Raw genomic sequence first — 141,329 nt, forward strand, 5'->3', positions numbered from 1 at the left:
CTGTATTTGATATAGCGCCTTCTAGAGTCCTGGAACCCCTCAAGGTGCTTTACAACACAATCAGTCATTCACCCATTCACACACACATTCACACACTGGTGGGGATGAGCTACGATGTAGCCACAGCTGCCCTGGGGCGCACTGACAGAGGAGAGGCTGCCGAGCACAGGCACCACCGGTCCCTCTGACCACCACCAGCAGGCAAGGTGGGTTAAGTGTCTTGCCCAAAGACACAATGACAGCGACAGACTGAGCGGGGCTCGAACCTGCAACCTTCCGATTACAGGCGAGCACTTAACTCCTGTGCCACCGTTGCCCATCTTTTGGACTGCAAACACTGAAATTGTACACGTGTGTTCATTTAAATATTTGCACTTCTCAAATTGCATTCTTTGTTCATTAGAGGCTGTGATGTTTAAGTAGGTAAAATGAAATACAGCAGTCCGACTGTGGTCGGAAACATTTGTTTTGGAAATATGTGATGCAGTGCTTCTCAAATGATTGGATGTTTATTTTATGTAGTCTATGGTTTGTATGTGTTTTAAAACACAGCTTTTATTGAAATTTTTCAGTTTTTCTTAAGTGCATTTTGTATTGACGCTGTCCATGGTGCTGAAAGACCAACCTTTTTTCACAATACATTAGGGCACGTTTTGTCACAATATGTTGATGTGACATTAATTGAGAACTAAAATTGTGATATTCGACTGAATTTATTTGATGTATTTTAATGTGCCAAGATTAAATGTTGGAGAAGAATAATCCAGACCCTCAAATTTGATTGTGATCATTAAGTGTTTATGGTTTGACCATTTTAAAATCAAACTTCTAAAAACGAAGAGACCTATTTTTGTTTGGAAATAACAAGAAATAAAATTAGATTTGTTCTTATCTGGACATTTTTAAAGCTGTATTTTATGTTGTGGTGGCTTTATGTGCTTCAGGGTAAAGTGATGAAGAAGGTGAAAATCATCAACGTGCCGTGCTTAACCTCTTGTGAATGTGCATAACCACGGGGCATTAAATAATGAGCACACACAGAGGCCTAAAACCTCCAGCTTGCAGTTCTTCCCCCTTTACCGCCCACTGCTCACACTACCGCTCACACGCACACGCACCAGCAGTGGGAGTGGATGTTCGCGTAGCTGCTGGAAGCCAGGATGGGATAATCATGCGCGTCTGGCTCCGGGTGTCGATGCAGCTGCCGTTGCTGTATAGGAACCGGACTCGGGGCGCAGGGTGGGTCTAGCCTGCGGACTGGAGCTGTTTGGACTTGGCGTTATCAAGCATTCTTAGAAAGACGAGGGCGATGGCCGTGAGAGGAGTTGGTGCAGCTCTCTGAAACACCCAGACAAGATACATCGAGCATTTTCACCGATGGAAGACAGGATTCACCGAGATTAAAAGCGCAGACCAGGGGTTGAGGGATCCTGGGAAGGGAGGAACAGAGGCTCCGCCTCAGCAAATCATTTGTTTTTCTTCAGGGTATTTTTTTTAAGATTTCATTGAGCCAGGCGTTGAAACGGAGGAAAGAGTAGCGGATCACATTGAATCCGTGACTGCCTCTGTGGATCGTGCAGCAGCAGCCGCATCCCACCGGTGGTGGTGGTGGAGGGGGGTTATTTTGATGGAGAGGGCGCAGTGAAGGCTGACAGAGCGGCTTGGCGCGTGTAGGAGGAGACGGGGGGAGAACCGGGCAGTTTGAAGGGACGGGGAGCGAGGAGCGGCGCGGCGGCTCCATGAGCGGCTCCTGTCGGGAGAGAGCGCCCACAGCCCAGCCGGAGCGTCTCCACTGCCGCGGGTAGAACCCCGGGCCAAAGGACGGCGGTCAGTTTGGAAGTTTTGATGCATATGATCACAACCACCATGATTTTTATGATTCTTGGTGCTTCAGTTGTAATGGTAAGACATCCTCCCCTCCCTAAGCCACAATATTACAATCAAATTTCCTATCTGAGGATATTTTAATAGCCCAGGAGAAAAAAAAATCACATAAATCTGTCAGAGTTTTAGGAGACACTGTCTTAGAGCAGACCTATGAATGTGGAAGTAAGCCTACCTATAATTAACCTACCTGCTGTCATAAACAAGTAAGCAACATCCCCCCACCCACCCCCTCTCAGGATCAGGGAGGATCTGCAATTGAAAAAAAAATTCTGTAAGAATTTTCTTTCCTAATTGTTTCATGTTATGAGTAAGGTAATGAAAGCCATTTGCTGTCTGTGGTAATCGCTTAGCCTGACATGTCCCAGCTGACTGGCATGATTCTTTGCAGGCAATAGCCTGTTTAATGGACATGAACGCACTACTGGACCGCTTTCACAACTACATCTTACCGCATCTACGAGGGGAGGACCGCGTATGTCACTGCAACTGTGGAAGGTAAATATCATCATCCTCCACAATGTCTGAAAGAAAGAAATAGGGTTCTGTGTTCTCTCGTCAGATTTTTAATGAAGAGGCCTGATTTTATCCTCTCATAGCATCGGATGTCTCCTCTGAGAGTTGTTCTGCGTGTATTTAACAGATATGATCTGTTTCCCCGTGTGTTCGAATCGCCGCATGTATAAAAAGGACAGAAAAAGGTGTGTGCAGGAGCCATAAATAGGTAATGAACTATGGGGCCGTTCAAAAACAACATGAGCATCAAGTGCGCTGCTCGGTTCACGCAGGCCTGCGCGGTGTCGCCGAGAATATAAAAACCTGCTGGGCCAATTACCATCATAGGGGGGCTATAGAGGGTTTAAGAGGGGAGGGACCTGCTGTTTGCTCTCATTCAGAGCTTGGCTGAAATGTGGAGAAACAGCAGCAAGAGCCTCATCATTAATATGAAATGTATTTTCATGAAAGAGTTTAGTCCAGAAATGAGCAGCGGTGAGCAAAAGGATGAAGTAAGCCTACCTGAACTGAACAGCTAAATAAAAATTAATACTGATTTTGGCCTCAAACGTGAAAATCCCGAATAACATCTAGCTGCAGGTGTCCAGATGCGCTTCACAACATAAGGGGGACTTTCTGCAGTGTGTGGGAGATGATGTGTTAGCAGTTCATTAGCAGCTTTAAGAAAATAGCCTTTATAATAAAAAAAACTCATCATTGTTAATTTCACCTGAAAAATAAACATAATTAAAAGTAGAAATGTGTCTGCAATTGGCTGAATGAAGATAGCACATGCCTTTAATCTTGAAAATCAAACAATTGTTTATTGTTAGTTTAAAGGCATTTCCACTGATCAGATAAATAACCAAAGGCACAGTCAAAACTCTTTTCCTCCTTTTGGTACTCAGATTACTGTATCCACATTTTTCACTGACCTGGAAACACTCCTGACTGGAGTCAGTCATCTGTCCTCACATCAAACAGCAGAAATAGGATATATGGAGGGAGGGAATCCTGGGGTTTTCCTGCTTGTCTTTCCATCCATGAGGAGTGGAGGTGAAGGGATGCCCACGGCATTCACCTTATCTGGCTGGGGACACAGCCCATGTCATCTTATTTGTCTCTGTGGTCCGATTCACGGGCTGGTAGATAAAGTTGAGTACAGAAGGATGGAAGTCTGCCTATATGGCAGGAAATTTTACTTTGTGTGGAAGACATAACTGTGTGGGAGAATTTAAGGTGTAGGGGAAAAATACCAAAAATGGGTTAAATAACTTAAATTGCTCAAATAATCATGTGTTGGGCCCATGAAAATCTTTTTTGATTTATACAAGCGTTTGTTCCTAGAGGAGAAGTTTAGGCATGAATGTAGCTGCAGGTCAGGGAGATCCAATGGGCGTAAAGGTGCAGTCGATGTTCTAACGCTAAAACTTTCTACAGGCTCCCTCCCAAGCCATTATACAGGAAAATGTTGGATGTAACAGATAACATCAAACCACCCTAAAAACACAACATTATCTATCAACCGCTGTTGGCACCTTTTCCTGCAGGCTCCTGGCTTCTGTCGAACTCCTCTAGAGTTCTCTGGACTCTGTCTCTAAAGCTTAAGAGAGAGAAACCTCTGGGATAACAGATCCAGTGGAGGGAGGACTGGGCTTAGTGCCCCATCTCCTATATCTGCTTAGGCTACATATTTGTATACAACAATTTATGCTAGCTAATGTAGCTAGCATGGCTCTGACCTCTGTTCAGCTGCTCCAAGCCAAGAATGTGCGATTCGTTCGTGGAAGGCTAGTTGCAGAAGGGTTAAGGAGGGTCAGAGGGCAGTTTGATGAATGGATCAGGATCCAGTTATTAAAAGGACATTCACAATGATTGGAAAAGCTTTTTTCCAGGACTGTACATTAAAATAATACATTTTTTGACAAAATATTAAAATCAGTGGTTGCCATTGATATGTGAAGAGCATCTCAAACAATAAGACTGAAAAGCACCAGAAAAGCATAATCTACCCTGGCCTGGCTTGCCAGACTCGCCCTCTGTCTATTCTACACAGAGAACAAGTCTGGATACTACGAGGCAGAGAGCACCTCAAGGGGTGGGACTAGCTCAAAAACTGTATCACGTGATGCTGTAGTCAAAGATGGTGTCTGGCAACGGCTCAAACATTTTTCTTTAGAAGAAAGGCTTTTAGCGCTTCTTCTTCTTGTGGTTCCAAAACCATGTCCAAGTCATATAGAACAGAGGAAGTGCCGCATAGAACTTGAAGTGCCATCTTCTTTGTTTATGAGAAACTTAGCATTGCGGTGTGTGACGTACGCTGCTCAGCACTGACTGGCTCAGTTAGAATTCTCAGGGGGTGGGGTTATTTGAATGGGAGTGTTGCCAGGCCTTTTGATTCCCATAAGGAAGCATTGGCATGGCTAGCCAGGCTACATCCACCTCACTTTAAATTTTCCCCATCTGAGTTATTTAAGGTCCTGAACTGCAATATATTTTTCTCATCCTCCCATCAGACGTTCAGCCTTAATTATTGAATCTTTCATGAGGAGTTCTGTTTTAGAGACAGAGAAATGCAGTTATGTGAACAATCAGTTGAGTAAATTTGGTCCGATCCCCGGACAAGGAAACTTTTAGAGTACTGGCAAATTAAAATTAGAATTCCAAAATTCAGCATGTAAACAACCATAAAAATGGTGATCAATCAGAACATTTAACTACTCCATCCATCCGTCCATCTACCCATCCAACGAACTGGTGCCTAACCACAGCACCCATTGGACAAGAGGAGGGAATTCCCTAGACAGGCCACTGTTCCATTCACACACTCATATGGACACTTTAGGGTTGCCATTTAACCTAATGTGCATGTTTCTGGTCTGTGGGAGGAGAAAACCCACACATGCATGGGGAGAACATGCTAACTCTGTGTAGAAGGGATAGAACCTGTAACCTTCTTGCTGCAAGGCAAAAATGTCACCAACATTTTCAACATGCAGCCCCTCCTGCAAACCTTCCAGATAAACTGAACATCATCACAAACTGTCATCAGTCCAGACCTTCACCAGTGTGTGAGTGCACCTGTACTCTTCCCCCAGCAGACGGATCTCCCTGCTCCTGCTGTGTTCTCCTGCAATGTTTTTCAGGCAGCTGCTCACGTTGTTAGACTGAAAAAAGCCATCATTCCCCACAGGAGAGCTTGTCATCTCAGTAAAGACTGTCATGTCGAGTTGAGGAAGTTTGTTTCTCACAATAGTGCGGCACAATAAGGCAACTTGAACGCAATTCAATGCAAAGCTATAATGTTGGATTGGCAAACATCTACTGCTTTTTATCTGTAGCTTTTTCAAAAAATTTGCAGAAGTTCCTTAGGGATTCTTATGAGATATGATGCATGTTGGGAGTCATTGTCATTCTGCAACTTTGTGCAAAGACCAAGAGAAGGTTAATCAACCTTGTGATATTGTGGCAGATGTTTGCCACTTTTTAAATAATCTGTTGTTGATCATACCTGTGCATACTCAGCAGATGAAAAAAAAAGATGCAGCAACAACAGCTAATACATTTAGCTCTTTTGAGCAAAATTCTCTCTCTCTCTCTCTCTCTCTCTCTCTCTATATATATATATATATATATATATATATATGTTTCTGCTCCGATTTTTCATGAGATGGACTTAAATATCTAAAATTCATTCCAGATACACAATATTACCATTTCTCTCAAACATTGTTCACTAATCAGTCTAAATGTGTAACAGTGAGCACCTGTGCTTTGCTTAGATAATCCATCCTACCTCACCTCACAGGTGTGCCACATCAAGATGCTGATCTGACATCATGAGTAGTGCACAGTCGTACCTTATACTGCCCACAATAAAAGGCCACCCTGGAATGTGCAGTTTTTTGCTTTATTGGGGGTCTGGGGACTCAGAACCGGTCAGTGTCTGGTGTGACCACGATTTGCCTCATGCAGTGCAACACATCTTCGCATAGAGTTTATCAGATTGTCAATTGTGGCCTGTGGAATGTTGGTCCACTCCTCTTCAATGGCTGTGTGACGTTGTTGGATATTAGTGGGAACTGGTACACGCTATTGTATACGCCATTCAAGCACATCCCAAACATGCTCAACAGGTGACATGTCCAGTGAGTATGCTGGCCAAGGAAGAACTGGGACATTTTCAGCTTCCAAGAATTGTGTACAGATCCTTGCAACATTATCTTGCTGAAACATGAGGTGATGTTCATGGATGTACGGCACAACAATGGGCCTCAGGATTTCATCACGGTATCTCTGTGCATTCAAAATGCCATCAATAAAATGCACCTGGGTTCTTCGTCCATAACAGATGCCTGCCCATACATGACCCCACCACCACCATGGGCCCCTCCATCCACAACATTGACATCAGCAAAGCGCTCACCCACACAACGCCACACACGCTGTCTGCCATCTGCCCTGAACAATGTAAACCGAGATTCATCTATGAAGAGAACACCTCTCCATGTCACGTTTAGGAGGGTAGGACCCAAATTGCAGAACCCAGGATGACACGAGGCAGGAGTGGATATGTAAAGTAAAAATCCTTTATTTTGAGGAAGAACAAAAATAAATCCAAATTGGAGGGAGCCAAAATCCAAAAATCCAGGGAGTCAAAAAACACTAGAGGAACAAGCAGACTGACAGAACACATAACGCTGACAAACCACAATGAACCGACAAGAACAATGAGACAAGGAGGGCTTATATAGACAGGGAGGAGCAATTAGGGAAACAGGAAGCAGGTGTGTGGAGTGAGGCTGGAGGAAAGGCAGGTGACAGCAATTATCTGGATGGGGAAGAGAACCAGTGGAGGGCAGATAAACCTAAAACTATATAAAACACAAAACTAAACCTAAAGACTAAGGGAAGAACTCACACAAACACATACACATACTGACACACACAAACTATGAACTGGGGAACAAGAGGCTGTGGCTATAACTTAAGACACACAACAGAGATGCAAAGGACACATGAGGGCGCTAAGAGAACACAAAAGGGAATACAGAGAGGGATGGAGAAACATTAGGAGACACATGGGGAAAGACGCAGACCAAGGACACATGAGGGCGCCATGAAACACAAAAGGAGAACCTGGAGTGGGAACTGGAAGGGCTGGGGAACAAAGGGACACAGAACATGACACTCCAACATGTCAGACGCCATCGAATGTGAGCATTTGCCCACTCAAGTCTGTTAAGGCGACAAGCTGGGGTCAGGTCAAGACCCCAATGAGGACGACGAGCATGCAGTTGAGCTTCCCTGAGACGGTTTCTGACAGTTTGTGCAGAAATTGTTTGGTTATGCAAACCAAATGTTTCAGCAGCTGTCTGAGTGGCTGGTCTTAGACGATCTTGGAGGTGAACCTGCTGGATGTGGAGGCCCTGGGCTGGTGTGGTTACACGTCATCTGTGGTTGTGAGGCCGGTTAGATTGGATGTACTGCCATATTGTCTGAAACGTCTTTGGAGACAGCTTATGGTGGAGAAATGAACATTCAACGCACGAGCAACAGATCTGGTTGACAATCCTGCTGTCAGCATGCCAATTGCACGCTCCCTCAATGCTTGTGGCATCTGTGGCATTTTGTTGTGAGACAAAACAGCACATTCCAGGGTGGCCTTTTATTGTGGGCAGTATAAGGTACACCTGTGCACTACTCATGGTGTCGGATCAGCATCTTGATGTGGCACACCTGTGAGGTGGGATGGATTATCTCAGCAAAGCAGAAGTGCTCACTATCACACATTTAGACTGATTTGTGAGCAATGTTTGAGAGAAATGGTAATATTGTGTATCTGGAATGAATTTTAGATCTTTAAGTCCATCTCATGAAAAATTGGAGCAGAAACAAAAGTGTTGCGTTTATATTTTTGTTGAGTGTATGTATATACATACATACATACATACATACATACATATATATATATATATATATATATATGTATGTATATATAAAACCTTCATAGCTTTGTTAAAAAATAAACCACAGAAAACAAAGGAGAAATACTTAATCTAGAAACAAATTCAACCTCTTAAAAATGTCACCATGAAAATTGGTTTTATTGTGATTTTTTCTCTATTAACAACAAATCAAAGATACTCTAAAATATAATTAAAATTTTTAAATCACATCAGAAAGAAGACATATTTTACACCAAAATATTGAGTTTCATCGTGAAAATCTTTAATTTTAACCAAATAAGCTACACCTCTCTTTGAGTGACACCTTTAGAGTTGACATCTTACCATTTTTATGAAAACATATTTGTCTTTTTTTAATGAAGAAGAAGAAGAAGAAGAAGAAGAAGAAGAAGAAGAAGAAGAAGAAGAAGAAGAAGAAGAAGAAGGAGAAAATACCTTTTCTATAGCGAGGCGTTTCACAAAAACAAAACAAACAAAAAAAATAAATAAGCAAAAAAATGCTGCCAGCTTCTTCTGCAAATCTAAAATTACAACTCAACCATAAATGTTTTCTGTTTTAAGTGCAGCCTGGGGACACCCACGGTTCCTCAGGAGGGTTTCTGGGATTTCCTGCAAAGTGCGGATTAGTGTAGTCTTACTCAAACTTAAAAAACTTTAGACAAACCTCTGAGGTAGAGACGGTGTGTGTATAAAAGTACATCAACACCTAACCCAGCCATCATCTTCCCATGTCTCTCCTCTCCTCAGGCATCATGTCCACTACGTCATCCCGTACGATGGGGACCACTCTTTGGTGGACTCTTCAGAGAACTATTTTGTGAGTGACAGTGTGACGAAGCAGGAGATGGACTTGATGCTGGGGCTGCTGTTGGGCTTTTGCATCAGCTGGCTGCTGCTGTGGCTGGACGGAGTCCTGCACTGTGCCGTCAGGGCCTGGAGGGCGAGCCGGTACTACGGTGAGATGGAAAAAGGAGTCTTCCTCCATTCATTTTAGTCATTAGGTCGACTGTTACGTGATAAAAACCAAGATCACAATTTTTTAAAGCACCTTTACTTTGAAGGGAATGTGCTAAAATGTGTTTGCGTAATCCACTGAGCCAACACATGCCAGATTAACGCAGAAATTGGTGTAGCTCTAGAAAAATGACTTCACAACCATTTTTGGCTCTTTTCACCAGTTTTTCCTCTCTTTGCTGCGACCTCTTGGAAATCTTCCAACTGTCTTATTATTCAGACATTCAGAAGCATCAGTTAAGGCATAACTGATTTAAAATGGCTGTTTTAGATGTTCTGTACCTCTTAACTTGCTTTGATTAAGCAGCTCTTGCATGACACAAACATGACCGAATCAAACAAGCAGGGCCTTTTGAATTACTCTTTTAAATGTTTGTTTTGTCTTTTAGTTTTAGAGTTTGAGCCAAAAATAGTTAACACTGAATCAAATGGAAAAATGGATGTCAATGTAACAGATGATGCTAAAGAAAACCATTATTCAGCAGGCGATGCTGTGAAATAGAAATATTAACAAGAATGGAAATAATTGGGATCTGCAGCTTCTGATTTGAACAATTGCTTAACTCAAAAGACAAACAAGCAGCAGTTTCCTGAAAAGGGATATTGTGATTTAAATTGTGAGTTTAAAAAAGAAGAGGAAATGGATTTAAAAGAGGACACTACATTTTCAAAGCTGCACCTCAGGATTTTGACAGCTATGGTTCCCACACTGTGAAAAACAAAGCCTTGGGAATCTCTCAAAATGCTCCAAAAGAGAATCTCTCACAGGAATCGGGCTCACAAATGATTAAAGAATCTTCAGAATAAGTTCACATTTAAATAATTTCTACTGCTGGAAAGCTGTGATGTGCTAGTTTTGATTTGTTAGTGCAAAATTCTGAGTTGGCATCAGAAAAATAAACCAATAATAAATTCTGCTGCATCACATTGAAGGGTTTTAACTCAGAATAGACAGAAGTAAACCCACAAAAGCAGATGCATTAGTAGATTTGTTTTTGAGTCAGTTAGAATGTAATGACCATTGAAACAGTTAACATCATAAGTGCTTGTTTATAAATCTGTTTAATATTCTGTTAGCTGGTGGTTTCCACTTTAGTCTGATGCTGTTGAAGGATCTCAGTCATTCAGGGTTTCATTACTAAGATGTTTCACTTCCTGAGGAATGATTTGTAAACCAGCTTGCATTAATGAAGATCTCACTGCAGTTTAAAAGTTACAATTGTCTGTTTGATATAAAAAAACTCTACAGGATAAAGGTAAAACATATTATAGGAAGTAAAAAATTCCAGTTGTATTCTTTTTTGCCCAGTATTGTATGATCCAAAGGTTCAGAATCAGAATCAGAATCAGAAAGAATTTTATTGCCAGCGCTCCAGCGATCCAGAGCATAGGAACTTGACTCCACAAACTCCCTCCTCCAACTCCCAAAGAATTCATCAAAGGGGTTCTAGAACAACAATCTTTTACAATTGTTCTTGGAATCTCCACGTAGCCTTTGAAAAGGAGTTTGGGCTCAAAAATTTTCAGGAGCCTTGAAAAATGGTCAAACACAACCCCATAATGAAGCCCTTCAATGAAAAAACTTTTATGGTACAGTTGACACACCGAGCTGCGTATACTCGACAAAAAAGTAAATGCAGGATAAATTCTAGAACCCCTTTAAAACTCCGGGTTCCACACTTGAGTTGATTTTGAAGAACATTTGCTGCAGCTTTGTGTTGCTGTTTTAGGACTGAGTTATAATTTGTTAGTGTTTTTTTTTTTTTTTTTTTTTGCTTGAACAAATCCAGAGGTAGACTGTCCATAAAACAGTGGCAGTTCTAGAAAATCTTACATGCGGGTGCAAAGAAGAGGCAAAAGGTCTAGGCAGGGTGGCGATGCTGAAGCTCCTCATTGAAGTTTGTGAAAATCCCCTTTATGTAAAATGAGTCAACAAAATGATCACAAAAACACATAAAACTATTTGTTGTTTTGTTGTTTCTTCAAAAAAAGACAGTTTTTAGGTACAAATGAGAAAAACAAATGTTTCACGAAGTAGAGAATTAAAAAATATAGTCTTCCCACCCACCATAGAGCTGCTCCTGTCCTAAAACAATATTTTCCCTCAATTTTCTCTGTGTGCTGCAATCTTTACTTTTTTACTCATTTACTCAACTCTGAAACTGAAATGATGGATTTTGTCTAAAACACTGGACCTTAGATTTAGAAGGTTTTACCCATAAATGGGCTTTCGTTGAGATAAATGAAACAAAGCAGAGAAAAAAGCATAATGAAAGTCAAAAACATAGTGTCCTTCAACCCCCACTGAAAAATCCTGCAACTTTTTCAGCATTTTACCTCCCACAAAAATCACCATTAAAGATCCATGGTCCCTATTTGGTGGCTGCAGTAAATGTGGTCTAAACACAACCATGTCAGAAATGATTAGGGACTGAACATGGGTACATGATTATGATTTTTTAAAATTGTGCTACAGGAAAATCACTTTTTTCTTACATTTGCTTTTCAGAAACATCAAATAGCCTTTTCTGGAATTTATTTGCAAAGTTTGTTTAAATGTTCTGCCTAAAAACGCCCCATAAAACATTCAGTTCTTCTAGTTAATTGGTACTCGTTATTCTAATGGAGGCTGTGAGTAAAACAGCACCAAACAAAGTCAAGACAAAGTATTACTTCCGTTTGAGTAGTTGCATGTCCCAGAAACATCCACAGATTAAAGTCCTTCAGCGGTTATAGCTGTCACAGTGGATAGTTTCGAGTCTGAAGTTAGTAAGTGAGATGAAAGTTTTCAATTTAAATGTTTACATTACAGTTTTTTAATAGGACTTCTTATGAATATTTGAAAGTTGGTAATCTAATCTTAACATGTGGCTAAAATGACATGTTTCCATGTAAAGGCACAGTTCTGGAGGTGATGTTTATTGTAGACTACTCTTGAATTGTAGACTCAAACCAGACCTAAATCACACAGACTGAGATGTCTCACTCTCACCATCTGATGTTCTGCAGTGAATGCCTCGTTTTCGCATGCCGTGTGTTTAAATCCAGCTGGGGTGATAGCTGCCGTTTAATTTCCTGTTTTCTGTCAGCATCCCTCCCTGAAATATACATGTCATTTCTCTACCCATCTCTGCCTGACAGATGAAGGATGCATGCTGTTTTAGCAGGGGAGATGGAATACAGTGAACATAATGAGACAGAACATGTGGTCCATACACCACATATTCTAGTGTGGGGGGATTACAGTGGCTTCGTTTCACACGCTCGCTCTGGATTCTTGGGCTTCTCCCACCCAGTCAGGAACAAACTCAAAATGAAGAAAGGAAGATAAAATCCAGGAATCTGTTCAAAACTTGAATGGCAAGATGTTTTTTTTTATTGGGCTCTACGCTTTCTCAGATGGTTTCTGATGTGGAGTTGGCCTGGATCTTTTTTAGCTTAAGAATAAAGTAGCTGATATGTGACCTGGATACTGGGACTGCCATGGAAAAGCTCCTCAGGCGAGACTGGGAAGTATCAAGCTAAAGAATGACACTTAATCAAACACTGTTTGTATTTTTGTTCAAGATTTGATTTTTCTGATGCATTAGCAGATGTGCTTAACTTGGAGAACATAAACATATTTAAAATTAGTGGGGAATGGGTCTGGGATTTCTTTTCTTTATTGAGAAGGAATACCCCCTCATTTTTTTTTGTTTATGTCACTGTGATTTTGTTGCTAGGTCAGACACATTTAGCCTCTCTGACTTGAGGAGTGAAGGTGAGGCTGACAGAGCAGGGTGTGTGTTTGTGTGTGTATGTGTGTGTTCGAGAGCAGGATGGAGATGCTGTCACATCTCCAACCCCCATTTACACACACATTGCTGCACACATACATGCACACACACCCTCTCTTTTCTGGAGCTAAAAATAGAACAAGAGAGCAGCTGGAATGGCGAGTAAGAGATGCACACGGTGCATTGAAATGCACATGGATTGTTGATGATCTTTTCTTTCTCTCCTCATTTCCTCTCTAACTCCTGCTTCCTTCCCTCCTTTCTCATTTATGGAATCTACTCCTGGCTATTTCCTTCACCATGCCTCCTGCTGGTTCTGCATCTTATCGCCAATTTGATGTTAATATCTGATACCAGATGCTCTTTTGCAAAGACTCCAAAGGAAGAAAAACATTTTTTTAGATCGAGAAAATTATGACTTGGGATTCTGAACAAATTCCCTTTTGGCTTCTTTTCGCAAAGCTATTTTTATTTTTTGTTTTGCTTGATCCTTCCTCCTGACTCTCCATTCTTTTATTGAAATGACAGAAACCTGTCTTTGTTGCCCCCTTTTCCTTTGGATACCCTTCAGACCAGTCCTTGTGGACAGCACACCCATTCGCAGCTATAAATAACTATGGTACCTCTCTTCCTCCTCACCTCCTCCCATCTACCCGTTACCTGCCCCCCAACCACCCCCACCCCTCTCATCTCCATGCACAGCCATTTGCTCCTGGGCTCGCTGTCTGGGGCTCTCCCCTTCTTTTCTGCCAGTTGTCTCCACGGTTCGCCTTGCCGGCTCCAGTTTATAACCTGACAAGCCAGAATCTATGTTCCGCCATTATTCTCGTCATATTGTGCACTCATTAAAAAAAATAATAATAACACTCTCCTTGATTCCAGTCAGACTTACAGTTATGCAGCATCTGTAGAGTATGAAGTCTAATTGGGAAGATAAACCAAATTTGCTCATCTTTGATTCACTCTATTCTGAAAATAATTCCAGTCAGGAGTGCAGCTGCACAAAAACAAATGTGAAGGTTAAGTGGCCAATGTTACTGTGCACTTTACACTATTTAGGAATCCCATCCAACACTTCAGACTTGCTGTCTTTTGTTCCTCCTCTGTCACTCGACCCTCTGGTGTAAAATAACTCCTACTTACCAGAATTAGAGGTTACAGTAACAATAAAGCCAGCGGTGACGGAGCACACTCCTCATTGGGTTCTGCAGAAGCTCATAATTCACATTTCCAAAGCACATTGTGCACTAATATAATTAATGCATTGTTCAGTTTTTGTACATATTTCATTAGAATTTCATTAAATATCCTGTGTCAAGCAAATTTACATGTTCCTGAGTTATTTACTTCCTCTCACATTTCATAACCTTCTGGTTTTTTCATTGTCCCCTTCAAAAATGATGACATCCATCCTACATTTTTGGTTGACGAGTGCAAAAATAACAGTTAGGCAGGCATTAGGTAAATGTGTTACACTGGATTGTAAATAAGAGGGTCTGCATCATTTACATGCCAAGTAGGAGGAGTCTGCGGCCCTTGGCCAGATGCACCCCCACTCAGATCCAGCAGAGAAGGGCGACACGACCACATGGTTGATGCAAACATAACAGGGATTTTCTGATGGCATGTGAAAATGTGCAACAAATTAAAACAAATGATCATGTTTATTTGCTGAATCTTGACCATTAAGATGCAGTTCTGATGAGATGGGAATTACTTATGAGCATTTTCATGCACAAAAAAAATTGCAACACTTCTTTGTTTGCAAAGCCTAGGCAAAATTTTAATGTCAAATTCATGCAGCTGAGTAAATAACATGTTTATTTGTGACCAAAGTGGATTGATTTTGTCTTACAACAGCTCCAATCTCCAGAACTCACAACAGTTCATGCAACTTTGTTGTATAAACATCACACTTAGGCCTAGACGAAATGTCAAGAATTAAAAATTTTTTTTGATACACTTTCAACCCAGGCGAAAGATGACCCAGTAAAATTTATATCAATGTAAATATTCAACCAATAAATTTCAAGGGCTAGCAGGTGTCGCTCCTGTTAGCGGTAAACACACATTCTTTCTTGTTCAGTTGATTGTGTTACTGAAAAAACTAACAATAAAGTTGTTCTGTAGATTCATAAAAACATTATTCTATACCTAGCTTTGTATTTAGCTTTGCGGTTATTAAGTTTTGGGTTTCAGCGAACCTTTTGCTGTGTCTGCTGCACCGGGATTTGTTTTTCCCGTTTGTGTTTGGAAACCATCCAAATTCTGCTGCAGAACCAGGTAAAGCCTTGTTTGTGCTTCTGCGTCAGCTCCACAAGGAAGAGATGCACACACATTGACAGAGATGTTTTCTGGGGAGTGTTGCAAAGCAATTCCCCGCCAGGACAACAGGGGGCGTAGCACTGTTCTGGGGTATCCTGTTACGTATCCGGTCCAAGATAGTGCGTTTACTATTGTATTTATATTGTGCTTTTTGTATTTGAGAGACTTTTTAACACGGACACATTTTTCCCTCATTCTTCTCCACCTCTTCATGCACTTGCCCCCTCTAAACCCATGTTTCTCATAGTTTCCATTCACAAATAAAACACTTATTGTGTATCTTATTTTTCATCAAGTCACAGGTGAATAAAACGCTTGTATCTTTTAGAGTTTCTCTGCAAAATATGCTTCAAGCTGCTCTCTCTGTCTGCCGCTAGACATTGTTGCCTCTCTTTACGTTTTTGAGGGTGCAATGGCAGTGTTGTTGACGAAAGTGGCGCCCTAACCAATCACAGGCTTGCATTCTCTGTCTCATTTGATGGATGTTTGGAAAAGTGGGCATGACTCTGTCTGTCCTTGCAAACCTGCTGGAGAGCCCTTGCAAGGATAGATAATGGCGTTGTGTTTCTCCGTACAGATGCAGAAGCATAGACTAGGCTTAACAGGTATGGAGGCTGAGCAAATACCTCAGAAACTACCATGAATTTTTCCCCATTCACTGATATGAGTGAATACTGTGGGATATATCTGCCTTCAGAAATGGAATAAATTTGCACTGCATGGCCCCTACCAGCATAACCCCCTAGTTACGTCGTGAAACTCGCTTAACATGATATATTTTTTCCGGGGCAAGAAAAATGTGAATGGACATTCATGGGTCAAGCTTTACTATTTCTGCAGAAATAATAACGTAACACAAACATAACGTTAATGTAAATATTTTTATAAAATTAAGTTTGCATTAAATCATAAAACATGTGAGCACTTTTGTCTTAGGTTAGCTCAGACTAGCCATTAGCTTATCAGTTCTAAAATACCTTAAATTAATGAAAACATAGAAAAACCTGTTTCACTCACACACACACACACACACACACACACACACACACACACACACACACACACACACACACACACACACACACACTCTCTCTCTGTTAACTCTTGTTACTTTTCCTGCAGATACTCCATCCTGGTCATGGCTGCCCCAGTTCTGCAACCTTCGAGACCTCCGTCGCCGAGCTCAGCTCAGACAGCTGGAGGACTCAAGTGGCAACATGGTCCACATCAAGCAGAAGCTGTATCACAACGGTCACCCCAGTCCCCGACACCTCTGACTCTAAAAAAAGGATACCTTAACCCTTCCCTTCCCTTAAAACTTCTCCATTTCAACAACACAACCGCTTCGTGCCAAACGTTCCCATGGCCAAATGTTGCCTGAGAGACCTGGAACCCCCCGTTTATAACATGTCCCACCTTAACCCAATCAGACAGGACTTCCTTTTGACTTAACCCTGTCTCTGTCTGCACTTCAAATGAAACCCCAAAATGAAAAGTGTAATTGTTGCCACTTAAGTCCACCTTTGTGAGAGGAAAAGGTAAAGTTTTTAAAGGTGTTTTTTTCTGTATAGAGACATTTTCTGTGTTTATTGTTAAACTTGGCATGCTCTCTTAGAACAGGGTAAGACTTTGGATGTGTAAGGGCCGAGGTAGTTGAGGGTGTTTTCATTTTTCTTTGTTGGGTGGGGTCTTGTGGGGTGGGGTGAATGTGACTGCAGGGTGGGTGAGTCAGACTGCTGCTTCTGTAAATAGGTATGAATACAGACAGGTGGAATTTTACGAAAGGGGGAGGTGAGGGGGCTGGGGATGACATTATTGTGTGAGTTATTTATTGATAGAACACTGATTACTGGACTGTGCGTAAATAAAAATATAGAGAAGGAACAGAAGATTGAGTCTGTTTGAAAACTGGATGTGAAAAATGTGATTTCTGCTTAAAAACAGATTAATTAGCTTTGTTACTTAGTGAATTAACTGAATGTATTAATTTATCCTGTAAATACGTGAGAGGCAGGAGGGCACGAGTGGTTGTGGTCCGAGTTCTCTTTGCTAAATTATTAATCTTTCTTTTACACTGGAAGATAAAAAGTAAATGCCAGCCAAAATGTTCCCGTTAAACCACTTCCATGCTTCCCGAGAGTTTTCTTTCTTCCCCTTCCCGTTTCACTTATCAGGAGCAACCAGCCTATCAGCAGAGGGAACCCTCACCCAGCACCACCTCCCCCTCCTTGCCCTCTCTGTCCAGTCATTGCTGTTGTGAGGATGAAATGTCTGTTTTATTAAAAGTGCTATTGAAGCACAACAGTGACCTCTAATGTTTGATTGTGTCATTCCAGTTGTCTGAGGGCAAATTGTGGCGTGAGAGGTTATTTCAGAGTGCTGATTATACAGCGAGGTCCCACTGATGAAAATTCAAACTGACTAACAGCCCTTCTGAGACCAGTGACACCCTCGTGGAGCCCAAAAAAGCCCACTGTTGTTATTCAGAACAGCAAAATGATGCATTCATGTCGTTACTCAAATTTATTCTGAACTGCCCAGAAGTATTAGTGACATGTCAAAAGAAAATCTAAAACAAAACCTGGACTCAGTATTGAGATTAACGTTGGTACGTCAAGAAAAAAGTCAGAATATTGACAGCGTTGGGGTCCTGCCCTCATGAGAAAATTACTATGCAGTATTTTCTCCAAAGGACTGTGCCATCTACGCCCTGAAGCGTAGACAATAAAGCATGTTAATATCAGCGCCAGCAGGGACTCCATGTCCCATGATCCTCTGCAGCGGGCAGCAGCTTGATGACGCCATCAAGTGACGCCAAGTCTGACATGCCCCCGGTGGATACCGGCCCCTACAGAGACCGCCCGCTGGACGAGTCTATAAAGCCGAGGCGCAGAGCGGAACTCTTTCTCTCCCCTGTCCAGTTCACCTGGTGTAAGGAGACCCCCGCTTCTGCTCCTACCGCTCCGGACGGCGTGTGTGTGAGGCCTAGCTGCTGGGATCAACGGACCAACGCCATCTGATCTGTTCAGCCCCGGACACGAGGGACGCCTTGTGTCCGTTCATTCAAGATTTTTCTTTTTTCTCTCTCTTTCTCTCCCGCTTCTCTAATAGTCCAAAACAAGCGGTCGACCACGTGACTGCTTTAAAATACTAGACGGTCTCTCTCTTCCGTTCTAAAAACGCCAACGGACCATCTCGAAGTAAGCTCCGTTTCTCTTATTGTTTTAATATCAAAGTTTGTTTATGCTGTGGCCAGGCCAGACAGACTGTTTAGATATTTAATTTGCCTTTATGACTGATCTGTTGTTTTTTTCTTGATCTTTGTGAAGCGATTTGAAGTGTTTTGATTAAGTTTACTGTGAACGTTTGCTCACACCGTCAAATACGCGTCTGATCAGGGTCCCACACCCACTGATTGTGCGTATTTGGGAAGACAAGCTAAATTACACACACACACACACACACACACACACACACACACACACACACACACACACACACACACACAGAGTTCAATCCTTTGTTCAGCCAAACAAAGGATCCGCCATTTTGTTTTTAAAACTCCCTCCAGTTTGGTAATCAGCCGATCTCTGCCTGATTACATCATCAAGCAGCCTCATCATTGCTTGATCACATCACCATCTCACCCCACTGGTCTGATTAGATTGTTACTTCATATTTACGAATTTTATTGATGAATCCAAAGGGTAAGTAAAGCTTACAAATTATTTGTTGGCTAATAACCACAACAACAGAATGATGTTGAAATGCTGATAAAAAGTGGAGGGCATTAAAGTGTTACCAGTGACACCAGAGGACAACTCTTCATGAGAAAATGGGCATGCTGGAGATTTAAGTAACCCAAAGTGATGCGGTCCCTGAGGTCTAGTGACCAAAGCCTACTGGTTGTGCAGCACCAGGCTAAGGACCAAAGGTGACAGATCATTTGCTGCTGTGGACCCCAGATTCTTGAACTCTCTCCCCCTGACCCTGAGATCAGTGGACTCAGTGGTCTCCTTTAAAAAGCAGCTGAAAACTCACCTGTTCATGCTGGCTTTTGTGTGACCTTCATCACCCTCTCCTTTTTCTGCTCTTTCTACTTATTCTGCCTTTCCCCCGATCCACTGATTTCCTCCTTTCCTATTTATTTTCTCTGTACCGTTCCTTATATTTTCTATCACACGTCTTTATCTCATTTTAAACATATTTTGATCATTTTTTAAACTCTTTTTTATACTTTAATTATTTTCTTGTTTTTTGTGAAGCACCTCGTGATTGTTATCTTCAGAGCACTATATAAACGATTGTTTTCTTTCTTTCTTTCTTTCTTTCTTTCTTTCTTTCTTTCTTTCTTTCTTTCTTTCTTTCTTTCTTTCTTTCTTTCTTTCTTTCTGTGCAGCAGTATCTGACCAAATGTGACTTTAAAGATTAGATGAAAACTGTTCATGTTTTTTGAGCCGTCTGCAAAATAAATTTCGGGAAAAAACAGGTGCATTTGGGGAAATTTAGGGTTTAGATTGCAGCCAATCTTAAAAATGTTTAGCCTTCATCTATTTCCTGAATAGAATAGAATTCAACTTTATTGTCATTGCACATGTACAGGTACAGGGCAACGAAATGCAGTTTGCATCCATCCAGAAAGTGCTTTAGCCGTGATATAGATGTATTACAATATATGTTAGCAATAATATAGATGTGTAAGTATATTACAGAAATGGATCTATTACGTATGTTATAATGTACACGGTATGAAGTATGTTATAAATATTCTATGACTATAAGTATGTACAGGCTGTAGTTAATACAAGCAGTCCATGAGTTTAACGTGGGTCATGTGTCAATAGGCAGAGTTCAGGAGTAGACAGCTGTTGGGAAGAAACTGTTCCGGTACCTGGTGGTCTTAGTCCGGAGGCTCCTGTAGCGCCTCCCAGAGGGCAGCAGGGTGATCAGTGCATGTGATGGGTGACTGTGGTCTCTGATGATTTTCCTAGCTCTTTTCAGACACCGCTTCCTGTAGATGTCCTTTATGGCAGGAAGTGGTGCTCCGGCGATGCGCTGGGCAGTTTTCCCGACCCTCTGCAACGCCTTCCGGAGTTGCATTACTCTCTGAGAAATAAAGATATGTTATGACCCCGTTAGATTTTTTCCCTCCAAAAGCAAGAGGTGAGAAATTCTGAGAAAAAAAAATCTACTGAATTAATGACACAAACTTTATAAAACCTCTGATAAATAATTTGTGGCATTAACAATAAGTGAGTTATAAATATGTGAGTTAAGGGAAGAGGTGGTTGCAGGAACAGATCTGTGTCCCTACAAACATTAAAAAGCTGCTTTCTGCAACTTCCCTCCAACAGAATTCCAGGTTTTTGGAATGCCTGCTGATTCCTTTTAGCCAGTGAACCCTCTACCCCAGCACCACCACCACCACCACCACAGTCACACACTCTGCTGCAGCATCTGTTGTGTTTGCTTTGACAGCAGCATCAGCAGTTTGCAGCTAGCTCACATCTTCTTTAATGACATCCTTAGTTTCTTTTGCTGACAGAACTCCGGTTCCCTTTGAAGGGGCAAATTATTCAAACACAACTCCTGGCTAAACAAATGCATGCACTAATTGTGCAATATGTTAATTACATTATTTTATAGCAGGAAAAACACATTAAACTTATTAATTTAACAGTTAAATGTTTGGGGGTCTGTGAAGCATGCCTGAAATATGTAACTAAATAGCTGAAAGGAAAAGCAAATTGGAATCGAAAATGAGAAAATAAATCAAGGCACCTCCTGTGGGTTTTATGATCCCTTCTGTGGCTTCTCTTTTTAAAATAATTTTAATATATTTTATGATTTTCTAGCATATTAGCACCTTTCAGTCAGAAAGTTATAAATACAGAAAACAAAGAAAAGACACGCTAATTATGCCATAAATATTAGGATCTAAAAATAAACTGAATAATAGGAACAATATTTAAAAACAACATTTTGCTCAGATGTTTCAGATATTACAACAGTGGTGTTAAAAGAAGGGGCTGAGCCACAAGAAAAGCTTATTCCTAAAAGCAGCTGTGGAAAAATTATGTTAAGGAATGATTCCCTTGTGGGTTTCCATGGAAATAAACACATCTGAAGACGTGGGAAAGTAATTAAGTCCATCTACTGAAGTAATGACAAGGAAAAATACCACAGATGCACAGTTATTGATTAAAACAACTCAAATTTAATGAAATCACAATCTGTTCAGATGCCATGGACAAAGTTACAGAATCTCATGTCAACTGGGAAAAAAGAGAAAAAGTCTCTAAAATTATGAGTGGGAACTGGTTAATCCTCTTGTTGAATGGAGGCACAACAGGTCTGTACAAGAAGATTTGGAGGTTTAATATATTTCCTGTGATCCATGCTTTAATTCACCAGTCTTAAACAACAGAGGCATGCTGCTGGCCCGCTACTCTCTCGCTACTTAAAAGCCTTTTATGAAAGCAACCAGTAAGACTCAGACACCTCTGTGGTTTCAGTATTGAACACTTTATTTGTACTATTATGCAACCTCATCCAGTAAAGCCATCCACAGGGACCAATGCTTTCCTTTGAGGTGGTAAATCAACTCAGCGACAGAGCAGCAGCGCCTGCATCTTAATGAAATACTTACTGTCTCTCTGCAGAAGTAGGCTCAACAAACTCAATAACACAACAATTCTAGTTTCATCAGATTGACCTTAGATACCAGCCTGTCAAATTGTTCAGGCTGTTGGTGCATGAACGACAATCAAGAAGCTCGTTGTTCATATGTTACAACAGAAGACTTTCATGAGTCCCTTTTTTAACTATGCATATGTTTCAAAAAATAAAATCTGCATCATCAAAATGCACAAGGCACTGTGTCTGACCTCAGCAGGGCTCACTAAAGCTGGGCGGACACTGTGCGACTTTTTCACTCGTAGCTCTGTGAAAAATCCATAGCGATCCATCAGCTGCCTGCAGGGGGTGGTGCTCCCCGCAAATCAACATTCTACATGTGTAGAGTTCAGCTTCCTCCTTTTGGCGGTAAAGAGTCCTTGGAGCAAATATGGCCGTAAGGTGGTTTGGAGGAAAGGTCATAAAGGTCTAAGAACAATAGACCTGTCAAAAATTGTGACGAAAGGTGTTTTCTTCATCTCTCTTACAGTACGTAGACCTCAAGGCTGCAGGCTGAAAACATCAAAGAGGATGAATTCACAAGCCCACTTTTTTCCAGGGCTTTTAATGTAATTAGCCAGTCAAAGTAACAGCAGATCCAGATACCACACTACGTCTAGTCTACACTATTGACCTTTCAGAGTCAATATGAAAGAGCTAATTCAGAGACTATTAATGAAGCAAAACAAACAGCTTTTCCCGCTCTGCAGGCGTTGGCAAAAGTAATACCCCAAAGCTCCATGGTCTCCCATGGAGGCCACAGCTGTCATGAAGGCAAGCTCTTTGCCTAAATATAGTTTGTTTCAGAAAGATGAAATAAATTATGTATTTTGAATGCAACTGTTTATGCTAAATAAACCAGAAAAATCAAAAAATTCATCAAACACAGTAATCATTTATCCACTGGGGTCACAGGAAGCTATCAGGGAGAGAGACAGGGAACACCCTGGGCACATTGCCAGGCAGTCTTCTCCATCTCCTCCTTCTACTAATATTCCCAAGAGGGAAAAAGCAAAGAATAATATTCTATTTTACCAGCTCGTTGACAAGGAGTCTAAAATGTTCTTTCACAGAACCAGAAGTCCAGCTCGTCACCACTGGAGGACATCAACTCCCACTCCTAGTATGTATGTTCACCACACACACACACACACACACACACACACACACACACACACACACACACACACACACACACACACACACACACACACACACACGTCTGTCTTTTTATCAGAGCGTACCCTCCGTGACTTCCATTCATTTTTGTGATTCCACTTTGCCTAACCCATGCCCTAACCATAACTATAACCAGTGCTGATCTATTCCTAGCCCTAACCTTAACTAAAGCTTAATTCACACCGTACCTCTAACTGGTACAGTAAGCTTCTGGTAAGCTTCTAAAGGGACCAAAAAATGTCCTCACATTGTAGGGGAAATTGGTCAAAATGGTCCTCAGTATGTACTATGTACAAGAGGTTTTTTTCTTCTTCATTGTACATTTTACGGCTGGTGCGACTTATACTGCGGAGTGACTTATAGTCCGGAAAATACGGTACGTTAAAAATATTGAAAACTTGCTCAAAGGAAAATATATTTTCATTAAGGAAATAACTTATAAACTTACCGATTTAATACTTTTTTTATTCACAGAAAGATAGTTTTCATGAAAAAGCGCCGCAAACCTCCACACAAACTCCGTGTGAGCTTAAGGCCGCTGGTGTTCCACAGAGTTAGCTCCGGTTGTAGCTAGGTAGCTACCTCCATTGGCTTAGCTCCCACCTCCGCGTTAGCTTTGGATTAGCTTCAGGTTAGCTTGTAGCTGGTTCGACCGGGTGTCGTCATTTGATCCCAGACTTACAGCCCCACCCTCAGCTCCACCTCTCTTCCCTTTTGTGGAATTGTCTGGGCTTGACGGAACCTGTGACACGGTCAAAATGGCGGTGGTAGCCACCTCCCATTTATCTTCCAAAATGTGTTATTGGAGTCTATGGAAACCTGTTGTCCATATACGGTATGTATGTCGATGACAAGAACACACACACACACGCGTTGATTAATGAGGGGTGATTTTCGAGGCGCAGCGAATGCGGCATAAAGTTGTACCCGACCAGGAAAATGTCTGGTTTCTCTGAGCTGAAAAATCCTGGCCTTTAGACAATCTGGTCTGATGGTTGTAAGTAGAGAACGAATTTAAAAACATTTTTAATGTTAGTGATCTTTACAATGTGCGAGCAAAAACAGACATAACGATTTAGCACAACCATTGAACAAACTAAAACATGAAATACTTTCCTTCTACACTATACTACTCAATGCTTTTATTTTGCACATGTGTGATTAGAATATTAGAATATTGTACAGGTATTTTTTTTATAACATGTCACCGTTGTAATGTAATGCACATTTGCATTTAATTACGTTTTGTGCAACATAAAGTGCAAAAAGGCTGCACAGTGATGCAGTGGTTAGAACTGTTGACTTGCAGCAAGACGGTCCTGGGTTCAAATCCCAGTCTGGGGTCTTTCTGCATGGAGTTTGCATGTTTTCCCTGTGCATGTCTGGGTTCTCTCTGGGTACTCCAGCTTCCTCCACAGTCCAAAAACATGACTGTCACGTTGAATGGTTTGTATAAATTGTCCCTAGGTGTGTGTATAGAAAATGGATTGATGGATCAATTGCGATAATAGTCTTTTTCACAACTAAATATAAGAGTAACAGAGGCTGAACGTTGTTCCTATTAAAACTTAAAGTGGTGCAACACAAATGACTTTGTATGATATGTTTGTTTGTACTTATTTATTGAATAAAAAAAGCTTATTTTAATAACATGCTGTAAATTGTTTGAATTAGGTAATGCGGTATGCTCAGACCGGCTCCAGCGCGGACTCCCCCGGAGACAAACTACGAATGCAGACATGTGAAGTCAATTTGAACTTGTAAGTTATGACAGGATCAGTCAAAGTAGTGCTACTAAGCAGTCAAAAGTAAAACCAAGTATTGTTGTGATTTGTTCATATAGCTGTGGTCAATGGCTGAAATAAAAAACAAGAATAAAGCTGATCTCACACTTACGTTCAGACGTTCTTGCTGTGAAGGTAAGAGCGAGAAATCAAAACTGTTTGTTTTGTAACTCGCAGGTTTCACTCTGATAAAGTTCCCCTCTGATGAAGAGCTAAAGTCACTGTGATTTTTTCTTCAGGTATCTGCGGCTCATGTACCATGAATCTAAACAGAGGGAACACCCTGGCAAAGTCAACAGCAACACAAGCAACACAAGCAAAACCACATAAATCTACCCACTGCCACACGTATGCGTCGTCAAACACCTGGTGCCTGTATGTTTAGGAAAGCTATCTGTTTAAGAACCTAACCTCCATCAACATGCAAGCTAACTAGTTTTCTGTCCTTATTTCCACCAGGACACAAGTAACTTTTATGCACAGTACAAATTCATCGAGCTGTACCTGAAAAAGGATGAGACTAAGGAGGAAAAGGATCAGTATTTCCAGTCAGTGGAGGACAGACAAAAACTGGTAGATAAACCAAACCATTATGGGGATTATTGCATTAAACACATCTGCAGCAAAACAGATCTTCATACTTAGGATTAAGTCAGAAGATGAGAAAACCAGAGTTTGTAGACTCTGATGATTACAGCAATAAATGAATGTTATTTTAATTTTAAAAATCTGAACTAAAACAAAGTATTATGTTAATAAGACCTTATTAAACCAGTTTGCACACATGAATAGGAGTTACAGGGGCATTAAGCATTGCCTTGCTTTGCCTAAACTCTGTTTTTATCATCAGGATGGGTTGTACGAGTATATCCTGTGTGCTTGCTGCAGCACCAGCTGTCCCAGCTATTGGTGGAACGAAGGCAAATACCTGCTGTCCTCACACAGATGGGCAAAAATATCCTTAGATCATCTGTTTTCATCATGTTTATTCATGAGATTTGTATCCCAGTTCTATAATATATATGAATATAGTATAATACACAATTAAAGTCACTTTGCTGAAGACAAATAAATAAACATAAACAACCTTCGGTTTTAGTCATGTCTGTTTCATCAGCCTCACATATTCTGTTGTTAAGCGATTAGAAATAAATTTGGAGTTAAATATTGATGACAGTAAGCATTTTTCTTGATGAGTCTGAATATTTCAGGGCACAAGGTGTACCTTGTCAATGTATTTATTACAGTATTAGTATCATATTATGATGAAAACTGGACAGTGAAGTTACCTCAGAGGCAGTCAGTGTTTCATACTTTTAATCATAATCAATGCGTTGTTGGTCTACAGGTGTACTGGTGGAAGATTGACTCTCGTGACAAGTTTACTGATGATCGTTTGTCTAAATTTCAGGACCTCTTCACACTTTATCGCCGCCACACAATCATAAACTGTACTAAGACTTGCTTAAAGGTATATAAAAACTTTCTTTTTCTCACATGTTTAAGAGCTCCTGTGCCTCAGGGTCACTTTTCTAGAAAAAAAGCAGTGGTGTCATGAACATCTAGCACGTTACCTGGCTGGTATATATACTGTCTGTGTGTGTGTGTGTGTGTGTGTGTGTGTGTGTGTGTGTGTGTGTGTGTGTGTGTGTGTGTGTGTGTGTGTGTGTGTGTGTGTGTGTGTGTGTGTGTGTGTGTGTGTGTGTGTGTGTGTGTGTGTGTGTGTGTGTGTGTGTGTGTGTGTGTGTGTGTGCATAGGGGAATGAAAAGTGTTCTGTAAAAAACACCGAAGAACTACTTATATTGTGTTTTTCAGCATTACATATAATAGTTTTTATTTGTCAGAATTATGAAAAAAATGGTTTGCATGGTGGTGGATTTAGTCTGTAGTTATGCTTATTGAAGTCCTGCAAGAAAAACAAAACAAAATTATTTATGCTCTAACCTAAACTGCAATAAACATATTTACAGTAAACAAACAAAGAGAAAATGTGTTTTGCCTTCTTTAATGAGGTTATGACACACACACACACACACTATATATATATATATATATATATATATATATATATATATATATATATATATAATCACGACTAATTGCATATATAAAATCACGATTAAGACAGGATCTTTGAAATCTCACCTTATAAAGAGAAATCAGTGTTAATTATTAATGTAACTAAAGCAGCTTAATATGCAAACCACACTTATTTAAGCAAATAATGGTGAAAATAAACTATCTAGTATGCTTGCATGTGTTTTTGCACATTACATAGCTGTCTTATTTGTGAAAAAGAGAACACTCAAAATAAATTTGACAAACTCTTGCAGGGTATTTAGCTGTAACTTTATTTATAATGTTAATATTTTCAGAAAATTTAACCCCAGTTTTATGGTAACTTCTAAGACGATTCCCCCCAAATACTGTGATAAAGAAATCTATTCACCTCAAGTAAAACCGTTTTAAATGATTTCTGCACCCACTAAACAGTCCAATCTGGATTCTCACTGGTCAGGCGAGAGATAGATTTGGACCACCAGACTTGCCGTAGAAAGCGAAGCTACTGTAGCTTTGTGTTTGGTTTTGACAGAGGCTTTCGTGTCCTGTATTGGGACGGGGTCATATTTTCGGAGCTATGTGGAAGATGTTATCGTGACGAAAGGATGAACAGACGTGGTAAGTACTTCTAAAGTAACATTTCTTCAGCATAGCAGCAGAGACGGAGGGTTCAGCCAGCTTCTAACCAGAACCAACGGTGTCTAATCTGTTACCGCTTCGACCGCAGTTACTTTTTTATTAGTTACATTTAATTATCATACTCGATATGTGTTATGTGCAATTTATAATATAATAGAAACGATGCATAAATATCTAGCTGCTTACTTAGATTATTATTTACCGTTTCCTATCTTCTGGTTGTTTGGCTTAACGAACACCCCTTACATTTTTGTTATAACTTAAGCATAATCATCAGTAAATCCTAAAAACATTAAGTCCTAATAATGGGCTATAAATAAAGCCATAAGTTACCAAATATCTGCAATTTAAAGGTTTGACAGAAAACAGGGACATCTAGAGGACAAATTGAGTATTGCAACCAAATCAAGTATGTCTGCCACAAACTGCATGTAAGTGATTATTCTGCAAGAAAAACAAAGTCATCTTCTTGAGTCTTTCTTAAATATAAATGCATTTCCAATATTTGTCTTTAAGTACTGTGAATACACCTCACTTGTTTGCATTCAATTCACTCCAGTTAGTTTATTTTATAGGGATGCATAAAAATATGAAAACATAATCATATAAAAAATGAAAAGCTGAAAATGAAAATGAAAAAATGAAAAGCTTTATTTGTCCCAGGGAAGGAAAATTAGAGTTTCAGGGAAATTAGAGTTTCAGTACACACAATTCAAAGATCAGACATACTGGGCAAGACACATGACAAGAATTGGTGACTGTGGTCATTCGCAACCGAGTCGCGCTACCTTAATAGAGAGAGAAAAGGATAACATGAGGAATGGATTCGGGAGGAGGGAAAAAAGGCACCTCACAGCTACTCTCCCCCCAGGAGGGCAGCTTTGCTCTGCGAAAAAAAAACACCTCAACAGATAGGCAACAGATAACACAACACAACATCACAATAGGAAGGCAGGGGGGGCTGGGATCCTGTTTCCCCCCAGCGAGAGCAGCCATGTACGGCATGTACGGTGCTCAACCACTGTAGACCACAGGTGGGAGGGAGATCTTTGGAGGAACGCAGAGCACATTGACCTTGCAGGTTGATGACCTCGCTAGGCAGAAGTCCACAATCTGAAGGGGGGGGGGGGGGGTTCCCACAGCATCTGTCTGCATTCCTTCCTTCGTGGGGGTTGTTGTTGTTGGCATCTCAAAGGTTGCCTTGGCGTCAGATTTGGATAACAAGACTTTGTTTGGGTCAGGCAGAGATAATTTTCCTCTCTGCCTTCAGTCTGTAACTGGTCATTCCAGTCCTTCAGTGAAGCCAATTTAGGTTTTAAACATCTCCACACCATCCGGTGACCCTCTCCGAGATGCAGGTGTGCCAGTTTTTACTATTGTTTTATGTGCACAGTAAATATAAAACCATATCACACAAATTAAAACTGTTACGTGTAAATGCAGAGTTATGTTTTACGTTTAAAAAAATCCGTTGCCCCCCCTTACATGATGCAATTAGTGCAATCCCCATTCTCTCAATTGTGAATAGTTGAACAGTATTTCCTTTCCTTGCAGTAATACAACTGTTTCCTTGGGTTATAGGACCAAATGCACACATGTATGAGGCTTATTTATAAAGGACAACAGATAGGTAATAAAAAAGATCTTCAATAAGATAAATAATATATATTTATTCTATATATTTAATATTACTTCTAATATATGCGTGTTATTGTAATATTGTAACAGTTTTGTAATAACAGAGAAAATATTCAGAATTGGTGTTTATCTGTAAGACTTCTCATGGCCTGCCAGTGAAATCCTGTGTTGTGCTATTCAGGGTTGTAGACTGAATTTTGCTTTCTGAGCTCAGATGACTATATATGACTATAGTCTATTTCTCCACATTTGTTAACGTGTCACAGTTTCCCTTTTTCAGACTCTGCTGAACATTTATTTTGAGTAACTAAAACAAAAAGTGAAACTTTTAAATGTATAACATGCTTTAAAATGTCTTGGAAAACCTCCTTCTACTGGATCTCTTAGAGGAAATATAAACATTTAGTCATCACAATTATTCCCTTACAGCACATAATATAAAAAAATAAATTTGTGAAATTTAAAACTAATAATTAAGTTACTATTTAGTGGAGAAATCAAGTAGATTTTTGTGGGTAAAAGCTTTTTTTTTCCATTCTCATGGTGCAACATCTCAGGGGCCTGTTAGGCCCTGTCTTCCAGAGGACAGTAGCAATAACAAACAATTGGTTCTGTCCCTGCAAATGTCCTCCAGGGCAGTTAGGGGAAGTCCAACATTTTGTTTGCTGCATTGTTCTCTTTCTGAAGAGCTGCCCTGTCTGCTGCTGAAAAGTCACAAGGCTAGGAAGCTGTAATTTGATAGATCAGCAGCAAAATGACTCATGAGAAAGTGAAGTCTGTGTTTTGGGTTCACTTGAAGCTTCTAATGATGTGTTTCTTCTGGCTTTAGACATCCATCCTAAAGCTTTATTGTCTTCATATTTAATAAAATGCATCATAGGGGCTTTATTTTGACTTCCTCTTATTTTTTTCAAGTCACTGAATATAACGCTACTTGGTAGGGATTTGTGCTGACATACTCCTTTTCTAAAACATATGATGCTGTGATGAATTGCTTCAAATCTGCTACTTTTGCTTGAGTTTGGCCTTGAACAGAGCAAGCATGTGATTAGTCCACAAAGCCTCAGCAATAGGAGGCAAGTGGAGAAGTTGAAGCAGTGACATTTAAACCAAATAAGCTGTTATCATGAGAAAAATGTCACCTTGATGATAACTTGGTGTTTAACATGTGGTGTGGCAGCTTACATGAGGTGACTTGGATAAGAAGGTGTTTGATCCGAAATAAGAACCTTAGATTATGTGTAATATACCCACAAATGATTTTAAAATAAACCCTATAATAAATGGTGCTGTCATTTATTTTTATCATATCTGCGCAGGTGCAGTTGCGCTTTTAGTGTAGAAGGTAAAAGGAAAGTTATACATTTACGATATTCTTTAGCTTTGTTTCTTTTTTAGTTTTTAGATGAGGCAGGTTTAGGTGATTATCTCTAATATTTACCCTAAAAGCCGGTTAGACAAGTTTTCTGTGGGAATCAGTCGCGTGTGGCTCATACCACGCAGGAGCTGCGCCTCTACAAGGTGGGGTCCATTAACACACTTCTAACATTATTTTTTATTATTTCAGGTGACCGTTCACTTTAAACTCGCGATCTGTGGTTGATGCGGAGTTTTGTTGCTGCTCCAGCGGAACCAAACTCGGTTTGTTTTTGTATTTTCGGATAAATTTGGAAGCGGAAGTGAGTATCCGGATGAACTTCAGACGTGTTTTTGTTACATTTTTAATTGCGACCGCATAAAAACAGACTTTTATATGAGAATGGGACACGATTTAACGTTGTAGATCGTGTTTACTTTCGTTTTTAGCTTTTAAAGTTCATGTTTGTCTCGAAAGTGTTTTGGTCGAACCGTGACGCATTTACTGACCGTAGTAAAATTTAAGGTCTCAATTAAACCTCATGCTACGTTTTTAATCTACGTTTTATAATCAATATAAATACTATATGTATATGTAGAAATAATTTTTATTGAACTAGATTATATTAAATATAAACATTAAGAATAGATCTCTGAAATACAATTTTATTTATTTAACTGTTTTAACTTTATAATTGAACAATATAGCGCCAATGCCCTATACACTGGCACTACCTGGTTGCTGTTGCGGGTGGTCTTTACGTGTGCTTAAAGAAATGCAGCTATTTCTGATGATGTTTATTATGTTGTCTTGTTCCAAAATGTCCATGATCCATTTACAGCAGTTAAAGTGGGTTTCAGTGAATGCGTTACTTGCCCCAATGACAGTCCGCAGAGTCCTTTACACACAGCCACAGTCCTCACCACACAGTAAAAAACTGTTTGTCCCATCCAGCAACACCTGAGTCCAATCTGTGTTGGCTTAAGTAGACTGGTGCTTCCACAAGCAATTAACCAATAACATGAGGCAAAGCCTCCTCTCAAGTGCGCAAAAAGAAATGACACATATGGCTCCTACAAACAACATTAGTATTAATCTTATATGGTCTTATGAATGACAAATAACTAATTGAGATTACAAATGCAAACTAAGAAATGTTTAATTTTTGTGGAGAGTACATATTATTATTATTATTAATAACAATAACAACAACAATAATACAAAAACAACGTATTATTCTTGTTATTAGTATAATAATAATAATAATAATCATTGTTATTATTATTATAGTAGTCCTATTCTTCTTCTTCTTATTATTATTATTATTATTATTAATAACAATAACAACAACAATAATACAAAAACAACGTATTATTCTTGTTATTAGTATAATAATAATAATAATAATCATTGTTATTATTATTATAGTAGTCATATTCTTCTTCTTCTTCTTCTTCTTCTTCTTCTTCTTATTATTATTATTATTATTACCAAGCATTATAAAAACGTCAATTACAATTTTTTTAAAGTGACCTTGATTCACAAATAATTTAAACCTGTACTGAGTTGAAACATTTACAGGGACAACAAGGAAAGTATTGAATAAAAAAAGGTTAGATGAAAACTCTTGCAAATTTTAAATAAACACATCTAACCTCTGATGCTAAAAAAATATAAACATATTTCAGATAAACTAAACACAGTTCTGTTAGTCAAAAGGTATTTGGATAATCTAGTAGGTGAAATCTGACATAAAGAATTGATTCATCATGCCATAAACTTGTTGCTTCTATAAAAACAAGAGAAATTGTATAAATCAGTGCTGTTTAAATCATTTGTAAATCATTCTGTAATGATTTGCATTTTACACAGAATCACAACTTTTTGTGGGAACAGGGTCGTAAAACACAACTGATATATTTAAAATTGACCCAGTTCAGATATAAGGCTGCGTCACTCTGTTGATAAGAAAAGCAGGTGGAGCTGAGTCTTTGTCTGCTGAGACAAACCTCCCTGCTGTCTTTGAGGACACAGAGTTGTGCAGTGTGGTTATGAATCTAACAAAAGCTGCGTCATTATGATGTTTGGTCTGTAACCTGTTGTGTAAAGGTGACTGAAAGTTCGGTGTCGCTATAAAAAGGACTTTGAATTAATAAATGTGATGTTGATCATTTATACTGCACGGGCTGCATGGTGGTGCAGTGGTTAGCACTGTTGCCTCGCAGCACGAAGGTTGCAGGTTCGAAACTCGGCTGCAGCCTTTCTGCGTGTAGTTGCGTGTTCTCCCCATGCATGCGTGTGTTTCCTCCGGGTACTCCGGTTTCCCCCACAGATCACAACATGCCCTATAGGTTATAAATTGTAAGTCGCTTTGGATAAAAGCGTCTGCTAAATGAATAAACACAAACATAAACATTATCTCCGGCGCTCACAGGGAGCAGACGCTTCTGCCTTTCCTCCCTTATCTGTGTTTTCCCAAGGCTCTTTTTGTCCCGTCTGCCTACAGAGCGCTTCTCTGCATTTCCTCTGCAATCACCTTTTATTTTTAAACATGGACTTAATTAATTGGTCATTCAACGCGATTGATAAGATTTTTTCTACAATGAGAACGGAGGAGGGGGCTCACGCTTGTCCTCAGGGGACACATGCAGCGGGATATATGTTCGATTCCTGGAAAAAGTGGAATATCATCTGTCTCTCTCAGCTGTCCATTGAGGACGTCGAAGATATGTGGATATTTGGCCTGATGATTGTTGGATTTCTTCTGATTGGAGTGGGAGGATATCTGGCTTTCCGCAAAATTGGGATGACGGGAGCGATTGGAGGGCGACCCGCAACCATGGACGGCACCGTCCGTGTGGATACCTCACAGACTGGGACGTTGCTCGAGGTGAATCGCAAGCTGGACAATGTCTTAGCTGCGTTACCGGTGTTAGCGCGCAGGATTGATAATATCTCGGAAAGGGTCACCGGATGGTGTGGAGATGTTTAATTACTGAATTGGCTTCACTGGAGGACTTGAATGATCAATACAGACTTAAGGCAGAGAGAAAAAATTATCTCTGTCTGACCCAAACAAAGTTTCTGTTATCGAATCTGACGCCATAAGCAGCCTTGGAGTTGCATGCAAAAACCCCACGCTGGAAGGAATGCAGACAAATGCTGTGAATCTCTATCCACCCACCCCCCGCCTTCAGATTGAGGTCTCCACCGAGGTCATCAAGCTAAGGACTCACTACTCCCTGTGCTTCCCTAAGGATCTCCCTCCCACCTGCGGAGCCAGCTGGTTGAGCACCACAACGGGCCGCCCCCGCTGAGGAACCAGGATCCCAGCCCCTCCCCCCTACCTACTGGGTCTCATGTTGTGAACTGTGACGTTTGTTGCTTCCATGTCGGGTGTTTTTTTGCATTGGAGTGCTACACCCTGCTGGTGTAACCCTGTTAATGCCTTTTTTTTCTCCCTCCCTGAACTTCCCTCATGTAACACCCTTTTCATCTATCTATTAAGGTAGCGCGACTCATGTTGCGAATGACCGCAGTCACCAATTCTTGTTATGTGTCTTACCCACGTATGTCTGATCTTTGAATTGTGTGTGCTGAAACTGAATTTCATTTCTCTGTATGTCCTGCACATGTGGAGAATATGACAATAAATGACTTTGAATCTTTGAATCTTTGAATACATAAGTGCAAGCACAAAATATCAGTTGCAATGATGTTTCTTATATATAAAATCCTGTTGCCTTGACTTTTATATCCTCCTTCACTAAAACCCTATGACCAGGATGTAGATTATAGTTAAATCAATAAAAAAAATCAACTCTGGTGTGTTTTGACTCTAATTCATGTCTTGTAGGCAGTGCTGTGGATCCGCAGAGCGGACTCCCCTCGCCCAGTCCACGAGACCCCCTCTTCAGTACTGACTCACACATGGTAAGATCCTCCTCAGTGGTTCTGCTGAACATCATTAAATAATGAACATTAAAAAAGAATAGAGAATAAGCCCACGTGTGACCTCGTTTCTGTTTGTGTAAACATCTCATAGAATCATCAGTATCAGAGAAACTCAGGAGGGTTTTCTCCAAACACGACATACCAGTGTACTTTAGACCCAGCAACACACTCAGACAGAAACTGGTTCACCCGAAAGACAAAACTCCTGAACACAAACTGAACAATGTGGTGTATGCTGTACAGTGCAGCGAGGAATGCCCAGACCTCTACATCGGAGGAACCAAACAGCCACTTCACAAGCGCATGGCACAACATAGAAGAGCCACCTCCACGGGACAGGACTCAGCAGTTCATTTGCATCTAAAGGACAAAGGTCACTCTTTCGAGGATGCCAACGTTCACATTTTGGACAGAGAGGACAGAAGGTTTGAAAGAGGAGTAAAGGAAGCCATTTATGTCCACTGTGAGCAACCATCTTTGAACACAGGCGGTGGTTTACGACACCAACTGTCTGCCATCTATAATCCAGTTTTGAGATCCCTTCCCGGATGCCTCAACGCCCACGCATATCCTGGGCCATCTGACCTCAGGAATTCACATGATAGGGTGGGGCCAGGCTTCACAATGAGCTCACTCGAAACTCTGGCTGAATAGGACCCACACCCACCCTCACACCTTGACTCATGTGAGGGTGGGTGGGTGGCTCAGTGGGAATTTCCCCTCTTTGGGGGGGAAACTCCCACTGGGTTTGAATCTGGGACTCTCCACCATTTGACCTTAGAACTGAAGAAGCCTCTCGAATGAGAGGTGAAACGTCTTCAAGCAACTCAAAGAAGTCCAGACGCTTTTCTTTCAAAGCTCCTTAGATTACAATGACCTGGATGACTGAGAACCTTCACAGACATCTCATAGAATCAACATCACGTTGTAGTTTCTGATGATTCCTCTGGATTTATGTCTTTGCTCCTCCAGGATGTTCAGGGGTTTAAGCGGGTGCGCTGGCGGGTGTGGTTGTGTTGTCTGCTGTCCCTGCTGTCTTTGGGTCTCCTCTTGATCATCTTTCACTGGCGTCCTCGACTCGGTGTCCTTGTCCGCTGCCGGCCCTGCCCTCTGGCTTTGGCTGACGTTCTCCTGCTGAGAGTGAGAATGAAACCCCCTTTACACCCGACATCATTACGGTTGTCTTGTGTTTCCCAGTTTCTGACTGTCACCATCGTATTTAAATTATGTTTTCTGTCAGGACAGCTTTGGTGAGCAACATGTGGTGGAGGTGCAGACAGAGGAGATAGAGGAGGGCAGGTGAGCGCCGTGCTTTTTACCTCTGACCTAAATCTGTACAAGAGCAGCGCTCTTCTTACTATGACGTCTCCTTCAGTTTGGACTCGTTGGGACAGCCAGAGGAGGCTGAATGGAGAGACAACGTTCAACTTCACAAGGAGGAGGTAAACGCCTGATCAAGCTCGATTGTAACAAATGACTTAGTGATCATCTCTATTGAAATGACTTTTATCGTGTTGTAGAAGACGCTGCTGCGGTACTACCTTTTTGAGGGACTGCGTTATGTGTGGCTCGACAGGAAGGGGGCTTTCTGCCGTGTTAGGTAATAAAACGGGTGGATACTGTCGATAAGTAGAGTGGGGACAACATTCCTGCTTTAGATGAATGTTCTGATGGTTTCTCTAACACTGTTAAACTCTTTGATCTGTCTTCAGTGTCCTCAATGAAGATTGGACTTGCAAAGATTTGAATGGCTTCCAAAAGGGGCTGAGTCCTCGGGAGCAGAGTTTGAGGTAAAAGACATAAATCAAGTCATTTTGATCTCAGAGGTAATTTCAGATTCACTTCTTGCGTTTCTGTCATCAGGAGGTCCACGTTTGGAGCCAACCTCATTGATGTACCCGTGAAGTCATACATGAGGCTGCTGTTTGAGGAGGTGAGTTAGGACAAATTCAAATTCTACAAAATACAGAAGAAGCTGGATGTAGTTTAACTTTGATTAATTCAAGCAGAAAGTCAGATTTAGTTTAAAATTCAAATAATCAGATTTATCTTTTTTCACCTTTTCCTTCTCCTCCAGGTCCTCAATCCATTCTATGTGTTCCAGGTGTTCAGTATCACCCTGTGGACCATTGATTCCTATTATTTTTATGCCTTATGTATATTTATTATCTCCATTATCTCCATCAGTATCTCACTTTATGAAACTCGTAAGGTGAGATATTAAACAGTAGTCTGATCTAATCCTTATATGATTTTATTCTATTTATTAAATAAATAAACATAACTGTTATTTCTCCTCCACAGCAAAGTGTCACCCTCCGTAACATGGCTCGGTTTATAACTAGCATCACATTACGCAGAGACTCAGGAGGTGAGTTTAAAATATTTTCCTGTCTGAACTTTAGTTAGTTTTTGCGTTTATGTGGATTTTAATAAGATTATATTTGGGATTGTCTCATTAATTAAGATCAGAGTTCTGGTCTATCTGTTTCCTCAGAGGAAGAAAGTGTGAGCTCGGTGGAGCTGGTCCCTGGTGACTGTCTGATGATCCCTCAGGAAGGTCTGCTGATGCCCTGCGACGCCGCCCTGCTGGCTGGGGAGTGTCTCGTCAATGAGAGCATGCTCACAGGTAAACGAGCAGCAGCAGACTGGAAGGATTTGTTGTTTTCACTGAAGTGTTAGATAATTTTCTGTTTTGAGAAACCCTGAACAGTCACAAAACTTAAGGAGTTTAGGAATAACTTGGCCTATGAGGTTCAAAGGCTTTGATTTATAACACAAGTCATTTTACGTAGATATAAAGTCATAAATATGTTCTTTCTGTAGCTTCACACATTCTGGTAATAAAAGCAATTCGTTAACAGCCAACTTGTCCTGTGAGAAGTGAGAAGCCTACATAAATCTGAGCTCATCTCTGCTCAGGTGAAAGTGTTCCGGTGCTGAAAACTCCTCTTCCAGCTGATGACAGGAAGTACAACTCAGAGGCTGAGCGCAGACACACTCTGTTCTGTGGTACCAGCATCATTCAAGCCAAAGGAGGACGGACCGGAAGCAACGGGGCTGTTGCTGTGGTTACAAGCACTGGTCTGTAAAGAAACCATGAAGTGTCTCCATCTTTATGAGGGACACATTTACAGATTTACCAGCTTCTGTTTCTGCTGCAGGATTTTTCACAGCCAAAGGTGACCTGGTCAGCTCCATTCTATACCCTCAGCCAATTAACTTCCGTTTTTACAAAGATGCCATGAAGTTCCTTCTGATTCTTGGTGTTGTTGGTAAGCTTTAATGATAACTAACTGCATCAGTTTACTAAACAGTCACTAAAAAGAAGCTGATTTATTACATTTTTTAATCAGATTTTCCTTTTCAAGAACATTTTTCTCTATCTGTTTCTCCTGTTTAGCTCTGATTGGCACCATTTACATTTTTGTGATCCTCTTCAAAGCCAATGTAAGCGCTACAATATGGGATCAATGAATTTCAGTGACCTTCCTGACTGACCTGTGACTCAATGTATGTCCAGGTCACCTGGCTGCAGTTAGTCGTTAGAAGTCTGGATATTGTGACCATCGTAGTGCCTCCTGCCCTTCCTGCTGCCATCACCGCAGGAACTATCTATGCCCAACGGAGACTGAAGCATCGTGGTATTTTCTGCATAAGTCCTCCACGTATCAACGTCTGTGGGAAGGTCTCAGTGTTCTGCTTTGACAAGGTGAGTCTACTGTCTGTTAATGTGGAGAAGAGTCTGCATCACTTTACTTGTTGATGGAATAGATTTATTCTCCCAGACAGGAACTCTAACAGAGGATGGTCTGGATGTGTGGGGGGTGATGGAGAAAGGGCCTGCTGGTTTCTCAGAACTGGTTCCAGACCCTAAACTCCTCCCACCGGGTCACATGCTTTCTGCCCTGGCCTGCTGCCACACTGTTACCCTGCTGCAAGGTCAACAGCTTGGAGACCCTTTGGAACTGAAGATGGTGGAGTCTACTGGCTGGGTATGGTTCTGTACGAATACTCAATTTAATTTAGTCAGTCTTTCACCAATTCACTTGCTGTTGGTGATGAGATACGATGTAGCCCCAGCTGCCCTGGGGCGCACTGACAGAGGCAAGGCTGCCAAACACAGGCACCACCGGTCCCTCCGACCACCACCAGCAGGCAAGGCGGGTTAATTGCCCAACAGCAACATTATCTGGTCGGTGCTGAGATCAAACTTGCAACCTTCCGATACCTGGACAACCTGCTCTATCTGCTGAGCTACTGCTATATATACATATGTGTGTGTGTATATATATATATATATATATATATATATATATATATATATATATATATATATATACACACATATGTATATATATATATATATATATATATATATATATATATATATATATATATATATATATACACACATATGTATATATATATATATATATATATATATATACATATGTGTGTGTGTATATATATATATATATATATATATATATATATATATATATATATACACACACATATGTATATATATATATATATATATATATATATATATATATATATATATATATATATATAATAAATAAATGTGTGTGTGTATTTAAAAAAAAAGTATATTATATATATTTATTTTTTATTTTTTACGTTTCTTGTATAAGGAAATCCAGCAGATTGCGTCGAGTCGCTGACTTGTTGTGTCAAGAGACTTACAGCAATCCTCATATTAAGCAAGCACGTAGCAACAGTGGAGAGGAAAACTCTGCTTTTACAGGAAGAAACCTCCAGAAGATCCTGGCTCAGTATGAGCAGCCATCCGTTATTTGAGAAGATGACGTTGATTAAAACATCAGAATCATTATTTTGATAGTGTTTCTAATTTTTCAGACTCTCCAGGAGCCAGAGGGAGATAGGGATGTTGTAGATACAGAATTTGGAAAACACAAAGTTTTGGCCGTTATGAGACCTCCGACTCAACAGCCTCTGTTTCCAGGAGTTGTGAGTATTCTTGCTGGTTAAACTTAGTTTTTTGTGTCAGTATGTAAACGTATTTAAATATATTTTCTTATTGTTTTGAAACTTTTACATGACTGCTCCTAAATTATAGCCAAGCCATCCTGAAAGTTTCCTCTCATTTTTAATTTGTTCCTTCACAGCTGATTTTTTTTTCCCATTTCAGACACAACAGAACTCAATAAGTGGTTGTAAACAAAGAACAAAAACCAGCCAGTCAGATCTGCTTGAGCTTCAACATTTATTCTTGTTTTTTATTTTCCTCTCAGAGAACCAGTGAACCTGTGGCCATCGTTAAGAGGTTTCCCTTCTCCTCAGCCCTGCAGAGGATGAGCGTGGTGACGGTGGCCCACAGGGGGCGCTCTGCTCTGGCTTTTGTCAAAGGGTCTCCAGAGATGGTGGCCAGCCTCTGTCTAGCTGATACAGGTTTTAGTCACTCAGACCAGCCTTCGTCCTACACACAGACTTAAAATAAAAACACGTTTAATGATCTGAGCCATGTTTCCAGTTCCTGCACAGTTTTCCAGCACGCTGCGGAACTTCTCCACCCAAGGCCTCAGAGTTCTTGCTCTCGCCTGTAAACCAGTGGATGTGAATTCAGACCTGATTAACACTGACCGGTGAGAACAACAAAAAGTTTTTTCTGTTTTTAAATTAAACAATGAAAGTTGCTTTATGCATAAACACAGCTTTGTGTTTGTTTGAAGAGGTGAAGTAGAGAAAGACCTTCAATTTCTGGGCTTACTGATGATGAAGAACCTGGTGAAACCTGAAAGTGCAAAAGTTATTAACATCTTGAAACTGGCACAAATTCGCAACATCATGGTCACTGGTGAGAACACATTCACATCACAATCAGTCTGAGGAATTACTTTATTATTAAAGGCTGTTTTTTAAATATTGATTTGTTATGTTGTTTCTCACACAGGAGACAACATTTTAACTGCGGTTAATGTAGCAAAGAGCTGTGCGATGGTGGGATCTGATGAGAAGGTGATTTTTGTCACCGTGACACCTCACACCACTCAGTCTATGCCCACTTTGAGGTTCAGTCTAGAGGATGGAGCTGCACAAACCTCCACAGATGCTGTGAACCAGGTCGGTTTTTCTCAGATACCACTCTGCTGTAAAACTGTAGAGAGCTTTAAACCTGAGGTCGGGCTGACAAGACGTTAGAAGTTTAATAAGGGACATTATGGAAGTTTGACAGCCAAAACATGTATAGAAATAATAAATGTCTTCTTCATACATTCTCCTGCAATGCCCTGGTCCTGTAGAATGAGCCCTGGCATTTTTACTGTGATTGCCTGTTTTTTCTGTAAAATCACAGAAAAAGAGAGATGCTCGGGTCGAGCAGGCTGCTTCATGCGCGTTCACGCTCAGGCATCGCCCGTAGCATTTGCTATCCATAGCTTTAGCAGCAGAGACAGACGCAGTGCCAACTCAGCGACTTTGTAGCTGTTCCTAACGCCTAGTGACAAACCTAGCTACAATTCTGAGGACCCTTAGCTACTTTCTGTAGAACTTTCTTCTAGATATTTCCTGCAAATTAGCAACAAAATAGCCATTTTCAGTCTGAACCGTTCTTTGGTTTGACGTTGTTTCAGCTGTCATCAAGGATATAAAAGTTACAGATACTGTGAATGTTACTGGTGTGTAGCTCACCTTGTAAGATGTTGGACTCCCATGCAGACAACCTGGGTTTGATTCTGGGTGTGAACATAGTTCATTTAGAGTTTCTTTTTTTACATTAATGGTATATTTTTTTACAGTAAGATGCCCAAATTTTTATTTGAGACTCGCCGAACGGCATTGAATTCACAGATAAAAAAGATGTGGGTTCAACTTTCATTTTGGAACAATTTTTCAAGCAAGGGAAGGGAATGATCTGAGCATGCAGGAGGACTGACCCATCATAAACCTTTGTCGGCTGTGCTGAAGAGAAAGGTACAGAACCAAATTATTTAATTAATTAGCTGCGCGTTCTCCTGTCCTCTGTCCTCCGGGCCACACACACACACACACACACACACACACACACACACAAACACACACACACACACACACGGGACTGTCTCAGCTGTTACTTTCGTTAAGGAGTGTGCACATACAGCATGCGCGCCTTGTGCACGAGCCTACTATTGAAGCTGCCTTTACGCTTTTGGCCTGAGGGGGCGATCACGAGCATAAAAATTCAAAAGTCCGTAAAGTCTCTTTAAGCTTGCACATGGAAAAGCAGTGTTTTTTCCTCCTCTCCTAGAGTCTGTATCAGGGTGGGTATGGATACCATCTGGCTATTAACGGCAAGTCCTTTGCTGCCCTGTGTGACCACTTCCCCGAATATCTTCCAAAGGTAACAGGAAGAGTTTTACCACAGCATAAAAGTTGATGTCTATGGACTCCATGGATCTAATAATTACTTTTGTTGCAGGTTCTGATGAAAGCTACCGTGTTTGCACGGATGTCCCCCGACCAGAAGGCTCAGCTGGTGAAGGAGCTGCAGAAACTGAAGTAAGACAATAAAAAGACATTTAATTTCTCCATTATCTCATTGCAAGTGTCTGTAATTTCTGTAGCAGCATGACTAAACGTTTATTCTTTGAACAGTGGCAGCTGTATGACTCTTAGTAGGATCACTATTATATGAAATCTTCTGCAGCTACAGAGTAGGTATGTGTGGGGACGGGGCCAATGACTGTGGGGCTCTCAGAGCTGCTGATGTTGGAGTTTCTTTGTCTGAGGCTGAAGCTTCAGTGGCATCACCTTTCACCTCCAAGATCGACAACATCAGCTGTGTGCCACTGCTCATCAGGTCAGAAAACTACTAATTTTAGAGTAATTTCAAGCCTCTTTAATATTTAACTAAACCTGTAGTTTTTTTGTATGAAAATATAAAAAAATTAAATAAAACTTTATCTTCTTTGATCCATCCAGAGAGGGTAGGTGCTCTCTAGTCACGTCCTTCAGTCTCTTCAGGTACATGGCGTTGTACAGCCTCATTCAGTTCTGCTCCGTCCTCATCCTGAACACGGTGAGTAGCAGAGAAGGAGCTCCGCAAACCAGTATCTTACTGGGCTGTGACTGGTTGGGGACACCATTTTTGAGGCCATTTAGTCCCAACATTTATGACTCGATTTGTTTGTAAACTACTCTCCCAGAACTTTTCAAAGTTTTCTCATGTTTGTCAAACTTTCTGATTTAGATCTAAACTGAGAAAGGCTCCAGAAACCTGAGATGACTTTTTGGAGAAGAAATTTATTCAGACTAGTTGAGCCTTGTTTAAAATCACAGCATGATGAGGGCTAGACCCTGAAACTCACGAGAGGATGTTCACTAAACTTTCTCCAACAGTCTCAGGGAGATTCTCACTTTACAACCGCATGTTTAAAATATATTTTATCACTTTATCCTCAGTTCTTTACATTTGACACAAGGCTGCTGTAGATTCCTGTGAATGTTTACAGTTCTTTATTCTACTTCCTATAGACTTTATCATAAAAGACTGTCTAAGTAGGTTGCTAATCCTAAAATATTGTTTTTTATAAATTTTTGTGCAACATGAAATGTTTAAATCAAATTTTAAATCTTAAAGGGACATTACAGAGTTTGGAATTTTTATGCTCGGGATTGCCCCCTCAGGCCAAAAGCGTAACAGCAGCTTCAATTGTAGGCTCGTGCACGAGGCGCGCATGCTGTACGTGCACACTCCTTAACGAAAATAACAGCTGAGACAGTCCCGTGTGTGTGTGTGTGTGTGTGTGGCCCGGAGGACAGAGGACAGGAGAACGCGCAGCTAATTGATTAAATAATTTGGTTCTGTACCTTTCTCTTCAGCACAGCCGACAAAGGTTTATGATGGGTCAGTCCTCCTGCATGCTCAGATCATTCCCTTCCCTTGCTTGAAAAATTGATCCAAAATGAAAGTTGAACCCACATCTTTTTTATCTGTGAATTCAATGCCGTTTGGCGAGTCTCAAATAAAAATGTGGGCATCTTACTGTAAAAAAATATACCATTAATGTAAAAACGAAACACTTAATAAACTATGTTAACATCCAGAATCAAACCCAGGTCTTCTGCACGAGAGTTTGACGTCATACTAGGTGAGCTAAAGCGCCAGTGACGTCTTTTGTATCTGTAACATTTATATCCTTGATGACACCTGAAACAAAGTACGGTTCGGAGCAAAAATGGCTATTTTGTTGCTAATTTGCAGGAAATATCTAGAAGAAAGTTCTACAGAAAGTAGCTAAGGGTCCTCAGAAATGTAGCTAGCTTTGTCACTAGGCGTTAGGAACAGCGACAAAGTGGCACTACCTCTCTCTCTGCTGCTAAATCTACGGATAGCAAACACTACGGGCGATGCCTGAGCGTGAACGCGCATGAAGCAGCCTGCTCGACCCGAGCATCTCTCTTTTTCTGTGATTTTACAGAAAAACAGGCAATCACAGTAAAAATGCCAGGGCTCATTCTACAGGACCAGGGCATTGCAGGAGAATGTATGAAGAAGACATTTATTATTTCTATTCATGTTTTGGCTGTCAAACTTCCATAATGTCCCTTTAATTGTAACCTTCAGCTCTTCCCACATGCTTAGATGCATGTTTTATGTTTCATGTACAAAACTTAGAAAATCAGGGAAACTTTATATTATACTCTGTACAGGTTAAATTAGTATTTATGATTTTAGAAGGGTGAATCTAATGGGTTTGTTTATGTTTGTGTCCAGGTGAAGACTACCTTGGCCGACTTCCAGTTCCTGTTCTGTGACCTGTTTCTGGTGACCACACTGGCCTTGTTCATGGGGAAAGGAGGCCCCAGTGAGGACCTGTACCCCTGCAGACCTCCAGCCAGCCTGCTGTCCCTGCCTGTGTTTGGCAGCCTCTTCCTTTACACCTGTCTGATCAGTCTGGGTCAGCTGGCTTCCTTCTTCATCACCACCACACAGGATTGGTTAGTTAGACTCCACCCATCCTCTGACACATCCATGATGTCACTCATTCCTAATCACCTGTGTTTTTAGGTTTATTCCACTCAACTCAACTGTGTTTGGAATAGAAAATCTACCCAACATGGAGAACACCTGTGTGTTTAACCTGTCGGGTTATCAGTATATCTTTATGGCCGTGGTGGTGACCAAGAGTTACCCTCACAAGAAACCTCTCTACCATAACGGTGAGTCATCATAACTCTAAAAATGAGAATGTGGGGAACAGAAAACTCTTTCAGAACTATAATGATAATAAACGATCTTTTCTAAGGTAACCTGAAGAAGTAAATCTTTTCTAACATTTAGGCTGTTATCCTGTCATGTCTCCAGTGATTTTCCTTTGTTTCCTGTTGGTCCACTCCGCTGTGATGACCTGCCTGGTGTTGTATCCTGGTCCTTTCTTCAGCCAATTATTTAAGCTCTTCAGCTTCACAGATATGAACTTTAAGATGCTGCTCGTCGCTGTGGCTGCTCTCAACTTCCTGGTTTGTTTTGTTGTAGAGGTGAGTAACAGTATACAGCTGTCACATGATCATCATAGACAGTTTCTAACCTAATTTATCTGCAATTTTAATCAAAACATTAGATCTCCATGACATTACTGAGTAATCGGAGTAGAATAGATTTTGTTGTAAACACAAACCAGTTTAAATTGCTGCTATCTAAAAGGTTAAAAGACTCCTATGTATATGTTAAAAATCCATGTTTGGTTTAATTAGTGTTTCTATGGTTACTTCAAACAAGCAAAAACTGCACAGATGCAACTAAATAAATTATTTACTGTTTAACTCTTTGATGCTTTAATATTTATGATATACTAATGAAGAAATGCATTAAAATTGAAGGGAACAAGGATTTACCGTTCTGTAACATAAGTAGCATGAATCAGTTTACACTGTGCTGAAAATGTGTTGCTGTAGTTTGAGTAAAACGTGGGTGCTCTAAATGTGGCACGTTATTTAACTAATCTATGCCTTGTTATTTGTACAAATATATCAGTAATATTTTATATATTCATATTTATTTTTGTCCATTGATTTCTCTCAGAAGTTGCTTCAGTTTAGTTTTTCGTCTCCCCCAGATGCTGATAGATTTGGGGATGTTGAGCTTTCTTCGGCTGCTGAGAGGAAACCGTCCGTCTAAGAAACAGTATAAACGTCTGAACACTCTTCTGTCTGACTCCACATCCTGGCTGCCTCTGAATCAAACTCTGACCCCCACAGATCACTCAGTCATCTACTGCAGCTAGCATCTACCTGCTGCTCTCATGGACTCTCCTGAGCTTCACTACATTAGATCTTTAAATTCATTAATCAATTTCCCTCTGGGATTAATAAAGTATTTTTGAATTGAATTTGAATTGAATCTGTGAACCAACAATCTAAAGCCAAGTTTCCCTGCAATAATAAACTATATTTTATGTACCTTCTGTCTCTTCTGTGTGTGGTGTTGTATTTTGTGAATTTGCTCACACTGCGGTGTACAAGTGTGGAGTTTTTTAATATCTTATCATCAGTCGTTTCTGGTGTTACTATTTGCAGACGGCCCCTGAGAGCTGTCATGTTCAATGTAACATGTTGGGAGAAGAGCGCCACACAGAGGATGTTTTTTTAAAGGAGGTTGTAGTTTGTTCTCTACGATTCCAAGGTGTGTTGTGTTTCGTGTTTTTTTTTTATTATTATTTTCTGTTCAGACGTTATTGAGCTGCAAAAGTCGAATCTGCAAATCTCTTGCCAACTTTACTGGTTGGGTGTGGGCAAGAGTGGGAATACAAATTCATTTAGATTTCTGTTCTGACACTCCTCTTTTAAAGATCAAGTCACTCCCTACCAGAGTCTTACTCCGCTCCAACAGAACAAAGAAATGTTAAATGCAACAAATCTCCAATTTAAATCATTTGAACCTTTATTTTGAAATCACATGAACAAATTCTTCTGTGTCTTTACGAACCAACTTCACCAAATTTATGACTAAAAATTTTTTACCAGCATTGGACAGCAGCCTTTAAAACTCCTTTGTGTCGTCTGAGTGGAGACGCATTGTTTCTGGTTTGTACATTTAAGGATTCCAGCTAATATTAAATCACTAATCGGAATTTAAAAGGAGGGTGTCATTCTGCTGCAGGGCCTTACAAGTGTTTGTAATCTAATTTAAGTTGTTTTAAATATCAGAGAACTAACATATCGTCTGGCTATAATTGTGTGACTCATATATCTAAGGGACTATGAAGGATTAATTTCTAATTATAATTACTGTGACATTAATTCCACCCCCACATACATGAGATGCAGCTGCGGTAACCCACAGGGACACAAAGGTTGTGATGTAAGGTCTGGATCATTTAAAATATAATTAAGAGTTAATAAATCGACTACATGGAGACATCTGGAGCTTTCTTTGTTCTAAATTAAATGAGAAGAAGTCTCTATAGAAGAAAAGGGGTTTTATTCCACAATAAAAACTCGTAACATCTTTACTTTTTCCTCATGTCCTGTCTGTGTCATCAGCTGGGTCACAGAACGGCGCGTCAGCAGCGTGTTTTTCCTTCAGCCTGCCGCCGCACGTCCCCACAGCTGAGTCATCCTTCTGCGTAACTTTCTGTACGCCACATCGCCATCGCTAAGCCATAAGATTCAGTTCAGACAAAAAATTATTGCTCAGATAAATAAAACTACTCTACAAAAACAAAACAAAACCAAAAAGGGGCATAATAATATTAGGATGCATGTTCTAAACACGGGGTTAAAAAAAACTAAAGTCATAGTAACGTCTGAGGGGTTTAAGGAGGTGATGACCTCAGCTTCTGTCCCAATAGCTCTGCTTAAACATGCAAAGAGGCTCCAAAGAAGTTAAGTTTTAATGAACTCTGTTTTTGGGGTGTGGTGGTGTAAGACTCCTTTGTGCTGACCAAATCAAGTCCCGTGCAGCACACTTCACGTCCTGGTTTTTCTCTCCATTTAGACAACCACAAACAAGAAAGAAATATATATAATATATATGTAAAAATACAAACCCCCCTAAACATTATAGTTCTGGACAACAAGTCAAAGAGGAGATAGCACCACTGTTACAAAAGGGTTGGACAGGTGGGGGTGGGAGGGGGTAGTGACACATCCATATTTCAGGCTCCAGTAACGGACTGGTGACACGCTCTTCATTTCCTCGTGTGTCCATCCTTCAGCGAACAGGAGACACAGATGTAGTCCTCCTTCTCAGCCATCTCTGGCGTCACACCCGCACACACCTGATGGAACCACTGGTTGCAGCTGCCGTCACACTGAACCCAGTCCACCTGCAGACACGGAAAGCCACTGAATATCAGACTGGACTGTTACACACGGCTTTTGGATCCTGTTTCTGGTCATGATCCATCTTTTTCACCTCATCGCCCTCTGGGAGCTGACAGCTCTCTGCTGGACACATGGCCATGTCCTCGTCAGAGTCCGACTGGGAGAAGTCAGAGCGAGGAGAGGATGACGTAGAGGTCGGCCTGCGCTGCGTCTTCTTTTTATTCATCCTTTGTCTTTTGTGTGAGCGTTTCTTGTCCTTGCCCCTGTGCTCCGTGTCCAGACCTTCTCTCTCCAAACGCCTCTTTGCTTTTCGTTCTGAGGTTGTCATGGTTTCCCTCGTGCTGCTGGTGTCATCCTGAAGGCAAAAGCATCTCCATAAAACTCACACCAAGACTGTGTGTGTGTTAATGATTTTAGTGACAGTTCCATTAGATGTACATTTACTAACATCTGGAGTTTACAGGTATTTAGTAACATTGTCGCAGCTAAGGGTGATTCATATCACACTCTAAACAACAGGCGTCCACTTTTAGATAAAAGCATCACGGTAAAAGTACTCATGAGCAGTCAAAATGTGAATTTTTTTTAAATATATAAACCTGCTCAACAAGGAAATGATAAAACGAGAGATTATGACGTTCCTAGAGCAAGGATCAGTAAATCTCTGTAGATCTGAAATAAAAAGAATTCAATTGCTGTTTCTTCCTGTTTTCTCAGCAAACAAAAGCAGCTGTGGCTCACCCATTCTTCGCAGATGTTTGCTATGTTAAATTCCGTTATATTAACAAGCCCAGGTTTTTAGTAAAAGCCGGGTTTGTGGTCCTAATTACAATCACACTGAACATTGAGAGAAGAAGAATAATCTTTAACCTCCTCTTTTTAATAAGCTTGTTATGAATCTGTATACTTTTTGTCTGAAACCATCATGAGTCCCCCTGCTTCATCAGCCAGTGCTGTACAAAATCAGACTGTTCTGGAATCAAAGTCAAAGGCTGCACAAAATCCCCCCAAGGGCTGAAAACAGCCGGCGGTCCCTGCTCTAAGTGATGAGTGATTGTGTGCATTTTAGCACGGGATGTTGTTGGTTATGTATGACAGGTGGTAGGCGTTCCCTCATCCATGTCTTCACCTGGTTCAGTGGTATGTTTGTTCCCTGAGAGACTGACTGCATGTGCTGGTCACACGCTGTGGACTCCCCCTGCGACGGCGAGGTGGGTCTGTTGGTGTGCTGGCTACTGGCTCTGTCCAATAGGACATGGTAGAGGCTTTGGACTTGTGGCAGGGACACCTGCAGCAGGAGCCCCTCCACCATCAGCTCCTCCAGTTCACTGCTCAGCCCTGTGGAACACACACTTATTAGCTTTGTGTAAAACAGCAAAAGCAAACATTCAGTGCTCAGACTGAGACAACACTGACCCTGCAGAGGGATGCACCTCTGCTCTGTGTAGAAGACCGTCTGAGCATGGCTTGACCTGTTCCACTCAGGAGTCAAACATGGAGCCTGAAGGGGAAAAAAAAACCTCAGACGTAACATCTGAAGCTGTTCTTTGGTTATTTAAAACTGTCGTCCAGAGACAAGAAGAAACCTGAGAGTTGGTGTGAACGTTGTCGCAGCCCGACACCCAGTGTGTCAGTGTGGGAGGGGTCCCTGGTCTCTCCTCTAGATCTGGTAAGTCACACGCCTGTAAAATCTGCTGTGCTCGGCGCTGCCAGTTCAGTGTCCTCTCAATAAGGTAGTTCAGGGCATCGCCCTGCGGCAGGCGCACCCCTGTGCTCTGCAGAGAGGCTAACAGGGAGAGGACTTTGCTTAGCGGGGGCCTTTCTGATCGCCGGCAGTGCGGACAGAGCCACGGCTGTGCTTCGCAGGAGTCTGATGGGTCTCTGACACACACGCTGTGGAAAGCATCCCTGCAGAGTTCACACTGCAGCATCGCACCCATGGGCGCCTTCTGACAGAAACACACCTTCAGATCCATGCAGTCAGCGGTGGGAAGAAGCTTTGACTCGTTTGCTACCCTGAGATTAGAGAACATTTCCATCTCTCTGACACGCAGCTCCTCCAGCGTGGACATCTGGTGAATAAAAGGCAGACAGTGCATTATTTCCTCCTGTCACAGTTTCTGTCACCATCACGTTCCTATGCAGTGAAACCATCTGCCGTCCTTCAGGAGGAGACCCCTAAATGTCGTCTGTCTGCTGGGACAAATCCACACAACAACCTTAACAATGTTTGTGATGCTAAACACATCAGAGAATAGAACTATTGATCAAAACAGTAATCAAGTTGAATCGACTCCTAATAAAACATTGTTCCACTTGTTTACATGAAGGGGGCGGGACTTAAACCAAATAATGATCCATAGCTGGGTATACATTATATTTATAGCCATGTTCAGGGATCACAATCTGCCACAAAAATGAGTTTGTTTAATTCATCCTGACATAAAAAGCGAAGCTAAAAGCGTGGCTTTATTTCTCTCTCTCTCTCTAAAGGCTTGAACTTACAGCAGAGGTAGCATCCGTGGTCTCTGAGAGAGCTTTGTCCACATCGCTGACACTGCTGACTCGTGCAGACTTCTTCTTGGTGCTTTTGGTGGATTCCTTCCCTTTCTTGACCTTCCTCTTTGGAGAACCCGCATTTCCAGCTTCAAATCTTGGACACAAGACCTGCATCAACCCCAGTAAAACAGACTTTAGACCTGAGCCCTACTGACAAGGCCTCAGTTCATTTGACTGGTGTTGACAACAAGATGACTGTCACAGCAGGTTACAGCGTCAGAAATGGAAACTTTTGACTGTTAAATTTTAAAATGACTCAACAAAGTTAAAGGATTTTTGTGGTTATACACGACTACATTTCCTGGCCCGCCGTTCTGGATATAAGGTTGAGTTAAAACTCAAATCGACTTTTACCTGATAAAACAAAGTTGTGTGTTGTGTGAACCATGACAGCACCTGTGCTTTTGCTATGATGTCAAAAAGAGGAAGCTGTGAAGCAGCCGGAGCTAAAGCAGGATGTTACCTCTAGTAAGGTCAGCGTGGAATCCTTTTGAAGGAAGGTCGAGGCTGCAGACTCCTTCCACTGCTGCACATCAGCCATTAAAGACTCCAGCCCGTCTAAAGGCTCCAGCTGGACCTGAATGGCTTGTCCTCTTAGCACCATGTCAGAAAGGCGATCCACCATCAGCATACAGCCGCTGGCCTGGAAGAGGCGGAGCATCTTACTGTAAGAAACACTTCTGAGTCTAGTTTATCAGACTCCGTGTATGTGTCCTTACCTGAAGCTCCTCAGCTTCTTGAAGCCACGCACGGGCTCTGCTGATGGTGTCTTTGAGGAGAAGACAGTTTGGGAGGTAAGCAGGGATTCCTGATGCCTTCTCAGCTGCAGCATTGAGGGTCTCTATGGAGTGTGGAGGTCTGGTGCCAGAAAAAACACACATGATGAGCATCAACCTTTAGAAAAAGATTTGTATCATAGCCGAGATTCATTCAGGACTGTTAAAGCTCGTTATTAAGAACATTTCTACATATTTAACACCTAATGAACACAAAACCCTGTCCACACAGGTAAGAATGAAGCTTCTTGGAGGAATTAAATGCTTAAAAATCAACTTTAGATTATTTCCAACCATGTAAAGCCTTAAATCTGCAGTAAAGAGCACAATGGAACAACATCTGAATCTTGACTTGAGATTAGTTCATCTGATAATGGATAGAAGAGAGACACGTTGCTGACAGCCATGCCATTAAAAGCCTTTAAAAAGCACTTATGACAGTTAATACTGAACAGCTTTGTGCACCAATGGAATGAGAGCAAAACTAAATATGATGCTCACTTTTTGTTGATCTTGTTGAATATTCTAGCAGCAGCATTTTGCACTAGCTGTAATTAAAATGAAGCAAAATCAGGAGCACTGACGTAGGATTACATGATTCAGTTATCATCAGTGCAAACATCTGGACACACTTGAAGCTAAAATACAAGATTATGGTTCAGAAAGGATTTGTTTCTGGATCAAGAGCAGTGACGTCTGGTCGTAAGGAGTTGGTAGGGTTTGAATTATCCTCTGGTTAAGATGGAAATATCTAGAAGGATCAGGGAGAGCTGCCCTCACCTGGCCTTCAGCAGGCTGCTCGCCTTCTCCTCCCACTGCTCAGACAAAGTGAGCTGCTCTTGAAGGCGAGCCATGGCTTTCTCCACAGAGGGATGAGGTGCCAAACCGACTCCCTGGTCGATGAGCCTCCTCATGGTCTCCAGCGTGAGGGTGGCAGGCTGGGCGCTGGCCTGCTGCACCCCATCCAGCCACCGTGCTTGTTCCAGCCTCTCTCTTAGTCGTGGCAACTCTGGAAGGTCCACGTCAAAGTCAAAACTGACGTCCAACAGGCTCTGGATCTCAGAAACATTAGGAGCTTCCTCTGCCAGAACCTTCTCGCTGTGCTGCTGGAAGTCTTCAATGCGATTCAACAGTTCCTGAAGAAGATCAGACAGGTCAAAACATCCTTTTTGCGCTCTGTTCTGGTCGCAAACCAACAGGTATGGCTCTTTAAATCCCCCAAGAGAAGCCTGATCAGTGCTGAGTGAAACCCTAAAATAACAATATATCTCTAAATGCTTTTTTCTTGATAGACAAATGAGAACAGGTCGCTATAAAGAACAGATGAACAGCCAGTGATAATTAGAGTTGCTCCATGCTGGACCAATCATGAGGCTGGAATAGAACCATGCTGATGGCACAATAGCAGCCGGGTGCGGCTTTTAACATTCATTCATTTATTTATATAATAGTGGTAAATACGCACTAGAGGACAATCTCGTCCCTGCCTTTTGCGGATGATGTGGTCCTCCTAGCTTCATCCAGCTCTGACCTTCAGCTCTTGCTGGGTAGGTTCGCGGCCGAGTGTGAAGCGGCTGGGATGAGGATCAGCACCTCCAAATCTGAGACCATGGTTCTCGACCGGAAAAGGGTGGCTTGCCAACTCCGGGTCGGGGGAGAGGTCCTACCTCAAGTGGAGGAGTTTAAGTATCTCGGGGTCTTGTTCACGAGTGAGGGTAGGAGGGATCGGGAGATCGACAGGCGGATTGGTTCGGCGTCTGCAGTGATGCGGACGCTGAGCCGATCTGTCGTGGTGAAGAGGGAGATGAGCCAGAATGCCAGGCTCTCGATTTACCGGTCGATCTACGTCCCAATCCTCACCTATGGTCATGAGCTTTGGGTAATGAACGAAAGAGCGAGATCGCGGATACAAGCGGCCGAAATGAGTTTCCTCCGTAGGGTGGCCGGGCTCAGCCTTAGAGATAGGGTGAGGAGCTCGGACATTCGGGAGGGACTGGGAGTAGAACCGCTGCTCCTCCAGATCGAAAGGAGCCAGCTGAGGTGGTTTGGGCATCTGGTCAGGATGCCTCCTGGACGCCTCCCTGGGGAGGTGTTTCAGGCATGTCCTGCTGGCAGGAGGCCCCCGGGTCGACCCAGGACACGTTGGAGAGGTTACATCTCCAATCTGGTCCGGGAACGCCTTGGGGTCCTGCCGGAGGAGCTGGTGGAGAAGGCCGGGGAGAGGACGGTCTGGAGCTCCCTAGCTGGGATGCTGCCCCCACGACCTGGACTCGGATAAGCGGAGGAAGACGACGACAAATAGTGGTGAATTCAGCGAAATCTTTTACAAATTTCTTGCATGTTTTTGTTCACTGCCATTTATTTTTTATTCCTCGTCTCCTGCTTTGCTGCTGTGACACCATTATTTCCTCACTGAGGAAAGGCACTTTCTCTTCTGTTCTATTCTGAGGGTTAATATTTGTGCAGCTGTAGCCCCTGACTTCAGGTAAAACATCACTAAACAAAGGCAACAAAAATTAATTCCCAGAGAGAAGAAAAGACGAAGAACTCAGCGAAGGACATCGCTTATGTGTTTTGACAATTTAAAGTCAACAAAACAAAGTAGAGCGCCACACGCTGGAGCAACAGGATGCAGAAGTTTACCGTCTCAGAGTTAAACCTTATTTATTCTAAACAGTTATATAATCTTTGATGACAGGGTCAGATTTTCAAAATAAATCTTGAAATGAAAACTATATCTTCCAACATCACTCATAGCACCAGGGAACTTTATAGACAGTCAAAAGTAGGATTTATATTGTGATTTAGATCCACATTGACTGATAGGAAAATGATTACTGTGATAGATTCCATATCGCCCAGCCCGACGAGAAACATTTCTAAAGATAATTTCCTGTTATAGGCTCACCTTCAGCATCGGAGCCTGTGGAAGGCTGCAGCACAGATTATACAGCTGCCTCACAAATGAGCTGAGCTCCTCCACCGTCAGCTGGCTGCGGGACTTCCCACTCCCACATCGGTACCTGGGGACGAAGGCAGCGACCCTCATGACACCATCCCTCACACGTGGGAGCCCATCAGACAGACCTGAGCTGTGTGATACATCTTACCTGGTCTGCTTCTTGCCGTTTAACAGCTGCTGTGCCACCGAGGCACACTTCTCTGCATCTTGTGTAACCAGACGCAGCCTCCGCAGCAAGTCGTTGTCGGGGAACAGCTTAGACTCTGACTCAGACAGAAGGGAACGAAAGACCGGCAGGCCTGAGGAAGACACACTGCTTCAGTCACAGCGTGACCCACACACCGGATACACACAGATATAACTACCTGACGACTGGGCATGTCTACTTACTAATAATCTGGCAGAACCCCAAAACCAAATGTTTCTTCATAATCATTTTAGTGTTGCTGTTTTTGCAAGATTAATTAACTCAACCAGTACATCCATCCATCTTCTGAACCCGCTTTGTCCACATAGGGTCGCGGGGGTGGGGTGGGAGGGGTGGGGGTGGGGGGGCTAGTGCCTATCTCCAGCAGTCAACGGGCAAGTAGGCGGGGTACACCCTGGACAGAGAGCCAGTCCATCGCAAGGCAACACAGAGACACACAGGACAAACAATCATGCACACACACACACACACACACCTAAGGACAATTTAGACAGACCAATTAACCTAACAGTCATGTTTTTGGACTGTGGGAGGAAGCCGGAGTACCCGGAGAGAACCCACGCATGGACAGGGAGAACATGCAAACTCCATGCAGAAAGATCCCAGGCCGGGAAGCGAACCCAGGACCTTCTTGCTGCAAGGCGACAGCTCTAACCACTGCGCCACTGTGCATCAACCAGTACAATATAAAAAAAAATTTATAAGGCAAATGAGAATCAGGTGGCAAAAGACTGGAGTAATGCTAGCAGGGGAAACCTGAACTGAACTAGCTAAAAGATCTGAGAAGATCGCAGTTCCCGCCCTTTGCTGCTGCGAGTTGTTCAACTTCACCTTTCTTCTTCTCCAGTTTAGCCTCCAGAGTCTCAGTCACACGGGAGGCCCACTCATCGTACATCTCTGCTCGCTGCTTCACAGCATTCATCATGGGGAACAGGTCATCCATGGTGTATCTGTAACTGCATCAACAAAACAAACACAAATATCAGCTTCTGGGGAACCAGACTGTTTTCTTCTTCTCTGTGTCCACACCTCAGGAACCAAAGAGCAGCTTTAAAAGACATTTTTCTCTTCTGTAACAATTTGGAAACATGAAACTGAAAGAAAATGTGCAGAGTTGGAATGACACCGAGTTGGTACGGAAGGTTCTTCATTTATATACGGCTGCAAACTGTGACAGCTCTTTGCCTAAATTTAGTCCTCAAAGTGTTTCAATCATTGTAACCTGATGTTAAATCACTATTTCTTCACCAACATATGCAAAGGTTTCTTCTTTTTTTTTTTTTTCACTTTTCTCTCAGAAACTGAACTGAGAAAGGTTTGAGACCATATTCAGTTTCTTGTTAAACCTGATGGTGACTTTTATTTGTACAACATCCAGCACATTCAGCCAGTTCTTCCAGACATCCTGTTTGCCCTGCAGAGACCTACTTCATTGAGTAGTTGGAGACGGGGCAGGAGCAGAGGTCTCTGATGTGGTACAGACAGACGAGGACACCTGGGCTGCAGGGACAGGTGAGGGCAGAGAGGTAGCAAGTGGTCCTGCACTTGGCACACTGCCTCTCGTCATCCTGGAGGTGATCGTATGTTGCCTCTGTGCACTGCAGAACCCCCTGAAGATATGGGGAAACAACACATGGATTCAAAGCAAACACACCTACACGAGTGGCTGAAAGTTTGGAAACTACAAAACACAATTTCATCAATTACGCTACAAGTTTCACACAGACTGAAAACCCGTTGTACCATTTTCTTGACTTTGTCTCTTAGTTCCTGTTCTTCTTTGATCATGAGCCGCATGTCCTTGTGGACAGCGGAGGCCAGGACAACGCTGAGCGTTCCTGCTTTTCTGGCCATGTTGCACACCATCTCGTCGTGGGAGAACACGTTGTACCGGTGCAGCAGGCGGTAGTGGTCCACACACTGCCGGCCAAGAGGCATCTGGGTGGACAGAGAGGAAACAAACAGATCTAATTCACTCACATCTCTGCTGTCTGCTGATGAGTGGCATGTGATGGGATGTTTCTCTGAGTGGAACAGAACAGGAACACATTTTAATAAAGCACAAAAGCTTCTCAAATATAAAGAATTTACATGTTTCTATTCTTAGTATTAAAGAAATGCATTCTGGTTTGGAGTTATTGAAAAGAAAAACACATTTAACTAGAGGAACCTTTGAAACTACAGATAACAGACAATGCTTAGGTTTAAAGAGACACATACCCAGTCCACAGTACAAAAGTTGACTGCCTCAGCGAAGTTAAAGCCCTGATTAAAGCCGCTGTGATAAGCTCTGGGAAACGTGATGACAAACTCCCCAGCACACTGGTTTGTTCTGTAAATCTGAAACACACAGTTCGTTCATTTATTTTAACCTCTCTCTTCGCTCTGTTTTTACAGCTTAGTGAGAGACAGTGACGATGAATATGTTGGAACACTAAATAAAATGGTTTTAATACCAAATTTGGCAAATAAAAATATCACTCATCAGGATTTCAGCAGATGGTGTAGCAGGAGGAGCTAAATGCTAAAGGGCTAATGCAGCATTGTCCAGATCAGCTGGTTTAATGATAGATAACAGGAAATGAGCTCTGGGACAGTGCAGCACGCTGACAGTTAAATCATTTTCAGTAAAACCATCACACGTCTTTGTAGACTGATTGAGAGCAAAGCTTGTAGCCAAAGCGTCAGACGGTGAACGGAGACTCGGTCGTACATACTGGGACTCCGTGAGCCATCAGGGTGTTTGGGTTCATGATGGTGACCAGCTGGTGCAGCAGGTCAGGCTGAGAATCAAACAGCTCTGGGGCCAGTTTCTTCATCACCTCCTCCAACTGCTCCGCGGCAAAACCAGGGGCTCCATACCAGGTTTTGGGTTCCCCCCTTAAGAAAAAAAAAACACATTGGAACACATGTCAGCTCACTAGCTGGCTTCTGCTTCACATTTCTGACACTGATGTCTGTCCCAAAGCAAGCAGATTTGGGAAACCTTGGTTACAGCGTACCAGTGCAGGTAGTTGATGGAGTAGCTCCAGTGATCCTCAATGTGCCAGCAGAAGGAGGAGAAGCACATGCCGACGTAGAGCCACGGCAGCGTCATCCCACAGATGTCAGCTGTTACATGAGTCAGAACAGACGGGTTCATCATCGCCAGGTTGTTCAGGTTCCAGCCACAATTCAGGTATTTCTGCAGCAGGAACAAAGTCATCAGGACTAATTCAAGCCATTCTGTCATAAAACCACCTTTTTATTATTGTAGATTAAAGCCAACAGATACAGTCTTCTGTAAACAAGACTTGGTTTTATATAAAAAAACTACCTCATCTGCTGGGGAGACCTTAAATTTCCCATTGGGAATTGGAAATCCACTTCCAAACTCCTTGGATGCGATGTCAGCGCCGTACTCGACTGTTACATCCTCCTCAATGGCTCCAACCAAACGCCAGAACTCTTTCTCCACCAGCTCCATGGGTACCATCTGTGAAGATGTAGAAGCAAGGTTTAAACGCGACAGCAGAGTCACTGACGTCTAGATTCTTGGACGACTCTTGTCGTGATTTGGCGCTAAATAAATAGACCTGAATTGAATTGAATTGAAGTTTAGTGCTTACATGAACTGGCATGTTGAAGTAATCGGATTTGAAAGCATCTGCCATTTGCCCAAATGCACGCAAGGAATAGTCCCTGTGTGCCTGTTCAAACCCGAACGCCTCATGAGGTTTGCAGCATTCCTGTAAAAACAGTTGAACAGGTTTACTGTTGGGAGCTTTTGGATTTATTAGACTGCAGTACAGTTTTAACTGAAGTCTTCATTGAAACAACCATCTGAACCATTTACAGCTGTAGGGATCAACATGATCAAAACATCTGGATTTGCTGCTCCATGACAGAGTGAGAGTGAACCCACCTGGGCCAAACACCTGGGGCACCTCCAGTCTCCTTTAGGGACGTCGTGCAGAGGAGGGATCAGACAGAAAGTGTGGTAGCTGTCATCACAGCCGTCACACAGTAACAGACGGTCCTCGTCTCCCCCGCTGCCACACACCAGACACACCACCAGATCCACCTGGACAATGTTTAAAAAAATCCACTCAGCTTTAGAAAACTCAACGAAAGCTTTGTAAGAAGGAAAGTCTTGTGAGTGCATGTGAAGAACATCTCAGACTTTTATTTCTAACATTCCTTCCTACATCCATCCACTCATGTCTCAGTTCTGTGACTTATTAACTAACTGGACTCTTCACACTTGACTTGATTAAAGCGGTTCAGGAATACAATAGGAAATGCTTAATAGACAAACCACAAATCTTCTTTTACTCCAACTTTGTATCCCATTGAGTTTAGAAGTAAAAGTCTTTTATTGCTTTGTTTAGAAATTCTCCCCAACCTGCAGGTAGTTCAGTCAGAAGAGAGGAAAGATAATCATCATCTATCCTAACTCAGAAAGAATCTGAATCTGACGTTTAGAACCTGTTGTTCTGTTCGATTCATCTGTAAAAAACTAACAGCACATCTGTAATGGCAGTAAGGGACACTGTCATCAATCCTAGCTGTGATAGAAGAATTAGGATGTCATTTCAAGCCTAATTCCTGTTAAAGGCTCAATAGAAGATGGTCCTACTTACTGGACTGGGAGGAACCAGAGGGATCATCTTCTTGTAACGTGATTTAAATTTATCAACTTCAACCGGTTGCTTGAATTCAACTGGTTCCTGTTTCACTGGAACGGGAATCTGTTTTTCTGTAAGAAAACAGGGAACATGATCAAGAAATGAACACAAGGAAACAGAAATGTAACTGCATCTCAACAGGTTTAAGATGTACTTTAAACGCTAACGTACATAAAACATGAAAATAGTTTTAAACTAGTACTAATTGTTGGGACTTTAGTGAACTGGTATGTTGGGTAGAAATCTGATCCTTAGGCCACATCATCTGTAAATAGCAGTCCTGTTGGCTTCATCAGAACGTGATCTCCAGCTCTGACTGGAGCGGTTTGCAGCAGAGTGTGAAGCAGCTGGGATGAGAATCAGCTCCTCTAAATCCGAGACTGTGGTCTTAAATCGGAAAAGGGTAGAATGCCTTCTCCAGGTCAGGGGTGAGGTTCTGCCTCAAGTGTAGGAGTTTAAGTATCATGGGGGTCTTGTTCACGAGTGAGAGAAAGTGCGAGATCGATAGGTAGATCGGTGCTGCATCTGCAGTGATGTGGGGACTGTACCGGCCTGTCGTGGTGAAGAGAAAGTTGAGCCGGAAGGTAAAACTCTCAATTTACTGGTCAGTTTACATTCCTACCCTCACCGATGGTCATGAGCTTTGGGTAGTGAACAAAAGTACGAGATCTTGGATACAAGCGGCTGAAATGTTTTCTCCGCAGGGTGGCTGGTCTCTCCTTTAGAGATAGGGAGAGAAGCTCTGTAGCTGACGTTGAAATGTTTGTGTTGGTTGCCAAGACAACACCAGCAGCGCATCTGAGATCGTTACGTTGTCTCTGTTTGTTTTCTTTATTTGGTACTCATATTTGTGTACCTTTGCAGTGGACTGATACATCTTTCTTATAAGAAATGTTTCTGTTGAGATTGTTGTCAGGTAGTCGCTTCCTGTGAGTCGAGGGAGAGACGACATGGAGCGGTAACACGGCGGACTTTTCGGAATATACATCTTTTCTACTGCTGGGTTTACAAGACGTACACGGTAAAAAAACGTTATACTGTTCTTTGTTTAACACTTGTGCACTTTGTGAAAGGAAATAAGTGGCTGAGATGAATATCATATGTGCTATTGATATTATTTTACTTGTTTCTAGTTTTCACGGTGCTCCATGATTGTGAGAGAGAAATAAAAGAATTGTGGACATCGGTACGAAGCGTGGATTCTTTCGACCAGAGTAGATACAGTGAAAACGTTGGCCCATTCCATCTGGAGGCTTCGGTGTGCAGAGCTCTCCTCATCCTGCAGCAAGCTACAGTGAGCTACAGGCTTCAGTGGACACGTTGCTTTGCATTTTGGAACAACCAATCAGGAGCTGCAGATTCAGTGGACGCTCCAAGAAGCGGTTTCAAGAAGCGTGAGTCCTCAGGCTTTATTACGCAGTTGTTATGCCTCCTGTGTTGATGGATAGAACATGAGCTACAAATTTGCTAAAATGGACAAGAAAATAATTGTGTTCAAATTTCAGACTGTGTAACAAAAAATAAAAATAAAAAAAATAAAAAAAGGAAAAAGGGCAATCTGATGAAGTTCTGGAAATTATTGTTGTTTTCTTACTTATTGTTTGAAAGCTTTAAGAAGGCTGAAACTGAAGTTTATTTACTGTCATACGTAAGAACCTAAGCTAAGGTGCCTTTGTGTTCATTTTAATAATTTTCCGCCTATTGCATCCATTCCATTCTTGTAATTACCTTAGATATCTTGTCCCCTTCATAAGATACCCCTTTTAAAGTCTGAAAATGTCTAAAGATGGCCATAGTCACCCTAATGTTATGTCAGAATTACAAGATGCAGGGGGTTTGGAAGATGAAAAAAGTGTAGTGTCTGAGAAATCCGAGACAAAAACAAGAAAATCCTCTCGTGAAAGGCGATTAACACCAAAAATGCAGGAACTGAAAGATCAACAGTTAACTCAAAAGGAGAAGAGGTTCAAAGCAACATATGAGAAGTGGAAAAGCAACGTTGGAGACATTCGCACAAGGTTAAAGCAAGTATGCTCTGAGAGTGACATGTATAATATGATGGATGAGGCTGAGAAGCTAGAGTCTGAATTAAAGGAACAGTATGACAGAATTCGACTCCAAACCTCACCAAGTCAAGAAATTCGAACAAAGATTGATGCATGCTCAGCCGTGACGGCTGACTTGCTGCAGCTGATGAGAGTACGTCTCACTGAAGATGAAGATGAGTTTGACACAGTGGCAGAAAGATCAAGGTTACGCATGCTACTTGATAATGAATATGCTAGGTCCATATATGGATCCACAGCCTCCAGAGTTACTGCACCCAGCTGTCACAATTCTAAACATCTCTCAGAGTCATCTAGCATTTCGGCTATGAGGGCGGAAGCGGCTGCTCAGCTGGCTGCAAAGAGAGCCGAAGTTGATATGGAAGCTGCCATCGAAGCTCAACGTCAGCAGTTGAGAAAACTGGAAAACCAGAGGGACATTAATGTAATTCAGGCAAGGCTACATGTCTACACTGAAGAAGAGGAAAGGGATGGGACACGCAGTCCTCCATTCAGCAAAGTGAGTGATGCACACCCCTTCGCTCACCACATCCCAGATCAAGAACGGCAGGTTGTGCAAAACGAGACATCATTGGTCAAATCACTACAAGAGTCATTAGCTCTCACCCGCTTGCCAACTCCAGAACCTTCTGTATTCTCGGGCGATCCTCTGAAGTTTACAGAATGGAGCATAAGCTTCAAAGCCCTCATAGAGAGACGATACTCTGACCCTGCAGACAGGCTATTCCACCTGAAAAAGTACATAGCAGGCGAGGCAAAATCTTCTCTTGAAGGCAGCTTCTACAGAAAAGATGAAGAAGCCTATCAACAGGCATGGGATAGGTTAAATGCTAGATATGGCCATTCCTTTGTAGTACAGCGGGCTTTCAGAGAGAAGTTAAATGGGTGGCCGAAGATTGGAGGAAAGGAATATCTCAAGCTAAGAGAGTTCAGTGATTTCCTCCAAAGATGTAGTAATGCAATGCCCCACATAAAGGGCTTACAGGCTCTTAACGACTGCGAGTAGAATCAGAAAATATTAGTCAAGCTTCCTGATTGGGTGACATCTAGATGGAACTGTTATGTCACAGAGCAGCTAGATCGGGGCAACGACTATCCAAGCTTTCATGAGTTTGCTTCCTTTGTCTCTAAGGAGTCACGCATAGCATGCAATCCAGTGTCATCCTTACATGCCTTAAGGCACTCTGCAGAGGCACCAACAAGAGAAATGAAGCATTCAAAAGCAAACACGTTTGCCACAAATGTGAAACCCTCAACTCCATCAAGCTCCACCACCAAATCTGACCCTGGTCAAATCAAGTTGGGAGATGCAGAGAAACCAAAGAAATGGAACACACCAACACAAAATTACAATAGTGACCAGTGTATTTGCTGTAGTGAGAACCATTCCATACATAAATGCAAGAGGCTTATGGACATATCTGTAGAGGATGAGAAAAAATGCATACTTGAAAATAAGTTGTGTTTTGCATTTCTAAGAAAGGGTCACAATTCTAAAGACTGTAGAAACAGGTCCATGTGTAGCATATGCAAAAAGAGTCACCCAACACCATTGCATGAAGATCGTTCTACAGCAGGAGAACCATCAACTCAGGGCGCAGTTGAAGAAAGTACGTCGTCTTTATCATGTTGTGTGAGTGGAGGTGAAGCTGGGAGTACGTCGATGATAGTCCCAGTGTGGATCTCAACACTTAGTGCTCCGGACACTGAAACCCTAGTGTATGCACTATTGGACACTCAAAGCAGTCACACATTTGTTGATCATGAGGCGTGCCAAAAGCTACAAGCAACAATGGAACCAGTGAAACTTAAACTTTCCACCATGATGGGGAGAGACTCAGTCATGAAGAGTCAAAGACTATGCAAGCTCAAAGTTAGAGGATTTTCCTCTAACGTTTCCATCAATTTGCCTCCAGCCTACACAAGGGACTTCATTCCTCTTGACCGCGCACATCTTCCCACTTGTCAGACAGCCAACAAATGGAAACACCTTGTAAGCATGGCCCAAGAGATACCCCCGTTGATGGACTGTGGTGTTGGATTGTTGATTGGATACGACTGCTCCAGAGCGTTAATTCCAAGAAGGGTCATCACTGGGGGCGACTATGAGCCTTATGCTATTGAGACGAACCTTGGTTGGAGCATTGTGGGAAGCGCACCACAGCGTGTGCAGGCTAAAGATGTGACTGGTTTTTGCCATCGAGTGTCTGTCAGAGAGGTGCCACCCATAACGCCATTTGCTGTCATCAAGGCCCTTGAGTCCGATTTTGCAGGCACAAAACCTGGTGACAGGAGCATATCTCAAGAAGATATATGCTTCCTGCAGATCTTGAAAGAGAGAATCCAACAAAATAAGGATGGTCACCTGGAGATGCCTCTCCCTTTCAAAGCACGTCCACATCTCCCAGACAACAAAAGGCTGGCGTTAGTACGGCTGAAGCATCTAAAGAGGAAGCTGGACAGAGATCCCAAAATCATAATAAACTACGTGAAATTTATGGAAAGTGTCTTCAAGGACGGAGATGCAGAGAAAGTGGAAAACCAAGCAGAGCTGGGGAAAGTCTGGTATATCCCACATCAAACAGTTTACCACCCCAGACAACCAGGCAAAATCAGAGTGGTTTTCGACTGCTCTGCAAGGTATGAAGGCACCTCCTTAAACGACCATCTGCTATCAGGACCTGACCTCACAAATAGCCTAACAGCCGTGCTGTGCCGCTTCCGGAAATATCCCATCGCAGTCATGTGTGATGTTGAGAAAATGTTCCACAGGTTTCATGTGAGCGAGGATGATAGAGACTACCTGCGGTTTCTCTGGTGGGAAAATGGAGACACAAACTCTGAACCCAGAGAGTACCGCATGAAGGTTCACCTGTTTGGAGCATCATCCTCCCCTGGCTGTGCCAATTATGGCATGAAACACCTTGCCAGCCAATGTGAGAAAGAGTACCCCTCCGCAGCTAGCTTCATCCAGAAACATTTCTATGTCGACGATGGTCTCATAAGTGTAAAGTTGGTGGGTAAGGCAATTGAACTGGTCAAAGATGCCCAAGCTGTGTGTGCCAAAGGTAAGCTGCACCTTCACTAATTTTTCTCCAACAGTCGAGAGGTCCTTGACTCTGTGGAGGTTGCAGCGCGTGCTACGGAGGTGAAGAATGTTGATCTTAATCACGATGATTTGCCAGTTCAAAGAGTACTAGGTATAAGGTGGAACATTGAAAATGATAGCTTCTCCTTCAAGGTGTCACTTGAGGAGAAACCGGCAACGCGCCGAGGGATCCTCTAAATTGTGGCCTCCCTTTGGGGTTTCTAGCCCCAGTCATTCTTGAAGGGAAAAGAGTGCTGCAAGAGATGTGTCAGAGAGGCACAGGGTGGGATGAGCCGCTACCCAAAGACTTGAAGTTAAGGTGGGAGACGTGGATGAAGGATTTGGAGAACCTGGAAAAAAATTGAAATTCAAAGATGCTTCATACCTGACAGCCTTGGTGAGATTCAGAGAGCCGAGCTTCATCATTTCTCTGATGCATGCAGTCAAGGGTATGGACAGTGTTCTTACATCAGAGTGGTAAGCAGAGAAAGGGTATGCTGCTCCTTGGTCATGGGCAAGGCGAGGGTTGCACCAACCAAAATAGTCACCATACCGAGACTTGAGTTAATTGCAGAAGTAACCTCGGCATCTGTGAGCAGCATGTTAAGGGAGGAGCTAGAGCTCAAGATTGATGACGAATATTTTTGGACAGACTCAAAGGTTGTGCTTGGTTACATCAATAATGAAGCAAGAAGGTTCCATGTGTTTGTGGCAAATCGCGTTCAGAGAATTCGAGAAAACACAGATGCACGGAAATGGTATTATGTTGACACAGGAGAAAACCCTGCTGATCATGCATCGAGAGGCCTCAAAGTAGCTGACCTCATCAAGTCATATTGGTTCTCTGGCCCAGGCTTTCTATGGGAAAGAGAGATAGCCACCAAACAGGCTACTTCAGATTTGCTGGTGGGAGACCCAGAGGTGAGGACTACTCAGGTGTTGAAGGTTGAGGCAGCAAGACAGTTTGACATCCAGAAGCATCTGCTGCGGTTCTCAAGATGGGCTACAGCTGTCAACGTCATTGCTCGTATCCAGCGGCTGGCGAAGAGGATCAGGACCGCTGAGCCTTTAAACGTGGAAGAGAGAAAACAAGCAGCACAGACTCTCGTCAAGCTTGCACAACAAGATGCCTTTCAAGAGGAGTTAAACACACTCAGCCAGAAACTAGGAAGGCTGCCTTGCAACCACCCACTCTTTCAGCTTGACCCATTCCTCCAAGATGGCATAATGAGAGTAGGAGGAAGACTAAGGAAGGCATCTGTGCCTCTCGAGTTAAGACACCCTGTGATCCTTCCTAAAGATGGTGCTGTTACAAACCTCATCATCGCACACCATCATACCAAGATACAACACCAAGGCAGAGGACAAACCCTCAATGCACTCAGAGTCAATGGTTACTGGATCACTGGTGGAAGTAAGGCTGTAGCCCAATACATCAGGCAGGAAAGCCCGTGCGCCACCAGAGGAGCAACGAATGGCAGATCTACCTAGTGACCGTGTTGATCCCACACCACCATTCACTTATTGTGGTATGGACTGCTTCGGTCCTTTTCACACCAAACAAGGTCGCAAAGATCAAGGAACGAAATGGCAACGGCTCTGAAAGAACTTGATAAGGAAAGAGTGACTGCATACCTAGCAGAAAAACAGTGTGACTTCCAGATGAATACGCCCCACTCTAGTCATGCTGGAGGTGCATGGGAGCGTCAAATCCGGACAGTGAGAAGCGTACTGAGCACGGTCCTTGCCTGCAGTGTGGGAAGGTTGGATGATGCCTCATTAAAGACATTCCTTTACAAAGCTATGTGCATCATGAATAACCGCCCACTCACTGATGATAACATCAACGACCCCAAAAGCTTGGAGCCACTTACACCGAACCACTTGATCACCATGAAATCCTCAATCCCACTTCCACCTCCAGGTAATTTTGTCAAGGAGGACCTGTATGCTAAGAAACGGTGGAGAAGGGTCCAATATCTGACTGAGCAATTTTGGCACAGATGGAGAAAGGAATGCCTGGCCAATATTGCTCTGAGACAGCAAGCAATACCAAGACGTAATGTGGAGGTGGGTGACTGTGATTCTCAAAGAAGATGTTCCTCGCAATGAATGGAAACTCGCTAGGGTTGTGGAAGCAAATGAGGATGATGATGGACTTGTACAGAAGGTGACAATCCAGACTGGTGATCGGAAATTAGGAAAGAGAGGCGAATGCCTCGTCCAACCATCCATCATTCAAAGACCCATTCAGAAATTAGTGGTCCTGGTAAAAAAAACTGGTAAAAAATGAGAAAAAAATGTCATTCATTGATTAGATTTCCCTTCTAAAATACAAGTTGTCATTATGCTGTACTTCATGCACATGTTGTAGAGATGTAAATTCTGTTCATATTGTTGAATTCATTTGTTGAGAAAAGAACATTGTTTATGTCAATGCAAGAGTGTTTAACATAACAACACGGTGCTTGGGAATTACCATTGATTTAATGAACAATACAAGTGTATTTACATTCACAATTGTAATAATCAAAGGTAATTGGTGGGAGTGTAGCTGAACTTAAAATGTTTGTGTTGGTTGCCATGACAACACCAGCAGCGCATCTGAGATCGTTACGTTGTCTCTGTTTGTTTTCTTTATTTGGTACTCATATTTGTGTACCTTTGCAGTGGAGTGATACATCTTTCTTATAAGAAATGTTTCTGTTGAGATTGTTGTGAGGTAGTCGCTTCCTGTGAGTCGAGGGAGAGACGACATGGAGCGGTAACACGGCGGACTTTTCGGAATATACATCTTTTCGACTGCTGGGTTTACAAGGCGTACACGGTAAAAAACGTTATACTGTTCTTTGTTTAACACTTGTGCACTTTGTGAAAGGAAATAAGTGGCTGAGATGAATATCATATGTGCTATTGATATTATTTTACTTGTGTCTAGTTTTCACGGTGCTCCATGATTGTGAGAGAGAAATAAAAGAACTGTGGACATCAGAACGAAGCGACCTTCTTTCGACCAGAGTAGATACAAGCTCGGTCATCTGGGAGGGGCTCGGAGTAGATCTGCTGCTGTTCCACATTGAGAGAAGCTAGCTTAGGTGCCTTGGGCATCTGGTTAGGAAGCCTCCTGGATGCCTCCCTGTTGAGGTTTTCCAGGCACGTCCAACTAGGAGGAGACCTAAAAGACGATCCAGGACACATTGGAGGGACTATATCTCTCGCCTGACCAGGGAATGTCTTGGGATCCCTGCAGAGGATCTGGCCCAAGTGGCTGCGTAGAAGGAAGTCTGGGCCTCTTGACTTAGGCTGCTGTCCCCCTGACCCAACTGCATAAAGCAGAGACTCAATCCTCAGACCACCAAATAGATCCCCTAACACCTTGGCTGCACCTAGAAATCCTGTCCATAAAAGTTATGAACATAATCTGTGACAAAGGGCAGTCTTGGCGGAGTCCAACTCTCACGACAAACAAGCTTGACTCACTATCGGCAAGAGTAGGATGAGAGACAAATTTGTCTGTGTTAAAAAGTCTCTTATATACAAAAAAACATAATATAAACACACTATCTTGGACCGGATCCATGACAGGATACCACAGAACAGCGCTACGCCCTCTGTTGTCCTGCCGGGCAATTGCTTTGCAACATTCCCCAGGAGACGGAGAAATATGAGAGCAAAACGCTTCCGTCAATCCGTGCATGTCTGTCCCTTGCGGAGCTGACGGAGAAGCATGAACCAGGCTTAACAGCCCTTATCAAAGGGCCTGGTACCACATACTCCTGAAGTACTCCCCACAAGGCGCCCCCGAGGGACGCGGTTGAGCGCCTTCTCCAAATCCACAAAACACATGTAGATTGGTTGGACAAACTCCCACGCACCCTCCAGGATCCTCAAGGGTATAGAGCTGGTCCAGTGTTCCACGGCCAGAACAAAAACCACATTGCTCCTCCTGAATCCAAGGTTCGATAATCCAACGTACCCTCCTCTCCAGAACCCCTGAAAAGACCTTACCAGGGAGGCTCAAGAGTGTGATCCCTCTGTAGTTGGAACACATCCTGTGGTCCCCCATTTTAAATAGGGGGACCACCACCCCAGTCTGCCAATCCAGTCGAGCTGCCCCCGATGTCCATGCAATACTGCAGAGCCACGTCAGCCAGCACAACCCTACAACATCCAGAGCCTTAAGAAACTCTGGGTGGATCTCCAGGAATTTGCCACTGTGGAGTTTTTTTGACCACCTCAGCAACCTCGGCCCCAGAGATTGGAGAGTCTAACCCAAAGTCCCCAGACTCCGTTTCCTCACTGGAAGGCATGCCAGTGGAATTGAGGAGGTCTTCAAAGTATTCCACCCACCTATCCACAACCACAACGTTCCAAGTAGAGGTCAGCAGCACACCATCACCACACCATCACCACTATAAACAGTGTTGGTAGCGCACTGCTTTCCCCTCCTGAGACGCCGGATGGTGGACCAGAATCTCCTCAAAGCCATACGGAAGTCTTGGTTCATGGTCTCTCCGAACTGCCCCCACATCCGCGTTTTTGCCTACATAATCACCCGAACTGCATTCTGCTTGGACTGCCAGTACCTATTAGCAGCCTCTGGAGTCCCACAGGCCAAAAACGCCCAACAGGAATCTTTCTTATTCAATTTAAAAGTGTTTTTTCAGTGAATCACACCTTTAAGATCATGAGCAATTTCTTTGTCTGAAATGAGAACTCTCTGTTAGCATTGCTTCCTCACTGTGCTAGTAAACCACTAGCACGTATCATCGTTCCGTAGCCCAAGGCAGGTTGGGTTACTTTAGGTTTAGGTTAGGTTACTTTCACAGTTATGAATGTGGGTAGACACACTTTGCCTTTGTTTAATTTAGCCTTCTTAGACATGGTCTGTCTCATCCTGTGGGAACCATGTTGACCATAACCTTCAGAATGTCTTGCAGCGATCTCGTAGAGAACACCAATGTTACTGTGACCCGGTAGCAATTCAACTGGCTAAAAAGTTAGGATGCATCAAATTGGGGGACAATAGCATAAACCCCATAATACAGAACAGTATTGTCTTCCCTTTAGAACAACAACGATAAGGGATGAATGCTTAGGTTACATGACATACATTTTATTAGTTATGCTCCTTTACTCTGGGATGACAATTCTGACCTGGTTCTAGCTTGGCAACGAAAGAGCCCATCCTCCTCCGCAGATATGGCTTGTTCTCACTTGCCTCACCTGGTTCTATCTTGACACAGGTGGCCTGCACGCAAAGAGAAGTCAAACTGTGGCACAACTAAAACGGTTGTGTGATTGTGGAAACTTGGTGAACAGTCTGTAGCTCTCACCTCACACTTCATTCGCTTAGCTCTGCGAGCACCGGGGCAAAGGTCAGGTGATGGAGCAGGCTGTTTCAGAACCTGATCCAGCTGCTGGTGGGTCTGGTCTGGCTGCTTCAGAACCTGATCCAGCTGGGTCTGGTCTGGCTGCTTCAGAACCTGATCCAGCTGCTGGTGGGTCTGGTCTGGCTGCTTCAGAACCTGATCCAGCTGCTGGTGGGTCTGGTCCGCCTGCTTCAGAACCCGATCCAGCTGCTGGTGGGTCTGGTCCGGCTGTTTCAGAACCTGATCCAGCTTCTTCAGAACCTGATCCAGCTGCTGGTGATCCTTGTCCTCATGTTCTGTCAGCAGGAAGGGCTTCTGAACACACTGAGGGGAAACAGTAAACCACTTTAAAACTATAGATTACTGTTTATTAAAAACACAAATACGTGCATGCCTGATTGGAAAGTGCATGTGTAAGTAGAAAACGTGGTTTATAAACAGGAAGTTAGAGTGTACCACCGCATGGATTCTCTAAAATACTGAATGTGTCACTGCAGCAGCGATACGATTGTAGCAGGACTGAAATGTGGCTGAAAGGTGTTTCACAGAATACTGCAGCAATAAGACAAAAGGTAAAGAGAAAGATGTGGTTAGTTTTTGTTTCTTCAAACAGGCAGCAAAAAAAAAACAGTCAACAAGAACAGACTAGAGCCAAGGCAGTGGTTTACAGACACATCTTTGATTACTGTGTAAATGACATGGTCAAATTTCACATTAACTTATGTATGAATTAGTTTAACGTGCTGTAAAGATGAAGCTATAGAGCCAGATCAGATCAGAGCCTTGTCATGGACAATCATAAGACACTAATGTTTTTAGCTTCTTTATGTCCAAAGACTGAGAAAAACTAGAGTTTCACGACCACTGGCCTAATTACTGCTGCCTGACACACAACCAAAACCACTGTATGTTCACATTTCCGTCAGAATGCCTGCTGAAGGCAGGTGGCAATATTGAGGTCAAGTTACCTCAAACTGATCTGGGGCCTCCTTAAAAACAGAGAATTCTCACTAAAACTCTACTTAAAGCTACAATAGCAAATCTGCAAAACAAGCTAGCTTAAAAAAATGTTCATGCACCTTAACATCATTCTAACATAGTATAGCTATAAATATATTGTGGAGACTGAAGAAAAAAAATTAAGTGGTTCTTTCGCATTTGTCTAAAACCCTCAGCCAATAACACAACTTGTACCAAAACCAACTATTAGACCATCCGTTTGTTTGTCTCGCCAAACTGCCGCACTTCCCTGGGTCCTCCACTGATTACACACTTGTGTATTTAGCAACAGAACACCACTGGTGTGAGAAGTTTGCGGCTCAATAATACCAGAGAAGGACAAACTACCAGAGTCCCAAAAAGATAAACACTATTTGTAGTCACTGACAACAAAAGACGCTTGGACGTAGAAAACGGTGACTGGTGTTTAGTGCTCTATTGTTTACTGTGGAAATGCGGGTTCCGGCGGACGCAGCCTAGGGATTATAGCCGACAGAAGCGGTGAGAGTTCTGTGACTGTGCTTGCGTTCAAAAGCTAGCTTGTTCTGTAGATTTGCTATTGCAGCTTTAATGCATTTAATGCCTTTGAGTGGCACGGCGTTGTTGCAGCTGAGAGCTGTGTGGCACAGCTGCAGATCATCCATGGCAGACAGTAACAATAAAAAAACACTGAAAAGAAGTGAACAGGTGGAGGCAAAGAGGAACATGGCAATAAACATTTATGCCATCCAAAATGGCAGCATTTATGATCGCAGACGTACTTCATTTCTAACCCTAAAATTAAATAAAAACAGTTAAATTACCCCAAAGGGGCTGTAGGCAGGAAATGACAACTATTTTTCACCAAATCAAACAAACATCAGTCCACCTGTCAACCAATATCTGCTGGAATGAATCAGTTACAGGAAACTCGACAACACAGCTGCTGCAGGTGCCCAATCTCCCCCCACGACTATTAAAAGCAGTTATAATTTTATAGTTTGATTAAATCTTGCCGTGCTGTGGTTCATCAGACAATTAATGCACCAAATAAATATACTGAAGATGTCATATGAACATAGTGTGATATCTTAAAGGCAACATATATTTTTTTGTTAGTTTGTCATTTTTATTCTCGTTCAGAGACAGGAGGGGCTGACAGCTGATAGTCGTGTGTGTGTGTGTGTGTGTGTGTGTGTGTGTGTGTGTGTGCGCGTGCGTGCGTGTGTGTGTGTGTCAGTCACCATGTCACTACCTCACTGGCTACACTGCCAGTGTCCCGATCTCCAAAATGTGCTTACAACAGGGTAAGAGTTAACACATTTTCCTGTCAGGTTTTTCTTAATAAATCATAAAATTGCACAAAAAATGATTTGTGCAATTTTCAGACTTTATAAATGAGGCTCCTGTACACCAAAGCTCTGAAACTGAGTAATTATATCTGTAAATATTAGGCTGAAAACACAGAACATTACCCAGACAGACAGCATTTAGTTAACTTTAAAGGAGAGCAGCTCTTTAGTGACACAAACCTACCTTTTCAGGGTCAGGATCAGCCTCCAAACCCATCAGTTTGGAAGCTGGATCTGGTGCCTGAGGCAAAAGAGAGCTTTGGTAATTAAACATTTTAGGGTGACCGGTCCAAGAGGCCACACACAACCAATTTCATGAGCTCTCTGGTTAAAACACTTCAGGTCAGAAATGTAAAAACAAAAAAAATAAAAACATCAACCTAAAGCAGTAAGGTCCAGCTGCAGATTTCACTGCTCCGGTTTCAGATCAGAGTAGGAATCTAAGGGCTCCCTCCTGCTGAACCAAAGTTTAAAGTGCTGCTCTTACTTCTGTAAAGCAGCTGCTTTGCTGTACTGTTGGTTCTTGTTTTATTGTATTCAAGTTCATACATATTCTAAACATGGATAAATACACACACACACACACACACACACACACACACACACACACACACACACACACACACACACACACACACTCTACATCAGTATGTAATAACATAACTTCAGAAATCTGTTTAAATAAAACAAAGACATAATAAATTAAAATATAATTCATAACATTTCAAATGACTGTTTTTATCTCACTACTGTGAATTTATAAGTAAGGTTTATATTCATGTGTAAAAATAAGAGCTAAAAGCACCAAATTTGTTTTTACTTTCAATGCCGGTTAAAAAAAACTCATGACAAATGAAGAAATCTAAGAGGGAGATCAAGCAAACTCAAAAAACTCTAATCTTTGGTCAAGTGTTGTTTTGTTATAAGGAGGCAGACAAAAAAACCACTTAAAACTAAAGGTTTTACTTAGTTTTGACTAAAATCGTTCTTTCTTGTCTCCTTGGTACAGAAGATTACACAGCAGGCCTCCAAAACATTTAAATATGTAGCTGTTTTGGTTTAAAACAAAACTCTATCTGATCACAGTAAACACAACTGCAGCAAAGCATCTGATTTATGAACCTCTGAACAACATTTTAAACAACAAATTGGTCACATCTGATATTTGAGTGATCAGGTCCTAACCCAAACAGGAGTGAGGTCTGCAGTCAGACCTTGTCTGGCTATAAAATGACACATATCCATTGAAAAACACATGTTTTATGCGTTTTAGCTGAATAATATTAAACGAACACATGTGCTGTCCTCTGATCATGCATTAGTACTTCATAAACACTTTCCAGCTAAAGCGATATGATCCTTTCTGCATTAATTAGCAGCATTATTAGTGGTGTGGTTGCAGCGAGCCACACACGCACCGGAACTGAGATCCTGTTGTGTGCTGCTGATACTTGTGTGAAACTCACCAGCAGGTTAGCTCCACTCTGAAACAGATTGTAGGGATAGAGGATTCTCTCGTAATGCCCTCGCAGGTGCGAGCCAATAGCTTTACCAGGGGTGAAACCCATCTGTATAGCAATCTTGGTCCATCGCCTGTCCTGGCAGACGAGGTCGAATCCACCCTCATCTGCCACCAGCTATAATAACAGAGAGATATCCCAATGATGTCAGTCTCTTTACTGAATTAAAATATAAGTCTCTGTGTGATAATGCACAGTGCAATCAATTATCAACCTTATTTAGCTTATATAAGTCCAGAATCCTTCTCTCCACATGAGGAATTTTCAGGGTGCATCCTTGCAGATCCCAAAACTTGGCAATCTGGTCCAAAAAGTTGAGTTTAACTCTGGTCTGTGCCTGAGGAAAGACAGGACAATGACAAGAGTGAGACAAATGAATGATAGTCAACAAAATAAAACCCAAATTTACAGTCTTTAGCACGACTATTTGTTTATTTTTGAATCACCCGGTAAGGATCCATTAATAACCACTCTTGCCTGTTTTCTCCATAAATATGAGTGACCCTGTGTATTTACAGCATGAATGCTGTTTAGTACATGCACAGATACACAAATTGATAACATTCAAATAAATGTCAGAAAAAAACCCACCTGATTAACAAAACTTACCTCCAGTTCATTGAGTCTTTGGATTCGAGGAACAAAGTGAAGCTTGTCAACATCACAGGCAAATGGAGGCTGCCAGTCCTAAACAACAACAGAGTGGACATAATGGATCATGAAGGTCATCGAGTCGCCATGCTGCAGGTAGGTTTAGTCATTTCTGTTCAAGTCCTCAACCTGTTTACCTCCTTTAGAAAGGTCATAGTTAAAGCATTACTTTTATTTGAGAAGAACCCAAATAATCTGTTAGATTATGGAAATTAACTAGATTATGGAAATTAACTACACAGTTAGGCTCAGCTGAAAACCAAGGCCTGCTCTCAGAACACATCGATCCTTTAGTAAGGCAGAATCATACCAATGAAAACATCACATTTACTATAAAAACACACAAGTGGGGCCCCAAGTCAGTAGCCAACACCCCCCACTGGCAAACAAAATGGCCAGATGGAGGACTAAACTCAATAGTCCAGTTTACCACAAAGCCAACATGGAGGACAACACCCTCCACCACAGGCTCCTACATGAAGACTGGCTGGTTCTCTGGAAGATCTGTTTCATAATGCCACATATGATAGGTTAGGATCACTCTGATCTGGACTTTTTTATAAAAAAACAAACAAAGAGCCCTTTTCTCCAATGTTGGTCAAAAGAATTTGCATAATGGCAAATAATACGATAGCTACGAGGTTTTTATGAAATATACCCTTTCAGCTTCAGGGCTTTAGAAAGCAGACCCAAAGTGGTGAAGCAAAAACTCTGATGGACCCAACCTGCTTTATTTAGCTAAACATCTAAAACAATCATTCATAACTCCAGATAACTTCAGGATTCTGGGGACATGAAGGGACAAGCTCGGAAAAGGGCTTGGTGAGGATGTCAGTGACGTTAATTGTGATTTTACATCGTCCTGTTTTAGCTGTAGGAGCTTCCGCATCGCTACCTAAAGTCAGCGCTGAGCCACATTATGACAGGTCGGCCTGCTAGCTGGAGCCTCCAAGACCGCCGAGGCTCTCTGGGTTCACGGAGAACCGCGATTTTAGCCCACTCTACCCCCCAAAGACCTACATAACGGACAGTTGGCTGTGAACGGGTTGAGTTAAGTCAGAAACTAGAGAACAAACGAGGAGCCGAGAGCGGCGGCAGCACAAAGAATGAACACACCGCCGCCATGTTTAACCGTCCCTTTAAATCCCCGCTCGGTCCATCAGCAGCCGAGCTAATTCAGCATCCGTGCCTTCCCCAGCCTTTCAGCACATTTCCTCACACTCACCGGGGGTGGTCGGACTTTACAAATGCCCGTTTTCTCGGCGATGGGTCGGATCTTGTTGATAAAAGCGTAAGGGTCTCGAAATTCTTCCCAACTAGGCTCGAAGACCGGACACTCTGGTGGAGGCTTGAACTCGTCCTGCCGAGGCTGGCTCATCGTTGCCACACTACGGGAGCTCGGACCTAACGGGGCGGCGCGGTACGGTTCCACGGGGATAGTTTGTTTATCCTTAACCGGTCTATTCACCGCGAGCGTCGGTGGCCAGTCGACATCAACACGAAGGGAGGCGGATCACACACACATACACACACACAACCAAACAACCAACACACACACATCCACGCACAGTGAAGGGAATGTTCCAAGGCAGTGAGCACGTCCGCCCGAAAAACTAGACACCACGCGGCTCAAGGTGATGCGTGAAATGCACCAGGTTCCGCAGTGTTTGCGGACAAATGTGCGTATTACGCAGTAACAACTGCCATTCACAGCTCCGTAATTATCATGTAACAAACCAGCTTTTAGGCTAACCCTTTAAATTATATTTAAATGTTATCCTGTAAAGTAGGCCTATGGGTAAAGAACTGAAATAGGGTGAAAAACTAAACGAAAACAAACATTTCATTTTACTCCAGTTAAGGGAACCATAACAATCAAAATGTACAGACTAGACAGGTGCAGCATTATTAATAATAAAGTCACCTATTGTATTTAAACAGACACTTTACTTCTGCTCCAGTAATCAGAGGCAAAAAAACCATTATTTAAATGTCAACAGATAACACATTTACAGTCCTAGTTTATAAATTATGAAGAAATCTATGTTGTGGTTTAAGTCATAATTCTACTAGCTGCTCATTAATACTTTTTCCTGAGATTTTGTATTAATTTTCCTGCACTCTGAATGCAGACATAGCTGTGATAACACACATTTTGTCCACAGGTGACGCCTTCTTATGAAGCTGTATACATTTAGACTATGTCAAATGCAGCATTTCTTGATTTTATTTTATTTTTTGGTCCCACCATCAACCCAAATGAAGCAACACTTTATTCAGGTTAATATCACACAGCACTGCCGCGTGGCGTTACATTTTGGCATTGAAATAGTCCGAAACCCCCCAGCATTAAATAATAATGATGTGTTTATACTCGCGCGGATGGATACATGCAGGTGACAGCTCGGAGGCTGCCGGGACTCGTTGTTTAAATAGCCTGAATGAGAAGTTTGATTGGGTGTTTTTCAGAAACATCTGCCACTGAAACAACAAGCGGAGACGCTTTATCAGCCCTCAGACAGAAGGGACAGGGGCTGACCGCCACAAGGAACCCGTTTAATTTAAACAAAGGACTAATTTCAAAGTAAAAGCACAGTTAAAGGGCTTTATTATGCCCCATTTACCTTCTTCTAGCAGGATTCTCCAAATAATTCCACAAATATTTTCATCACTAAAATAAAGTGACTATTATGGGATTTCTTGCAGGTCTTACTGGATTTAGATGGTTTAAAGACTGACTGAGGCTGAACCCTGGGGTTTAGGGCACACCATCGCTGCTCATGTCCCAGGTTGTTGGTTCCATCTCGGGGTGAAAGCAAAACATCATAAAGACCTGCCTCACATTTACCCAAAAACATTCAGCAAATGTGTCCAGTTATGTCTGGAGCAGAATTAATGCAGCAATTCAGAAATGTAAACCAAAATCAGGCTTAGTCATGGTTTATTGAATCATACAGAATTTCCTCAACATTATGTTCAGCTGACATGTTTCACTAGTTAAACCAAACATGCAATGCACACAAATCAGACTCTTCCATTTCTGCTTTTGGGTGATTTATCATTTAAATCTGCTGTTAACTTTCAAATAAACTTTATAGGTTAAAATGCCTGACAAAAAAAACATCAGACACATCCCCATGTATGATAAGCACAGATGGATTTACTAGAAAAATATAGCTTAACTATAAGTTATTCAAGGAAAGATGCTGTAATAGTTTGTATAAATAAGCTCAGAAACATAAAAATGTTTCCTCAACTGTTATTGTAATACTTGAATAAAGCTAAAAATTCCATTGTAGAACTATAGTTTTGTAGGTTTCATATAAATGTAATCCAAATATTCTCATTTTAATTTATTCAAGATGAACACAAATACATCATACTTTAAACAACAGAAATCACTGGCTTCACTCATAAGTTTAATTTGTGTATAATCAATGTGATCAAATCAGAAAAAGAGATTAAGGAAGGCATTTTTGTGAAAGCCCAAGTTATTTTTTACTGGGATTCTGTGGAAAGGTTATGTTATCTTAACTGTTGTTTGAACAGCCTCATTTAGGAGAAAAATATATTTCTTCTGATTGGATTGATGAGCTAACAGCTAGTCTGAGGAGTGGAAAAAACCTCCAATCAGAAAGTCATAGTGCTTCATGTGTGAATGCAGTGGAAAGAGCAGGGTTAAAAAAACTCAAGGGTTAAATCTAATGAATAATTTTAAAAGGTAAAACTTAACATTAAAACTAAAACATCTTGAACATTCAAACACATTTATGCCTTTAAATGAAGATACAGGGTCCTAGGAAATTAAAATGACAAGGTAACTAACAACAGTTAGAACCCCCCTTTCTTCAAACTGTGGATGTTTAAAATAAAACTTTTTAAATAAAACTAATTTAAAACACTGAATTATCTCTAACAGATAAATCTGACCCAAATCTAGATTTCTCCTAGCCTGGCAAGCCAGACTGAATAAATGTATTATTTAGTCTGGCAACGCTCCATTGGCGGCTCTCGGTTGTGGGGCGGGTTCTACCGTTGTCTTTCAAATGATCTCCGCATGCTACTGGACAATGAATGTGACAAAGGCCGTGTTTGAGTTGAGCTTCGCCTCGCCTGGAAAACAGACGAGAGCAGACAGAAGCAGCAGGGGGAGCGGCTGAAAGCCGGCATTTGAGTCGGACAGATTTCCCTACATGTGTAGGCTAGCTCGCGGGTGACGATGGATGAAGATATCGCGTTAGAGTTCATACTTGTGTAATTATTTATTTTAATTCTGGCGCCTGTTAGCAACCGAAACACATCCTCACATGCTTGTGGATATCATATATTGTATATGGAGACCTGCCTGTAATAATAAGCAAAGGTTAGGTTCAGTGTGCTCATAGGAAACGTGACAAAAGAACACAAACCACATTCCTCTTTATGGCCCATATAGTTGTCATCATCAACGTTACATGATTTAAAGAATACACGTGACCAACTAACATTTTGCATTCAACCACCGGATGTTTGGATCAAAATGTGAACCAATCAGAACTTAGATCAGGTGAGAGCCAGGCGTTTCCCGTCATGCCCTAGGTTTTGCAGCCGGTGGAGAGCAACTGCAGCGCCTTGCTCCAAAATCTGCGGCTGCCTTGATCTCACGAGGTTATCGTTGCCTATGTAGGCATGACGTCAGAGCAAGTCGATGTCAAGTCAGACACAAATCTAACCGGCAAGCACTGCTCGCCGATCACCGGTGATCTAATCTGCGCAGAACTGGCTTATCTCGAACACGGCCATACTCTTGTTTCACTCTGTTGCATCATCCCACCCACCAGGCATATAGAGTGCCCTGATTGGCCCACAAAGCGGATAAAGCTCTGTGATTTGTTCACTAAGGAGATAGAGCACAATGATTGGCTCACCATTATGGACCAATCACAGCTCTTTATGTGTTTGAAACCCCTCTAGAGAGCTGTGATTGGCCAGCCAGAATGCTGTTAGGGGCTGCAGAGTTTCCAGTGGAGCGTTCCTAGACCAAACTTTGCAAAACAAGAATTTGGTCTAGTTCACTAGGCTAGATTTCTCTAGTTACACCATAAAAATCTCGGATCTTATTTGATGATCATTTAACAAAACATATCCGATGTTGAAAGGCTGGGCAATAAATAAAATTGTATTATCAATATTTCTGACTCTAACCAATATCATTTTCCCCATGTGAATCAATTCAGTAATTAAAAAAAAAGGAAAGATGTGTGTTGGTCACTTCCTGTCTCTTTAGGAAGCTGTACCACCAGGAGTCACATGACAACTTGACTCAACTGACTCAGACTGATTCAACGTAATACGTGTGACAGCCCCATCTAGTGGACAACTTTTGTTTTTGTGCATACATGTAGTTATTGTCCATTTATCGTTGTCGAGGTGAACTCCTAAACACACCGTGATATTGATTTTAGGCCTTTTAATTTCCCTCTGGGATTAATAAAGTATCTTTGAATTGAATTGATTTATTGCCCAGCCCTTTTATGTTGTAATAAATGATTTTAATTCATTCATGCTCGTTTTTCCCAAGGAATTTTAAGTAGAGTGATGTGTCTGGTGGATGTGGTGAGATGTTGATTTGTGTACATGTACCAAATTCACAAATAAAACAAAAACAAACTATAAAAGGTCATTATGTGTCTATGATGCGTCATACAGAAAACACCAGGACAAAGTTTATTTCAAAGTCTAATCCAAATCTAGCTTAAAGTTCATTTCCAAACTAAATCTGGCATTAAAAAGAGGCTGAGAGAAACAGCCTCACTCTGATTGGCTCCAGCGTGAAAAACAAAGATGAAATCATGATAAAATAACTCCAAAGACCTCACAAGATTCAGATTTCATCATCATTTTCAGAATCATAGCTCACTCGTCCAAGCTCCTCGTAATCCTTTTCCAGACAGGCTAGGTCTTCTCTGGCCTCTGCAAACTCCCCCTCCTCCATGCCTTCACCCACATACCAGTGGACGAATGCTCGCTTGGCATACATCAGATCAAACTTGTGGTCCAGACGAGACCAGGCCTCAGCAATAGCTGTGGTGTTGCTCAGCATGCACACAGCTCTCTGGACTTTGGCCAGGTCTCCACCAGGAACGGCGGTTGGAGGTTGGTAATTAATGCCAACCTGTAGACAGAATTTAAGACAACGATCAGAGAAATGACACATCTCAGCTACACATCTTCCTTTAAAACTCACCTTGAATCCAGTAGGACACCAGTCCACAAACTGGATGGAGCGTCGCGTCTTTATACTGGCTATGGCAGCATTGACGTCCTTTGGGAGGACGTCGCCTCTGTAGAGTACGCAGCACGCCATGTACTTTCCACGCTGGGGGTCACACTTCACCATCTGATTGGTCGGTTCAAAGCAAGCACTGGTGATGTCAGACACGGTCAGCTGTTCGTGGTAGGCCTTCTCAGCAGAGATGATGGGCGAGTAGGTAACAAGAGGGAAGTGGACACGAGGGAACGGGACCAGGTTGGTCTGGAACTCCGTCAGGTCAACATTTAGGGCGCCATCAAAACGCAGCGAGGCAGTGATGGAGGAAACGATCTGACCAATCAGTCTGTTGAGGTTGATGTAACCAGGAGTCTCAATGTTCATGTTGCGGCGACAGATGTCGTAGATGGCCTCATTGTCCACCATGAAGGCGCAGTCAGAGTGCTCTAGGGTGGTGTGGGTGGTCAGGACAGCATTGTAAGGCTCCACCACTGCTGTGGACACTCGTGGAGCTGGGTAGACCGCAAACTCCAACTTGGATTTCTTGCCATAGTCTAAGGAGAGGCGCTCCATAAGGAGAGAGGTGAAGCCAGAGCCGGTGCCTCCTCCGAAGCTGTGAAAGACTAGGAACCCCTGTAGACCAGTACACTGATCTACCTGAAGGGAAGCATCAAACAGGAAGTCTAATAAAGCTCAGAGATTCAACAAAAAAACGGCATGTTTTTCAACTCATGTATCTATTTAACACAAACTTTACCTTTTCATTCACTCCTAAAGCTATTGAGGTGAAGGGTTTGGGAGCACTAAAAATAAACTTAATTCACTCAATTATTAATTTAGTCAAGTCCTAAACACATTTCCAGTAATTATGAAGAAAGCAACAAGTGAAGTGGATCAGAAAAACAGAGTTCACTGTAAATATTATTCAAAGAGCAAGTTACTCCTTACAAGAATCTACCTGTTTGAAAAATGCACCACAAGGAGGCATTGCCTGGCAGACTGAGAGAGCGGAATAGCTAACACATGTTCACAGTAGCATTGTGACATCATATGGTACCAGCTAACATCATAGGGCCAATAGTGAGGGTCAGATTTAAATTCAAATGCAGTGCAGTTTTTACCTAATATTTACATAATATTTAAATTTAATATTTAAATTTTAACCACGATGCACTAAAGTACCAAATTACTGACTACATGTGTCTACAGCACGATAAGATCCTCATTTAGTTTATCAGCCAAAAAAAGTTGATTTGAGGGTGACTTGCTCTTTAAGTAGATTCAAGTCGACAAACTACGAGTCTAGGTGAAGTCACAAGTCCTTACTGTTAAAATCTCAGTCAGATCCCAAGTCTTGATTCATGTGACATCAGTCAACATCATCAGTAATCACTAAAATAAAATAAGAGCATTAATAAAATAACTTGATTTAAACATGATTAATTACCATTTTACGAACTCGCTCCATGACTCCATCGATGAACTCTTTCCCCACGGTGTAATGGCCGCGGGCGTAGTTGTTGGCTGCATCCTCTTTCCCAGAGACCAGCTGCTCAGGGTGGAACAGCCCTCTATACCTCCCCACTCTCACTTCATCTAAACACCAACATCTCAATCTGATTAGGCAGCATATCCTTTTGAGACTTTTAAACCCTCTAAACCTCTTTTTATTTTGTTTGTTTCCTGCCCAAATCTGTACTGTAAGGTTATTTAATTTGTACAAAACTCAAAATACGTTTTTAAACCATCAATCTGGTGTGTGGTTAGCCTGTAGGATAGGTGCTGTGTGCTCTTTCACACCGTCTTTGATGGTAACTGAAAGTAACTTCAAGCTGTGATATTCATCTGACAACTGATCTGAACATATTAAATCCATTTCTGCAGGAGAATGAGTCTAATAATAAAAGAAGGTACACGCCAGGTTTATTAATGCACTTGAAACCGTGATTGGAATATAAATAATAAAAATGGGGTAATCTCTCACAGATTTGCAAAATATACGTTAACCTCAGGATTTTGACTACTAGGACAATCTTAATCTGATTACGGACCAGAAGTTAAAGCGTGACTTGTGCTCACCGATGACGGAGGGCTCCAGGTCCACGTACAGAGCTCTTGGAACATGACGGCCAAAGCTTCCAGTGTTGAAGAAAGTGTTGAATGGATCTTGGCGAGAATTTGGCTCAGTGGGACCTTCCAGGAAAACGCCATCAGGGCCGACTCCATGCTCCAGACAGAGGAGCTCCCAGCATGCATTTCCAGTCTGGACACCTGCCTGGCCCACATGGATGGAGATGCACTCTCGCTGTGAAGTGTTTAAAAGAAGAAAAACCAGATTACAGAAACATCAGTTTGTATGGACAAATGTTACAATCCACAAATAATCCCTGATGCATCACAATTTTAGAATATATGGCAATAAAATGTGTATTTAAGGGAGAGGTTCTGCTTATCAGTTATGGAAAACATTGAACCCTCAAATAGAAGATACATTAAATTACTTCTTCAGGAAGACTGTTGGATTATAATCACAAAGGAAAACTTTGTAATACTTTGCAGAACTTAAAAAGCAAACATGTTTGCATTTTATAATTTTTTGCGAAAAATGTTAAAGTTCCAGGAACTCTATAAAAATTATAAATGACATGCTCCTCAGATTTAGCAAAACCTTGGATAAAAAACATGTGTGATTTTTCACGTAAAAGTTAAAACAAAAATAATCTCACACAATAATTATTACTGCAGCAGGAAGTTTAAACAAATGAAATCAAACTGGTTCACTTTGTCTCCAGTTTTGAACCTTAGCTAAATCTGGTTGATAATAAATAATACCAGAGTATCTGATTTTTCAACCAAAAATGAGATAAACTGGTGTGTCTGAGGGCTTCCAGCCGTCTTGTTTCTACATGTTGAGAATCTGATCTAGTTTCCCCGGAGGAGACATCCCCTTAGATGATTTTTCAGTGTTGAGTGATGTTTACACGACAAACATGAGGAGTTGAGAGAAAATAAATCAGATCAAATATGAAAACACGCACAAAAGAAACACCACTCACTAACAAATGGGCCACCAGCTCAACTCTTCAGTGCAGATTTGTGAATTTAACTAAAAAAACATTGAGTCCTAAAATAAATTCAGAGAAATGTATAGATAAAATAGTAAACGTTGACATGGTTAATTTTACAAATGGTCTCTTACCATGCTGCTGCAGGTAAAAGTGAGAATATTTGGTGAGTAAAGCTCCAGAGGGTGAAAGACAGCGCAGCTCGAGGTGTTCCTCGGTGGTCCACGTCGGCGCTCTGATGGTTCTGATCCAGGACTCGAGGAGGAAGGAGTTGATAGATGGAGGGTGGGAGGGAACGATGGTAACTTTTCTTCCCCATTAGGCTGGTTTTCACTCAAACTGTTGTTTTAGTCACGTTTTAGGCTTGCTGTCACTTGTTTTTGGGGGGGGGGGGGGGGGGACACACATGTACAAAAACCTGGCTTTTGTTCTGAGGAAAATAATCTTCTTTTTAAAAAACAAAACTTAACATTTACTTTAGGTTTGATTAGAGTAAAAGGTATTTTAGCTGGAGTTAATACTCATGTGGTAACTTTAGGGTATCAGTTTTCAGTTCAGATCAAATCAGAGACAGCTTAAAGTTTAAGATCTTTGCAGCTAATAAACAGAAGCATTTAACATTTTTCATTTCCTGTCTGTCCTCAGTAATAAGCATAAAGATTAGGGTTGATGAACAGGAACTAAACCTGTGAGTGGTAGTAACTGGACCCGATACAAAAAACTAAAATACAGCCAGAACTTGTTAACAGTCAGCAACTAACATTTCACCAAAAACCTCAGGTTTCAGAAACAGAGATTAGCTCCGACTGTGTCTTATAGCTCTGTGTGTGACATTACTGTGGGAATGTCCAGTCTCCAGGTCCGCAACTCTGTACTATTGTGGAATTTACACAAGGGAGGTGGGGTTTCATCGAATCCAAGGGTCTTATTTATGTAACCGCTTGTTAAAATAACTTATATTAAATAAAAATGACCTCTCAACAGTGCCAATTGTACTATTTTATCATATATTATGCCTATCTTTGATCTGGAATGTGTAAAATAGCATGATACAGGTCATACAGGACACTTTGTAACTGGCTCCATTAAGGACTGTTAGCTTGGGGCAGTCATGGCTGTACGGGTAGAGCACTTGTTTGCCGATCCATAGGTCCATGGTTCAAGTCCAGCCCAGTAAGGGCTGGCCATCCTTGGTTAAGATGCTAAACTCCACCTAGTTATCCTCAATAAATAAATAATAATAATAAGCAAAAAGAGCTGTTAGCTCATCTCTTCGATAATCTCCAACTCCCTTGCCTGAGGCTGTTCAAAGAGCAATCTACAGGATGTAAGATACTGATCATTATGTTTTTGTAGAAACACACAAAAAGATCTGAAGTACATTTGTCCTGCAATTAAATGATTCTAGAACCTTAAATCTATCAATTCTAATTTATGTAACCGAAGTTTGTGTTTTTCTCCTCATGTCTTTATTTCATAAATCATCTCAAGTGTTCCGACTGGGAAAAAGACACTTTTTGAACTTTGTACCAAAGTTATTGAACTGAACTCAGCTGGGAAAACAATTTTACACCTTGGTACCAAACTAAAAATCTGACCACCACAGCTGGTAAGAATTTATTCAGGTTTGGTAAAACAGTAACGTTTTTAACCTAACCTAACCAAGTTAATTATTTGACCTTTCTGTAATCTTTCCAAAACCAAAAGAATAATCCAAACTTAAGTGGAAAACAAAGTGCTGGACTGATATTTTTGAAATGTAAAATCATTTTGTTTTCACTAGTTTTGTCTATTAAACCAAAACTCTAACTGGTTTAAGTGTAAGAACTGGATTGCACTTTGAGAGCTGACTAGACTGAAGAAGCTGATTAGATAACCGGTTTCTCAGAGTTTTTTTTTTATTGAATTTCCCAAAAAACAATGATGTTAGTGTGTGTGTGTGTGTGTGTTTGGAGGGGGAGGGGCTTCATGCATCCCTCAGTTTTGCCAAATAGGAGAGGAAAAATCATCGGATTGTACATGTAAGTCAATTTCTAAAACAATATTCTTCTTGAAATATATCTTTAGTAATAAACCTTTTGTGTTAAAGTGATTTCTATCTAAAAGTACCATTATCACAATGAGTTACAAAAGAGGGGAGTGAACTACTGACCCATTAAAGAGCCTGCAAATGGCACATCAGTTCACTTAACCATCATTCTCATGGGCGGCATCATGAACGTCCACTGGTGGATGATAGGCCAAAGTCATAAGGCATTTAGCAGCAAGGGGAGCCTAAACCTGCTCCATCCTTTTTTGTTGATGAGTAAAAATATATTGCACTTTGAAGACAAACTGAAAAAATAATCTCACAGGTAACAACAGACACCACTGAAGAGTCATGCAAGTGGTGATGGGCTCCTTGGAAGTGAAGTGTGGTTGACCACGGCGAGGCTGAGGCTCTGCAGCGCACTGACAAAAGGTGAACTAACCTTCAGAGGAAAAAGCCCAAACTGCTGCACGTCACCTTTTTTCCCCTTTAGGAGTATCTTTGCATACTGGCACAAAAACGTCTTCCTTTGTGGTTTAATTTAGCGGCATTTTAGCAAAAGTCTAGCTGCCTGTCCTTTTCTTCTTGTGGTTCTTGCTCTTGCAGAACATCATTTTTCTCGCAGAACGCAGACGCCTGCGTCACATCGCTGGGTCGCCATCGATGTGACGACCTCCCAGGAGTCAATAACTGGGTCATAACATTCAATACTGCTGAGGAGAGAGTTTCCGTCATATCTGGAGAAAACAGAGAGTGAGCAGTGAGCCGCACCAGAACACACACACACACACACACCTGTGTGAATGAAGGCAGAACCCAACACATAACCACTCTGTTGTATCACAGCAATGAGCTAAATGTCTAAATAAATATGATGCATCTTCTTGAGTCTCACACAATCACTGTATTTGTAAAAGGATGAAAAATTTCTGTATTAATGATTAAAATATGCCTGAAAAAAAAAATACATGCAAACATTCAGTTGGAACTTGAAGGGATCCTGACTCTCATCGATCACTGACAGATAAACTGGAAAACTAGTGCAAATATACATGTAGCAAAATGCCTCAATTTGTGGTTCCATTTGTTCCCGTATTCACAATTTGGTCACAAAACTGTCCCAAGGCTGCTTTACAGAAATTAAACAGAGAAGTTGAGTGCAACAGCATCTAGGTGCTTTCCAGCCACAGCCAGCATCACTTCATCCGTTAATCTCTGTTGGAATTAAAACATCTCATTGTTCATCGACTTTTTCCTTCAACATTTGCATAATAATAAACTCTTACCACTTATAGCCCAGGTTCGATCATTTTCAAATTAGCATGACCATGCAGTGCTAATCCTTCCGTCTCAGCTCTAACAGGTCAGAGGTCAAACATCAGATACAGAGAGAAGGATGCTCATTCTCACCCTGCGATGGCGTAGAGTCGTCCTCGGAGGACGGTTGCTCCTACGTAACACCGAGGAGTGGTCATACTGGCCACAGTGGTCCAGTAGTCTGTTCGGATGTTGTACACCTCCACCGAGTCCAGGTGAGAAACTCCATCAAACCCCCCCACCACATAAATGTGGTCATTGAGTAAAGCCACACCAGCTCCTGAACACAACGGTTAGGGTCAGAGTAGCATGCACACAAGCGCGCGCGCGTACACACACACACACACACACACACACACACACACACACACACACACACACACACACACACACACAGCGGTTTTCAGATTCACCTGATCGTTTCGTAGCCATGGGCGTCACACTGGTCCAGTGTCCTGTGTGCGGGTCGTACCGCTCCACTGAATTCAAAATATTTAGACCATCATATCCACCTGCAGGGTGAAGCATTGTGATATAATCACTACACATTAATATTAATGTGGAATAGCCAGAGCAATTAAAACATGTCTGTCTTCATCCTGCTTTCCTGGGGAGTACCTCAGGGTTTAATCCTAGGTCCACCCCTCTTCACTGTCTATATTCTCCCTCTCGGCAATATTTTAGTGAAAACTGGTTTGCACTATTACTTCTATACTGATGGCTGTCAGGCTTAACTAGCCTTAGATCAAACTGGTTCCATTAATCTACTTCTTGTCTCTCTGATGTTAAGGCCTGGATTGCTTTCAACTTGCTCTGGCTTAATGATGATAAGACTGAGGCCATTCTCTTTAAACCAAAAAAAATAGGAACCTGCATGAATTTTCAACTCTTGATCTCCCGTGTTACAGGGTGACCTCCTGTCACTGTATCCCGATTGATCATGCGCCCTGGCAACTTGGCCACGGGAATATCCTTTTGGTTGGCTTGTTAGCGTGCGTGATTCTCACCCGCGAGTCTGGGGATCGAAATCCTGCTCGAGCCCTCGTTTCTCCACCTTGCCACACCTGCATGAATCTCTAATCCTGTGCGACCAACCTCTGGGTCAAACTAGATGCAGACATATCAATGACCCCACAGATAAATGCTACTGTGAGGTCTTTTTTCCAACTGTGATGTCTTGACACGCTAAAAACCCATCCTTAGAAGACCACACCTGGAATAGGTTATTCACGTGTTTATCATCTCAAAACTTGACTATGCATATTCAGTCCTTGTTGGTGCCTCTGTTAACTGCTTAAAGAAAGTCTAAAATGCTGCTGCACGATTCCTTACAACTACAAGCAGACGATGCCATATCATTCCCACCTTGGCTGATCTACACTTTCCTGTGACCTACCAAGTGCAGTTTAAAATTTTGTTGTTCACTTATGAAGCTCTGAATGATCACGCACCCCACTACCTGTCTGAGCTGCTCACTTGCCAACTCCCCTCCCGATCACTACAATCTACAGATCAATTGCTCTGCACTCCTAAAATGAAATATCCATCCCACGGTGAGCGGGCATTTGCCATTGCCGCTCCTAAGCTGTAGAACGCACTCCCTCTGGAAGTGTGCCTGGCTTCGACACTTGTGCATTTGAAATCAAAACTGAAGTCACATCTCTTCAAACTGGCTTTCAGCCAGTGAAGTCCTCCTAATGGGTGTGTCCTCAGCTTTCGGCTTTCTATTTTGTGTCTTACCTATTTTAATTGTTTGGTTTTAAATTCTATGTTTTATTTATGTACCACCTACATTATGCTATCTAGCTTTTTCTTGGGTTTTAGGTGTTTTACTTTTTTGAATCATTGTTTTTACTCACTGTTTAACTTTGTCGTATTTTGCCAGCTCTGCTGCCCCTTCTTTGGTCAGCTGACAGGCTGTGGTTAAATGTGCTTTACCAGTAAATATGGTTTGGTACGGTTCATCTGTTCAACAACTGGATGAAACTAAAAGAATCAATCAGTAAAATTAAATATCAGCTGGGGACAGGAATCAATATGAAGTGATCGACCATTTTTGAAACTCAACATCTTCTTTTGTTTGGTCTGTAAACACGAATGTCAACCAGAAACAGAAAATGTTCAATTAATTCAGATATTTTTTCTGTTATTTATAGTTCTTTGAGATGCACTCGAATCGGTTATCATTGATAAAGTTATAAAATTTATTTTCTCGATCAGCTGCAGATGTTGCATGTCTGCCCAGTGCAGTTTATTTAGACACTCAAAGGTATGGCGATGAAAGAATGAGGTCTGAGTTTAGTTTAAAGGTTTGTGTCTTCAAAAATTAGATAAGCTATGATTTAAATAATACAGAATAACCTTGAACTACTCTCTAAAGTATTCTAAATACACGTTTTACTACTTTAATAGTAAACATTGGTGCAGAAAATCTCAGTTTCCATCCCAAAAGAAATCATCTGATACCTAAACAGTATATCAGCCCACTGGCAACCACCAGACCAGCTCCCTCTCTTGCAGTCTGCATATCTCCCAGCATGCTCCACTGGTCGATGTTTGGATCGTAGCGCTCCATGCTGGTGTGACGTCTGCTGCCATCGAAGCCGCCAGCCACATAGATCATGTCTGTTGAATGATAAATTATTTCTTCATCTTAGTACCTGTACTGATTAAAAATGAATGATAATTTACTGAAACCCCTTCACCTCCGAGCGTCGTGGCTCCAGCGAGCCCGCGCCGTACATTCATGGTGGCGACGGTGTACCAAACACCATCTTCATCAGCTGTGTAGTCCAGACACTCCACTGAGCTGAGCCTGGAGCGGCCATCGTAGCCTCCGATCACGTAAACTCGATCGTGTAGAGACACCGTAGCTACATAGCGTCTTTTCCGTGCAATATTCTGTTTTGGACATATCAGTCTGTCATGAAATCCAAAGTAAAGATAAAACGGAAAAGTCTCTGTTGCAAAAGGCCATCACTCACAGGCAGAAAGCTCCATTCTTGAGTTTTGGGATCATATTTCTCTACTACATCTATGGGTGACTGCTGGCTGCCAAACCCACCAATAACCAGCAGAACTTCTTTGGCCCCTGAGAGAAAACAGTGTGATTACAAGGCCTGGGTATCAGAGACATGCACTTAGCTAAATTGCAGTTGAAAGCAGGGTTCCAACCTAATCTGGCTTGTGTGCGAGGGCCCTGCATCTCACTCCTCAGCTCCGGTCTTAAGTGGAATTTTTTGGCTTCGTCAACAAGGTCTCGACATGGCAGGCTACACCGAATAAGCGGCTGAAACATGTGAAAACCTGCTTAATTACGACGTGATAAATACTTCAGCAGACAATCTTTCATCTGAAGCTTGGTGCGTGATTACACAACAACCCTTTAAGGGTCGCCTGGCTCACCTCAGCATCGATGACATCTGTAATGTAGCGAGGGGTAAGGAGAGGCATTCGAACAAACTCCAGCATGTCTGGCAGGTACGGCTCTCGCTCCTTTCTGTTGTGTTTAACCCAGTTTAATACAGCCTCAAACACAGGCTCCTCTGAGTCCACCTGGAAAATGGAATCATCTACTATCATCTGAAATGCTGTAAAGTCAGCAAATTAAAACCGATGAAGACTTATTTGTTTATCTTTATTAGGAATTTGATATCAGCAACAAAACAACAATAACTAAAGCTGCGCTATGAAAATAATTTTGTTGCGGAAACATCAAGCGCTAATAAAAAAAACAGCAACGTTACTTCACACATCTATGGTACATTTAAAGGATTTAGAGAGGCTGAGGACATTTCTGAACAATAAACAACAGACAGGCTAGTTTCTGCTGTAAGAAAACACAGCATGAGAAAAAAAAACACAGCAAGAGATTTATAAAAGTCATAATGAAGAAAATCCAAGAGGTAGCATGATGGTCTGCAGAAGGATGGGGACAACACCATCACTGAGCTCAATCAGGAATGACAGGTTGATGTGACAGCACCTGCAGCTTTTAACTGCCTTGGGGCAAACAGGCTGCCAGTCCAACCACACAACCACACACATCTAGGGACAAGTTAGACCAATCAACCTGACAGTCATATTTGTGGACAGTGGGAGGAAGCCTGCGTACCCCAAGAGAACCCACGCATGCACTGGAAGAACATTGATTTGATGGCCTGGATTTGAACCCAGGACCTTCTTCTTGCAAAGCAACAGCACTGACCACTGCTCCACTGTGCAGCCCCTAACCTAAATATCTAAAGTAAAAGTTAATTCACACTAAAACCACATATTAGGGTGCTTAGTGTTGCATGGACCAGCAAAAGTTCCCCACAATGTGGAAATGTCCACACGTTACAGGTTACACATTACCTTCTCAGTGGTCCACCCTGGGGCTGGGAGATAGGGGTTCAAATCCCAGTCGGGTCATACCAAAGACTTGGAAAAAATGGGACTCAATACCTTCCTGCTTGACACTCAGCTTTAAGCGGTTGGATTTGGGGGTTAAACCAAATAGTTCACAAGCTGCTCTCCCACGGGAATGGGTCAGATGCAGAGATGAATTTCACCAGTGCGTGATGACTAATCAGACTTTAACTTTAAAGTCGAAATTTGTCCACTTTAACATTTAAAGAAAGGTACACACACTCTTTTAGCCCAGCCTGCTAAAAGTGGGACGGCTTCTAGATTCTAACCCAAAACCCGCCACAGATGGTGGCAAATTATCCGTGAAGGCATTTACACGTTTAGTCTAGTCTGACTTTAAAACAACAAAAACGACAGGAACAACAATTTGACACAACTGATGATGTATAAATCATCCTGTGATAATAACTGTGTTTTCACAAAGTGGGGCATGTGGTTGGAAAACAGGAATTTCCTGAGCACAAAGGAAAACTTAAATCAGGTTCACTTCTCTGCAATTTCATTGTCAGCCCAATCCACAGAACCAAAGGGTACTTGTTGGTAGGGTGGGGGGTCTACAGAGGGATCACAGCAGGTTGGAACTTGGTTTTCTCTTTTATACTCAGGTGCTTTGACAGAAACCTGTAAAAGTAAAGCTAAACTCACCATCAGTGGTGCAGGTGTCTAACAGAGCACAACTGTCGTGAATAAAGGAGTCACTTTGTGCTTTTTTGTATTCTAGGATCTGATAATTGTGACATCTGCATGAAAACTAAAAAGCACATCCACAGTAAACCTAAAAAACAGAGATTTCCCTCCAACAAACTGTCCTACCTGGATTTCATCACATTTGATAAGCTTTTCAACTTCTGTCTGGCTCAGCAGCATAAACTCCTCGTGCTGAACCACCTCGGAGAAATGCTTCTGGGAGAAGAGCTCGGCCGCCTGCATCAGGTCAAGGCAGTTGTGCGTTTCAGCAAAGTCACGGATGCCCAGGCAGTTGGAGGGATCCAGCTGACTCTCCAGAAAATCACAACATGCCCTTTTCACCCCTGAGGAAAACAAAAACTCCTTTCATGCAAATACACACACACTCTCAAACTCATCAACCCCTGACAAGTTTTTACTTATTTCTTAACCTGAGTGTGAAATGGTAATTACTCTGGAAAGTGGTGCCGCGCTGAATCAAATTAGGTTGTGGTTTCATTAACATACCTGCTGAGTTAAATAGAACTGGAAGTTTGTTCCAAGTTTATTCAATTACATCAGTGACTTAGACTTTTCACTGATCAGCTTACACTGAATCCAACTTAGGATGAAACATTTATTCTATGACCAGCCATGCAGATCGTTACCTTTGAGCTGCAGCAAACAGGCAGCTGGGAGCAGCTCTTGAACATTCTCCACTGTCACGAGCACCGTCTCTGTGTAGACAAAGTCTAACAAGATCTCCATGGTTGATGCAGTGAGCCCTTGGATATCGACAAAAGACTTCCCTTTTTCTGCAAGCTGAAGGGCCACAAAGACGTGTGATTAGCAAGGCAGAGGCTGAAGAAGCACATCTCTAAGGCAGTGGTTCCCAAACATATTTAGCCGCGCACCCCCTTCTATGTCCCGACCATGTCAATGCACCCCCAGCCCACATCAGGGCATGGCTATATAATATATATATATATATATATATATATATATATATATATATATATATATATATATACATACATACACAGTGGGGCAAAAAAGTATTTAGTCAGCCATCGATTGTGCAAGTTCTCCCACTTAAAATGATGACAGAGGTCAGTAATTTACATCATAGGTACACTTTAACTGTGGGAGACAGAATGTAAAAAAAATCCATGAATTCACATGGCAGGATTTTTAAAGAATTTATTTGTAAATCAGGGAGGAAAATAAGTATTTGGTCACTTCAAACAAGGAAAATCTCTGGCTCTCACAGACCTGTAACGTCTTCTTTAAGAAGCTTTTCTGTCCTCCACTCATTACCTGTATTAATGGCACCTGTTTGAACTCATTATCTGTATAAAAGACACCTGTCCACAGCCTCAAACAGTCAGACTCCAAACTCCACTATGGCCAAGACCAAAGAGCTTTCGAAGGACACCAGGAAAAGAATTGTAAACCTGCACCAGACTGGGAAGAGTGAATCTACAATAGGCAAGCAGCTTGGTGTGAAAAAATCAACTGTGGGAGCAATTATCAGAAAATGGAAGACATACAAGACCACTGATAATCTCCCTCGATCTGGGGCTCCACGTAAGATCTCATCCCGTGGGGTCAAAATGATCATGAGAACGGTGAACAAGAATCCCAGAACCACACGGGGGGACCTGGTGAATGACCTGCAGAGAGCTGGGACCACATTAACAAAGGTCACCATCAGTAACACACTACAACGGCAGGGAATCAAATCCTGCAGTGCCAGACGTGTTCCGCTGCTGAAACCAGTGCATGTCCAGGCCCGTCTGAAGTTTGCCAGAGAGCACATGGATGATACAGCAGAGGATTGGGAGAATGTCATGTGGTCAGATGAAACCAAAGTAGAACTTTTTGGTATAAACTCAACTCGTCGTGTTTGGAGGAAGAAGAATACTGAGTTGCATCCCAAGAACACAATGCCTACTGTGAAGCATGGGGGTGGGAACATCATGCTTTGGGGCTGTTTTTCTGCTAAGGGGACAGGACGACTGATCCGTGTTAAGGACAGAATGAATGGGGCCATGTATCGTGAGATTCTGAGCCAAAACCTCCTTCCATCAGTGAGAGCTTTGAAGATGAAACGTGGCTGGGTCTTCCAACACGACAATGATCCCAAACACACCGCCCGGGCAACAAAGGAGTGGCTCCGTAAGAAGCATTTGAAAGTCCTGGAGTGGCCTAGCCAGTCTCCAGACCTCAACCCCATAGAAAATCTGTGGAGGGAGTTGAAAGTCCGTGTTGCTCGGCGACAGCCCCAAAACATCACTGCTCTCGAGAAGATCTGCATGGAGGAATGGGCCAAAATACCAGCGACTGTGTGTGCAAACCTGGTAAAGACCTATAGTAATCGTTTGACCTCTGTTATTGCCAACAAAGGTTATGTTACAAAGTATTCAGTTGAATTTTTGTTATTGACTAAATACTTATTTTCCACCCTGATTTACAAATAAATTCTTTAAAAATCCTGCCATGTGAATTCATGGATTTTTTTTCACATTCTGTCTCTCACAGTTGAAGTGTACCTATGATGAAAATTACTGACCTCTGTCATCATTTTAAGTGGGAGAACTTGCACAATCGGTGGCTGACTAAATACTTTTTTGCCCCACTGTATATATCAGACGTCACGCTAAACAGTCAATCGACAGACAGGGTTAAAAAATATGATCGACCTTTTTCCCCATCACTTTCATTTTTATGTTTATGTATTATGTATTTTTGAAATAGTAATTAATAAACATTCAATACCATTACAATTTCCTTATATTTAATTTTAAATCAATATTTAGAGTGCCCAGGTAGCACATAAACAATGCAATTTAATGGTTTTCTTAAAGCAGGACTGTTTAACCAGAGCTCTCTCCTTCCTTCTGCTCTGCGTAAACCTGAACTGGCCACCTACTTGTGCGTAATCAAATGTCTATATGGGAAAAGATGGAAAAGCTATAGCCATGAGGTTCACTTTTGCCTCAGACAGACTTATTGCTGTTTTATGGTGGCTGAATCTGCGATTCGCTGCCAAGTGGACTGGAATAACAAATGCTGCAGTAACGGGTGTTGTGGTCAGGTTCATGAAGAGTCACTGGCTGGAGCGGACTCGACTTTAATACGTCATCCCAAAATGGAAGCTAATATGACCTTGAATGAAAAATGTTGTTATAAAACCTCTTAAAAGTTTTTTTTATCACGGAAGTGGCAGCGCTCATTTCTGCGTTCAGTCTGACGGCACAGCGCAGCGTGCGCTTGTTGAATCAGTGTGTGTGTGTGTGTGTGTGTGCGCGCGCGTGCGGCACAGCTCCATGCGCCGCTCCAGTCACCGCGTCTCGTTATTGGTGCTATTCAAACCAATGTTGTAAAATTACTTCTGCCCAGCCCAGATGTGCTCACATGTGCACCCGTGAGCCGTGGTTCCGCTGGAACGCGTCTGACCTCTGACAGACGCACTCTGAACTTCAGACCTTCAGCGTGCTGTTAACAGCCTGACACATTTAGAATGCTGTCCCACAGTCAGTGTGCTAATATAATAATATAATAATGCTAAAATGCTCAGATGGGAATCATTTCTTGATTTATTCTGTTACATCTACAATGTTCTGTGTGTGTGTGAGGTTTACAACTTCAGAACACCTGCATGAGACAGGTGTTAATTACAATCTGCCAGAATGACTCACCACCTTCAGATTCCTCCAACACCGTTAAAAATGATCAAATACTGAACATATCCTGCTGTTGACAGCGTGCGCAAGCCAGAGCGCTGAAACTCGGCGCATTATTATGAAGCTAGGGCACATGCGGAGGACACACACACACACACAAGCAAAATATACTTGTTTTCCAATTACATTTATTGGGCCCACCCACAAAGGAGTTTCTGGCTACGCTAATGGTGACATATGACAGACTTCTCTGAGCTCCGCAGCCATTACACTTTTCACCTCGCGCACCCCCTAGCGGCAGCTCGCGCACCACACTTAGGGAGTCCCTGCTCTAAGGTAGAAAAGAGAGAAAAAAAACTCCAGATGCATTTTTCTGATTTTGTTCCCTTACAAGGATATTTATGCCCTGTAATTATATCGGCATTTAGAGGGGCAAAAGGGTTTCCGTTAAACAAACACTGTCTCTGAGGAGAGATCCATCCTGCAACAGTTAGTATGTTCAAATGTGTCTAGGAGGGATTTTTAGGTCCAGTGTTAGTCTGAACAATCCACCCACAAGCTGACAGCTCTGAAAACAAGTTATCAAACCTGCCAATAAAAGGCACGTCCTGAATGACACCCTGCAGCAGGATCTCTGATGATGCAGCATGATAAAGACTCGCTGCCTGAGTAGCTAGACTCCACCAGGACTGGTGTCTGATCCTGTCAGCAATCTTCATGAACGGAAGCTCACATCGCAGTCGAGTGGTTTGGGTCTCATCTCTGCTTTAGGTGACAGCAGATGATGTGGTTCTGTTAGCATCTTCAGGCTATGATCTTTAGCGTGCACTAGCATGCTTCACAGCTGGGGGCCGAGGGCTGGGATGAGAATCAGCTCCTCTAAGACCGATGTCATTGTTCTCAACCGTATAAAGGTGAAACACTCCCTCCAGGTTGGAGCAGAATAATTAAAGTATCTTGTTAACTAAGAGATGGATCCAAGTAAAACAGAATCTATTAACATCAGCTGGTAAAAACGTTTATAAATGGAGCAGCAAACAGTGTTTTCATTCAGTTAGATGCAATGGTTGCAAATGCAGCTTCATGAAAAGTTAAACACTTAGCATGGAAGCAGATAGCAGCTATTTTTAGGTCTGATGGGATTTCCTTCAGATCAAGAGTCGACTGTTCAGTTATCTGAAAAAGTGCTGTGCTCATTTTCTAATGATGACAACAACTTATTATCTAAAGAACGTAAGCTTTGTTTTCTCCAGATAAGATGAATACGATGAAAATGGGAGAAATTCCTGTGTTACGCCCGTTTTCTTCATTTAGTAGCATTGCTGTGACTCTTGGATGATTAAAACTTATTGATGTGCTGTTTACTTTTGAATCAGTTGCAAGCAAGACTGACCTGATTTCTGATGAAGTAGCCCTCTCTGGTTGTGAGTTAGAAATAACTGTCTTAACACATTGGAGCAAGCTGTTCCAGGTCAAAATGTCTACATATTTCAGCCTGTTATAGCAACAAAACAAGCTTTATCCCCAGTGAAAGCATTAAATAACAAAATAAACCATTATTAAAAGACCTGCAAATGAAACCATATTTGTAGGCCTGTCATTGTGCGGCTTCCAAACGTCCGAAGTTTTGTTTTGTTTGGCTCACACACAACGGTAAAATGTAGACTTCTGTTATTTACTCACTAAGTAAAAAGATCTGTTGGATTTGAAAGATCTCATGTCAGAATAACACATGGATGCTGAGGGTGCTGTTCTGCAGCATCTCTTACTTATGAAGCATGTTGGAAGTAAAACTAATATTATGTAAATATTAAATAAAGTCTCAAATGTTGGGATGAACTCATGTGTTCCTACAATACAACTGTACTTAACAGAACCTCTTCCTAAAATAAATTTAGGTTTTCTTTTTATTTCCCATCAAATGATTTGAAAAATTTGTTGTACATCCAGTATAAAATCCACACACATCCATTTAAGTTACAAGTAATAGTTAACCCAAACAGGGGAAATGCCCCCAAATTGTGAATATTTAAAAAAAAAACTGTTTTGTACATTTTAGTCCTGAAAAGAAAGTTCTACCTCACTGGTGAACATGGCACAAAAGTAGTCGCTGCAAGCAGCCAAGACGATCCGGTGAGCAGGAAAATCCGCGTTGTCCACCCTCAGAGTGATGTCGCAGAGTGTGTTACTCTTGCGGAGTGAATTCATTGCATTGAGGATGGATTTAGCATGGGAATTTGTCATGATGTCTTTGGGAGCCATGCTGTTTGGAGGATCCGTCATAGATCTCAAACTCCCACAGGAACCTAAAATAAATACATCAAGACAAATAAACGGAATTCTTGCAGACCACAATGCCATCTGGGAACAGGAACAGAGACAGGAAGCACCGGATTATTGGATTAATAATAATAATAAAAACTTTAGCATTGGCTCATTAGTTAAAGATTATTCAGGAACCATCATGACTACTGAAAAAACATTTTTGATGAATCTGTAGAAATCATTAGATGTGTGTGTATTGGTTTGTTGTTTTGTTTTGGAAGAAAAAAACAAGGAAAGACATCAAATAATGTCACATCTGTCAGTGGAAGAGTCCACAAACAGGTATTATCCATCCTTAGGTATTTAAAAGCTGATATGTTGATTAAAACCAGACAAAAAAAAAAAGAATAAAACAAACGTATTTGTCAAACAAAAACCCATGTTTGAAACTACAAGTACATTTAGTTAGAACCAGGATTTTTATTTGATCGTGGTGATGAAACTTACCGTGAAAAGATCCTAACACTTTTTCCACCACTGGGAGGCAATAACTATAGCTACACATGAGCTAAAAGCAGCACTGAACAACAGCTGACGGCTAACGCCAACGCCACACAACTTCAGAAAACAGCAGCTACAAAAGCGGCCTGTAGGCCAGAGGGAGACAAAACAAGAAGCGACACACACACAAGAACTTGGCAAGAATTTGCATTATACCTGCAGGGCAGAGTCAAAACGTCTAGCTAAGTTGTTTTGCTAACTAACTGTAGCAGCACCAAAGTCTCAGTTCAAACCGCCCTAATCCATCATGACCTCCGTCAGGTCACACCAACACACGGCCTCCGCGGGGACGGGTCTGTTCAAAATATCAAAATTATCTCATATTATGTCCCAGAACGATCTTTGAACACCAACAATTTAACGTTGACTAAACTGCAGTGGGTCACAGTAGCGCCACCAACAACATAGTTGGCAAGCAGATGTATCATATAATAGTTGGACACGAACTTTCAAACAAAAATCCAGAATTCACTTGTTCGTAGTAAAATGAATAGCCTTTAGTCTGTGGTTGTTGTTGCTGTTGTAGTATATGTTGTTACATGACTATATGTTGTTACATGACGTTGTTACCTGATGTTCAGACATGATGTTGTTACTTGATTTTGTTACATGATGTTACTTGATGTTGGTACCTGATGTTATTGCATGATGATAGTACATAATGTTGTTACCTGATGTTGTTACAAGATGTTGTATAATGTTGTTACTTAATGTCACCTGATGTTACCTGATGCTGGTACCTGATGATGTTACATGATGTTACGTGATGTTATTTGATGTTGTTACCTGATGATGTTACATTATGTTGTTACCTGATGTTGTTACTTGATGTTGTTACATGATGATGTTACATTATGTTGTTACCTGATGTTGTTACTTGATATTGTTACATGATGATGTTACCTGATGTTGTTACCAGATGTTGTTACATGATGATGTTACATTATGTTGTTACCAGATGTTGTTACATGATGTTATTATTTGATGTTGTTACTTAATGTTGTTACCTGATGTTGTTACCCGATGTTGTTACCGGATGTTGTTATATGGTGTAGTTACTTGATGTTGTTACTTGATGTTATTACCTGATGTTGTTACTCGATGTTGTTACCTGATGCAAAAACAAGGTAAAATAACACTTGCTGTGTTAAAAAGAACAGTAATGCAGTAGAAATGCAGAACAATTTAATAAAACAATGTCAAATGTTATGACATGTTACTCATTTCTATGCACAGTGTAGAAGTAAAATGCTATTTGTGACCAAAGTGCCATTTAAAAAGATGAACTCAAATGTCAACTCACTTGTGCAGTGGAAATATGAACTAGACAAAGACATGGACAGATATGTTTGCCACATCTGAAGGGGATAACCTAATATAAATTAATGGAAAGCTGACATAATTTGCTTCAAAAGTTTGTTTTCCCTGACAAAGTCTCAGTTATGGAAAACTTGAGACACAATTTTAATATTGTGACAGTTTTGGTTATCATTGGTTTTGATTTTATAATTCAGATTGTCATTTTGACAGAAATATTTACACTGACGTTCAAATTACTTTTTAAATGTAATTATATTAAATGTTAAAACAGCTTGCCAAATTCACCGGCAGCCGGGGCGATGACGTACACAGTGCGTGAGTGTGCGTGCGCGCTCCCCAAAGAGCGAGACGCGTTTTTTTCCCAGAAATATGATGCCTCCCGCGCGTCCTCGCCTGTTGGTCGCTGCTGTTTCAGAAATGGTGAGATGACGATTCTGTGTCAACAGACTTACTTTCCAGACTTGAAGAAGTGCTGTGAATCCTACACAGATATCTCACAGCAGCAAATTAAAACAAAACAAAACACATTGTGCTCTTTTTAGCCACCCAAGGACGACAGCTACACCGTGTAGGAGGAGCTAGCGGCGTGTTTCCGTTAAGAGTAGGCCGAGATGGCGATCTAAGCAGCCGCACTGAATGCGAGCTAACAGCGGCCGAAGATTGGGCAGCTACTACCGGAAACCGATTCACTACTAATTCTTTAATTACCGGGAAGCTGTGGTTCTTCGTTTTGGGCTGGGCGTAAAGAAAGAGTGGCAGCTGAACTGGAAGCAATGGAAGCCGAGTTCTTGGAAATCGATGAGAACGAGAGGTGGAGCGCCATTTACCAGGTAGGAACTATCGGCTGATCATCAAGGTGGAGACACGAACCGTAGGTGAAGCTGTCATTTTAGGCCTGCTCACAACGAGTCAGCAGATATATAAGGTATTAATAATAATCAATGTTTTTATTAGTCACCGGGACTTTTCTGGGTGTGTACAGCCTTGTTCTGATGTGTCTGTCCGGGTATAATACCTGCAACACTCGCTAGGACCCAGGAGTGGCCCGGATCTGTTCTGACTTTAATAAACCTTTATCAAGTGTCCATTAAAACGTTAATCACGTTTTAAAATGCTGTTTAATCACTACTCATGAGTAACTACTTTATTATGATAATTTTAAGTGTGTGTACATGTTTACCTGCATTAACAGTGTTAATAGTGTGATGTCTAGACTCTTTTTTTCTTCTGTTTTTCTAAAGAATTAAATTTAGGAAGTAAGGCCTACATGCACTCAGATCCACTTTCACAGTGTGTGAAACCTAAATCTGCTAAAATTTATTTGGTAAATTTTATTTTGTCTCAGGAGATTCGCCAGCAGTCCAGCGAGTGCGCATGCAATGATGCCAAACTGCCTGAAAACAAGACTCGAAACCGTTACAGGGATGTCAGCCCATGTGAGTTACACTTTGATCATCAGCAGACTCGTTTGTTGTTTTCTCTCGGTTATTATAACCATTCTTAAATTCAGGTAGATTGTGTATTTCCTATCATACCCATATAATAATTCAAAGGTGACAGATTGTAAATTGTTAGGATTGTCTCTTTGAAACTAATTTCTAAATTTTAAATAAGAAAACAACAGTAATTATACAAGTTAGAAAATGTAAAAATAGTTACTATCCACAGAACTAAATCCATCACAGTCCAGCAGCTGAGCTTTGCTGGTTTCCTCTTTTTCACACTGAATAAGCTATGCAAATTGTGCAGCTTGGGTTGCAAATACTTAGTTTTTATTATTCACATCTAACAAGATGTGAAAATGAGGAACCTGAAACTTTTGCCCACATTTACATCTCATATGAAGGATAGGTGGTTACCTCTGTTGTTAGTTTGCTCAATGACTCTTTTCTCATCAGTGTTGCGATGGTAGGGCTGTTCCTCCCCTTCTAAACAACAACAAGACATTTTTATCTGTCTTTTGTCCCCGCTCCTCAGTTGACCACAGCAGAATACACCTGCAGCTGGGTTCCAACGACTACATCAATGCCAGCCTGATAACTGTTGAAGAGGCTCAGAGAAATTATATTCTTACTCAGGTAAGCATCCTGAAGATTCACTGTCCTCTGTATGATTTTACATACAGACACACATCTACTGTATGTAACACGTCTTGGAGTTATGATGTCAACAAATGATTTGGAAAATGGAAGAATACCACAGTGAGAGCATATCCATGGGATTGATCAGTGAGGGAAAAACAGCAAATAGAAAAGCAAGAATATTAAGAGGAGTATATATCAGGCTTTCTATTTGAAAATGGTGGAAATGGGCCATCACTGCTTGTAGTTAAAATGCTGGATGTGGACTAAACTGTCACAACTGCACGTGTCACAAAATCAGAGGCAGTGGCTCGGGTCCAGCTGGAGCCGTGGTTCTGTATGTCTGTATCACAGTACGCTGGTAAAAACCTGGAGATTAGAACGTGGCTGGATCTGTTATTTATTCATCCCGTGCTAATATTGTTATCTAGTGATGCGAAGAAGAAAGTGTGATGTCTTTAAAGGAGTGGTTTATTCCCTGTTTAGGGACCCCTGCCGAGTACGTGTGGCCATTTCTGGGAGATGGTCTGGGAGCAGAGGACCCACGGTGTGGTGATGCTAAACCGGGTCATAGAGAAAGGATCTGTAAGCAGTCGTCTGTCCTTACCGAGACCTTTTAATGTGTCCATTACTCAGGAGTCACGCTACTCTTTTGTTTTCACATGACCTTTGTTTGGTTTTAGATTAAATGTGCTCAATACTGGCCGCAAAGAGAGGAGAAGGACGCCATCTTTGAAGACACCAACTTCAAGGTGACTCTCGTCTCGGAGGACATCAAATCTTACTACACAGTCCGACAGCTGGAGCTGGAAAACCTGTTGGTAAGTCCTCTCTGTTGAGCTGTCTGCCTGAGATAAGAGGTTATTTGACGCTGAGAGCCCGTGGGTCCTGAACACCTTCTGCCACTCGTGATTTAGTCATGAAGACAGAGAAAATATACACGGTGTCTTGTGCTTTAGAGCAAATTAGGAAGGATAAAAGCTAAAGAAGAATTTAACTATTACATCCACAATTTTTACAGAGCTAAATAGTTGTAACTCGTATTTTCAGTTTGGCAGGAATGTCAGGAGCTGGTCCTACGTCTCATCACTTCCTGGTTTTGATCTATAATTTTGCTGCTGAAGTTTGTGGAGCATGAACTGATTTGTTGACAGCACTGGACCTTTCTGAAAATCTGTGTTTAGTTGGGCTTTTCTAGCTGCTGAGGGGATTTGATGCTAACCTATAAAAGGAAGTTTTTTTCCCTAGTTTTTGCTTTAATGCTGATCTGAGCTGAAACATCAAGTGGAAGTTATTTTCATCTCGACTTGGCTTTGGTTTCCATCTGTGGTGCTGTGTTTGACGTGTGACGGTTTTATTTCTAACCCCAACCCTTTCCCTACAGACTCACGAGACGCGTGAGATTTTACATTTTCACTACACCACCTGGCCTGATTTCGGGGTACCAGAGTCTCCCGCCTCCTTCCTCAACTTTCTGTTCAAGGTGCGAGAGTCAGGCTGTCTGAACTCAGAGCATGGACCTGTGGTGGTCCACTGCAGCGCTGGTATCGGACGCTCTGGGACCTTCTGCCTTGTGGACACTTGCCTCTTGTTGGTTTGTATAATTTGTATAAACTCCAGCATGCAGTGAGACAATCACAAACAAAGCAGTCGCCTATCTGAGGAGAATCACTCTGACTGCTGTCTTTGTGTTCAGATGTCTCTTCGTAAGGACCCGTCATCGGTGCGTATTCGCGATGTGCTGCTGAAGATGCGGCAGTATCGAATGGGTTTGATCCAAACTGCGGATCAGCTTCGCTTCTCTTACCTGGCTGTCATCGAAGGTGCCAAGTACATCAAAGGAGATAAATCTCTCCAGGCAGGTTCTTCCTCTCCTCTTCGGAGCTTTTTATGACTGTGCATTCTGCTGAAGTCCTTTTAGTAAACAAGCTTTCTGCTTCTGAAGGAATCGTGGAAAGAGCTCTCTAACGAGGAAGATGATCCTCCGGAGTCCCCTCCCCCTCCCCCTCCTCCTCCGAGAGACCCTCACAATGGCAAAGTGCAGCCACCTTTTTTCCCTGATAAAGAAGAGGTCATCCTGAGGTGAGCATCCCAATCATCTGCGGGCTTATCTGAGCATTGGGGTGGGGGTGGTTCCTAATAGAGCTGCTCCGTGCTTCGATTGATAGTCAGCATCACAACGTAGGTATGTGATGTGATGGGGGGGCCTTCATCTGTTGGATCAGGTGAGATGTTGATCAAACGTTTGAAGCTACTATGAGGATGAAACGCATCAGGGGTCTATTATGTTGGACTGTAGACGTGACACTTGTTGTGGACTAACTAATATATTGGAGTCATTAATTTGACTCTTGGGGACGTAAAATCTTTTTATTCAAGATGGCTGTGTTCCGTCTGTGATGGGACGCTTCAGACGTTGAGCTGGACATTATTTAGCATTTCAAATCAAATCACTTTTATTGTCACGTCACACGTGCAGGTACACTGGTACAGTACATGCGAGTGAAATTCTTGTGTGCGAGTTTCACAGCAACAGTTGCAAAATACACATATTCTGTGTTATATAGCTAAAAGCGTTTATTGTGTCTACAGTTCTGATGGTATCATGCTGACAAAACAAACTCCGATTTGACAAGGAAGGATGTAATTTACCTCCCGTGGAACGTAAAAGGCTGACTGGTTATTCATCCAAAAAAGGGCAGGAGTGCAGCACGACTGAAAGTGCTATTTAAGTGATCTGTTGAAGGTTTCACTACTTTTCATTATCGCAAGAGTTGGAAAAGAATCACAATGTGATATTTTTTATTTATTTATTTTTGCCTATATGGTTCAACGCAAGCCTCTCCTCTCCTCTCCGGTTAGAAAAGAACATTTTTCCCACCATACTGAAACAGAAACGTGACTTTTAGCACAACATTTTTCTAAAAAAAAAAGTGTATTTATATAGCGCCAAATCACAACAACAATCGTCTCAAGGCACTTCACAAGGTAAAATTGGGTTCAGTTCATAATGGCAATTAGGCTTGGGTGTTATCCAAATTTCAATATCGTTAAGCTTCCTCTACGTGTTACCACAGTGTACGGTATTTCCATGAGTAATTAAAAATTATGACCTAAAACTCAAGTGGCATTAACAAAGTGTTGGCTTGGACTGTAACAGTTCAGAAACTGAATCTCAACACTATTGCCACCAAAAAAAACAAACATATTAAGCATAATGTTAACATTTTAATTAAAAAAATGCTGCTCATTATAATATTTTTCGCCAGAAAAACCTGCACGTTTACTTTTCCAGATTCAACATTGCACCTTCTGTACCAACAACTTTGCCTGGGGTGCTGAAAACCTGCTCCGATGGTGCGCTTGTGGCACAGACACAGGCTTTTGGGCCAGTCACAACTTCTGGGGAAGAAACTAGCAGCATATTTCTACCAGAAAAGTGAATAATAGGCTCCAAACCGGCTGTTATTTTAGCTCTCTAGAGTTCATCTGCGGTGCTGACGGGACCTGCATCTCTTGCTGTCACCTCTTTATTGCACGAGGAACACTCTTTGACAGGGAAACGTGGATTGACGGAACACCGGCTCTCCTTTATCGTTTGCTTGGAATCCAAAATACTTCCAACAGCAGAAGTTGTGTTTATTTTTGACACCGAGTCAGTAGGTGCACGACCTGCCATCTCTCTCCCTGTCTCTCTTAAGGTGCGTCTCTCTCTCTCTCCTCCGCGCTGTCACATGATGACGTCATGTTCATAAACTTTACGGAATGTCTCCAAAAGTCGACTATAACATATTAAACAATTTAACTAAAAATGAAAATTCAACAACACGTCAGTTTTACACATCAAATATTTTTTTTATATTTAGTCCTTATCTCCTAAATGCACTACATTTTGTTCATGACGTATTAACACTGATAGTGTTGCTCTTTTTAAACACCAGCTGTATACAGTAATACCATAGTACCACCAAAGTCTAATGCCGTTTAAAGTTTCCTATATAAGGGAACCCAGCGGATTGCATCGTCACTGACTTTACAACAATCCTCATGCTAAGCAAGCATGTAGCGACGGTGGAGAGGAAAACTCCCTGTAACAGGAAGAAACCTCAACAGAACCTGGCTCAGGATGAGCAGCCATCCACCGCAACTCACTAGCTTACACATCCATATCAATGTTTGCTTTAAACTTTATTCTTTGTGTAAAACGACTTGATGGATGCATCCATTAAACTCCAAACCTAACTGGGAGACATCCATCTGTCTTTTTCCTCATTCAGGGAAGACCTGCGACAGAGGATCTTAACCGCTGCAAGGCCTCCTTCTGATAGGGCTGGTCAGCCGGACCGGCATGTGGGAATACCTCATTCCACAGCTCCCAACACATCCCAGCAGGAGGAGGATGAGCCGAAGGCAGCGGAGCAGCCAAAGGAAAGCTCTCCTGTGCCGGGGACCTGGTCCCCTTTCCTAGTCAACGTGTGTCTCTGCACAGCGGTGACCCTCAGTGCTTACATTTTTTATCGAGCCTATTTCCACTGATGTCTCTTTCCTCTTCCTGATTGTTTTTGTTCTGTGTCACAAAGTGGACTTGGCTGCCTCACCAGCCTGCTCTGACTCTGTCAGTGAGCTTTTGTTCTATTCAGGTTGACCTGTTGTTATTTTTATAGCTGCAGCAGGAGGAGCTGCCACTAATTACCCAAACGTCGTTTCTGTACGCCATCACAGACGCTCAGGACCTCAGTTCTTCAGGTGCCACAACCCAAACGTGCGTGTGTGTCTATGTGTGTGTCTGTCAAGTACATCAGACTGCGGCTGTTGGGAGGGGTTGTCTCCAAGCTGCTGGTCTGGGAACCAGGATGAGAACCCTGTCTGCCCGTTTTATATGCATCTTATTTACCAAAATGACAATTTTGAATGTGACTTTCTGTTTTCTTTTTCATTAAGATTTAACTTTTTGTTTTATTTTTTAGCCCACTTGCTAACACAGATGGGTCTGAAATGTTCAGTCCTGATTTTTGACAAGCCAGTCAGAAAACACGCCAGTAGGGGGGGGGGGGGTTAAAGCGGAGTGTGTATAGAAATAAAAAAGTGAATTCATGCTCACTGATTGCATGCAGATGTGGGCTTGGAACTGTGATCTGTCCACACTAGTCGCCTCTGATTGGCCGGTTGAGTGTGTCTTCTGTGTATCTGTACATTTGTGTATCTGTGCGCGCGCCTGTTCAACCTGCTCCATGTCTCGTTAACAGGAAGTAAAATGTGAGATGTGGACAGAGCGGCGTCCTCTTCGTTTCCCTCTCTGGTGGCTCAAGGTGTGAAACTAAATTGTGCAGGGGGTGGGGTGGGGTGGGGAATCACCTTGCCAGTGTTGTCTGCCAGCAATAAAGTCAGTTTGAAGCATCTGAGTGAGATGTGGAGTGTGGGACCAGGGACTGAACAAACCAAAAATCAAATACCAGCACAGGGACGATGACGATACACTGTACTGATTGTGACCCTGAGCTGGCAGTATTCTTTTGTATGATTAGTGTTTAATTTTCTTTTAGCATGCTGCATTTGTGAATCCACAGGTTTATCCTAAGAAGAGATTAGTTAAGCTGCTACCATTCGTTTACCTTTGGGATACGACAAAGTTCAACAGCTGTACCTTTCTTTAGAATGTATAAATGTCCTCTCTAGGGACATACCTTTAATAAATTTATATATAAATATATATTTCCAATCAGGTTTAAGTGTGCTGAGTTCTTTTTTTCTGCTTTGAATGAAAACTCAGTATCATGTTTTCCTGTTTTCTATATGCTGAGCTACAAAAAAAATGTATTTTTTTTATTTACATTTGTTTTCATTTTTAAATAAAAAGTAAAAAAAAGTTTCATGTTCTGTTTTATTTTAGAAAGAACCGTTTGCCGAGGAAACAACATGGATTATGGTATAAAGGATCATATATTTTTATCTTATCAGATCAGTTCTGTGACTTTAAGGACTTTAACCCTAAATCTGCAGAAACACATCAATAAATTAGATTTGATTGGAGCTGAAGGCCAGCTTCATTAAAACTGACAGCTTCGGGTTAGAGGTCACATCTGCCTCTTCAACTTCTGAAAAGACCACAAACGTTTTCATGTAAACGGGAGTCATCAGGTGGTACTATAAACTAACTATAAACCTCTTTCAACAGAACTAATGTGCCTTCCTAACCTTTGACATCCATATCCAGTCATCCCACTGGAACGGGCCCACAACTCCAGAGGGGTCATTCATTGATATCCTTTCTAACCTGGGAACGCCATAGGAACAATTGTGCAGAAAAGCTGATTTTAATCATTAAAACTGAACCAAAGAATATAATTTAATGCAATTGCGTTTTAACCAGTTATTCAATGTTTATTATTGAGATAAACAGTTTCAGTGACACTAGTGCTGTTTCCTGAGAAACAGTGTTCAAATAACCACAAGGTGGCCCAGTTGGACTATAACGCTCCTGTTTCCTGCTTTGTCTGCGTGTACACATCAGTCATGTTACCTTTACATGACAACTCAGATTATTTCTGCTCTGTAAAATTTACTAATTCCAGAATTAAAGAAGCATTAAAGCTTTAATTCTTCCATCCCTGCGTTTTCATGCTTCTTTTTTTTAATGAAAATGTCCTTTGCCTCTAAAACTTGGACTTTAAATTCCAATATTTATTCTGGCCACATCTGGAAGAGTTATCACTGATAAACCCTTTTTTGTCCTTAACACTTTGTGTTACTCAAACACGTGTCAGGTTCAGACTGTTCCACAAACACAACCTGAACAACCTCATTCTCTGTTAACTGTAAAGACTGACACTGAAGGTATGAGAGATTTGTAAGATGCCTGAACATGTCCTACACACACACACACACACACACACACACACACACACGCACACGCACACACACGCACACGCACACACACACAGCTTGAAGAAAATGGGGAGTAGTGCAGATGATTTGGCAACTGTCTTGGCTAGGACTTCCTGTTTGGGAAACCAGAGGATGCACTGGTACGTGCTGTACAAGAATGTGAGTGAAGCGGAGTGAGTAATAGCACTCCCAACAAACGCTCTGCTGACGTCAAGCCTACACAACAAGCTAGAACAGGCTGCTGAAGAAATCAAGGTGTAACAGGGGCCGGGGCCGGAAGTCAGTTCAAAGCCACAGTTTGTTTCTAGTGAAACTCCAGGCTGGTCGTCATGGCTCACTCACACTGTGGTTAAAAGTGTTGTTTTGTAAATATTATTGAAGTTACAGATGTTTTGAAAGCATTTTCATAGAGAAAATCATTTGAAAGCTAAAATGAGCTAGAATGACTGGATTTTAACAGTCAGTTGGTGTTTGGCGTCTTAGACTAACAACGCTGAGTCCACATTCTTCTTCAGTCAAAAAGTGGATCAGCCCTGCCCTGCTGCCTCCTCCAGCATGTCTCTAGTTTAGTTATTAACCTGGAACTTCCCAATAGCTGGCCAGCTGTGAGGGAGTGTGTGTGTGTTGCTTTTCCAGCCTGCAGATGATTTTCAATGGAAGACCTGCAGGGATCAGGAAATTCCTGAAAATGAGGCGAGTCAGGTCTTTCCAAGAGTGACTCTGCAAAGTCTGAGTCAACACGCTGCTGCACAATGGAGGCTTAATGGGACAAAGTTTGCTGGCACGCCGTCAGGAATACCAAGTCTCTTCTTGTCTTTTCTTTCGTCAACAACAGAGTGACTGAGACACAGCATAAGTATTGACCGCTGATGAAAACCAATCACTGCGTTTACTCAGGAAATCAAGCTGACTGGAGACATTTTAACACATGGTGGTAAAATACTAACATGCATTAGGGAAGTTCACATATTTACTATTTTGCAAGAGCTGAGTATGATGCCGATTTTAGCATAGAAATCGAAAAACACAAGGAATCTGAAAGTATTAACAGCCTTCCAGTGTCTGCACCAAGGAAAACTCTGCCTGCCAAAGATAAAGCCAAGGAGGAAGTGACAAAAATTGCAGTTCCCCCCTCATCCTCTAGGGACTGGCTCCATAAAGGAGCAAATTCTCAGTGACTTCCATGTAAAAATACTAACTTCACAGCAGAGATAAACATGTTTACAGCCTGGTTTAAAAATAAACATTTTAGGTTTTCTGTCATGGCAACTCTGAGGGGGTGAAGCTTTTTGTAACTAATCTCTTTAGATGTAATTAAAGTTTGAAATTATGAAAAATTTGCGTGTGCTTTTGATCGACATGTAGCAGATGAGCAGTCAGCGCTAGCAGTTCCCCCCTCTTTCAGGGAAGGCCTCGGCCTCGCCCTAAAAGTGTTACAGCCTGGAAGACAGAGGGTAGCTGAGTCGCTCAACCGCAGTCTTGTGGCTAAATGCGCCCGGCCTACCCTATTACCTTCAGTTAGCTGAGTTAGCTCGTAGCTACAACGGTTAAGTATTTGATGTATGTCAATCATTTGCCCCCACACTCACAGCCCCACACTAGGCTCCATTTTTGTATTTTCCGGAAGTGACGAAACACGTGACATGGCCAAGATGGTGTTGGGGAACCGCCTCTTGGGCTTCAAGTAGGCTCTTCCAAGAACCTGCAGGTGATGGTGTGGAGGGTTCGTCCATCTTACACATGCAGTCAATTGTTCACACAGAGTTCAGGGACAGTCAAAGCACCTGTTTTCCAGCTGTGTGTTTAATGTGCAGCTTCACTGGGTTTAAAGGGATATAAAAGGTAAAAAATAATGGGTTATAGACGCCATCTTGAATGACCTCAGTTTGGGGAAAATAGAGTTTATATCCTACTGGAGTAAAACCTCAATATCTGACCTTTCAGCTCATGCTGAGATATTTCACACGTCACTCCGGTTGCAGCAGTTTTAAGACAGCAGCCAAACGCTTGGGTTGGACTAGCCTTTAGCTCATCAATCCAGTCTCACAGACTTTATTTCTCTTATTTTTTTATTTATTCACTTCTATGAAGTGCTACCGAAGCATCATGATTAATACACAAATGTGATGAGATTTCAGTCATGAGGGGCATTTTTCTGCTAAGCAAGCAGCTTTGCCTTTTTGAACCCGAATGGAAAAGCAGAGTTGTTGTGTTTGAGCAGCAGTCTGATGTCTTTGGTTACGTCTGTTGAGACATTCACTCGTGAGCGGTTCCTCTTCCTGTTCCTGCCTCCTCTGGTTGCTGCTGAAGACCAACCGTCTCTCTCTCTCACGCACACACACACACTCCTCTGATATATACTATCAGATGCTAAGTTCATGCATGTAGGTCAAAGCGTAAATACTGACAGGTTGGAGCTGGTGCTTCCCCGTTTCAGCGCTTCCTCCCGCAGCACACACAAGAGATGGATGACGTCGGCAAACGGTATCCACATGTAAACAAAGCTGAATGACCTGCGTGTCTCACCGCAGATGTAATCACTGTGTTCTTTTGGTTTGTTGTTAATGTTTTTCTCCTAGCAGTGGCAAAAGAAGACCACTTATTGATGCATATGAGTGACGACTGTGAGTTTGATTTACTGATGGAGCACTTGATCAGCGGTGGGAAACATACACACAATGTGTCTGAAGCAGACTGACTAAGAGGTGAAGCTGTAAACGTGAGGATGGGCACATAGTTGAACCAGTGTGGGTGTCGAAGTGTTTCTAAGCCACCTGCGACAACACACCCTGCTTCCTGTTGAGTAATGGCAAACCCAACTCATCCATTACTGCTACATAGATTTGCCTGCTGTGATTCCACGAGTGTACAGTCAAACATTTTATTTACTTTTCCTATTAGTCAAAGGAAAATTTATCTTATTTTTAAAAATATTCTTCCCACTGTTTAGACACTACTGGTTTTAATTAACAAGACATCACATGACAGTTTCTGTAATAATAATAAATTATCTCTGTCATAGCATCAAACTCAGAAAACAGACAAAAAATCTAGCCAAATGATCAGTGGAGGATAAAATCTCACTTCCATAATATTCACATATTGAAAACCTGTTTGTCAAAGTAAAACCGGATGTTGGCTCAACTGCACAGATGTCTGGTAATCTAGGAAAGTTTTGGAGCAAACCTTTGAGGAACAGTGCAGTTGGCTGAACTTTCATTATTGATGAAACACCAGTGCTTCAAAGGACTTTTAGGATATCTTTCTGTTTCTGTGTCCTAAAGTAATGAGGAAAGGTTGAGGTTAGAAAGGTCGATCAGTAAACTCAAGAAAAAGCTGTTGGACCTAAAGGTGAGGTTTTGATCTTCCATGGAGTCGGGCTGATTTAATCTCTCCAGATGAGGGGCTAAACCAGTGGTCCTCAATAGGCGGCCCGCGGGCCCCCTCTTTGTGGCTCCAGAGCCCCGCACGCACACAGTGGCTATAACCACAACTACTGTGCTACGGACACAGCCACTGTGCTATGGGCACAGCCACGTTAGCATTATATGACGGAGCACGAGTTCAAAGTACACCAAAGACATTCATTAAACATCAAACATGAACAAAGTTTCAAATATGAACAAAGTTTTTAACTACTGTCCTGCTAAAACAAAGCTTTTTAGCTAAACGTTGACCTGTCACTAAATCTTTAACGTAAAGGAGTCCGTATGGTCAGTGGGTGCAGTCACAGCAATCCATAGCTCCATTGGCTGTTCTCGTAGCTTTGGGATAGCAGTCACAGCCATTTGTGGCTACAGGCGTGCCCTTGTGGCTGTGGCGACAATCGGAGATCGGTCCTACTGTAAAATCATGGAACTGAGAAGCACAGAGGCAAATAAAATCTAGAATAAAACAAAAAAGCAAACATAGAAGTCATCCATGGAAGCTTTTATGAAATAAATCGGTTTTGGGCCATGAGCAAGTCATCTGAACGAGTCATTTTGTTTGAGGTTATAGTTAGTCTCACTAAAGGATCTGGAATCAGCCTTTTACTTCAGTGAATTAAAACTAAACTCAACATGCACCACTATGTTTTCAGGCTTGAATGATATTATGTTGAGTTCAGTTTTGCTGCTTGTGTATCTTTTATCACCACTGTAGCAGAGGCAAATGTATTATTTAATGATATTCTGTATAAATATACAAGATTACCTTGCTTGATCTTTATGGTAAATATCAGAAGATTATAGGGCTTAATCAGAAGATTTTAGGATTTTTGCTTTATTAAGTAATTATACACGCTTTGTTTTGATTCAGAAAAGAGTCAGGCTTATAAAAGAAATTATTTTATTTCATTTATAACACAAGTGAACTAAACATTTTCTGTGATTGGATGAAGCTAAATGTGATGAAGGCTATGTGTCAATGTGTTGTTGATCAGAACTTCCGAATTTCGGAAAGCAACGTCTCCTGATGGAAAAGAATTTGTATCGGTTAAGCTATGAAGTTGTTTTCGTCAGAAGTACATCAGACACAATCTCTCTGTGTTCTACCTCATCCTTTTGATGACCCTCGTCACGGATCCGGAGGTCAGAGAGGTCGGATGACTACGGGGCGCCCAGGTCCAGTAGATTGACCGCAAGCACCGACTTCTCCAGTCCAGAGTTGTCACCAGGCAGCACAGGTTGGGATCAGCTTGCGGCTCAGGAATAACTCTTAAGGAGTTGAACAATATCAGCTTGTTTCTGCAGGAATTGTCTACTGTATCAGATTTGCAGGTGCAAAAAGGGTTTGACGACGTGTCAAAATCTTTGATGGTTAAAGGGGTTTGGGTACAGATGGCCGGTCTGAAGCTTTCTCTAGAACTACCAGATCACTCAAAGTGATCTAGTTTTAAGGATTTGATGTTATGATTTGCACAGCCAATCAGAGGCTGACAAGTTTGGAGATGTTTTACCAAGGCAACTCAGAAAAACACCGTCTTTGATATCGGAAGTCCTGACTGGTTAAAAAAACAAGTTATTTGTTGTAGTCTTAACTTAACCGTACTTATTGTGTGGAGGCAGGTGTGAGGACCTTGTTGTCAAAACATGGTCAACACATGGCAGGTTCTACTAGACACACATAATATAACATCCATTCAGTGTGCACAGATTAATGAAGCATTTCATTATACTATAATTATTATAAGTAATAATAAACAAATGTTTATTTAATGATTATCTAGATGACAGGTCATAGCTGAAGTTCATATTTATTTATGAAATCATTCTTGAATTTAGCAATTGATTTGAGCTGGAGTTCTTCTTTCTGGAGGTAGACAGATGGGACCTTGGGAAAGAAAGTTATTGTTTATCTTTCAGACTTGCAGAGTCTGAATCCCAGCTGGTGTGAAGGCAGACTCATTTAAAGGGAACACAAGCAATGTTGTGTCTCCTTTCTGACCAGATGTTGAATAGATGGTGAAAGGTCAAACAGTGCCTAAACTGACCATTGCTGGATGCCCCACTCACACACACACACACACACACACACACACACACACACACACACACACACACACACACACACACACACACACACACACACACACACACACACACACACACACACACACACACACACACACACACACACACACGTAGATTGGTGTCAAGAAAGGCATCTATTTTAACAATTTAGCTTCCACACCAAAAAGCAGTGAAAATATTCTTTTTATTTAAATGACTGGTTTAGGGGGCAGAAAGGGTTAGATTATTATGCAAACTAACATAAGTGATCATATTTAACTTATATCAAAGTAAGGAAATAATGTTTATTTTTTTTAATTCAGACATCTTTATATTTTCTTTTGAATTTTTAAAATGATGTATTTTCTGTTTCTATTTTAGATGACTTTGTGTTTCAATGGGAGATAAACAGGAGCTGTAGCGAGCGCTGCTGTCAGGTAAAGGTTTGATGGACCTGAAACAAACTGGAGTAAAAAGATTCAAATCCATACAGGTAGGATTCATGATCAAAACAAATAGAGGAGCTGATGAACAAGAATGAAGAAAGAGAATTTGACTAAATCAGGAGTCTCACTGGTTCAGGTGTGCTGATTAGACACAAAAATCAGGTGAATAAAGAGGTGGAAACAGCTAAGAGCTTCCAAAGTTTAAAACCAGCGTCTCTCGTTTGTGACAGGATTTCTAAAATGACTTCCTGGACAGGTCTCCGGTCCATCACAAAGACACACAGTGACACACCTAGGGGCAATTTAGAGTCTTGGCCAGCGGGAGGAAACCAGAGCTTCTGGAGAAAACCCATGAGAACACACCAACTCCATGCAGAAAGGCTGAGCAGGGATTTGAACCTACAACCTGAGACAACATTCTGACACAAAAACTCCAACAGTGCCAGTTCTTTCTAACTGAATTTAGTGAATGACCACAATCCAAAAGAGCATGCTGGTAAATGGATGCTCCTGAGGAAGTTTATTTGGTCACAGTGAAATTTATTTGATCTGATATTTAACTTTCTGACACAAGGAGCATCTGCACAATCTAAAGTCTAGTACTTTAACTCAAGCTTTATAACTGATAATTAACATAACAGACTAAAAAGCTCTATGCAGACTGGATGGACCTTCTTAGAGATTAGGACTGCGCTCCAAAGCCTCTCCGACACCGTTGTTGCTCTAGAAATTAAGCTTGTGTTTGTTGTGTAAGGATGGTCTGCTGTTACCCAAGATCTGGGCAGTGATATTTGCTGTGTACTGACCACAAGCTACTTCTGCACATCAGTTTTGTCTTTTTCACAGTCATGTACAGCAAAAAAAGCAGAAGTGAACCAAGATGTTGAAATCCTGGTTCACTTCAAGACAGATCATGTTCTAGTTCACTTACCGTATCTCAGGCCTCCCGGGTTCCCGTCACAAGCCCGACTTGGATATCCGGCACGCCTTTAACTTAACGCAGATCTGAAATGATAAAAAAACGAAATCTCTGTGTTCACAGCATCCAAACATACTGTAGGTCCGGACAGCTCTACTCTGATTTAAATGTGGCTAAAAAAGACAAATTTTGCTACATTCAGTCATTAAACCTGCATGAGAAGCTATAAGGATACTTTAGTCGTGCACCTGACAAAAATCTTTGTTTGTCAGTAACGTCTTAAATTTAAAAAAATTTGAGGTTTAAACTAAACCCCAGAGACGTTAAGAATTCAGAGGTAAATATGTAAACATGTGCACTCAAACACAAAACTGAGAAAATTCAGAACATCCTGAAAAATGCTGATGAGTATCTCATTTTCAGGGTCAAACAGCAAAGGATGACCTGGCTGATAGTGTTTAGTTATTCTAAGGCAGGGGTGTCAAACATGCGGCCCGTGGGCCGGATCCGGCTCGCAAGCAGGTTAAATCCGGCCCGCGAGATGGTTGTGTAAACTTTATTTTCATACTTTACAATGTAGAGTGAAAATAAACTTATCTTTGTGAGCAAGTTCTCTCTGTAACGAGTATAAATAAAACAAAGCTGCGCTCAAGGCTCACACAAGAACTTGAATCACATCCTGAAGTTGGCCGCCACTCAGGATGTGACTCCTGATATTGATGTGCTGGTGAAAGCTAAAAGATGTAAAGTAAAATGAGTCAAATATACTTTAAGTGCTGCATGAAACTCATCTAGCCATGTGATCTGTAAGCTCTTTGAATCACTAAGGAATGTTTTTTTTTTATTCTATTATTTATTTCAAATTTTCAAGTACACTTCAGGTGTTGTTCTTGTACTATTTTGGATACACTGTCCTCAGACTCCAGCCTTGTTTTATATTGATTGTATTAAAACAAAGAAAACAATCTGAAGTTTTTTTTTATTTACCGGTCCAGCCCACTTGTGACTAGATTTCCCTCAATGTGGCCCCTGAGCTAAAATGAGTTTGACACCCCTGTTCTAAGGGCTGTGGAAATCCCTGTTTATCATTTAGAACATATAAAAACATCTGTGAAAAGTCATAACAGGAAGTTCCTTTACATGTCTATACATTTCCCAAATCTACAAATCAATTAGCATGTATTTTTTAATTGTAAATAATGAAATTGTTCAGAATACTGGCAAACATAAAAAATAAAGGTTTCCTGTTTCTACTGCACAAACATTTCAGTTTTAAAGGATTTTATTCATCTTGGAAAGCAAAGCCCACTTTAATATGACACAGAACACATGTTAGAAAAAGTTTTCTAAACAGGAAGTGATGATCACACATTTCAGTTAGTAAAATTAAACACAATTAGGACATTTTTTAGCAACATGTCAAAATAGATCTTATCAAGAGGAACCAAAAACCTAAATGACCGCCAGTTTTGAAAACTAGAATTGCGCTGATGACCCAACGGCAGAGAGAGCAGATACAGTCATAAGAGTTAAAGCTTCCTGGACACCTTTAAGTGTTTCTTAAGGACAAAATTTGTTTTAGTTTTCTTTGTCAAAATCTATCTGAGGAAAGGACATTTCAGTAAAAAGTCACTGATTTATAATCACACAAACATCCAAACAGCTGAAAGTTGTGTTTAGATTTCTATGTCAACAAAGACCAGCTCCACCATACAAAGCATGACATGACGTGTGTGTGTGTGTGTGTGTGTGTGTGTGATGTTACAGGACCCGTCTGCTTTAGGGTTTTACTGGAAATTGCTCTGTGAAAATGAAACTGTACATTTCAGCTCTTTTTTGTAACAGTTTTGTGGAAAACAAACCAAATGGATGAAGGTGATGTTATCCTGCAGGAAACCACCTCAGATGCTATTTTATTACCTTTGCATTCCAAAAAGGTTCCTACTTTATGGTTATTCCAGCAAAACTACCATTAAATTCTGCAGTTAATAAACGATCCCATGTTAATATTCCTGTAAAGCTTTACAAAACAAAAGGAAACCTTTGAGATACAATGATAGAAACAAACCTTGATCTAAACCAGAGGGAGCACTTTCTGCTGGCAGCATTTAAAGAAACTAAAACACAAACTTCTGTTATTGTTTTGAGCTTTGATTCAGTTTGAAACCGAACAAACCCGGTCAGTCTACTCCAGGAAAAATGAATCTAGCTGGACAAAGTCTAAAACACAGAATCGTTAGTTTGTGAATCAACAGTTAATATGAGCACCAAGAAAAACAACAGTAAACACTGGAAATCCTGCAAGGGTCTGAAATCCAGAGAGAAGAGGGAGAGACTTAAAGTGATCTTGTTTGTGCAGGAAAGGTGCTCCACAGATTAGGATGATCCTGCTGTTGATAGGAAGCATCACGCTCCAGTCCCATCTCTTAAACCCACACCGCCCTCCACACCACGAACAGTCACTATTCATTCATGTTAATCGTGTTTCATCGATCATACATGTTCTTGACCGTCAAACCCAGAAAGCTTCAGGTTTAATGATGTAACTTTATATTTAAGAATAATGGAGGAGTCTGTAATTAAGTGTTGCCTAATGATGCCTTCATTAATTTAATTAGTTATGAAAACAGCGGCTGAGAGTTATGTGGACATCGTGTTTCTAAATCACTGCAACAATAGAAGTAAAGTGTTTGAAGAACAAATTAGTATGAGTCACATGTGGAAAACTTTATTTCACAACTAAAGAGGACAATAGGATGGCAGGTGGAGTGTGTGTGTGTGCGTGCGTGCATGCGTGTGTGTGTGTGTGTGTGTGTGTGTGTGTGTGTGTGTGTGTGTGTGTGTGTGTGTGTGTGTGTGTGTGTGTGTGTGTGTGTGATGCAATACGTTTTACAGACAGGCACTACCCTTTGACGGTAAAACACGGAAAGAGGGCCGGGCTAAACTCTGAAGACGGGAGGTCATCCTGTGTGGGAATTTCCCTCTTTCCTGTCAGCATGGGATCTGGAAGTGGAGTAGGAGTGCTTGTGGCTGGATTAGGCCGTCGAAGAAGGAATGTCCATGTTTGAATGAATCTGTGCCAGGGACTGACAGCATCCAGAAATGGGAAATCTTATGTGAAACTTGACTTTTATTCTGAGATTGCTTGGATTTCACAATCTATTCCTGAACACCTACTGGCACACACTCCTCACACTTATTGTCTTCCAGACCGAGGACAATGATGTCTGTTTCTAAAGTGGGTGTAGCATTCTTCTGGTAGTGATGTGTTTGGAAAGGGAGGATGTTGCACAACAGCTAGAACTCTCCAGTTCATCACTAGCTGTGTTGAAACGTTTAAAATGTCATTTCTTGTGCACAAACAGCACAACTCTGTGTTCACGCCCCATTAAAGGAACACAATGCGACTCCTCGTTGTGCCATCTGAGGACAAATGTGAAACTTTTCAGCTGGAAGACATTCCCCACAACAAATCACAACATGCTCCTTGTGTTTATCTGCTCTTTCTGAGGTTAGCTAGCTTAGATATGATTCAGGCTGCACACGCAGGCAAATGCAGTCTGAGTAGTTGGTAAATTCCACAGTTCAGCTTATCTGCAGCCTCTGCTGTAACCCACAGTCTAGTGTGGACAGGTGAAATGTCGTGCTGCACGTTTCCCACGTGAGGGTTATCCGAGGTTTGCTCAGGTTTCAGACACATCACCGCCCGCCAGGTCTCGGCTGTTCCAGTGTGAGCAGGTTAGTTGTTCATTAATTTCCAGACGACCTTGAACCCCTTTCTGGGCCGGTGGACCCAGCAGACTATTGACAGAACTGTGTGCTAAAGATAAAGCTACCATTTCTGTGCTGCGTGCAGAGTGACCAAGACCTTTCTGCTGCTCTCAGCAGTATCGTTTCAGTATAAATCTGTCACATTTATTTAAGGATCTGTGTACTTTTGGAGTCAAGCCCTCAATTACAACAACCAAACATGATATTAAGCATATAGTGCAACTATAAAAACTGATTTTGATTAATCATTTTGAAACAAAGTCTTTGCCTATTTTATTTTATGATTAAGTGTGTGAGTTGATCAGGCAACTTTAATGCACAATCTCAATAAAAAATTTTTTTAATGAGTGATGTTTTGTGTGGGCCCATGTGACTATTTTCTAAATTAGCTGTTCCAAAGAGAAAAATCTCATGGTGCTTTGTTTGATTTCACCATAGCCTGACATTTAAATGTGCACATTCTGCTTATCATCGAGGTGATTTCTTATCTGCAGTGTGTCGTAACCCCAAAACATGGTATTACACAGTCTATGATGACGGTGAACGATGCACGATCCATGGTGAAAGGGACAAAAAAAGAAGAAAAGGGAAGTGAAATAGTTTAAACAAAGTATAAATCTCTTTAATTCAATAAAATATCAAGAACAATTAAAGCATTTCACCTTTTAATATTAAATAATTAGACTATTTCATTCATTGCCAATACTATTACAAAGAGTTGCATCATTTCACTGCAGCACAACTCTTCCCCTGACAGCCATTGCTGCAGATACAGTGTACACAAAATGTAGAAATTCACTGGTAATGTAAAACCTGCACAGAAATACTGCATACACTAAAATTACATCTGAGAATAAAGCTATGAGGACAAGTGAAAAGTCGCGTAATGGTTGCGCAATCCATGCAGCCACTTGTTCAGTCTCATTCAAAGTGTCCATGTAAACTGGCGGTCTGTTTACAGAGTACCGTTTTCAGCACAGTGGGTCGCCTCTTGCGCCGTTAAGTCTGTCAGGCAAGCAGCGCGGGGATCCGGGGGGAGATCCGTGCGGTATCCCCGGGGGATGGAGGTGGGGAGTTCTAACATTGTCCGGTGGCGGAGAGCAGGTTGCGCAGGGTGGCCAGCTCTCTGGACAGCTGCTCCACGCGTTTCTGTAGACGATCGTTCTCCGCAGCCAGTTCCAGCACTTTGTGTTGCGTCTCCAAGTTGCGCATCTTGGCTTTGTCCCTGCTCTTCCTCACTGCCAGGTTGTTCCTCTCCCTCCTCAGCCGGTACTCTTCACTGTCCTTGTCCAGGCGCTTCTTCGCCTTCCCGCCAGACGACTTTCCACCGTGCGACGGTGACCTGCTTTTACCTGACGGGGCAGGTGTGCCAGGCGGGCTGGAGCAGGTCGAGGACGCAGTGGAGATGTTTCCAATACTTCCGCTGGTGGATTGGTAATGAAGGTAGGACCTCATGTCAAACCCAGATGACCCGTTCTCCATCTTTGCGTCTTCCGGACTGTCTTCTCTCTCGGTGGAAGCGGCGGCTCGGTAACGGCTGGCCACCAGATCCGGGCTGAGAACGCTGTCCACACGGGTCTCCTGCAGCTCGGGGTAACCCAGCGCGTACGGATCCCTGGGCTCCCTCGCACCCTCGCACTGGCTCGCCTCCAGCTCGCTCAGCAGCGAGTAATTCTTATAGTTCTGGAAAGCTGCGAGTCTTTTGATCTTGTTCTCCCCGAGGAAATCAGAGAAGGCGTCCCCCTGCTGCTGCGTGTGCGCCGCCAGCTGCGGGCAGTGCAAAGCGGAGTCCAGGTAAACGCTGAAGTCTATGGCTCTCTCCCGCTCCCCCAGACCCAGCTCCGTCATCGAGTCGCCCAGCCTCCAGTAAGAGCCTCCGCCTATGGGTCCGATGAAGCCGTCTCTACCGTGGATAGCAAAGCTGCCCTCCTCGTACAAGCCGGCCACTTCCATGGATCTCAACACCCGCTGGAGTGCAGGAGCACGTCGGGCTGAGGTGGGACGCCCTGGCTGGTTCTGGTTTTCCTGCCTCAGTTGTGAAATGCGTCGGAATGCAGAGAGTTTAAACCTCCTCGGTCACTACCCGTAGAAACACGCAGCTCCTACTACGCGGGAGCTCTTGGATTGGGAGGAATTGACAGATCTTCCTGTCTCAGGAGGGGTTTTATTAGGGGTGGGGGCGGGGCTTAACTTGGCAGGTGTGTCACGCAGAGCAGAACCGACCTGTACCGTGCGGAGAAGATTCTTTCCCGTCCGCATGCTATTTAAAGTATTTTGTCACGATGAAACAAACAAACAAACAAACAAAACAAAACAACAACAATAAAACACCGAACAACAAAATAAAACTTGCTTTAGTTTTTATGTACGTGCGCACCAGATGAAGGCTATAATAAAATTCTAGCAGCAGAACAAAAAGGAGAAAAGCAGCTTTGGCTGATGAATGGGAGCTGATATCAGAAGTCAAATAAAAAGTAAAAAATAAAATTCCAGTTTACACCGTCATGCAAGCGCGCCCCCTGCTGCACGCGTCTGGAAAAAAACCCAACGTGTTTATCTTTTTAAAGTTTATAGTAACAACATCACTGATGTTCAAAGCAGCCACAGACTCATTTCATTTAGAAATCTGGTGCCCCACAACTTCCAGCATATATACGTGCCAATTAAAGTGCAGTGGACCTCCTCATGATGCATGTCTAAATCTGTACAAAGGCCAGGGTGGGCGTCAGAGGAAGCCAGTCTGTCTGGTTTAAGGCGAAAGACTTATATGTGCCCTAGAAGATGTCTGTGATTGCTTTGTGGGTCTTGAAAAATCTGCTGCCTCGACAAAAAATGAGATCTGACACAAGCTCTCCTCAAGTCCTTAATTCTGGCTGCAGTAGAAGCTAGAATCTGATAAACTTGATAAAACTCAACGAAAGACTTTTGTTTACAAAATCACCAATGCAACAATTACTAAGTATTAACATTTTAAATATGTGTAAAAATCCAGATATGTAAATCTATATATAAGTTCACTGCTCAACAATAATAAAAGGAACACTTAAACAACACGATGTAACTCCAGTGACAGTGACTGAGAAGCAGTTTCACTGCTGTTGTGCAAACAGAAAAGACAACAGGTGGAATTTATAGGCAAACAAAAAACGAATGGTTCTGCAGGTGGTGACCACAGACTACTTCTCAGTTCCTCTGCTTTCTGGATGATGGATGATGTTTTGGTCACTTTTGAATGCTTTCACTCTAGTAGTAGCATGAGATGGAGTCTGCAACCCACACAAGTGTCTCAGGTAGTGCAGCTCATCCAGGATGGTACAACAATGCGAGCTGTGGCAAGAAAGTTTACTGAGTCTGTCAGCGTAGTGTCCAGAGCATGGAGGTGGCTCCAGGGAGGGCAACAACCCAGCAGCAGGACCACTACCTCCACCTTTGTGTAAGGAGGAACAGGAGAAGCACTGCCAGAGCCCTGCAGAATGACCTCTGGTCAGAAACAGACTCCATGAGAGCGGTACAAAGGCCCAACATCCACAGGCAGGGGTTGTACTTACAGCCCAACACCGTGCAGGATGTTTGACATCAGAGAACACTAAGATTGGCATATTTACAACTGGCGCCCTGTGCCCTTCACATATGAAAGCAGGTTCCCACTGAGCACATGTGACAGACAGGACCGTGTCTGGAGATGCCGTGGAGGACGTTCTGCTGCCTGCAGCATCCTCCAGCATGAACGGTTTTGTAGTGGGTCAGTAATGATGTGGGGTGGCATTTCTTTGTGGGACCACACAGCCCTCCATGTGCTCGCCAGAGGCAGCCTAACTGCCATTGAGTACTAAGATGAGATCCTCAGAGCCCCTGTGAGGCAATATGCTGGTGCAGTTGGCCCTGGGTAATGCAAGACAATGCTAGACCTCATGTGGCTGGAGTGTGTCAGCAGTTCCTGCAAGACAAAGGCACAAGATGCTATATGGACTGGCCCGCCCGTTCCAAGGGCCTGAATTCAGTTGAGCACATCTGGGACATCATGTCTCGCTCCATTAACCAACTCCATTTCGGACCACAGACTGTTCAGGACTGTGCGGATGCTTTAGTCCAGGTCTGGGAGGAGATCCCATCTGCCACCTCATCAGGAGCATGCCCAGGTGTTGTAGGGAGGTCATACAGGCTCATTTTGGCTTGTTTTAAGGACATTACATCAAAGTTGGATCAGCCTGTTATGTGTTTTTCAACTTTAATTTTGAGTGTGACTCCAAATCCAGACTTCCATTTGATTTCCATTGATAATTTTAGTGTGATTTTGTTGTCCGCACATATAACGATGTAAAGAACAAAGTACGAAATTTTAATTAATTCAGCTCAAGGATTATTCTTGCGTACTCTTAATTTTTTGAGCAGTGTGCAAAACATAAACGTACACATTTTAAATTGGGAAAACCATTTAGTTATGAAAATATAATATTTTATTATAGGTGGTGATGACAACGTTCATTCATTAATTTTCTGAACCGCACTGCCACCTTGTGGAGTCATGTTTAATAATCTTAAAGCAGGGTGTACAAATATTTTGACAAGGCTTCAGTGTGGAGAAGAGGAGATGAATTCTTGGAGGTTGGTCTCCAGCAGTTACAACTGGTCTATAAACAATGTAAAGGTTTTCACAGAAGTTCCTCTAAATACTCCATAACCTTTTCTATTTCCTCACATTTCAGTTTAAACTGTTAATGATTATGAGGCTTTTTACAGTAGAAATGAGCCTGAATGTAATAAAACATCTGACGGAATTACCCTGACATGTAGAATTAGTGGTAATGTAAACATTATGATGCAGTGTTAGCATGAACTGCTGCAAAGTCAATACGATTAGAACTGTTTTGTGATCTCCTTGGTCAGAACTAACCTTTATTTCTCCAAGTGGAGAGATAGAGATTATATTGATTTTTTATAAATATTATTATTATAACTATTTATTGCTTATAGGACACATAATATTCCACACAGAGGGAACATCTGTGTTTTACACAATTCTTTATCTTTATTTGGAAATATAATAGTGTCTGTTTTTTTCATCTATCTGTGTGAAGCACCCTCACTGACCAGAGGAGCTTCAGTCAGCCACACTCAGACACACTGACCACTTTATTAGGTACACACTGTCAGTACCAGGTTGGACTCCATTTCACTTCAGAATTTTAATTCTTCACGTAAGCAACTCAGCAAGGTTTTGGAAGCATACATCAGAAGTTCTGGTCTGTAACCAAACAGATTTAACATCTAACAGATGTTTCCATCTGAGATATGGTGACATGGTGCATGGTCCTGCTGGAAGTAGCCACCAGAAGATGGGTCCATGTGGTCATAAAGGAATGGACATGGTGAGCAACAGTACTCAGGTAGGCTGTGGTGTTTAAATCAGCCTCAGGTGGGGCCAGAACATCTCCTCCTACCACCACTATACCACCAGCAGTAACAATCCGAACATTTAATTCAAGGCAGGATGGATCCATGCTTTCATGTTGGTGACACCAAATTCTGACCCAACCATCTGAATGTAGCTGAAACCCAGACTCATCAGACCAGGAAAGGTTTTCCAGTCTCTTCTGGACCAGTTCTGGTGATGTTGTGTGAATTGTAGCATCAGTTTTTGGTTCTTATCTAACAGGCGAGACACCTGTTGTGGTCTTCTGCTGATGGAGTCCATCTGGAGCAGATGTTGTGGTTCTTATTCTCCATTCTGATGCTCAGTTTGACCTTCAGCAAATCGTCTCTTTCACATCTAGATGTATGAATGCACTGAGTTGCAGCCATGTTACTGGGACTTGTGTTAACATGTTATTAAACATCTGTACCTAATAAAGAGGCACTGTGTCGTGACAAAACAATCCCAGCTTGCAATACCAAAATGTCTGGCAAATAATTCCATAGAATTTGATTACCTTTTTTAGAAATTATCAAATGATGGTAATGTCCGTTCATCCATTCATTTTCATGCGCGTATCCGGGGTCGGGTCACAGGGGCAGCAGTATAAGCAGAGAGGCCCAGACTTCCCTCTTCCCAGCCACGTGGGCCAGCTCCTCTGGGGTGAATCCTAAGGCGTTCCCTGACCAGCCGAGAGACATAGTCCGACCAGCATGTCCTGGGTCTTCCTTTAAATCTCATCCCGGTTGGACGTGCTCAGAAATCCTCACCAGGGAGGCATCCATGAGGCTTCCTAACCAGATGCCCAAGCCACCTCAACTTGCTCCTCTTGATGTGGAGGAGCAGTGGATCTACTCCGAGCCCCTACCGCATGACCAAGCCCAAGAAGAACCCAACCACCACACGGAGAAAATTCATTTCAGTTGCTCATATCTGTGATCTCGTTCTTTCGGTCTCTACCCAAAGCTCGTGACCATAGGTGAGAGTTGGAACGTAGATTGACCAGTGAATCGAGAGCTTTGCCTTCCGGCTCAGCTCTCTCTTCACAACGACAGATCGGTACAACACTCGCATCACTGCAGATGCAGCACCAATCCGCCTATCGATCTCGTGCTCCATCTTTCCCTCACTCGTGAACAAGACCCCAAGATACTTAGACTCCACCACTTAAGGCAGGACCTCATCCCTGACCCGGAGAAAGCATTCTACCCTTTTCCAACTTAAGATGGTCTCGGATTCAGAGGAGCTAAATAATGTTTGCTTTTTTTTATCTGCGACATTCCTGTCAGCTGCACCAACCCCTGTTGGACATTGGTATCAGGTAGGACAGGGGTGGGCAATTATTTTTTCCATGGGGCCACATGAGAAATAGAAAATATTGTGGAGGGCCGCAGGCCAAAAGGCTGAAGTCAATTATGCATAATATTAATGGTATTTCTTTATAAAAAGCAGTAAATACCATTGTTTCTTCAAGCTGGTAGACTATATGTTATAAATGAGCAAAAAGGAAAAAGTGAGGTTGGCTTACAAAAATGTGATTTATTCAAATTTCCCAAGGCAATGGTAAACAAAGTGTGCACATTTGGTTTTTGTTAAACATTTGTGACTTATATTAGTTAACAGTTTCAGTCACATTCACTCCAAAACACATTCTGAGTTTCAAATATTGTTGGAAAGAGGTTCTTAGCATTCTACAGACACACAGTATTGTCTGTAAAATAAAATCACTGAACTGTGATCTTGAGAAAGAGGTTTAAAAAAAGTGTCCCAGTTCACTGCTAGTTGCCTACATTTGTGGTCCAAACACCTTATTTTGTGTTTTTAAGCAATTTTTTTCTTATTCAGTGAGAGAAATCTAGTCTCTGCTGGGCTTTAACGAGTGCATCAAAGTCAGGTTGGATGTCTGAGGTGGAGAAGCGAAGCACAGCTGACAAATGATCATCAGTGAGAGAGGATCTTTACCTGGATTTTGTAAACTTCATCATTGAAAATGTTTGTTCACAAATGTAGGTAGAGCTGAAGAGAACCAACATCTTCTGAGCATGTCTCTTCAGGTTTGGAAAATCCTCCTTAAGCCGGGCGTACACTGTGCGACTTTTTCACTCGCAGCGTTCAGCTTCAGCTCAAACTGTACGACTTCCTCGCAGAGCAGATCTCACGAGTCGTGTGCTCACACTGTACGACCCAGTTCTCGCATGCGACCTGACTGCTCACACTGTACGTCTGGTAGCAACACGTCGGCCCCAAAATGTGCTAAAAATAGCAGTTTTTACACAACACGTCAGACTTTTTTGTCTTGCCTGTTGTCCTTCGGGAGTGCTGCAGGAGGACACACAGGGATTTATGGGGGTTGGATGAGGAAAACGAAATAAAGAAAGTGAATCTGTGTTTTATGATCAGTTTAATTTGACATGAACACGACAAACACGCTTTCTTGACAATCTTTGTGAGTAAAAAAAACGTGTAGAAACAAAAACGAACAGCGTGTGTTATTAGGGAAATAGCGAGCGACCGGCCGGCGTTGATGCAGGATTGCGCGCGCATGCGCCGTGAGCGGTTCTGATACTTTTTGGATCGTAGCTGCTCGCAGCTGCTCGCAGCGCCGCTTCAACAGTGCGATACCCTCACGAGGGACGAGCGAAATATTAAACACACCAGAAGTCCCTGCGACCTCACGACTGCTGATCGGCGGCTGGTCACGTGGTGTTAATCGCCTCTCGTAACCCCCTGTACACTACACGACCGCTCGGCGCAAAACTCGCCCCGATGTCGTGGCTTCTCGCACGACTGGAAAATCGGCTCAAAAAAGTGAAAAAGTCGCACAGTGTACGCCCGGCTGTGACAGTCTCTCCCATTTCAATCCCAGAGTGTCCATGCACGCATTTACCTCTGTAAAAAGATCACTCCCTGTCGTTGTCCCTCTCATCGACCGCATTGCTGCCCGCTCCTCTGTGAGCTTGAAGTCCGTTATCCCCCGGACAAATACGAGCAGCTGGGCTGTGTCCCGGACATCACAGCTCCCGTCTAATGAGAAAAAGTCAAAACTTGCCACTTCACGTTGCAGCTGAAGCTCCAGGTTCCCCGCAATGTCCTCGATCCTCCTGGTCACGGTTCGCTGTTTTTAGCTATTTTGTGGGATATCACAAAGCTGGTCCTGGTTGCTGCATCCCTGGATGTGTGAAGCTTAGTAAAAAAGCCTTGCTGCTTTTGCAACTTTGCTAGCAAAGCTTCGGATGTCCGTGCCCTCTCAGCATCAGACAAGTTCTTGTATTTTTCCGAGTGTTTCTTGTCGTAATGCCGACTCAAATTGTAGTCCTTAAACACGGCAATCTCCTCCCCGCAAACCAAACACACGGTTTTACCTCCGACTTCAGTAAAAAAAATACTTAGCAGTCCAATTTTTGTTGAAAATCCTGCATTCGGCATCTTTCTTTTTTTTTTTTTTTTTTTTTTTTTTTTTGCATGAGCGGACATTTCTCAGGCTACAATCACCATGTCAACCGCGGGCACTTGTTGCTATACGTATTGCGTCATTGTGCACGTAAAATACAACTTCAAAATAAAAGCAATGCAGCCTTAGCCCATGCATGAGGTAAAATGAGAAAATACATTTATTTTGTAATTTCCAATTAACCTTACGCGGGCCGGTCAAAGTCAACCAAAGGGCCGGATGTGGCCCGCGGGCCGTAAAATGCCCAGGTCTGAGGTAGGAGGATATTTTAACCAGCAATCAGAATGTGGTCAGACATGTTTTCTAATTCTTCAGCACTGTGAAGAGACACGTCACCAGAGCTTATTTTCCATGACACGCACTGGTATGTTGACTCACGTTTGAGTTTTACTACCAACCACTTTAACACAATTAAAACAAATGTATAAATCCAAACCAGGCTGTCACACATATGCCCACTGTCAAGGCAGCAAAATCCTAAAGGTTAAAAATAGTAAAAAAAAAAAATGAAGGAGCTGCCATGACACCTTACATAAAACACAATCTACAGCTGCTTCACTGTAACTGAGACTTGGCAGAGGTGAGGATGCATTAGTTTCTCTCACTCCTCCTTCTCTGGGAGGTTAGCTGGTGGCTGGTGTCAAACCCAACAGGTAACAGGTAAGAGGTGGGTAGGACACGTCGACATATACATATATGGACAATGGGTTTCCATAGGCTCCAACAACACGTTTTTGAAGAAAAATGGGAGGTGGTCATCACCGCCATTGTGACCGTGTCACAGGTTCCGTCAAGCCCAGACAATTCCACAAAAGGGAAGAGAGGTGGAGCTGAGGGTGGGGCTGTAAGGCTGGGATCAACTGACGACACCCGGTCGAACTAGCTACAAGCTAACCTGAAGCTAACCCAAAGCTAACGTGGAAGTGGGAGCTAAGCTAACGGAGGTAGCAACCTAGCTACAACCGGCGTTAACTGTGCACAACACCAGAGCTTCTGAGTCAGAGATACGCCGGGCTGACCGCTGGGTAAAACCGGGTGGAACACAGAGGTCTCCCGAAAGCTGCTGAAAGCCGGCAGCCCGCGCAGCAGACAGAAGCTGCGATCAGACAGAGATGCGCCGAGCTGCGGGGTGGGGCGAACCAGGTGGAAAACATCTGTCTCCCGAGAGTTCCACAAGCCGATAGTCGGAACCCAGCTCCACCAACATATTATATTTCAAACCATTTTCTAAAGTGCAGCATTATGTTAAATGCACTGGGTTTTACCCTATTACATTTAAATTTCATGGTTAAACAGTACATGTGAAAATCTAAGCTCGGCAGTGACCTAAAATACATAAATATAATTTTACTTACCGAAAAAAATGAAGTGGAGACTCCTTGGACGTTCTATTAGTGCAATTAATGCCACCGCAAGTCATTTTGTCCAAAAATTGCACAAATTATATCCAAAAAAGAACGCACAAACGCTACAACTAATGGTCCAGGTTGAAAGACTGAAAATGACTGAACAGTTTTCAGGCGAGGCCGAGGCTCAGACTGAGGCCTTTCCCCGGAGCTAGCTCTGTGGTCACGTGGGTCTGATGCTCGTTAATTATACAGAATTTTAGGCTTTTAATACACTTAAATAAAAGAGTGAGAAAAAAATTCACCCCCCTCAGAGTTGTCATGAGTGTAAACTAGATAATTTAAACCAAAAACATGTTTATTTCTGCTGTGAAATTGGCATTAACATGGGAGTCAATGAGGATTTGCTCCCTTCTGACACCAGCCCCCAGCGGATGAGGGTGGAACTGCAATTTATTCCACTTCCGCATTATGGGGGCTTGGTAGGACATCAGTAATTTCTCTCTCTCAAGGACGTAATTTTCACTTTAGAAGTGGGGGGGACACGGGGGGGGGGGGGGGGGGGGTTATCTTTACAGTATGTTCTAATGGGAAACAGGCTTCAACACAAACGGTTGTTTTCCGCTTGGTCCTAGAGCTCAACCAGTGTCAATTTAATATAGCGTAATATTGTTTTTGGATGGTAAAAAGTGCAGGGGTCAAAACTTGACTTTGGAAAAAGTGGGGGGGGACATGTCCCCCCTGCCCCCCCCCAAAATTACGTCCATGCTCTCTCTGTGGACACTTTGTTGTTGCTGTTTGGTAACGTTTGCACATATTAAATGTAAAGACTTCCCTTTTTAAAGGTGTGTTCCAGAAACATTTGATAGTTTGGATAAGCACGTTTTAGTAAAGCACCATGGTGCTTTACCTGACTAAGACCAGTCTGTACACCTTTAGCCTACTTAAGGAGCTGTTTCAGTTTGAGTCTTTTCCATTTTTAACTTGTGAAATCCTGTTTAAACAACAACAGAGTTATTTGTTGTAAAAAAATAAAAAATAAAAATAGAACAGCTGCATCTTCATGACTCAGCTGTCCTCACAGACCTTTATATAAATCCTGTTAAGATCTTCAGTTATCACACCCAGAAACACAAGAGCTTTGATTTGGTTTCCTTGACAGATCAGTTATCCTTTGGACTGGCACACACATGCAGGAGTTGTTGTGAATCACTGGGATCTTTGGATTTTCACAAGGTTAAAGAAAAGAGTTGCTTTATAAACACTTAGCATGCTATGTGAGTCATTTGAGTTGTAATTTACAACAGCGCTCTGTCAGCTGAGAACATTAGTTTTTGCTATGTTTCTGTTCTGCCAGTGTTTTTATTTGTGACAGATTTAAATGAGTTTATTCGATCAGATCTTTACCTGTTCAGATGTAATGATCCCATCAGCCAGTCACACTCTTCACCTGTCCACCTCTTCTCCTTCTGGAATCTGTTTAGAGAAAAAAAATCATTCACAAAAATATCACCTCAGAAATTTATTCTTTAGATATGATTAGATAATATTTGAAATGTTTAAAGTATTTTTTAAACATTTTAATTGTTTCTTATTTACAGTCAGGTCCATAAATATTGGGACGTCGACACAATGCTAACATTTGGCTCTATACACCACCACAATGGATATCAAATGAAACGAACAAGATGTGCTTTAACTGCAGATTGTCAGCTTTTATTTGAGGGTATTTACATCCAAATCAGGTGAACAGTGTAGGAATTATGTCTGTGTCTATGTCTATGTCATGTTCCCTCTAAGCCGGAAGGGAAAAAGAAGGAACACACACATATAAAGGAATCACTTATAACATGTGGCAATCCTAACTGGGCGTTTATAAAGTCAGCAAAGATGCACAGAAAAGAAGACCAGACACCAGCGAGGGAGGATAAGAAAGACAGACGCAACAACCTTGTCATCCCCCATGTAGCTGGTGTATCAGAGAAACTCAGGAGGGTTTTCTCCAAACAGAACATACCAGTGTACTTTAGACCCAGCAACACACTCAGACAGAAACTGGTTCACCCGAAAGACAAAACTCCTAAACACAAACTGAACAATGTGGTGTATGCTGTACAGTGCAGCGAGGAATGCCCAGACCTCTACATCGGAGAAACTAAACAGCCACTTCACAAGCGCATGGCACAACATAGAAGAGCCACCTCCACGGGACAGGACTCAGCAGTTCATTTGCATCTAAAGGACAAAAGTCACTCTTTCGAGGATGCCAACGTTCACATTTTGGACAGAGAGGACAGATGGTTTGAAAGAGGAGTAAAGGAAGCCATTTATGTCCACTGTAAGCAACCATCTTTGAACAGAGGCGGTGGTTTACGACACCAACTATCTGCCATTATTAGGATCATGAGCAGTTCCTTTCCGTCTCCATACTCTCCTCCTCCCATCACTCTGGTACAAGATGATCTTGGTCTCATCTGTCCATAGGATGTTGTTCCAGAACTGTGAGGGCTTTTTTTAGATGTTGTTTGGCAAACTCTAATCTGGCTTTCCTGTTTTTGGGGCTCACCAATGGTTTACATCTTGTGGTGAACCCTCTGAATTCACACTGGTGGAGTCTTCTCTTGATTGTTGACTTTGACACAGATGCACCTACCTCCTGGAGAGTGTTCTTGATCTGGTCAACTGTTGTGAAGGGTGTTTTCTTCACCAGGGAAAGGATTCTTCAGTCATCCACCACAGTTGTTTTCCGTGGTCTTCCAGGTCTTTTGGTGTTGCTGAGCTCACTGGTGCGTTCCTTCTTTTTGAGAATGTTCCAAACTCTTTTTTGGCCATGCCTAATGTTTTTGCTATCTCTCTGATAGGTTTCTTTTGTTTTTTCAGCCTAATGATGGCTTGCTTCACTGATAGTGACAGCTCTTTGGATCTAATCTTGACAGTTGACAGCAACAGATTCCAGATGCAAATAGCACACTTGAAATGCACTCTGGACCTTTTATCTGCTCATTGTAATTGGGATAATGAGGGAATAACACACACCTGGCCATGGAACAGCTGAGAAGCCAATTGTCCCATTACTTTTGGTCCCTTAACAAGTGGGAGGCACATATGCAAACTGTTGTAATTCCTACACCGTTCACCTGATTTGGATGTAAATACCTCAAGTAAAAGCAAACATTCTGCAGTTAAAGCACCTCTTGTTCGTCTCATTTGATATCCATTGTGGTGGTGTATAGAGCCAAAAAATGTTAGCATTGTGTCGTCCCAACATTTGTGGACCTGACTGTATATTGGAAAGTTTCTTTTTATTTACATTGCATAGCTTTTTCTAATCTACAGAGTCAGAGTAAAGGGTTGCTAGCTCAAACACAGATACATAATCATAGTGTAGCCTTGATGATCAATGCTTAACAATTTAATTTGCAATCATGCATTTTACCTGGGATTTGAATTATTTTAGATGTCATCTGCGTGGAGATACACGACTAATCAGTAACATTCACAACTGCATACCTTTTTGTCACAGTTTGACGAACTTTACTGTTGAGAGTCGAGGCGTTTTAAAAATGATTTAAAGCTTGTTTAGAAACATTTTTCTTTGTTGACAAATCTGCCTTTAGGTGGTTTCTAGCACCACGGCGCCATCTAGTGGCAGATTAGGACACTAGCAGGAGACCGGGGTGGGGCCAGGAAATGCAGTCACAGTGCACCCTCAACCATCTCCGCTCCCATTGGTTAGTAGGCAGAATACGGAACAAATTTCTGCGCTGTGATTGGTTGTTCTACTCAGATTCTTACATTTGATTGGTTAAAATTATGGAACTGTTTGTGAGCTGAGAATTTGGCGATTCAGTTGGTTCCTGACAAGAAGGGTTGAAGGGGCCGGGCCCACAACGGAGAAATGGCGAGTGAGGTTACCGAGAACGGGTGTGGAGTAGCAGCGGAGCCCACGCAGCCGCAGGAACCGGGCCGGGGCTCGGCTAGATGGGGTCCCCAACACGCGGGTGCTCGAGAACTGGCCGGTTTGTACTCGCCAGGTGAGTGGATCTTGTAAGCTGCCCGGTCTTCTCTGGGTTCGCTCCAACCGGTTCGGGCGCGCAGGAGCGTTGCGTGACATAACCAGGACTGGCTCTAGTTAGTTACCAAGAAATTAAGTGAAAATCCACGAAAGCAGCAAACGAGCGCGCTATGGTGTCATCAGTAGTGAGTTGTTTGCGGCAGCCTCGGTGCTGCTGTTTGTTACACAATAGGAATCATGTGAGACTCACTGGATGCATTTGTTTTGGACTTTTCTGCTGCTTTGACATTTGGGGGTTAGAAAAGCTGCTGCTGCTGGACTCCTAAGCCCCGACCTGTAGACTCAACTCCACTTTCTCACCTGTAAATAGTGATCCTGGCGGTTTTAAGCTCACCTTTTCTCCAGACTGGTGAAGTGTGTAACCGGAACGGACAACACGCCCTTAAAATAAGCACTATGGTTTCTGTGCTCCTGGTATGAGTTGAGACTGAGCAAACTGTAGCAGGGATACCTTCTCCTTCAGTTTATTTTTTAAATGGTTCAAATTGTTTGACTTGTAGGATGTGGACAGGTGTTTCAAGCCCAGCTGCTCCTAAACGTCAAGTAGCGTAGGAGGAGCAGACGTGTGTCATCACCCTGAGACGTTTATAGGAGGATCTGATAAGATCTGTAACCTTTGGACATCTTCATTTTGGATCAGGAGATGTGGAGGGACTGGGGACACAATTGGACAACTAATCTGATCAGAAATGTTTTCTACATCCTCCTTTATGTGTTTTCTCCTGTAAGGCAAAAGATGTCAAGAATGGATCAGCGTCATCCTTTGCTTCTCTCTCATGGCCTTCAACTTCATTCACCTTCTTGCCAATTTCCATCTGGGACATTCGTGGTCCATCCTGTTGGGCATCGGTAAGACTCCTGCGTTAGAGGACGGGACGATGTTGGACTGTCTCAGTCTTTTACTCTGCTCCTTTTTCAGTGGCAGGAATACTCACTGCTGACTTTGCATCGGGCCTCGTTCACTGGGGGGCCGATACGTGGGGATCGGTGGATCTACCCATCTTTGGGAAGGCATGCTGTTTCACACTGAGTTTTCACCTCTCATGTACTGTTTATGAAATGAAACATTTCCATAATACATTCCTTTTCTGTCCTGAAGGCTTTCATCCGTCCATTCAGAGAGCATCACATAGACCCCACAGCCATCACCCGGCACGACTTCATCGAGACCAATGGGGACAACTGCATGCTGACCATCGTCCCTCTGGCAACAATGGCCTTCAACTTCCTCACCCTCTCCCCTGGTGAGTTTTGGACCAACTGAATGCTGTCACACCAGGACTAATCCTTCAGAGACACCACATAAATCATCATAAATCATTTCCTTGCTTCCAGCTGAGGTTTACCATATCTACCCCTGGTACTGCTACCTGTTTGCGCTGGCCATCTTTGTAACCCTCACCAACCAGATTCACAAGTGGTCGCACACGTACTTCGGCCTTCCTTTTTGGGTGGTCTTCCTGCAGGACTGCCACATCATCCTTCCTCGCAAGCACCACCGCATCCATCACGTCTCCCCCCATGAGACGTACTTCTGTATCACGACAGGTTGGTCTGTAGTTCCTCAGAGAGGGAAGATGAAGTCTCCAGACTTACTAAGCTGTTATCTTCTCTCCAGGCTGGCTGAACTATCCTCTGGAGAAGCTGGGTTTCTGGAGAACTTTGGAGGATCTGATCCAAAGCGTGACGGGGGAGAAGCCCAGAGCAGACGACATGAAATGGGCTCAGAAATTGAAGTAACTCTGCAGGCTAACTGCATCCTACCTCAGACATCTCTGGCTCTGCCCAGGCTTCTTGTCTTGCCTCACTTAAACTGTAACCCACAGGATGAAACTAACGCTTCCTGATGCCATAGCTTTAAGTCTTGCACACTTTTTGATTTCATGTTTTTCATATAGGAGGGCTTTGTTATAGAGTTCTTCATGGCTCTAATGGTGACAAGTGTTCTAAATTTAATCTGATCCTTTCTTTTTCTAAAACGACTCATTGCCTTGACGGATTTAGCTAATAAGGAATTAGTCGAATGACTCAAAGAAGATGAAATGAATCTACTCATCTCCAAAACTTCCAACAAATGTGGGAAAAAGCACTTGGAAGAATATACGCTCACATTTTTTCCGCCTCTAGAAAAGTACAGCTCACAGCTATAGGAGCTATTCACATTTCAGTTGATTCTGTTTTTTGGATCTCCGTCTTCTGGAGGGTGGAACTAAGATCATGTTGTTGGACTTGGGATTAGTCTGGATCCTTTATCAATGTTGATTGCTTAGGATCAAATTGATCAATTACTGTTACATTTGTTGACTACTTGCACGTTTGAGTTGCGCTCTGCACAATTTAGATGATAAATGAAAAGATGGGTAAAAATGAACAATTTACCATTGTTTTTTCAAAAAGACGGTCACGCTTATTGCTTTCATGGTAGATCTGTCAGTCTGAGATGTGAAAAGAATCAATGAGGTCATAAATCAAGAGGAAAAAAATCTCAAGAAACTGGATTTAAACTTGTTAAGTGTAGCATCGATGCTGCTTTTGGCGCTGATGCAGGCCATTAGAAAATCAAGTAAAATATCGTCTAGCGGCTGCATTGGTTTGGTGTGTCGTTGATGATCAGCACTAGTTTTTATCTGGTAAACATGCAAATTTGTAGGGAGGAGGCGCACACACACTCTCATTTCCCTCCAGTTAAGTGGCCTTACACACCACAGATGCAGTACATGTGTGTCTCTTGTTGTCTGTAGTTCTGTCTCTCTGGCTTTTTATGTCTTACCTAATCAGACCAGCTGTGTGTGACATCATCGTTGCTCCTTTTAATTTTTTCAGGACTGTCTTGGTTTTGGGACAATAAGATTCCTGATCATGTACCTTCTAACCTACACGGTCATGTTTGAAGGGCTTTAGTGAAAAAAGACTATGTAGGAATTGATCCATTAGATTAAATAAATTGGTAAAGGTTTTTATTTGATACTTCATTAAATGCAGAGTCGGCAGCTATGCAGACCCATAAACACGTCTTAAATAATCTGGTTAAATTAAACACCTTTTTAAAGATTAATTTACAGATATTTTCTGAAGAAAGCTGCTTGGTTAAACTGCATGTTGGACTCAATTTTACATTTTATGATGTCACGAGAAAGCATGCATGCATGCGATAGGTCGGCTTGCTGTGCAGACATCTTTCTGTTCAGTCGGTTGTTCGGATAATGAGTTATTGTTAAGAGTTTTGTGTAATATTCCAAGTTTTGACTCCTTCATACTTGATCATGAACAACAAATCTCCCATAGGTCAACAGCAGCAGGGCACTGCATGCTGCTGGTTGTAAGAGGCAGTTTTGAGATGTAATAGGAGCAGGTAGGTGGAGTGTGACGACACCGTGACCTGCAGAGGTTCCGCTCATGTAGCTCTTCAGGATCAGTATTAGGAAAAGATGTTTAGACTCATTTATGAAGCTTTGCTGACAGCTTTCTGAATAGGATATTTGCCGTTTGCTCCGCTGGATGTTTTGGTGCTCAGTTTAATAGCTTGGTGTGGTTTTTTTCTAAGAGTAAGACTAACTTAAGGATGTTTTGTGCTTTTGTGAATTGGTAGGATGCTGAACTTTACACTTAAGTTTATGGTAAAGACTGAGGCGATGGTTTTAACGGTGAGCTCAAGGGGAACCCAAACCATGACTAAGTGCTGTTTTTGGTTGTTCTTATCATTCTAACCCTGATGAACTCCAGAGGATCTCAGGATTGTGTTTCAAGCAGTAGAATAAAAATATTTGGCATTAACATACACTCCATTAAGAAAATTAAGACTATTACTTAATATTTTTAAGTTGTTTATTCACTTGAATCGCATTGTAGCTATAAATCAGAAGCAACCTTGCCTTTTGTTCTAAAAGTAAACAGTGATTGGTGCTTTGACACCTTGAGGTCTCATGGGTGGATCTGATGATTTGTGTTGTTGTGTAACTAAATATTCTTCAGAAGTTTTGTTGGGCATGTTTATGAAGTCACTTGTGATGATTCTTAGGCTTTTAATTGAATTGCCTTACAATTCTCCTGATTTACACTAAATATTGCCACCAGGATCCGGAAAACATTTTATTGGATGACTCATTCTTTCCCTTTTCACATGACATATTTTCGAAGCAAGACCCACACGGATGTGTTCAGTAGTTTAGGCTGCCAGTGGAGATAAGTTTTGGATATCAGAAAAATGCCTTGATGCCTTCTGTTGTCTTCCGATTGGAAGATGTACAATGTAAATAATAAAGTGTATTTATAAATAAACTAACAAATAACTTTGTATTTGTGTTTTCATTGCATTTGCCATTTTAAGAGCCTGTAAAGTGTAAAAATGATAAAAAGAGCTTTTAGCACTGTTTACACTCAGAACTGGTCAAATAAAAGGTTTCTAAATTATTAAACAGCAGCAGGAGTAAACGAGCAGCTGTTGGCAGCCCAGACTCGTTTTTCAGTAATGCATCCTCACGCAGCCGCTCCACTCACGCGCCATGTTTGTAAATGATCGATTTTAGAACACCTTTGGGCGCTTTAGACTAACCTGCTGTAACTCTGCTGAACCCAGGACAGAGAAAGCCCCCGTGGGGGCCCTGTTCGTCCCGGTTCCGCCCTGAACGTCCTGCAGGAAACAAAGGAAGCTATGATTGACGTCTCCGGCTCGCGCACGTAGCGGCAGCGCTAGCTACAGTGCGCGCTCGGCGCTCCCGCTGCGTAGCGACAAGATGGCGGTGGCCGCCGGATCAGGTAAATGATGGGAAAGAATGAACACAGAAACGTATTGTTTCTAAAACTTATCCGTCGTTTCTCACGGTTTGGTGGTTCGTTTTGATGTCGAGGTGGGGCTCTCGTGCGCCGGAGTGACATAAGCTAAAGTAAAGCTTTGGAGAAATAAATCGGAAACGATGTCACCAAGCTAACGTCAAGTTGGGCAAAGGGCGAGATGCTGCGCCAATTACGAAACATCCCTGCTGTTTTTGTTGTCTTAGTTGATGAAAATGAAAATGTATAATGATGAAGATATTTTAGGACCGTAGTTGGGTTAAGTGTAGCAGCTGTAGTTTAGCTAGGTGTCGCTGGCTGAGGAAACCACAACACCGCCGCCCTACGTTAGCTCATCTGCAACATTATTCTGTTTACTGAAGCTGAAAACGGATGTCATAAACCGGATTTCTGACATTGCCTAATAAATGTAATCGATTGTTGTTACTGGTGCCGCTTTCGGGCCTGTTTAATCCACAATAATTGGGTGTTTAGTGACTCCCGGCCGAGGCTGAGGAGACGCTGGTGACCTGCAGCAGGAAAGAAGGCTGTGTGGGTTCTGATGGTTCTGTTCACTCCCTCCAGGGGCCAGAGGCCTCCTCCTCCTCTGAAACACACGGATAAACCTGCATTGTCACCCCGCCCCGTTGTGTCAGAATGAGTCACCGAGGCATGATGGCTCCGGTAGATGGTTCAGCTCGATCGCACTGGTTGTGTTGGAAGTAACTGCTTTTCTGTGTTTGTCCACAAACAGGCGTGAGAGTCCCCCGCAATTTCCGGCTGCTGGAGGAGCTGGAAGAAGGTCAGAAAGGTGTGGGAGATGGGACAGTGAGCTGGGGTCTGGAGGATGATGAGGACATGACCTTAACCCGGTGGAGAGGAGTGATCCTCGGCCCTCCGAGGGTTAGTAACGTCCTTTTCACAGTTACTCAAATGTCAGCCTGTAAGAGGCTGTTGTACAACTGTTTGTGTAGTTTACCACCCGATAAGGTTTAACGTGTTTGTTTTGAGCTCTCCAGCAGCCTGAAGTTTATGGAAATGACCCTAATGTCACCTATTATTCCATATAAGTAAAACCGGATGCTGTTAGTTGAAATTTAGGTAACCTTGCACTCATCTGTCTCCTTTCTGCCCACAGACCAGCTATGAAAACAGGATGTACAACCTGAAGGTAGAATGTGGGCCAGGGTACCCAGACTCACCACCATTTGTCAGATTTGTGACAAAGATAAACTTGAATGGAGTGCACACTTCCAACGGTGTGGTATGTAAATCCTGCTGTGGGTTCAGCTTGTTCAATGTAAAGATGAAGGACATCGAGTTTAGATTCTAATTTAAACTAAAGGTTCTAATTTTAGAGACATGATTTTGGTGCCTTTTTGAGCTTGTTTCTGTTGAGGTTTTTAATATCCAAAGGTTGTGGTTGGAATAAACTTTATGGCGGGGTTGCTGAGCTGCTGTTTCCTGCAGGTCGACATGCATGCGGTGACTGCACTGGCTAAGTGGCAGAACTCCTACAGCATCCGGATGGTGCTGCTGGAGCTGCGGCGGCTCATGGCGTGCAAGGAGAACATGAAGCTTCCTCAGCCGCCCGAGGGTCAGATCTATACCAACTGAGCTTCTGCCACTTTCCTCTGCATTTTCTCTAACCTTCCCAACCTTCCCTCTCTGTTTAGTTTGACACCCCCCCCCCCCCCCGCAACCGCAACTCCCCTTTCCCTGCCAACACACACTGCAGTTTAAGGCTTAAAATACAAGAGCAGATGCATTTAGGCGTACATGAACACAGCTACATCAAACACAGGAATTCCATTCTTGAATGTCATTTCCGATCCTGTAGCCCTCAGTTCTCCATCACTAGATGATCTCATCATTTTGCTCCAGATATGGTTCTGACACTGTACATCTTATTAACCTTTTTTTTTTTTTTGGTAAAAATGCTGATTGTACAATAAACTGTTTCTTCTGTTGCCTTTTTTGTATGATAGAAAACAGACAACATAATTTTGCATCTCTCACTAAACACGTGTCTAGGAGCTGATCACTTTCAAGATGTACATATAAACCCCATTTTTATAACCTATTGGTTGTGGCAATAAGTATGTCTTCTCCTGTGGCCAGATGAAAGCTTTTCCTCTGGGTGTGTGGACATGAGCTTGCAAAGATTTATTTTTCTCCAAGTGCTCTCCTAAATGCATAATGTGTAAGATTTGTAAACATTGTGTGTCTGTACAACTATATTTGATCTTGAAATGCGTTGTGTGCAAACAGGTCTGCATTTCTACCATGCTTGAATAGAGAAGTGAAATCAGCTACCTCTTCTGGTCCTGTTTCATGTCAGAGCAGATCCCTTATTGTGAAACTGTCTTTGCAACGTCATGTGATGTAATCGCATTTTGTTTTTCTCTTTCCATGTTTTGCATAAATTTTTATTCATGCATTTCTGTTGTAGATCATTGTGTATCTTGTTTGTGGTTGCACGTCACATTTTGGGCTTGTGTCAGTTAATGCTGCTACTTATTACAGAAATGACAAAAAGCTTAAGAGCCTGCCTTTTCTTGAAGGGATGCAAACCACCTGCTGCCTTTTAGGCCAGAGTTTCAAACAAATAAGGGAAATGCAGTTATTTCTCTGATGCAAATTTGAATCTCGTGTGTGTGTGTGTGTGTGTGTGTGTGTGTGTGTGTGTGTGTGTGTGTGTGTGTGTGTGTGTGTGTGTGTGTGTGTGAGAGAGAGAGAGGGGTCATGTCATGTTAGTAAATGAGAACATGTTCTCAAACATTTTACCTGGTAAAATAAAGGTTGAAAAAAAAAAGAAACACCAACATTTAGTTACATTGCTGTAATAATTATATATATATATATATATAT

At 42.1% G+C, this 141,329-nt stretch overlaps 9 protein-coding genes and 1 pseudogene across 15 annotated transcripts; 6 read left to right on the forward strand and 4 right to left on the reverse strand.

The window, feature by feature from the left end:
• The first annotated feature begins 1,062 nt into the window (after nt 1–1,062).
• tmem240a (transmembrane protein 240a) lies at nt 1,063–17,771 on the forward strand. Of its 2 annotated transcripts, none has more exons than XM_015968554.3 (4): nt 1,063–1,902; nt 2,276–2,382; nt 9,096–9,304; nt 16,586–17,771. In XM_015968554.3, the coding sequence occupies exons 1-4, from the start codon at nt 1,846–1,848 to the stop codon at nt 16,738–16,740; spliced, it is 528 nt and encodes a 175-aa protein (XP_015824040.1). In that variant the 5' UTR covers nt 1,063–1,845; the 3' UTR covers nt 16,741–17,771. The 2 variants fall into 2 exon arrangements, with proteins under 2 accessions (XP_015824040.1, XP_015824041.1); XM_015968555.3 differs by having other exon boundaries at nt 1,063–1,827.
• Nucleotides 17,772–17,897: 126 nt separating this feature from the next.
• LOC107390985 (succinate dehydrogenase [ubiquinone] iron-sulfur subunit, mitochondrial-like) lies at nt 17,898–26,155 on the forward strand (annotated as a pseudogene).
• A 1,494-nt stretch (nt 26,156–27,649) lies between these two features.
• atp13a2 (ATPase cation transporting 13A2) lies at nt 27,650–46,175 on the forward strand. 2 transcript variants are annotated; one of them, XM_015968548.3, is made up of 29 exons: nt 27,650–27,781; nt 34,654–34,730; nt 35,724–35,891; nt 35,992–36,050; nt 36,127–36,193; nt 36,272–36,351; nt 36,464–36,541; nt 36,615–36,684; nt 36,829–36,963; nt 37,056–37,122; nt 37,249–37,380; nt 37,674–37,835; nt 37,916–38,026; nt 38,155–38,201; nt 38,275–38,463; nt 38,540–38,746; nt 39,636–39,746; nt 40,031–40,187; nt 40,270–40,381; nt 40,469–40,593; nt 40,690–40,859; nt 42,022–42,114; nt 42,193–42,272; nt 42,421–42,573; nt 42,696–42,792; nt 44,491–44,714; nt 44,785–44,936; nt 45,082–45,254; nt 45,833–46,175. In XM_015968548.3, exons 1-29 carry the CDS (start codon nt 27,769–27,771, stop codon nt 45,998–46,000), a joined length of 3,477 nt encoding a protein of 1,158 aa, XP_015824034.3. In that variant the 5' UTR covers nt 27,650–27,768; the 3' UTR covers nt 46,001–46,175. The 2 variants fall into 2 exon arrangements, with proteins under 2 accessions (XP_015824034.3, XP_015824035.3); XM_015968549.3 differs by lacking the exon at nt 27,650–27,781 and adding an exon at nt 30,907–30,961.
• Nucleotides 46,176–47,179: 1,004 nt separating this feature from the next.
• Nucleotides 47,180–75,810, reverse strand: kdm5bb (lysine demethylase 5Bb). 2 transcript variants are annotated; one of them, XM_054746391.2, is made up of 28 exons: nt 75,466–75,810; nt 74,199–74,276; nt 73,804–73,926; nt 73,536–73,706; nt 72,254–72,310; nt 69,704–70,063; nt 69,525–69,618; nt 59,169–59,284; nt 58,451–58,609; nt 58,155–58,274; nt 57,863–58,021; nt 57,549–57,730; nt 57,264–57,426; nt 56,767–56,886; nt 56,290–56,484; nt 55,975–56,156; nt 55,378–55,502; nt 54,487–54,637; nt 54,285–54,399; nt 52,157–52,512; nt 51,320–51,458; nt 51,064–51,243; nt 50,547–50,708; nt 49,628–50,113; nt 49,458–49,542; nt 49,171–49,379; nt 48,133–48,396; nt 47,180–48,043 (listed from the first exon to the last, which is right to left on the reverse strand). In XM_054746391.2, exons 1-28 carry the CDS (start codon nt 75,616–75,618, stop codon nt 47,906–47,908), a joined length of 4,842 nt encoding a protein of 1,613 aa, XP_054602366.2. In that variant the 5' UTR covers nt 75,619–75,810; the 3' UTR covers nt 47,180–47,905. The 2 variants fall into 2 exon arrangements, with proteins under 2 accessions (XP_054602366.2, XP_054602367.2); XM_054746392.2 differs by lacking the exon at nt 72,254–72,310.
• A 4,083-nt stretch (nt 75,811–79,893) lies between these two features.
• On the reverse strand, nt 79,894–83,889 carry tuba5 (tubulin alpha 5). The gene is made up of 5 exons (XM_015968546.3): nt 83,690–83,889; nt 82,570–82,795; nt 81,938–82,086; nt 80,467–81,147; nt 79,894–80,394 (listed from the first exon to the last, which is right to left on the reverse strand). The coding sequence occupies exons 1-5, from the start codon at nt 83,690–83,692 to the stop codon at nt 80,104–80,106; spliced, it is 1,350 nt and encodes a 449-aa protein (XP_015824032.1). The 5' UTR covers nt 83,693–83,889; the 3' UTR covers nt 79,894–80,103.
• A 1,576-nt stretch (nt 83,890–85,465) lies between these two features.
• Nucleotides 85,466–127,821, reverse strand: LOC107391301 (kelch-like protein 12). 4 transcript variants are annotated; one of them, XM_070544987.1, is made up of 13 exons: nt 127,704–127,821; nt 115,645–115,718; nt 97,743–97,969; nt 92,646–92,799; nt 92,125–92,342; nt 90,307–90,456; nt 90,076–90,190; nt 89,886–89,992; nt 89,607–89,802; nt 89,368–89,526; nt 87,315–87,413; nt 86,995–87,181; nt 85,466–86,321 (listed from the first exon to the last, which is right to left on the reverse strand). In XM_070544987.1, exons 3-13 carry the CDS (start codon nt 97,944–97,946, stop codon nt 86,195–86,197), a joined length of 1,716 nt encoding a protein of 571 aa, XP_070401088.1. In that variant the 5' UTR covers nt 97,947–97,969; nt 115,645–115,718; nt 127,704–127,821; the 3' UTR covers nt 85,466–86,194. The 4 variants fall into 4 exon arrangements, with proteins under 4 accessions (XP_070401088.1, XP_054602369.1, XP_015824030.1 ...); XM_054746394.2 differs by lacking the exons at nt 115,645–115,718; nt 127,704–127,821 and adding exons at nt 98,436–98,575; nt 98,646–98,721; XM_015968544.3 differs by lacking the exons at nt 115,645–115,718; nt 127,704–127,821 and adding an exon at nt 98,646–98,858.
• Nucleotides 100,367–106,546, forward strand: ptpn1 (protein tyrosine phosphatase non-receptor type 1). Its single transcript, XM_070544988.1, has 9 exons — nt 100,367–100,639; nt 101,155–101,245; nt 101,787–101,887; nt 102,377–102,475; nt 102,574–102,711; nt 103,275–103,484; nt 103,587–103,748; nt 103,836–103,972; nt 106,168–106,546. The coding sequence occupies exons 1-9, from the start codon at nt 100,583–100,585 to the stop codon at nt 106,424–106,426; spliced, it is 1,254 nt and encodes a 417-aa protein (XP_070401089.1). The 5' UTR covers nt 100,367–100,582; the 3' UTR covers nt 106,427–106,546.
• On the reverse strand, nt 120,249–121,520 carry cebpb (CCAAT enhancer binding protein beta). The gene has a single exon (XM_015968539.3). It carries the CDS (start codon nt 121,354–121,356, stop codon nt 120,481–120,483), a length of 876 nt encoding a protein of 291 aa, XP_015824025.1. The 5' UTR covers nt 121,357–121,520; the 3' UTR covers nt 120,249–120,480.
• Nucleotides 127,822–133,448: 5,627 nt separating the features above from the next.
• peds1 (plasmanylethanolamine desaturase 1) lies at nt 133,449–137,982 on the forward strand. The gene is made up of 6 exons (XM_015968537.3): nt 133,449–133,647; nt 134,418–134,537; nt 134,608–134,699; nt 134,788–134,932; nt 135,024–135,236; nt 135,307–137,982. The coding sequence occupies exons 1-6, from the start codon at nt 133,512–133,514 to the stop codon at nt 135,426–135,428; spliced, it is 828 nt and encodes a 275-aa protein (XP_015824023.1). The 5' UTR covers nt 133,449–133,511; the 3' UTR covers nt 135,429–137,982.
• Nucleotides 137,983–138,045: 63 nt separating this feature from the next.
• On the forward strand, nt 138,046–140,898 carry ube2v1 (ubiquitin-conjugating enzyme E2 variant 1). The gene is made up of 4 exons (XM_015968538.3): nt 138,046–138,443; nt 139,213–139,361; nt 139,597–139,722; nt 139,929–140,898. Exons 1-4 carry the CDS (start codon nt 138,422–138,424, stop codon nt 140,073–140,075), a joined length of 444 nt encoding a protein of 147 aa, XP_015824024.1. The 5' UTR covers nt 138,046–138,421; the 3' UTR covers nt 140,076–140,898.
• The last annotated feature ends 431 nt before the right edge of the window (nt 140,899–141,329 follow it).

This window comes from Nothobranchius furzeri, chromosome 15, assembly GCF_043380555.1.
Source record: "Nothobranchius furzeri strain GRZ-AD chromosome 15, NfurGRZ-RIMD1, whole genome shotgun sequence".
NCBI classification, from domain to species: Eukaryota; Metazoa; Chordata; class Actinopteri; order Cyprinodontiformes; family Nothobranchiidae; genus Nothobranchius; species Nothobranchius furzeri.

What these genes read in the sequence shown, in the direction of transcription:
- tmem240a (XM_015968554.3), top strand. Translation starts at nt 1,846, where the DNA reads ATGCATATGATCACAACCACCATGATTTTTATGATTCTTGGTGCTTCA. An exon ending in TGTCACTGCAACTGTGGAAG is followed by an intron (nt 2,383 to 9,095) that starts GTAAATATCATC and finishes TCCTCTCCTCAG; the next exon opens with GCATCATGTCCACTACGTCA. An exon ending in GAGGGCGAGCCGGTACTACG is followed by an intron (nt 9,305 to 16,585) that starts GTGAGATGGAAA and finishes CTTTTCCTGCAG; the next exon opens with ATACTCCATCCTGGTCATGG.
- tuba5 (XM_015968546.3), bottom strand. An exon ending in TGGAGCGAGTTCGTAAAATG is followed by an intron (nt 81,148 to 81,937) that starts GTAATTAATCAT and finishes GCTTCCCTTCAG; the next exon opens with GTAGATCAGTGTACTGGTCT. An exon ending in GGTGTCCTACTGGATTCAAG is followed by an intron (nt 80,395 to 80,466) that starts GTGAGTTTTAAA and finishes TTCTGTCTACAG; the next exon opens with GTTGGCATTAATTACCAACC.
- ube2v1 (XM_015968538.3), top strand. Translation starts at nt 138,422, where the DNA reads ATGGCGGTGGCCGCCGGATCAG. An exon ending in TGATCCTCGGCCCTCCGAGG is followed by an intron (nt 139,362 to 139,596) that starts GTTAGTAACGTC and finishes TTCTGCCCACAG; the next exon opens with ACCAGCTATGAAAACAGGAT. An exon ending in TGCACACTTCCAACGGTGTG is followed by an intron (nt 139,723 to 139,928) that starts GTATGTAAATCC and finishes TGTTTCCTGCAG; the next exon opens with GTCGACATGCATGCGGTGAC.
- kdm5bb (XM_054746391.2), bottom strand. Translation starts at nt 75,618, where the DNA reads ATGAGCCAGCCTCGGCAGGACGAGTTCAAGCCTCCACCAGAGTGTCCG. An exon ending in AGAGTGGAGCTAACCTGCTG is followed by an intron (nt 72,311 to 73,535) that starts GTGAGTTTCACA and finishes CTTTTGCCTCAG; the next exon opens with GCACCAGATCCAGCTTCCAA. An exon ending in GAGGTGCATCCCTCTGCAGG is followed by an intron (nt 49,380 to 49,457) that starts GTCAGTGTTGTC and finishes TGTGTTCCACAG; the next exon opens with GGCTGAGCAGTGAACTGGAG.
- ptpn1 (XM_070544988.1), top strand. Translation starts at nt 100,583, where the DNA reads ATGGAAGCCGAGTTCTTGGAAATCGATGAGAACGAGAGGTGGAGCGCC. An exon ending in GGTGGAGCGCCATTTACCAG is followed by an intron (nt 100,640 to 101,154) that starts GTAGGAACTATC and finishes ATTTTGTCTCAG; the next exon opens with GAGATTCGCCAGCAGTCCAG. An exon ending in GAAATTATATTCTTACTCAG is followed by an intron (nt 101,888 to 102,376) that starts GTAAGCATCCTG and finishes TTCCCTGTTTAG; the next exon opens with GGACCCCTGCCGAGTACGTG.
- LOC107391301 (XM_054746394.2), bottom strand. Translation starts at nt 98,493, where the DNA reads ATGTGTAGCTATAGTTATTGCCTCCCAGTGGTGGAAAAAGTGTTAGGA. An exon ending in AAGAATGGAGCTTTCTGCCT is followed by an intron (nt 89,803 to 89,885) that starts GTGAGTGATGGC and finishes TGTCCAAAACAG; the next exon opens with AATATTGCACGGAAAAGACG. An exon ending in TGGAGCCACGACGCTCGGAG is followed by an intron (nt 89,527 to 89,606) that starts GTGAAGGGGTTT and finishes ATCATTCAACAG; the next exon opens with ACATGATCTATGTGGCTGGC.
- cebpb (XM_015968539.3), bottom strand. Translation starts at nt 121,356, where the DNA reads ATGGAAGTGGCCGGCTTGTACGAGGAGGGCAGCTTTGCTATCCACGGT.
- peds1 (XM_015968537.3), top strand. Translation starts at nt 133,512, where the DNA reads ATGGCGAGTGAGGTTACCGAGAACGGGTGTGGAGTAGCAGCGGAGCCC. An exon ending in GTCCATCCTGTTGGGCATCG is followed by an intron (nt 134,538 to 134,607) that starts GTAAGACTCCTG and finishes CTCCTTTTTCAG; the next exon opens with TGGCAGGAATACTCACTGCT. An exon ending in CTTCCTCACCCTCTCCCCTG is followed by an intron (nt 134,933 to 135,023) that starts GTGAGTTTTGGA and finishes CCTTGCTTCCAG; the next exon opens with CTGAGGTTTACCATATCTAC.
- atp13a2 (XM_015968548.3), top strand. An exon ending in GGGGCTTTCTGCCGTGTTAG is followed by an intron (nt 36,352 to 36,463) that starts GTAATAAAACGG and finishes ATCTGTCTTCAG; the next exon opens with TGTCCTCAATGAAGATTGGA. An exon ending in AAGGAGCTGCAGAAACTGAA is followed by an intron (nt 42,273 to 42,420) that starts GTAAGACAATAA and finishes AATCTTCTGCAG; the next exon opens with CTACAGAGTAGGTATGTGTG.